The sequence below is a fragment of the Kogia breviceps genome, chromosome 2 (assembly GCF_026419965.1).
Source record: "Kogia breviceps isolate mKogBre1 chromosome 2, mKogBre1 haplotype 1, whole genome shotgun sequence".
NCBI classification, from domain to species: Eukaryota; Metazoa; Chordata; class Mammalia; order Artiodactyla; family Physeteridae; genus Kogia; species Kogia breviceps.
The window spans coordinates 180,886,132-181,030,310 of record NC_081311.1 but is presented as its reverse complement, the minus strand read 5'-3'; the positions used below and the strand labels follow the sequence as shown (position 1 = coordinate 181,030,310).

The 144,179-nt window shown below is 46.5% G+C and overlaps 1 protein-coding gene across 1 annotated transcript; it reads left to right on the top strand.

Annotated features, from left to right (window-relative positions):
• The first annotated feature begins 32,832 nt into the window (after positions 1–32,832).
• On the top strand, positions 32,833–142,003 carry MARCHF4 (membrane associated ring-CH-type finger 4). Its single transcript, XM_059052794.2, has 5 exons — positions 32,833–33,746; positions 34,716–35,425; positions 118,868–119,023; positions 124,409–124,601; positions 141,503–142,003. The coding sequence occupies exons 2-5, from the start codon at positions 34,913–34,915 to the stop codon at positions 141,868–141,870; spliced, it is 1,230 nt and encodes a 409-aa protein (XP_058908777.1). The 5' UTR covers positions 32,833–33,746; positions 34,716–34,912; the 3' UTR covers positions 141,871–142,003.
• The last annotated feature ends 2,176 nt before the right edge of the window (positions 142,004–144,179 follow it).

Genomic DNA, 144,179 nt, shown 5'->3' with positions numbered 1-144,179 from the left:
TAAGATCCTGTTCCTTTTCCTCCAAAAGATTACAGTATTTGGAGGATAGAAGACAAATAGCTAAAACTGTCAGATTTAGCAAATGTCCCAAATAATTGTCCCCAACATTGCATGCACGTACTTATATTTAAAAACTATTACTTATCTGAAATTTAAATTTAACTGAGGGTCCTATATTTTATCTGACAACCATAAAACCAGTCCACTCCTGTTGTATCAGTGGGCAGCGAACAAATATGCATTGATAGATAGATGATTCACAGATATATTGATATGTTGAATTTTAAAGCTAGAATGGACTATGTGGTTTTCTATGTGAGGAAACAGAGGCCAGATCAGCTGCTAGTTCAGACAGCACCTTTGTGTGTTGTAAAACCACACCCAGAGGAATTAGCTGTGCCTGACATCAAGGACCAGGCAGAGGCTGGGCTGGAACGGGGAACATCATTTCTACTGTAGGACTCTTTCTGACACTAATTAAACATACGGATAATTGTTGCATGCTTGCTGTTGCCTGACAGTATGTCTGAGTACCTACTGCAGTCCTCTTCCTGGAGCTTGCATGCTAGTGATGCAGGCCCTGGGCTTCCCTCCGTTTCTGATCCCATAGAGAGGGCTTGACATCCCTTTGGGAAGGGAGTTTTCGACAGGCACCTCTAGGGCATGTCATCACTCAAGTTAATTACACCTAGAGCACTGTGATAAGATTCGGGAGCAGGTGCAAGACTTTGGATGGATAAGGAGGTTGTTCCTTTCCTCGGGTCCTGCCAGTTGGTAAAGACATTTGCATATCCAAAGCCCAGAGGAGCCACGTGAAGGTTTATAAGCCAAGAAATTCACCTTCCTTAGCGGTTGTTCCATTCTGATGGACTTAATTGCTTTGAGTCTGACAGTTCAGTTTTCCTCCCTTCTCTCATCTGAACCCCCATCGCTCCTCCCGCCAAAACCTCTAAATGTATTATAAAGACAGAAACTTAGTATTATTTCTACACCATGCATCCCACAGTTTGGTGTGAGGGTTCTCCAAGCATCTTAATTTCTCAGACTTTCTGGTCTTGGTGGCTGTGATTAATTCACAAGCCTCTCCCTCAAATCTCGCACCTTTTCTGCTGGGATGGCTTTGCCAGAAGCAACCACCCCCCTTGACACCCTGCTCCAGTTTTCTTAAACCTGTGAAGTTTCACTTTTCCTATTTCTCCAAAATCACAAATTCCACTTTATTCACCCATCCATTCATATATTCGTTTAGCAACAATTCAAGGACCTGCTATGGGCCATATACTGTGCAAAGGCCCTGGGGTTGCAACAGTCAATAAAAACCCAAAGATGTCACCCTTTCTTCTTAAAGCTTACAGCCTGGTTGGGGAGACACACACACACACACACACACAAGGAAACAAACTAAATGATAAGTGCTTGAGGGACATAACCAGAGGGCCCAAGGAGAGACTACAGAAGGAACTATTTCATGGTGGTTAGGAGAGGACTCTCTGAGGGAAGGCCTTGAAGCTGAGACCAGAAGGAGGAGGGGAGGCAGCCATGTAAGTGTCATAGGGAAGAGGGTCCTGAGCCAGAGGCACCCAGGCAAGAAAGATCTGGGCAGGTTAGGGGAGCTGAAAGAAGGCAAGTATGGTCACAGGACAGTGAGAGGGAAGGCAAGGGGCGCACGGTGAGGCTGGAGAGGCAAGTAGGACAGATAATGTCAGGGTCCTGCAGGCCCCAGAAAGATGTTTGGATTTTGTTCTGGGAGCGGTGGGGAACCACCGAAAGAATTCACCCTGGAATAGTGTGATATGGTGTGTGTCTTAAGAAGATTGTTCTTGCCGCTGACTGGAGGTTTCCCTGGAGTAAGGCGAGAGTGCCAACAGGAAGGTCTTTTAGGAAGCCAAGCAGGAGTCCAGACGAGGAAGCCCAGTGGCCTGGTGAGATGATCGCTTTAGAAGCTCCTTGGAGGGAGACTCCGGTACCACGTCTCCTTCTCAGGGAGCCTGAATGTCTGAGTGCAGCACACAGCACTCAAAGAGCGCTCCCTTGCTCACCTCCCACTGCGGCGGTGGACGTGAAGTTGCTTAGAAAGCTGGGGTAGTAGATGGAAATTTCTACGGACTGCTGTTTTTTTTCTGTATACTAGGCAGCTTCTTCTTCTTTTTTTTTTTTTTTTTTTTTTTGCGGTACGCGGGCCTCTCACTGTTGTGGCCTCTCCCTTTGCGGAGTGCAGGCTCCGGAAGTGCAGGCTCAGCGGCCATGGCTCACCGGCCCAGCCGCTCCGCGGCACGTGGGATCTTCCCGGACCGGGGCACGAACACGTGTCCCCTGAACCGGCAGGCGGACTCCCAACCACCGCGCCACCAGGGAAGCCCGCAGCTTCTTTACAGAGATATGAATTGGAAAAATTACGTTCTTTCATGATTATTAAAGGAAAATGGAGGCAAAGAGGAGACAAGTAGCTTGTTCAATGATACAGATAACACTGGAACCCAAATTTTCAGATGTCCGACCTCCTACTCTTCATCCAGTACGCGGCTCCCTAGGTGCTAGAACAAGGGAAGAGCCATCAGAATTTGCTTAATATTCTACTCTTGATATAGAATAGGTGATCCATCCCATGGGAAATTGCCCCCTACGCAGCCCTCCATTTGTGCCCACAGATGCGAAAATTTAACAATTAGAAGTTGGGGGCTTGGTGCAATACCCATGAAGGCCACCAGGGGGCGAATAATAGTCCATGATCCTAGCCCGTGTTACTGCTTCCCATCACTCTGTCTGGGCTCCTCTTTACTCCAGTTCTCTATGTTTATGCTTTATCTCTTCTTCTTTCTTTCTTTTTCATCTTATATTACATTTATTACTTTTTTATTCTTCCCTTTCCCCCCTTCTGCTCCTCTAACCCCATAATCAGCCTGCCCACATCATGGAACTAAAACTTACTTTTAGTAGTTTGTTGCATGTGTTGAATTCTCCTGGTTTTCAGTTCTCAAAGACTGTAAGGGTAACACTTTATATTACCCTCCCCTAGACATTCCCCTCTCACATTTGTTTGATTTTGACTTCTGTGGCCATCAATTGCCTTCCCCCTTCAATAGAGAAAGAAAGGGGATCCACTCCTGACTCAAATAAAACATCACACAAACAAAAGGTCATTCAATCGTTAAGGAATTTCAAAAGTAGAGGGAAATTTAAGTGGCCTTGAGGGCTGCATGCTGTCTCCACTGTAACTAAGACAGCATCTAAATAACCATCCAAAGTGTGGGGTTCCTCTGGATCTGAGAAACATATTGCTCCTTCCTTCACTTACTCCAGTATTTCATGTTTCTTAACTGTCAGAAGATTCTCTTTAGTGTCCACTCCAGATTCTCTGCATGTTCAAATTTGTTCTGTCTATGGGAGAGAGCTATTTGGAGGGAGCTGCTATCGATTTTATGTTCCCACTGACCTGGGGGCTTGCGATCAATCCCTTCTGCAGAGCCACGCTGCAAGCTGCAGGTTGAGGCATTAGGGTGGTGAGGACACGGGATGGCCATCTGCTGAGAACAGAGCTACTTCCATCTGCATTAGAAGGAGGCCCGCTCAGACGAAATCACGGAGAAGGAACAGTCCCATTTACCAGGAGGGTAAATTATCCTAATTGAGCGGTTAAAAGAATGAATGCTTTCTAGGTAGTTTACAGTAAAGGACCTCTTTCTCCTGGCTGCAATAATAGAAAACCACGGACCATCAGATCCATTTGGGAAAGAGCATTAGCATACAGTCCATTCACCTCCCTGGTCCTCCAGCCCTTGTTTCCAGGAAGTCAACCTCCCTCTTAGCAATCAGTTCAATATTATTTGAGTTTTTATTTTCCTCTTGTAAGCTTCTGAAAGAGCAGGGACTCTCTCCTTAACCCTACTTGTAAAGCAGGTGATGTGTAGTCTGGTAAGTATTACATACTCAAGCCTTTGAGACTCCCAGCACGAGTCTGTACTTTGAAATGATGGAGTAAATCCCCACCTTCCTCTACCCCTCAGTTTCCAGTAAACAGACAACTTCAGAATTCCTTCTCAGCACCCTCTCTAGCTTGCTACACGCACCTCCTTCTCTGCTTGTAAACAAATGAAAATACTTAGTTACTTGCTTTTCTCACAATTTAAAAGGCCCGTTTCATGCTATCAGTTGAAGAGATAGCATTTAAAAATATTAATTAAAAAACTATATATTTTTTGAATAAGCAATACATTCACATGATTCAAACTCTGTGCACATGTAAAAGCACATACAGTGAAATGTCTTCTTCCAGTTGGAAGCAAGATTTAACATGAAGTTATGTAAGCTTCGACTTCAGGGACCTTCATTTGCAATAGGCCTCTTCTAAGGTCCTGTACCTAATTCAATATTCACTTTGTATTATTTTTTCTTTAAAAGCTGCCCTGTCCTGGGACTTCCCTGGTGGCGCAGTGGTTAAGAATTGCCTGCCAATGCAGGGGACACGGGTTCAATCCCTGGTCCGGGAAGATCCCACATGCCACGGAGCAGCTAAGCCCGTGCGCCACAACTACTGAGCCTGTGTGCTGCAACTACTGAAGCCTGCACACTGCAACCACTGAAGCCGGTAGGATTAGAGCCTGTGCTGCGCAGCAAGAGAAGCCACCGCAATGAGAAGCCCACGCACCACGTTGAAGAGTAGCCCCCACTCGCCGCAACTAGAAAAAGACCGCACGCAGCAACGAAGACCTAACGCAACCAAAAATAAATAAAATTTTTTTTAAAAAGCTGCCCCCTCCCAAATTGTATAAGCTTCAGTGCCTCCAAGACATGCATCTGCATCTGCCTGCATCCCTGTTTTTTAGCCACCCATCCCTTGCCCAACAGGCAATAAATGTCATCATTTTCTTGCATATTTTTCCGGATATATTTTATGTACATGTAAATAAAACCGTATTTATCCCTCATTCCTTTTTCTATACAGGATAACATGCTAATCACATGGTTCTGCACTTTGATCTTTGCATTTGTACTGAAGTAAGTTAATTTCTTCCTATTTTGGCTTCCTCCATTATAAAATGGAAAAATTGGGCTTATCCCAGAGACTTCCTGTTAGGATTAAATGAGATCATGTAAAGCTCTTAGCCCATTGCCTGGAACACAGGAAGTGATCAATATATTAAGCTATTATTCTAGAGTTAACATTTTAAATGTGCTACAAAGCTATGCTAATGAAAACAGTGCTGGGGTTGATAACATAACAGCAGATAGATGAAACAGAGTAAGAAGCCTCTGCAACTCTTCATTATTTGTCTGCAAGATGCCATTGTCCATGATTGGAATACAAACACTAAAAAGAAAACGTTTGCCTCCAGGAGCTTATAGTCTAGGGGAAGAGAGGAGATGTGTGTCAAAAATGTGATATGAAGGACATGCCTGGTGGTCCAGTGGTTAAGAATCCGCCTTTCAATGCAGGGGACACAGGTTCGATCCCTGGTTGGGGAACTAAGATCCCACATGCCGAGGGGCAACTAAGCCCTCACACCACAACTACTGAGCCCGTGGGCCACAAGTACAGAGCCCACAGGCCACAACTAGAGAGAAGCCTGCACACTGCAGCGGAGGATCCCACATGCCACAATGAAGATCCTGTATGCTGCAGCTAAGACCCAACGCAGCCAAAAATTAAACCAAAAAATATATATATATATGTGTATATATATATAAATTATTTTTAAAATGTGATGGTGGGTGCAGAGGGCCCACAGGACAAGGAAGGCAAAGTAGATGGAGTGGTACCTGACCTGACCTTTGAAGGACAAGTAGGAATTTGACATCCAGAAATAACCAGGAAAAGTGGTCGCTCCAAGGACGCTCGGATCTGACAGAATCACAAAGGCTGAGGAAAATTTGGTTAATTAAATGAAATAACTTTTGAGAGAGAGAGTTATAGATTGACAGGATGTTTCCCTGAAGGACACGATCTTTGGAGTCCTTTTGGCAAGTCTGAATGAGTAAGGGAGGGCCAGGAGTCCCACGGTAGGGGGTGTCATGTGAGCTTTGATTGAATTTGGCATCTCAATCTAACTCTCAACGGCAAGTTGAAGTGAGGGGGGCGGGGGGAGTCTCAATGTTCACAAATCCAGTCCCTCATGAACACATTCAAAGTTTAAATCTTTCGCTAACGCTTTGTCAATAACATGTTCTAATTACATTTGAGGCTTTGAAAACATGGCTCTGTGTGATAATTGCTATGAGCAGATTTTAGTCACAGGGACTTATACATTGTACTTGTACAGAAGACGTAGAGAGCTTATGAAATCATGTCATTTGATTGCAACTGCAGATCCTGACAAAGTGTGGAACAACGGGAGCCCCCAACCACACACCCCCCTCCCCTGCCTCACCTCCTCCCCTATGTATCAAGTGTACAAGTAACGTGACATATGCAAAATGGCCCCGTAGGTCATCTAACCATTCCCCAAGGCCAGATGGGGCTTCGGGGAAACTGAGTGCCAAGCCACGCATTAGAGAAAATGAATCTTACATCTTGAGCTCAGAAATTCAAGAGCCCTATGGCTGAGTCAGCTTCCAGATAAACATAGGACCCAGAGAAAAACCAGTTCCCTAAGGCTCTGTCATTGGACTGAACACGTTTCAGACCTAAAGAGAGAGCCCCTGAAACTGTCTCCTCACAGCATGTGTAGGGTGGGCTTCTTCTACCCATCTGGCACCTCTTTTCCCAACTCTTCCTCTCAATCTAGATTTCCCTTGGCCCTCCAGTCCTCACCCAAACAGTGTGTACTGCCTGAGTGATCAGCAAGCCATTCAGAGAAAAGCTTTTTAATTAAGAGGAGAGCAACAAATGATTAAATCAGAGTCATTTATTACCCTGCCATCTGGCCAGGACTCCTCCTGGCCCCCCTTCTCCTCCGAGCCTGCGTAGGCATAGAAAGGGACAAAGGGGATGGAACGTGGGAAGAAGTGTCCAACCCTTCCTGGAAGCAGGGAGGGGGTTTCAGGAGGATTTCTTGGGATCGTTTCCATACTTTAGAAACTGAGCCTCAGTTTCCTTACCTGTAAAGTGGGGGCAATAACATCTACCTCAGTGCTTGTGAGACACCTGGCTCAATGGCTGGCATAGTAGAGGTGCTCAGGAAATGTAAGTTGAATCTGAAGGCTGTAAATTTGGAACTTTGTTTTGAAGGCAGTATCAGCTGTGGCAGGAGTGAGGCTACGAAAAGTCTTCCTCTGGCAAGCAAGCCCCAGCTGGTTCTCTTTCTGCTGTGACACACAAGGGCGTTCCCTGGTCCTCTCCCCCAAAAGTCAGGGAGCTCAGGAAATCCATGCCCACCTCTCACTCCTACCCCCTCCAAACCTGGATGTCAGGAATTATCCTAAGGGAAATGCAAGCAGGAGCCTTCCGTGTCTGGTTTGGGCATGATTAGAAGAGGGGCTGGGAAAGGCTTAGAGTTGAAGGGGCTAGAAATGGAACTTAGAGGTGTATTTCAATAGGTGACAGCTCAGAGAGGACTTTGCTAGATGATGTAGTGAAATAGACGCTAGTCCCTAAAAGTAAAATCACCACAAATGTGACAGCTGCGATTGAAGACTAACACAGGGTTATTGAAGTCTCAATTACCACAAGCAGCATTGCTGTCAGTGATGTGACTTCCAAATTGGTGAACAACTCCTGGTAAAGCACTGAACAAAATATAAAGTATAATCGTTCTGCAGTTTAATAGTAGTTCCATTCTTAGGGTATACTTAGTGTATATTAAAAGCCTTTTAAAAAGTCTTTCTGTTACATATAAAATGAAGTTACATTCTAAAGCTCAGATAATTATAAATGAGTTTCCAGCTCTGTAAATATCTAGTGGGGGGCTTCCGTGGTGGCGCAGTGGTTAAGAATCCGCCTGCCGATGCAGGGGACACGGGTTCGAACCCTGGTCCGGGAGGATCCCACATGCCGCAGAGCACCTAAGCCTGTGCGCCACAACTACCGAGCCTGCGCTCTAGAGCTTACATGCCACAATTACTGAAGCCCGCGCGCCTGGAGCCCGTGCTCTGCAACAAGAGAAGCCACCACAGTGAGAAAGAAGCCTGTGCACCGCAACAAAGAATAGCCCCCGCTCGCCTCAACTGGAAAAGCCCACGCACAGCAACGAGGACCCAAAGCAGCCAAAAATAAAAAATAAAGTAAAATAAAATAAGCTACCAATATAAAAAAAGAATCTAGTGGGACATTTGAAAGTTGTGTGGAGCGTGGCGTGAGGTATGTGTAGAATTGTTGCACAAGTTGCAATAGATGAAGCTGCTGGGTCCCAGGCTCTGCTTGCCAGGAGCGGGACCTCTACCCATCATTGGGGCAAACCAAATCACTCCACACTTTTCCAAAGTACCCCCTAGGGGGGTGATTCTATGCTAGGCTAAAAATTAAAATGTGAATCAAATTAAATTAAATGTAAAAAAATTTAAAAGACAATCAAGAAGTTTTAAATGTAAAAACACACCTTGAGGGACTTTCCCGGTGGTCCAGTGGCTAAGACTCCATACTCCCAATGCAGCGGCCCGGGTTTGGATCCCTGGCCAGGGAACTGGGTCCCACGTGCTGCAACTAACGATCCCGCATGCCTCAACAAAGATCCCACACGCGACAACGAAGATCCTGTGTGCCACAACTAAGACCCCACGCAGCCAAATAAATAAATCTTTTTCTTAAAAAGAGTCACCTGAGGGGCTTCCCTGGTGGCGCAGTGGTTGAGAGTCCACCTGCCGATGCAGGGGACGTGGGTTCGTGCCCCGGTCCGGGAGGATCCCACGTGCCGCGGAGCGGCTGGGCCCGTGAGCCATGGCCTCTGAGCCTGCGCGTCCGGAGCCTGTGCTCTGCAACGGGAGAGGCCACGACAGTGAGAGGCCCGCGTACCGCAAAAAAAAAAAAAAAAAAAAGAGTCACCTGGGACAACTGAGAACTTTTGAGCTGGATATTAAATGAGATGAAAGAATTTTTGTTCATTTTGCTTGGTATGATAAAAAAACAATTTTATGTAAAAAGACAGACAGACGTGCATACAATAACGCAAAAATGGAGATTTCAGAGGTGACCACCTGAGTACAATATGTCTATGAGCTTTATAGAAAGTAGTTCCTGGCGTGGCTGCTCAACTCACAAAACTCACTCTTCTCTGGGAACGTCCTCCATACAGTATTCAAGGAGAGCCCTCGTTTGTATCGTAAACTGCTCCCACGCCCCACGCCCCCATCCAGGTGACTGGTCTAGGTCGGGGTGGGGTACACCTGACCCAATCAGATGCTCCTTCACAGGAACCTGGCACCTTGAACTGGGAGCCTGGGGTGTGACAGTTGTTCACATTCACAGTGCTCCCAGAGAAGACCCATAGACTTCAGGTGCTCAGGTCTCCAGAACCACCTTGTTTCCTGCCCTTCTTTGGGTGTGGCAGTTTGGTTTCTATGGGACACCATGGAATCCTTCCCCCAAATTCCAACTCTTTGTGCTCAAGCCAGCTAAAGTCGATGCCTGCTAGTTACAGCTAAAGAATCTTAGTAAGATTCTTTCATCCTGGAGACAAATAGCATATCAGGAGAGGATTTGCAGATTAAAGATTGACTACCATAGATTAGGTCCCTTGGAAGTCAGAACTGGAGAATTATTTGATTCTTCAATGTGGTTATATTTAGACAAACCCTGCAAAGAAGGATGCAGTTGAAAGTGGCAAATCACTTGCCTTGCGTATATTGAAATTATCATTTAAATAGAATGACCATGGTAGCCAGCTTCCGAAAGGGCCCACAATGATGTCTGCTGCCTGAGGTTCCCATTCTTGTTTAGTACCCTCCCATATTGAATAGGGCTGACTCATGTAACCAATAAAATATTGCAAAATATTGTGTACGGAATATGACTCCTAAGGCCAGGTCATAAAAGACTGAGGTTTTCACCTTGTTCTGTCTTGGGTCGCTCACTGCAAAGTGGGGCTGGTCTCCATGTCATGAGGACACTCATGTGGTGAGCAGCTGAGGCCTCCTGCCACCAGCCAGTCCAATTCCCCAGCCGTGTGAGTTGGCTACCTTGCAAGTGGACACTTCAGCTCCACTCAGGCCCTCAGCCGAATACAGCCCTGGCTGATATCTTGGTTGCAGTCTTCAGCCTGAGCCACTGAAACTGTGAGGTAATAACGTGTGCTGTTCTTTTTTTTTTTTTTTTTTTTTTTTTTTCCTTTTTTTTTTTTTTGGTATGAGGGCCTCTCACTGTCGTGGTCTCTCCCTTTGCGGAGCACAGGGTCCGGACGCGCAGGCTCAGCGGCCATGGCTCACGGGCCCAGCTGCTCTAAGGCATGTGGGATCTTCCCGGACCGGGACACGAACCCGTGTCCCCTGCATCGGCAGGCGGACTCTCAACCACTGCGCCACCAGGGAAGCCCTGTGCTGTTCTTTTAAGCCACTATGTCTTGAGATAATTTGTTACACACCTCGACTGAGAAATAATCCAAAATAATCAAACTCCTCATAATGACTCACAGGACCATAAATGGTCTGCCTGCCTCTCCCCAGTTTCACCTTTGACCTCACCTCCCAGTCTTCTCCCTTTCAATCATTCTGCTTCAGGTACACTGCCACCCTGATTTTCCTGGATTATTCCAGGCACACTCATGCCTCAGTCACTCTGCATCCTTTGGGCTTCTCTGCCTAAGTCCCTCTTCTCCCAGACACTCAAATGACTTGCTCTCTGACCTCCTTCAAGACTTGGTTCAAAAGTTATCTTTTCAGTGACAACTTCCCTGATCACTGTGCTTAAAATTAAGACTCCTCACCTGACCTGACAATTCCATCTCCCTCTTCTGCTTTATTTTCTCCATATCCCTTATCACTCTTTAACATATTGTATATTTTGATTTTGTGTGTGTGTGTGTGTGTGTGTGTGTGTGTGTGTGTGTGTGTGTGTGTGTGTGGTACACGGGCCTCTCACTGTTGCGGCCTCTCCCGTTGCGGAGCACAGGCTCCGGACGCGCAGGCGCAGCGGCCATGTCTCACGGGCCCAGCCGCTCCACGGCACGTGGGATCTTCCCGGACCGGGGCACGAACCCGTGTCCCCTGCATCGGCAGGCGGACTCTCAACCACTGCGCCACCAGGGAAGCCCCATATTGTATATTTTATTTATCCATCTTCTTTATCTTTAGCTCCATGAGGGCAAGGATTTTTGTGGGTTTGTTCATTGAATCCTTAGGGTCTGGAACAGTGCCCAGCACACAGGAAGCTCTCAATAAACTATTTATAAAGTGAACAATAAATGAATTAATCTAGTTAGCTTAAAAAAAAATAGAACACATTAGGTGGGTTCCTTGCATAAAAATTAGAAACTGTGATAAGCTTTAGGCATGAAATTAGAACCATTATCTGGAAATATCCAGTACTGATATTTGCTACATATTCTCACTGCTCTCATCAATGCCCTTGCTGTTGTAAAGGAATGGAAATCCACTCTGGCTGATCCAAACTCAGGAATATTATCAAAGCCTGTGGTGCACTCCAGGGAACCCTGAAGGACACAGAGTGTCTCTGGGCCCCAAGGGAACAACACTCCGACAGACACAGAACCTGCTCTTTCTGGCTCCATGGCGCCTTGGGACCCCTTTCTCATGCATCTCTGCTTTGTCTCTCCACCTGCTCCAATCTTCTCTCTCTGCAGACCGCTCTCCTTGGCTCACTCCTTAGTTCACAGGTGGTCTTCCTGTCTGTCCTGGAGCCTTCATGATTTTTCAGTCTCACTGGCTCAGTCTTTCATTGTCCCGATTCCAAGTTCCAAGAAGGGTCTGACTGTGCCAGCTTAGGCCAGGCAGCCTGATCCGGTAGACAGGGCCACAAACCTGTATGAGTTCGCTAGGGCCATCGTAACAAAACACCGTAAACTGGGTGGCTCAGCAACAGAAATTCATTGTCTCACAGTCCTAGAGGCCAGAAGTCTGAGATCAAGGTGGTAGCAGGATGGACTGCTTCTGAGGGCTGTGTGTCTCCCCGTGTTTCCGGTGATTTGCTGGAATCTTTGGTTTTCTTTGGCTGCTGCTGCACACCACAATCTTTACCTTCATTTTCCCATGGTGTTCGCTCTGGGTGCATGTGTTTATGGACAAATTTCCCCCCCCCCTTTTTTTTATAAGGACAATGTCCTATTGGATGACGGCCCACCTTAATGACCTCATCTTAACTCGATCATCTGCAAAGACCCTATTTCCAAACAACGTCACATTCACAGGTAAGGCGGCTAGGACTTCCACAGCTTTGTGGGGGGAACATAATTCAACCCATGACAGTCACATGGACATAGTAGATTTGCACCTTCAAATTGGTCTGAGTAGTAGAAGCGATGACATTTTTGTGATACCAACACTGTTTTCTGTGTAAATATTTGTGTGTGTGTGCAAAAATGGAATCGTATTGCATGTGTTTCCCTTAACAATACATCGTGAACATTTTCTCATGTGATAGCATGCTTTACCTTGTTTTGAATGGTTACATAGTATTGCACTATGTGAATACACCATAATTTATTTAAGCAATCCTTGGTTGTTAGGCTTCCCGCAATTTTTTGTTATTTTGTACAATACCGCAATGAATATCTTTGTCTCTAAATCTTTGTGCATGCTGATAATTATTTCTTTCCGATAATTCCTGGAAGCTGATTTCCAGGAGGTTTGTTGAGAGTGACTGTCTCCCAATATCTTTGCCAGCATCCAGGAGAGTATTTTTGGTCAGCCAAAGTCAAAGAGAGTACAAAATATCTTATAGTGGTTTTACTTTCTACGTGAGATTGAATTTTTTTTCTGCGTATTTATTAGTCATGTGCATTCCCTGTTGGGAGGAATTGTCTATTCATTTACTTTTCTTAATTTTCTATTGGGCTTTTTTTCTTATTGATTTGTATTAACTTTCTACCTTAGAGATATTAATCTATTACATATTGTAGCTATTTTTTTGTGGCTTCAGTTTATTTTTATTTTGTGTACAATTCTATTTTTTAAAATAAATTTATTTATTTTTATTTATTTATTATTTTTGGCTGTGTTGGGTCTTTGTTGCCGTGCGCGGGCTTTCTCTAGTTGCATCGAGCGGGGGCTACTCTTCGTTGCGGTACGCGGGCTTCTCATTGCGGTTTCTTCTCTTGCTGCGGAGCACGCGTTCTAGAGCGTGCGGGTTTCAGTAGATGCGGCGCGTCGGCTCAGTAGCTGTGGCTCACAGGCTTAGTTACTCCGCGGCATGTGGGATCTTCCCAGACCAGGGCTCAAACCTGTGTCCCCTGCATTGGCAGGGAGATTCTTAACCACTGCACCACCAGGGAAACCCTACAATTCTTTTGAAATACAGAAGTTTGAACTCTAATTCTCCTTTCTGGTTTCTTTCAGTTCTTTTATGCTTAGAGAGTTTCTCCATCCATAGAGGGGATAAACAATCATGTATACTGCTTTTTTTTTCCCCCCAGTGCTTTGTTTTTTTACATAAAAATGTTGATATGTATGCTCTCATTACCTCTGGTAGATTAAATATGATTGCAAACTCGTTGCTGCTCTTACTTTTGAGAGGTGGAGTCTAATTCTCCAAGGTGGCTTTAGTGACTTGATTAACCAATGGAATGTGGTAGAACTAATATCCTGGGAATTCTGAAGCTAGTTGCTTCAGAATTCTAAATTCTGAATTCTAAAGCTAGTTGCTTTACTCTTGTTGCACAGGCTAATGGAGTCTTGAGTCTCCATGTAAAGAAGTCTGATTACCTTAAGCCACCAGGCAGGAGAGATTACATCCGAACACTTGACCGTCCCAGCTGAGCCCAGACTTCCAGCCATTTGCACCAATGCAAAGCAGGTATCTCCAAGTGACCTCTGTCAACACTAAATGGAGCAGAAGAATCATCCAGCCAAGCCCTGCCCAAGTTCTTGACCTAGAAACTCATGATATATGACATATCCAGTTGTCCTTTTAAGGCACTAAATTGTAGGGTAGTTTGTCATGCAACAGTAGATAACTGGAACATTACCTCTTGCCTGGGGTATTATAACAGAAGCTGTGAGGTACAGAAAAAGTCCTGGAGTTGCAGGAAAATGGAAGGGCCAAGAGCTTCAACAAGAGTATTCTCATCAATTGGTAAAGACTAATGATATGAAAAGCAGCAAGGTTTACAGCTGACGTGTATTTTAACAGAAAAGAAAAAGGCAAATCAATCCCAACCCAAGCACATTTTGAGAAAGAAACCTTTTTTTAAATAATTGAAAACCATGGAGCATTTTTAATGTACCATACAGAGCACTAAGCCCTTGACACAGATTTTTCCTCATTTAATCCTCAACAGACTCCCTGTGAGTAGCTGTCATTATTGTCCCCATTTTACACATGAGGATATGGAGGCTTCGAGAGAGTCAATACTATACCCGTGGTTACAGAGCTAGAACTAGGATTTGAATACTTGTGTCTGAGCCTGCACACGTGACCACAGGACTTACCTATTTTTCTCTGCCTTGGAGTGAGGGCAATACTCTGATATCGAAGTGCCCCTTTGCCAAGGGACAGGTCTGGATGCCTTCTCCCCCACCAGATCCTGCCATTTAGATGTCTCTGAGTCTGTAAAATCAGAGGGCCGGGCCAGACACTCTCCAACCTCTCTTCCAGATCTTGTAAGGCTGTGGTTCTTAAAGATGAGCCATGGGCCTGGCAACATGGACAATGCAAAGGTAACCAAGTGGTCTCCCTGAGCCGGGGATTCAGCATGACTTTTCCTACCAGGGCCCTCTGGTTCCAGACACCTGGAGGGATGGAGTAAAGTCAATTAGGCAGCAGGTCCTAAGGGGAGGGATCTTGTCTAATTCGTCCCTGTATCCCTGCAGCCCAACACAATGCCGGGCCCCTTGAGACATGTTTGTGCCTCAAATTACAGTGACCTCAGCTGAGACCCCAGCCCTCTGAGACCCTCAGACCATTTTGGAGTGCTTTCTAGGATGTTGCCTTACCCACATCCAGGAAAAAGACCATGAGGTTATTTTACTCTACCTTATCCCTGAGACACTGCTTCAGCCACTGACCTCCATGATATTCCCACTGGGTGCCACTGCCCTAAAACTACCACAATTCTAGCTCCTTCTATGACCTCAGGAGAGGAGATGATGCCCACTGATCTGCTGCTGGGTCCCAAGCAGGTATCAGCCTCTTCCTTCAGCCACTACAGCATCACTGAGATCAGGCTGTAAACCTTAGGGAGACTTTTCCCTAAGTCTGGGATTAATGGAAGAAATTAGGAAAACTGAGAATTATCAAAATCTCTTGCTCATCCTTCAGATCTATTTCCTTGCTTCGCTCCTGGCTTGGCTCCTCTGACAGAGGGCAGCCCTCTTCCCCCTGCCGTCAAACACACTCACACCAGAAATATTTCGGGGCTGTTCTTGGTCTTGGGGTGCCAGCTGAGGAGATATTCTACTCAGGGGAAAACAGATAGATACTTTTTTTTTCTTTCTAATATAAGTCCCTCCTCCTTATATCCTTAGGGCGAGCATCCAGTTAAATTTGTGCCGGGATGAATGACAATGACAATGAGAGGATCCTTTTGCTTCAAGGACAAGCCCCCCTCTCTTCCCTCACAAGGGTGTGTCTGGCAATCGCAAGAATGGTCTGACATGAGTCCATTCTTTCATTTGGCTTCTCCAGTCTTATCCATGGGCATCTTGTTAATGAATGAACGAACGACCTGACCCAAACCAAGGTACCCACCCTGATTCCAACCAATAAGCCCCGACACCAAGCATCTTTTTAAGTATTCAGGGAGTTTCCCCTTCAAGGCAGAGGCTGTAAATTCTAAGCACAACTCTCAATCCAGTGACTACCAGCCTCCTCTCCTTTGGCTGTTGTCTGTTTCCTAAACCCAAGATCATTAATCACTCTGCTGCCTGCCAGGCCCTTTCTGTCAGCAATTGCCCCCCCCCCCCCCCGACCCTCCCTGTCAATCTCTCTCCCTGGCCCCAGCCCTGACAGAGTTCACACCGGCAGCGTGGGGTGGACAAAATCAATCAGGGGCAAGAATCTCTCCCACTGCCTGGCTTTGTCCCCCCACCATTTCACCCCTCTACTTCTCAAGAGCATGCCAGGATTAAAAACTTGGTTTTTCTTGGGATTGGCCAAGGGAAAGTGGTGGCAAGAGGAAGTAGGAAGGAATTTAGGGGAAAACAACAACAATAATTGGAGAGCCCTAAAGAGCTCTGGAAGCTCCCGAATTCTGGCTGCAGCAAGCACTTGAAAAAGTTCTCCAACTTGGACCCAGATCCCCACGGGGAGACAACCCAAATGTGAGTGCCAAGGAGAGATAGAAAATGATGCTTTGCTTGGAGGCCTCATTGCCTTATTTTCTCTAAAGCCTGATAATTTCCTCTGGGCCCTGGTCAAAGGAGCATAAATGGATTGAGTGACTGCAGTCTCAGTTGGACGAAAACTGATAAGTAGGCCACCTTTGTCTTCTCTGAGCTCCTGGCAGTATTAGCTCTTTGTGCTAAAAGGAGCAGACGCAAGGGGCCCCTTCCACTCCCAGGAAACCTGCTTTAATGGTGACCTGCTGGGAAACGTGCTCCGTTCTTTGTCATCTAAAACCTTCGTGACTCTAATGGTAGGAATTGCAGGCCCGATAAGAAGGGAGGGTGTCCTAGGCTGGTGGGTAAAGGGGATATTTTTAGGCAGCCAGAACCTCGGAGAACCCATCAAATCACAGAGGCCCGCCCACTCCACTTGTGTGTCGGCTTTACATTTGGACTGAATTTTTGGTGGCACAAAAGATTCGGTGCCTCCTGCCATTGGGAGGGCCCATTCTCCCACTCTGCTGTCTCTGGTTATTCCATCTTCCAGCATCCAGCTGGCTCCAACTCTGCCTGAAGAAGAACAGGCAGCCAGACCAGCCTTGCCAGACTGGCCATCTGTCCCAGCTGAGCGTGAGGGTCCCTCCCATCCCAGGGTTTCCCAAGACTGCTGATGCAGCTGCCCTAGAAAGATTTTAAAACCTGTGTTCTTGTGGGTGCCACTAATTAGATATGGATCCTGGTAGAGTAACTTCTCACACCATAGGAAAGCCAGGCCAAGCCCCCAGTCTCTGCATGGACCGTTTCAGAAAACAGAACCCAAGGGCTTCCCTGGTGGCGCAGTGGTTAAGAATCCGCCTGCCAATGCAGGGGACATGGGTTCAAGCCCTGGTCCGGGAAGATCTCACATGCCGCGGAGCAACGAAGCCCGTGCGCCACAACTACTGAGCCTGCGCTCTAGAGCCCGTGCTCCACAACAGGAGAAGCCACCACAATGAGAAGCCCGCACACCGCAACGAAGACTAGACCCCACTCTCTGCAATCAGAGAAAGCCCACACGCAGCAAGACCCAACACAACCAAAAATAAAAAATAAAAAAATTTATATTAAAAAAAAAGAAAACAGAACCCAATATCAGGTTAAGTGAGGTGAGGGAGAAGGAAGAAGAGTGGAATTGTCGAGAGGCGTGGCTTCTAGTCCTGGCTCTGCCACTCAGTAACCATGTGAGTGACCTTGGTAATCATGTCTTCTCTCTGGGCCTCAGTTTCCTCCTCTGAAAAATGAGAAAGTCAGACAGGATGTATCTAAGTTTCCTTTTTATGAATACAGTATCACTCCAGATGATCAAATATCTATACAGATCATCCAGGCAAAATCTACAGTGAGTCAGTGGAATATGAAATTGTGACAAGTGTCCATATTCGAGGCTCATACTTTCCTTAACTTTATTAATGTTTTAGGCAGAGGTATTTTGTTGTATTTGGGAAAGTGGGCTGGGACAGGTTGGGTAGTACCTCATTCTACTTTCTTTGTTGGTGTAGACACAGCTAAAGGGTTTGGATTAATTTGGGGGGACTGGCATCCAAAGTACTTATATTTCTCATCTGCTCTGAGGTGATTTTCTGATGCTGGAGGCTCTATTCTTATTCCATCTTTATCAGTTAGATCAGTTTTTATTGCAAGGGACGGAAAACCCAACTTTTTTGGCCGTGGCACAAGGGATCTTAGTTCCCTGACCAGAGATGGAACCTGAGCCCCCTGCCATGGAAACGCTGAGTCTTAAGCACTGGACCGCCAGGGAAGTCCCCGGAAAACCCAACTCTAATGGACCAAAGCCAAGCAAAGAAAATGTATTTTCTGATATGTCCAAACCATTGTCACTAAATTACATTTCTTTTCTCTCTTCTCAGTCCTGCATTCTCTGTATTTTCTCAAGTCTTAAGTAGGATCTCCCTCTGTGATCACAAGAGAACATCTAGAAGCTCCCAAGGTTGTGTACATCCATTCTGAAGTCCATGTCACTTAAGGTAACTTGAGTTGCAAACAACAGAAAGTCTGACTCAGGTTAGTGTAATCAATAAGAAAAGTTTTCACCTCACACAATAAGAAATCCAAAGATGTAGTGAGATCCAGATTGGTTAACTACTTGCCTCAACAATGTCATCAAGGAGCCAAGTTTTTTCTGCTCTTTAATTTCTAGTATCAATTCTTGTTTTAGAAGAAGAGCCCTCATGGTCACATAATGGCTATTGAAATTTCAAGTGTCGTAATTAGACATTGCAAGGTGCAGGAAAAGAAGGAAAACGACCTCTTCCTACAGCTCTTTCTTCAGAAAGAAGAAATGTCCCCTAGAATCTCCTAGAAGACTTCTTCTCATGTTTTATGGTGCAGAATTGCTTCACTTGCCCATTCCTCAACCAACCACTGACACACTGAATAAAATTACCATGTTAGCTTAGATCAGTGGTTTTCAACCTGGGAAGATGTATCACATTAGCCATTTGACAATATCCAAAGACATTTTTGGTTGTCATAAATAAAGTGAGGGGTGCTGCTGGCATCTAGTGGGTGGAGGACAGGGATGCTGCTAATCATCTTTGATGCACAGTGACAGCTCCCCACAACAAAGAGCTATCTGGTCCAAAATGTCAGTAGTGCTAAGGTTGAGAAACTCTTGCTTAGAAAATCATCTAGGGTGCAATGGCTACTGGAGAGTCAACCATAATATCTTCTACAATGTTCTATCTGGAATTCATCAACAGTCTTAGTTCCAGCATTTCTAACAAAATCTTACTCTATCTTATTGTTCTGACTGCATTACATGTCCATCCCTGAACCAGTTACTGTGTATGGGAAAATTAGATGCAGTGATTGGTTTAAGTCTAAGTCACATGTTCCACCTCTGAGCCAGGAACAAGTCAGCTCTACCTGAAGACGTGAGCTGAGAGTGGGGAAGAAAGGGTAATACCCCAGAGAGAACTGGGAACGGTAATCAAGATGAGATGACTAGAAGCTAGGCAGCAAAAACAAAACAAACACACAAAACCCCAGCTGCCCACTACGCTATTCCTCTCACTGCCAGACTAGAGAGGCAAGAATTGTGTTTGTACTTTGACTCAAAATAGCAGCAGCAGCAGTAAGCTGCTATAATGGGACCGTCTAGGAACACTCCGGGCTGGCTCCTGTGAACTGCTTATTCCGTGCTGTGGTTAGAGCCCCGTGGCTTTAATGACCTCCATCCAAGCAGCACTTTCCACCTAAGGAAATGCTCAGTCAACCTGGCAAAGTGAAAGCAAGAGGAGCAGAGAAGGGGAAGGGAGAGGAGCAGGTTGCAGCCAAGATTGGTGCGGAGAGAGGGAGAGCTGGGGTACAGGTGTGCTGTGTGTCCCCAACCCTGGATGACTTCTCTGCCCTGGAGCTGAGCCCTGTGGACCACATCAGCCAGGCACCCTTGTCCTCTGGCTTCCAACTGGCTTCGGTCAATGACTGGCAACTTCAGGAGATGAAAAGGAGGGAAGAGAGAGAGATTTGGATATTTACTCCTGATTCCTCCTGGTTTGGTCATGGTCCGGGAGTGTCTACCTCTCACTAGTGCTTCTGTTGGGTGGTTCCCCTTCCACGGTGCACATTCATTTAGGCTCCAAGTCACTATCCCCTCCCTGTGTCCTCAGGCCTAAAGGTGACTCAACACTCCCCACCGGTTCCCTTAATCTCACCTACACATCTGTATATAGGATTTTCATTAGAAAGTCTCTGAGTGTGTTGTCCTGACCTCCCAAGGAAGCTGTTATGACAGGCAGGTGGCAGGTGCAAGATCCACTCATGCCAGGTGGCCACACCAGGGTGTGCTGTGCCTGGATCACACCTAATATTCTGTGAGTCTAAAGAATAGCCACTCACACCTGTTCCTTAGGACCTAGCCTTATTGGGAGGCCCAATTGTTAAAATGATGGGTTTAAGTGTTATTCTCCCTCTCTCCTCCCAAGCTCTGCCAACCTCTTTACCCTCTGTCTAAGCAAGTAGAAGGTGTGCTAACCATGCTATATTTGTAACGGTGCCTACCATTTCTTGGACACTTATAATATGCCAGACACTGTGCCAACGACTTTATGCGCTTCATCTCATTTATCTGCACAACAAACTTATGGGTTAGATACTATTTTTCCTGTTTGAAAAAAGAGGGGGCTTCCCTGGTGGCACAGTGGTTGAGAATCCGCCTGCCGATGCAGGGGACACGGGTTCGTGCCCCGGTCCGGGAGGATCCCACGTGCCGCAGAGCGGCTGGGCCCGTGAGCCGTGGCCGCTGAGCCTGCGCGTCCGGAGCCTGTGCTCCGCCACGGGAGAGGCCACAACAGTGAGAGGCCCGCGTACCGCAAAAAAAACAAAAAAATAAATAAATAAAGAGGGAACTGAGGCTCAGACAGTTAAGTAACTTGCCCCAAATCAAACAGATGGTATGTGGCTTTGGTGGCTAATACCAGGGGTCACCAAGATTTCTGCTTCTCTTCCCCTTCCTGGATATATGGAAAACTATAGTTACCATCTCTCGTTGCAATCGGGCAGGGTCTTGTGGATAGTGTTGCCAATGGCCTGTGACTTCAAGTGACAAGGTGCTCCTGCGCTGACACCTTTTAGAGCTGGCATGCGGTGTTCAGGGCCGATTCCTCTGCCACTTCAGTCACAGGAGCACGTGTTGAGATGGGGGTGCCATGAGACGAAAGCAGCCTAGACCGCTGAGCCACTACAGGAAGGCAGCTGCCCTGCAGAGTCACTTAGGACTGGTACTGACTTGGAGAAAAGGTCAAATAAACTTTCAGTGTGTTAAGAAACTGAAAATGCAGTGCTGTTTATTATTGCAGCATAACCTAATCTTTCCAAAACTGGAGACAGAGTCTTGGATTATATAAAGAGCTTGGCCACTAATCAGCTAGATGACTCCAGAGATTGGTTACAATGTGGGCCTCCGTTTCCCAGTCTGTAAAGTGTTTGCTTGGGATCGGAAGAGCAATGTCGTTCATTCCGGTTTACCATTCCATGACATACTCTGTGGTGGCCTGAATTTGAGGCAAGTTTTTAATGTGTGAGTGGAAAATAAGTCTCTGGTTTCCCTCTCACTGCATGCCCTGGTCACTCGATGCGAACTCAGCACTTCCTCCTCCTTTCCAAGGCTCCTGACTGGTGCCTGACCCCCGCCGCGTGGTCTCTCCTCTCTGCCACATCCTCAGTCCAGAGCCATCTGTCGGGGTTTTCAATTTGGGGATGCTCCTGCAGGGGACTGACTAGCCAGCCTGCTCTGTGTCAGCCACAGCCTTGCTGCCCACTGCTGGTACCCATGACTGCACAGACTTCTCTGAGCTCTTTTTCCAAGAAGGCAAATGGTATTATTAAATATTCAAGAAGCCTGCAATGAGGCAGTGAACATGATAGACGGAATCTTCTTCTCAGTTGTCCTGAGAGGGCAGTTGCTGGCTTAGAGTCAGGCTGAGACAAAGGGAGAGGTGGTCTCAGCCGAAGATTCCCCAGGATCCTCTGGATCTGCTTCTGATGTGTCCATCCCACATCTGGCTCCAGAGCATGAGGGCTTTTGTTCTTCATGTGGACAAAGTCCTCCACTGACCAGTCCTCTTTGGTAACATATCATCTCGTTCGAGTGACATGTGATTATGCAGAGAACTATGGGCATCTGAGACGTACAGATACATACACAGTCCTAAGTAGAAAAATAATCTATATTTGTACCACAGACCCTCCCAGTTTATAGTGTACAATGATACCCACACCCGGTAACCTTTAGCCATGTACATACATGTAACCTATTTTAACAGAGAGCCCGCTTGATGCAACGTGGCTTTCAAAAAGCCTGTTTTAAATGGCTACTCAATGTGCACATGTAGATCGATAGCTAAACAGATAGAAATATTGATTTTTAGATACATATGTAGCAATAATAAAACCTTGAATTTATATAGCTTCTTTCTCCTGGGGAATTCACAGGATGTGTCAAGTCTCCCCTACGTGGATAGCACAAAAGTTTATCTGTGCATATCATGTGAAGTGGAATTAATATAAACACATAGAAAGCCCCCCGTAGCGTCCTGGTGTATGTCACCTTGTACGTCATACACCTTGAGCATCTGGATTCACATACCTTCCAAAATAAGGGAGATTTGGGTTCTATAAATCATAACAAGAAGATGTAATGTAAAACCATCCACGTGCATACTACAATATTATGTTCTAAATAATGACATCTGGAGTTTAAAAAAGTGTATCTGCACTTCCTGCAATATTTATCATTGCTGCATTTTCAGATCTGATGTGTTTATTGACATAGAACGTTGTTACATGTGTATCTAATTGTGTCAAACTCGCTTAAGCTATCTGCGATATTGTGATTTATCGGAAAAATATATATTTGGTCATTCAGATGAGATATGAAATATGAGATATTTCTCACAGATATTTGGTCATCATCTACTCTTCCTGGCTCACAGCTCCCCAAACCCTTGGAATTTCCTGAATGACAAGAGCAACGGGATAGTATTTGGTCTCTTGTCCACAGTTCCTGAAAACACTTCAGAAAATGTGACTTTTGGATTCCATCCAAGTGTGGGAGCTGGTTGCCTGGAGAACAAACCAAGTGATTAGAGGGTTGGAACTTTTAGTCCCACCCCCTGATTTCTGGGGAGGGGAGAGGAACTTGAGGTTGAATCCATTGCCATTGGCAAATGATTTAATCAATCATGATTTTGTTATGAAGCCTCCATTAAGACCCCAAAATGACAGGGTTTGGAGAGCTTCCAGGCTGGTGAACAGATGGAGATATTGGGAGGGTGGTGCTATTGAAGAGGCCATGGGAGCCACATGCCCCTTCCCACATACCTCACTGGGTGCATCTTTGCCTGTTGATTCATATCCTTTAATATCCTTTTACAATAAACTGGTAATCTAGTGAGTAAATGGGTTTTCCTGAGCTCTGTGAACAACACCGGAAAATTAATTGAACCTGAGGAGGGGATTGTGGGAACCTCTGATTTATTGCCAGCTGGTCAAAAGTACAGGTAACAACCTGGACTTGTGACTGGCATCTGAAGGCGGTCTTGTGGGACTGAGCCCTTTACCTGTGACATCTGATGCCATCTTTGGGTAGATAATGTTAAAATTGAGTTGTATACTCAGACACCCTATTGGTGCCAGAGAATTGCTTGTTGGTGTGGGGAAACCTAGACACACACACACACACAAACTCACACACACACGTTGGAATTGGGTTCAGGAACCGTATTTACTATCCACTTAAGATTTGTGCACTTGAGTGTGTATAAGTAAAAACCTCAGTATAAAAAAGTAAGAAAACACAAAGTTGCCTCTTGAAATCCAGCATGCATTCTCATAAACTGGGTCCAGAGTGATGGAAGATATGTAGTGCATGGGCGTGTCTAAGAATTCTATTGGTCCAGATAGCAGTGGGACACTGAGTCCTGATTCTGAAAGTCGTGTGATCTTGGCCACTTAACCTCTCTGTGCCTATTTCCTCATCTCAAAACAAAAATAGAACTAACCTTGAGAAGTGGTATAAAGGTTACATGAGAAAATGAAGGTAAAGCACTTCACATGGTGTCTCCACTTAATCAACTCTCAGCAACCGTTGACTATTCCCATTATGATTGCAATGACCCCAGCTCCTTGTGCTGACACAGCCAGAGGCCACTCAGTGCAGAGCATCAACTCTGTCCCTCCCCAAGCATCTGCAACAGTAAAAAGGACTAAATGTAATCGAAGATCGAATTAATGTCCTGGTTGTCCAACCCTCATCCACAACAGCCAGACAAATGAATTTTGGTCTTCCAAATTCCCAGCTACTCGTTGTGTTTTCTAACTTCCTCAGCAAACAATACAACCTCTTCCTAACACCAGCTCCCCTACCTTAACATGTTGTCATACCTCTCCTTTTCTAATCTCAAGACTACCTGCTGGTCCTGGTCCTGTCATCCAGCAATTCCTTTTATATACACCCCTGCAGTTATGTACCCCAGAAAAACTAGCCTAGTCCACATGAGTGGTATGTGTGTGTGGAGAACGAACAAAACGTGGACTTTGTAGAAAGAAAGGCCTGGATATGGATCTTAGGCATGCCCCTCAGTGCAAGTTACCTGACCTCTCTGAGTCTTAGTTTCCTTATCTAGAAAATGGGACTACTGATCCCTACATTAGAAGGTTGTGATAAGAATGCAGTAAGAATGCACATATCAAGTAAGTGCCTAACATTGCTGAAGAGATGAATGGATTAGTGCCAAGTAAGAAGGCGCTTGCTGCAAATTCCTTGCTTAGGGGAATGTTTGCAGTTCTGTTGGGCAAGATAACTCCTTATTAGCTGAAATAAAATTCTGTGCCTCCTTGAGAATTATCTTCTCTGAGCATTTTCATTGAGAGTGAGTCCTAGCTAGGGCTGGCAAGATTTGTGCAATTCACACATATTTGTGAAATTCAGGAACATTATCTCTTACTGACAGACTATAATGGCGGTAATAAACAGGGAAGCCTCTGTTCTAATAAACAAGTGATTATAGTTGACCCAAAATGTGTAAACATGAGGCTAATTAGCAAATCCTCTCATAGCTGTTCCCAGTTTGTAGACATGTTTGGGAATGTGGATAAGACCGGACACTCTGTGTTCTCATCCATAGGTATATAAATATGTGGGCAATAGCTGCCATCTTCTTGGTCAATCCATTTTTCTGGTTTTTTTTTGTGTGTGTGTGGTACGCGGACCTCTCACTGTTGTGGCCTCTCCCGTTGCGGAGCACAGGCTCCGGACGCGCAGGCTCAGCGGCCATCGCTCAGGGGCCCAGCCACTCCGCGGTATGTGGGATCTCCCGGACCGGGGCACGAACCCGTGTCCCCTGCATCGGCAGGCGGACTCTCAACCACTGCGCCACCAGGGAAGCCCCGAGAAAGTATTATATTTTTAAGTCAAGAAAATGGGGTCATTTTAGCATCTTGGTTACCAGTGTAATCCCTTTAAACTCAGGTTTCCTAGTAACCTTGGGAGACTATAATTTATTACACAATTGCCTTTAGATATAGGGACACTGGCCTTATTACCTGGGTTCTTTCCAAACTCAGATACAGAGACTGTCAACCCTTGAGATTTGAGAATGATGGGTGATGGAAGGCTGAAAGGGAAGGTGGTTTAGATTAATAAACAGTCTTAAACTAACAGATGGTCTTTACTGAAGCAAGAAAGAGGCCACACTGGGGTCAGTAACCCAAATGGAGATTCTGTCCTGCTTGCAAGTAGAAGGGCCATAGCTTGGAGCCTTTGTTCCAAAGTAGAGAGCATTTCCATTTATGCTTCCCTAGAGATGGGCTGCAAAATTATTTTCAATGAGCAGTAGCCACAATTAATTCCTTGGTCATGAGCAAAAAACCTGGATACCCTAACTATAAACATTTTTCTAAGAAATTCTCCTTTTTATTTTCTTAATTTTTTAAAATTGACATAGTAAGAAAAGGAAAGACAAGCATGGTTTTCTACTAATCTCTTTCTTCTTTTATTCCTCTAGTAATTGTCCTCATAAGGATTACATTTCTTTCTTAGATCCTCTTTCTCTCATCTTTTCAAGGCCATGACTTTATCTAAGAGGTCTTCATGGATAATGAGGTAGGGAGAAGCAGTATTGCCCAGTAGTTAAGGATACTGATTTGTGGTTCAGAAAGACTTGGTTTTGATCCCCACTTCACTACTGTTTCAGTCAGGAGAATCAGACATCTTGGTGATCACTGGTATTAGCCACATACCAGCTGTTTGATCTTGGGCAAGTTACCTAACTGTCTGAGCCTCAGTTCCCTCTTCTATAAAATAAGAAAAACTGTAGTATCTAACCCATAAGTTTGTTGTGCAGATTAAATAAGGTAAAGTCTATAAAATTTTTGGCACAGTGTCTGGCATATTGTAAGTGTTCAAGAAATGGTAGACCTCCAATCCACTCCCTACTCAGAAACCAGAGTGACCTTTTAAAAAATAGAAATCCATTACTTAATATGCTTCAGTGGTGTCCCAGCTCACTTAGAATTAAATTTCACCATTGTTACAGGACTCTACATGATATGATTCTTGTCCTCTTCTCCGATTTCATTTTCCATCATCCCTCCCCTCATTCGCTAGTCTCCAGTCACACTGGCCTTCTCTCTGTTCCCCTAACATGCTACATCATTTCCACCTGAAGCTCTCTGCTTGCTGACTTCTCTGATTGGAATATTCTACCACAGATCTTTACATCATTAGGTCCTTTTCACCTCTTTGGTCTAAATTCAGGAAGTCTTCCCTGTCCTCACCATCTATTTCCCTCCAGTCAATACACATGCTAGTGCGTCATTCCCTGTCACATTAACCTGTTTAGTTTTGTTATAGCACTTATCACCATATGAAATTACTTGTTTTATTTAGTTGCCTACTTATCTGTTTTCCACACTAGGATGTGGACATTATGAGAGCAAAACCTTCATCTGTCTTACTTCCTACTGAATTCCTGTCACCAGGAATGGTCCAGACACCAGGGGTAAATGCACAAATATCTTCTCAGCACCTTTTCCATATCACTGTGTTGCCTCTTTCTGATATTGATTTGGAACTTGCTCTTTACTCACTCCTGTCTGGAGAAGAATATCAACTCAGAGCAGGGGAACGGCCAGCCCTGCTCATGTGATGGCTGATGGTGGGAGGGTGAGGTCCTGGCTCTGAGCTTTGTCTTCTAAGCCAGTATTCTCCACAGTGGAACTCAAGAGGAACTAGACAAAAAGGCATATCCCAAGTGACATACTAGACATACTAAGTTAGAATCTCTGGAAATGAGAATCAATTAATTAATTGATTAAGTTGAATATTTAATTAATTACCCAGGAAATCTGCACTTTAAACAACCTCCCAAGCTAAACTTTAAAGCACACTAAGGCTTGAGAGGAACTCTCCTAGGTCTTAAGTTCAGCCCACAAATTAAGCACACCAAAGTACTTCTTTTTCCTGGTGATCTCTCACATGTACACTTGCATTGTCCTGTGAATGATCAAACTCTTCATCTGAGGTCACAGTAGAGTGCCTTGGGGCACAGAAACACAGGCACAGTGACCGATGTTCTCAGTGCCCTATGTATGAGTTACCAATTGCTGTGTAACAAATTACTCCAAAACTTAATGTGTTTCTTACATTTGGGGACACTTTTCTGCTCACTAGAAACTCCTTGAGAGGAATAGGGTAAAGTGACATGAGTCAGGAGCAGAAATAGGAGAGGAAATTAAAATCCATTTTGAATCTTTCCTTATTAGTGTCTCAGTGAAAGTTTGGATAAGGAGACTGGGATATTGGTTAAGATGGGGCTGTAATATTGCTCTAGATTCTTACAGTCCACAAATGAAAGAGGTCTATAGCTTGCAGTAACAGTGACTATGCTGATGGTGAGGGTGGTCATAATTCATTTGGCAAATATGTATTGAGCACCTACTACATGCCATCACTGACCTAGGCACATGGGATCAAAATGGACCAAAACCAAAAAACCAAAGCTAAACAAAGCAAAAAACCCCTGCCCCACGGAGCTTAAATTCTAGAAGAGGAAATGGAAGGACATGATGCTAGCATGTCACTCCCTGTTTGAAGCATTTCCTTCTCATGAGTTCTTGGTCATGAGAGATTTAGTCTCCACCAAGTCCCCAGGTTCAATGAGAGATTCCCCAAACTTTATCGTTCCCAAGGCTTGAAGGTGATGATTGACTCAAAATGCTTACATGCAGAGAAATGGACTCTGGTTGAGAGGCAGATGTCTCTTTATATGTGTTGGGAGTGAGGGTCGTGATAACGTACAGAGGGCTTAAAACAACTACATTTATCTCACAGTTCCATAGGTCAGAAATCCAGGCACAGCTTAGCTGGGTCCTCTGGCTCAGGTTCTTTCATGAGACCGCAAACAAGATGTCAGCCAAGCTCAAGGCTCAACTGGGGAAGGATTTGATTCCAAGCCCACTCATGTGATTGTTGGCAATCAGTTCCTTGTGGGCTGTTGGACTAAGGGCCTTGGTTCCTTGCTGGCTGTTGGCTGGAGGCCATCTGTCCTCAGTTCCTTGCCACATGGGCCTCTCCATAGTGCAGCTCACAACACAGCATCTGATTTCCACCAGAGCGAGCAGGTGAGAAGAGCCAGAGAGAGAATGAGAGCAAGATGGAAGTCACAGTCGTTCATAACCTGATCTCTGCAGTGACATCCCATCACTTTGACTGTATTCTATTTATTAGAAACAAGTCACTAAGTCCAGCCCACACTCCAAAGGAGGCATTTACACAAGGGCATGAATACCAGAAGGTGGGGAGCATTAGAACCCCTTTTAGAAGCTGCCTACCACACCTTAGCCTGAGTTTTGAACTATTTTTGACATGGGACACAGTATGACAGACAGATAATAACTGTGTGGGAATTCTGTGTGGCACCTGGGGATTTAATTTAAAAGGCAGAGTTCCAGCATAAGAAGAGCATACACTTTAGGTTGAGAGAGGCCTCTGTTAGAATCTCAGCTTTGGTGTTCACCAACTGTATTTAACTTTAGACTTAATTTCTCCTAGCCTTGCTTTTCTCATCCAAAAAATGTGGAAAATACCTACCACTTAAGGAGTTTTGAGGATCAAAAAAATCACTCGGGCAAGGTGCTTGTTAAAATGCAGATTCTCACGTTGCTCCCTAAGAAATTCATATTCAGTAGACTTGGGGTGGCACATAAGAATTGCTATTTTTAATAAGTACATAGGCAAAAGGTGTATGGCTCAGTGTATGGTAGCTATTAGTAATCTGCTTGACAACAGTAATTCTGCAAGTATTCCTGAGGAACTATTTGCTTAAAGAGAGTGAACTGTGAATTAGTGGAAAGCAAACTGTATTAAGGATTAGAAGATGTATAAGTTCTAGCCCTTGTCTGACAATTACTTTGCTATGGAATCTTAGGCATAGAGTCACCTAATCTTTCTGGACTTCTCTTTTCCCCCCAGCCTCTGTAAAATGCCTTCTACCCTGAGTACTCTCTGTCTAGGAAAAGAAACAATAGCTACTAGATGGGATCCGTTTAGGGCTCCCCTGGTTGGTGAAACAAGTGCAATGGCCTCCATAATAAGTCTTTTTTGAAACTCCGCATCTCCTAATATTTCTTCCTGAAGACTATTCCTTGGAGCCTCTGATTCTTCTACTCTTCTAATTCATATGACCCCAGCATCTTTGTATGTAATGAATTATATCTGAAAACAACCTCATTTAAAAGAATAAATCCATTAAGGAGCTGAGAACTTTCTGGCGTGAAATGAAAAATATTGATTGCTTCTCTCACCTGTTAGCAGTGAAATCCCATCCGGTTAATTAACCTGCTCAGAGATAAAGTTTATTTCTGCCATTCACCTTCAGCTCCAAATCTTTAAAACTATTAAAACAAGTACCTGGTCAATGAATAAATCTTCTCCCAGAGTAGTTCAGCGCCTTCTGTAATCTGGTTTCAGCCTACCTTTCTGACCTTACTTCCAGCTACCTACCTTCAAGCACCTTCCACTCCAGACAAATGGAAGAACTAAAGTATTCAGCATTCCCATTGCCAGAAATATACTTCCCTCCTCTGAATGCTACATATTAATTCAGTTCAAATGTCACTTCTTTTTATTTTATTTTTTGGCTGCGTTGGGTCTTTGCTGCTGCGCGCAGGCTTTCTCTAGTTGCGGTGAGCGGCAACTACTCTTCGTTACGGTGCGCAGGCTTCTCATTGTGGTGGCTTCTCTTGTTGTGGAGCACCGGCTCTAGGCGCGAGGGCTTCAGTAGTTGTGGCGCACAGGCTCAGTAGTTGTGGCTCGTGGGATCTAGAGCGCAGGCTCAGTAGTTGTGGCGGATGGGCTTAGTTGCTCCGCGGCATGTGGAATCTTCCCGGAGCAGGGATCAAACCCGTGTCCCCTGCATTGGCTGGCAGGCAGACTCTTAACCACTGTGCCACCCGGGAAGTCCCAAATGTCACTTCTTAAAAAAGGCTCTCTTGGGGCTCTGGCATCTCCACCTCCTCCCACCTTTCCTAATTGCTGCCAAGGTGTAAGCATTAATTACCTCCTTATTCTAAACACTCCAAAACTTTTACTACCTTTGTAGCATTTATTATTTTATAACTTATATTATGATTGTGTACATATTTATAGTACTAGACCCTACAGGATGCAATTCCAACCAATTCGTTTTTGTGTTCCCCACATCTTCCAATACAACTCCTTGTCTATGATTGGGGTTTAGTAAATATTTTTTGAATGCTTAAATGGAGACCCATTGATCTCTGACTTTTATTCTTGGGGGGCTCCCAACAACTGTTTTATTGTCAAGATAAGAAGAATCCAATTCAGTGAGGCCCTTTTCAAGATTTACATTATATTCAAAAGAAATTTCAAGCTTTCCAGGTTTTTTGAAGACAGTCCTGTTGTTGCTTCCCATCCTTAGCAACTTTCTATTTCTAGAAATCTTTTTGCTCTCAGTGGAAGGGTTGGAAAAAAAATAGTCTTCTTATGGATATCACCCCTTTCAGTGACTCTGAATACAAGCTTCATATGGCTTTTCTATCTCCTGCCCCAATTTACTTGCATGACACACTTGGAACTAGTATTTTATTGGCATAAAAGCCTGAAACTCAATTTTAGGTAAAGCAGATATTCAGTCACGTATGAGAGCATTCACATGTGTGTGTCTAAGATGAAGAGGAGAAATACAGTAGCTTCATTGAAATAAAAAGGCCATTCATTCATTCAGTGTTCATTTTCTTGATCATCCGCCAGACTTTAGGTGCTATATTATGTGCTGATGATTCAAATATAAATACTGATTCTTGCCTTCAAGGAGCTCTGAGTCATGTAAAGGAAGATGAATATATGATGAGATCATTATTCTAGAGTGTAATTCACACAGTGTCCTCAGCAAGCACAGGGTAACGTGGAGCGCAGAGAATTTTCTTTGAGAGCAAATGGACCTTTTTTAAGCAAAGAAAAACATTTTGCAGCACAGTGGTCATAGTCATAACAATAAGATACATATTATTTTGTAGTTATTGACAGTACCACCATCCTTTTCCAACCACTCACCTTGGGCCAGGTGTCAGCATCCATGGTGGGTGCTGAGGCATGATTCAAACAAGCAACCACCCTGGGTTAACCAAGACCCACACTTAAGTCCTTACTCCTTAGATCTTTTAGGAATGAATCATTGAAGGAGATGGCAGCAAAGGGGTAGTGTTCTTATGATTCATAGGGCTGAACTTCATGCCAATGATATTTTGGAGCAGAGATTTTTGCATGCTACTCTGTCTATGGCTCCAACATTTTTAAAGGAGTGTAGATGACTCATTGGGATAGCTTATCCAAGTCTATGACCTTGGAGGTGTGTGTGTGTGGGGGGGTGTTGGGGGAGCAGTTATGAGAAAAGGCAAGAAAGAAATCCTAAGTTTTAAATGACCAAAGTCTACAGCTGCAGGTACTGAGTATTTGTACAGACCACTTTAAATTTTCTTTTTCTTCACATTTAGGGACACTTTTCTTATTCACTAGCAACTCACTGAGAAGGATGGAGTAGGATGACATGAGTCAGAAGTAGAAATAAGAGAGGAAATTAACATCCATTTCAAATTACCTCTTATCAGTGGCTCAGTGAAAGTCTCAAATAGAGGGGAGCTTGGAGATATTGGTTAAGATGAGCCTGTAATATTGCTCTGGATTCTTATGACTACAATTGAAAGAGGTCTATGGCTTGGAGTAATGATGATTTTGGTGATGGTGATCATAGTCGATTCAAAAAATATGTATTAAGTACCTGCCACATGCTATCTCTGACCTAGGCACATAAGATTTAAATAGACCAAAAAAAAAAAAAATTCCCGTCCTTTGGAGTTTAAATTCTAGAAGAATCTGGCAAAAATGTGTTAGCGTTCCTCTCCCTGTTAGAAAGATTTTCTTCTCCTGAGTTCCTAGTCATGAGGGACTTCGTCTTCATCAAGTTCCAGCATCAGTGCAAGAGTCCCAAAAATGTATCTCTTTCAAAGCTCGCAGACTGATATCTGCTGAAAATGTTTATATGAGCAGGGGAACAGACTCTGGTTGAGACGTAGACGTCTCTGTGCATGTGCGTTGAGGGGGGCCGTGAAAGTGTACAGAGGGAAGAAATTCTACAGCGGTACCGTCCACACGGAGCTTCTCCAGCGGGGGGAAATGCACGAGTTAGTACACGAATGCTCCTCTCTACCCCGCTTGCCCTTCTCGCTCTTTCACCACTTTGCTCCCTCCTTCTCCTTCCTTCGCTTTCGCTTGGTCCCTCCCCATCTCCTTGCCTCGAGCAGTCTTTCCCCCCTCCTGTCTCTCCCTCTCCCTCTCGCCTCTTTCCCTCCTCGATCCCTCCCCGGCGTCTGCGTCAGGCCCCCCACTTGCGTGACGCTCAGGGTCTGGGTGGGAGCTGTCCACTCGCCCGGAGTGCTGAATGCACGGCGGCGGCGGCGGAGGTAGCTGAGAGCCTTCTCTGCTCCAGGAACCCTGTTTCCAGACCTCGGACGGTCAGCCCTCCGCCTGCCACCTCCCTTCCAGCACCACCCCTTTGGGAACTGAGCCGGGGGGGGTGGGCAGCAGTCGCGGCGGGCGGGTGCTGAGCAACGGCGGAAGACGAGACAACACCTGGCATCAGCCTGGAATCTGATTTGCTTCCTCTCGCCTTTTATAAGAGATATATTTATATATGGTTTTGGGGGCTCGCGAGCACCAAGCCGGAGCCGAGTGCTGGCTGCCTCCCACCTCGGCCACGCCGCTTCCCCCCTCCCCACCCTCAGCGGGCACCGCAAACAAGCCTCACCTCGCCGCTTCTAGGAAGAGAGGTAGCGACAGCGAGCCCGGCCAGCCAGACGCGGCGGAGAGGAGGGCGGGGCGGGGGGCCGAGAGCCGACCGAGGCCGCCCTCGGGAGCGGCAGCGGAGGCAGAGCTGCCCTGAAGACCCGACAGCCGCCCTCCTCCGCCCCCACCCACCCAGCGGCGCTCTTCTCTGATTATCTGAGAAGCGAATGAGTCTTATTCCACTAGTGTGATTTCGTTTTCTATTTCCCCTACCGCTCCCGCCGGAGCCGCCCCGCCCCTGCGCCTGCCTCGCCTCCGGTTGCATGGCAGCGCTGCCCGGGCGCGGGGGCTTAGGGCCGGCCCCCCGGGAAGGGGGAGGAGGAGGAGGAGGATCATGAGGCCGGCAGCCTTGGCCGCGTCGGACGGCGAGCAGCAGCCAGAGGACGAGCCGGAGCAGCCCCCGCCCCGGAGACACCCGCACGCCGACAAGCGGTCGCCGCCGCAGCAGCATCGGCGGCCTCGGGCGGACCCGGAGTCAGAGGAGGAGGGCGACAGCGGCCCCGAGGAGGCCCCCGAGGAGAAGGCGAGGCCACCCACCCGCCCGGACCTGCCCTTACCCCGGCCCTTGCCCCTCGCCCAAAGGGACATTTGATGGAGCCAAGGGAAGGGGGCCGAGCATTTACAGACTGCCGCAGGGGCGGGCGGGGGGCTGAGACCATGTAATTACCCCCTTCCTCTAGTCCCCTCCCACAAGCCCCTAATCTCTACCCCGCTCTCTGCCTCCCACCCCCAAACACACACCCTTCTTCTAGCCAGGATCTTAAAGCTCAGGAAGAAGGTGGCCCTGCAAGGGTTAAACGGTCTTCTCTGTTTTTCCCTTTCTTCCCCCCGCCCCCCCCCCCCCCCGCAGTCCCTGATTTTCCCACCTCTGTTCTCCTAATTGGCTTTCCCCTCTTCTGTGCAGCCCTTTGGCTGCAAAGGCAAAGCACAAGCCCCTTGCCCAGTTGCACCTGAATCCCTTCCCTACCCCCCACCCCTCTCTTAAAAGTAACTCTGGTGCTTCTGGGGGTTAATTGCCCCTGTTTTCTGCCCAGGAGAATTAAAAGTTCTCCCAACCTCCTCTCTTCCCCACCTTACCTCCCTCACCCCCTCACCACCGACCTCCCGATACCTGAGGAAAACTATCTTTTCTCTCTAGCACATGCAGTCTTCAATTCTTCACGGAGCTAGCTTGCCCTAAGCCCAGCTCAGTCCACTCCAAATTTTATTGATAACCTTCCCCCACCCTTTTATATGAAAGAAAAGATTTCCCACTGCCTAAGCATTTGAGAAAAACCCAATAAGCCTCTCCTGGGGAACTTTCTAACAATTAGACCTTGATCTCAAGGCCCTGACAGCCTGTCCTCAACATTTTTTTGTTTGTTTGTTTCTACCCCCCTGCCCCTACCTGTGCCACCAGGTCACTAGCAAAAAGGAGACACTTTGAGCAAAGCTTAAGGTTGGGCTAGACGTGGAGGGGCAAGAAAATTTTTGCTGTTGTTGGGCTTTCCAGGTAGAGTTCAGAAGCAGTGCCTGACAGTCGACAGTCCTGGGGGCAATTTATTTGCTACTTGGAAGGGAGGTGAGAGGAGCCGGTGAGAACGAAGCCTCCCCCCATCAACACAGATACACTGTGGACCCCCTCAAACGATCCCATCCTCTGCAAAGACTCCGCCTGCCCCTACCGGTCTCTCTGCTTCCACCGGGCACATGCTGATGCCCCAGAGTGGGCTGCCCTGGTGGTGGTGGTGGTACTGCTGTGCCTGGTACCGCTGTGGACTGTGCTCCCCAGCCCCCCAGATGCTGCGCCACCAGGGTCTCCTCAAGTGCCGCTGCCGCATGCTCTTCAATGACCTGAAGGTTCTCCTCCTGCGGCGCCCCCCTCCAGCGCCCCTGCCCATGCACGGCGAGCCCCAGCCCCCCGGCGTGGCAGCCAGCAACACCCTTCCGGCTCTGGGTGCCGGGGGGCGGGCAGGCTGGAGGGGGCCTCGAGAAGGCGTGGGCAGGGAGACCCCTCCCCTGCCACCTCTGCCACCTTTGCCATCTTCAGTGGAAGATGACTGGGGTGGCCCAGCCGCAGAGCCACCTGCCTCGCTGCTCAGCAGTGCCTCTTCTGATGACTTCTGTAAGGGGAAGGCTGAGGATCGCTACTCGCTGGGCAGCAGCCTGGATAGTGGCATGAGAACCCCGCTCTGTCGCATCTGCTTCCAGGGGCCGGAACAGGTGAGACCCTTTTTCCCTTTTCCTGCTTCCTTCTGGCATATCCAGGTCTTGCAGGTTGCTACGCGCCTCCTTGCCCCCGGGGACCACTGTGCTGTTTCTAGTGTGAGGACTGTATGTTTTAAGGGCTCCTCAATGATGTCTCATGGGGCTACGTTTGCCCAAGAGGTGTCTGGGGCCTGGTGGAGCCTGTTTGGTGGCTCGGTTGTACCCCACTTTTGCATTTTCCTTCCAATGCTCAATTGCAATATGTTCAATTCCATCCAAAAATTCCATAAGCATCCTCAGAGTAGAAGGTTCAGAAGCTGGAAGGGGTGAAATGAAGAAACTTGGTGGTACATTCATGCTTGTTGCCGAGATAGCTTTGTATCTGATTTGTTGTTAGTGACATTTGTCCAGCCCATCTTCAGTTCCAGTTTCAGACTTCTTCCCTCTCTGAGAGTGTGTGGAGGTCTTGTCCTCAGCAAGCCTATGCCTGTTTGATACTTCACTTTGATACTAACCCCTCCCATATTATATTGACATCCTCAGCAGTCACCGAGGAGGAAATGGAGAGGGATTGTAAGTTCATGAAGACTATCCAGTTTGCTATGACACTTCTTGGCAGACTCAAATGTTTCTAGGTTGAAAGCAGGTAGGTAAGTAGGGCGAGAGTGAATGTTAGGGATATGGAGAAGGAAGTAGGGAGTCTTGTCACAACTATGTCCCTTCTCAGCCCTGAAGTGCGCAAACTTAGAAAGTCCCTTAAACTCTCCCCAGCCAGGAGAGGAGATGCTGAGCACCTTATGGACCAGAGTCTTTCCAAGGCCAAGGGTTCTCCCTATACCACATTCATTCAGATTTTCACAGACATACTCACCCCCCACCCCCTCTAGCTCCACTTTCATTCTAGTTTCTGCAGTGCTGGATAGTATGTGCACATTCTTCTAGAATCATGAATTGTGGCAACACTTTCCGCAGAATCCCAGATCAGAAAGGTTCACCTGAAGATCTGATCTAGTTAGTGATGCTGGTGAAAGAACATTCAGTTGCCCCCTGGGCGGGGTTACGTGGTCACATCAGCCACTTCTTCACTAGTTTCCCAGAAGTGGGCTAAGACTTCTCGGTGCTCCTTGGACAAGTGATGGTGTAGCAGGATGCCATGCTGGTACTCCTGAGTGGCTCTGGTTCCTGTTGAAGGCTTTCTCTGTGAGAGTCAGGCTTCGCTGACATTTTCATTCATTTTGTCTTTGCCCAGAATGGGCAGGGCACTTCAGGGACAGACGATGACTGGGACCATGACCCGGGCATTATGAGAGGAGGTGATGTTGATCTCAGTGTGAATAAATGTCTCTGAGAGGCTGAGGGCTGGGTTCCTCCTTCTTGTGACTAGGATTGCCTGAAGTCCCAACTGGACTGCGGCCCAGAGCCAAGGACTCTTGTTAGGCAAGGAAGCCAGGGGTGCCTGCACTGTGCCCCTCTTCCAGTGCTGGACCTCCAGCACAGACACAAGGAGGGGTGGCAGGGCTGAGAACAAGAATTGTGCTTCACTTTAGGATGCTTCCGGTCAGCTTCTGCCCCAATCAGAAGCCCCATCTTCTCAAAAAAAAAAAAAAAAAAAAAAAGGACTTACTTAGCTTCCTAACTTCTTAAGCTATTTCTTTCTTCTTCCATGTGCCCTGGTTCAGGATGTCACAGGGGCCACTGGGAGTGTGGCTTCTGGCAAGAACACCCTTGTCTCTAGAATACAGCAGGACTTGGAGCCTGTTCTGGATGATATTTACCTGTTGTGTGAACTTCTTCAGATTTCTTTATACCCTTGAGCCCCTTTTCCAACTTCTGTGATTTAGAGGAACCTTTTTCTATTCCCCTCATTTGCTTATAAATGTGTTGAGAGGATCCGGAAGATAATGAACCTGAAAACGACTTGAAAGTGATTAGTATATAATGGCATGCATTTTGCTCATGGAAAAATCAGTATTTTGCTAAATAAAAGGAAAAAAAGGATTATTAGGAATATTGTGAGATACCCTCACGTGATACGGGGTCTGGTTGGAGGTTAGCAGCTTTCCTCTCTTGTTTGTTATTTTTACAATGTGTCATAAATAAAGCATGGAATAAAAAAAAAGCTAACACCAATAAAGGAATGGGCTCTGTTATTATGTGGGAGGGATAGGGGGTCATGTTGATACCAAGACTGGATCAAATCAAGCGCTCCCTGCATATGATTATTATGCTTTGGGGGTTTGCTTTATTTGCACAGCAGCCAGGAGATTTTAATGGGATTAAGAGTGACATGTGTTAGATGTGAACACATTTTCCCACTTTTTGCTTGTGTTTCTTCACAGGATTTCAATGAGGAAGGGAGACAAAGAGGAAGAGGTGGGGAAAACTCTCTAGAGAAGGAAGAGAGGGAGAGAGACAGTCAGACACAGAAAGTGGAAAGCTGAGATTTCAGTATTTTGTTTTCTGTTCAAGGAGGGAGCTGTCCAGCAATTGTCCACACGTGGCCCTGAATGGAGTGCAGGTAGTCTGCAGTCTCAGTAGCTGAATGTCTTGGTCTTTTCTCTGCCCAGACAAAGGGACTGAACAGCTCCCCGGTCTTTTGCCACTGCTCCAGGGGCTAAAAGGCTGCCAAAACTGAAAATGTGCTCTCTTCCTGCCAGTGGCTTGAAATGTATGTGGTGAGGGGCAGGAAACTGAAAGGCCCAGCTAGTTCCATATTTGCACATATCTATAAAGGACTTACTACTTATTCATTCACACATACATTTATTTAGCAAATGTTTGTTGGGTACCTACAGCGTGCCAGATGTTGTTTCAGACCCTGAGTGTCCAGGAGTGAACAAAACAGATGAGGTCTCTGCTCTCCTGAACCTAAAGTTCTAGTGAAGATGCAGAAATAAGCAAGTAAACTAATAGACAAATAAAGTGATTTCAGATGGTGTTGAGTGCTGTGATAAAGGCAAAACAGGAAAATGAGTTAGACGAGAATGAAAGGGAGGGCTTGGGAGCTACATCACACAGAGTGATCGGGAACAGCCTCCCTAAGAATGTACCATCTGAGCTGACACCTAAGTGATGAGAACGACCCAACGCTGCATACATAGGTCTAGAGGAAGAGTTTTCCAGGTGGAGGAGACCCAAGTGTGAACAAGCTTAGCATGTTTGAGAAATAGAAAAGATAAGAGGAGGGAGAGGGATGGGTGTGAACAAATGCTTTGAGGACCAACTTGGCTCCATGCTGGACAGCCGACTGAGTAGCCACTCTCCTCCCCTCAGCCAGTCATTCAGGTGGGACAGGGGTCAGTCAATCAAGGATCTGCGAGAGGGTGGGACAAGAGCCTGGTTGGCAACTCTTCACTCGCCATTTCTCCTTGAAGCTCCACTAGTTCATGTCAAGGGACCATGTGCCCTGGTGGGTAAGCTGAGGTCTCCGAAGGCAGATGGCTCCAGTTTGAGGGCTGAACAATTTGCACAACTTCTCTGTGCCTCGGATTTCTCATTTGAAAACTGGGATAATAATGATAATCCCCCAATTCATAAGGTTATTCTGAGCATCAGATCAGTCAACACAATTAGAGCCATGCTGTCACAGTGTTTGCAGTTGTTATTTCAGAGGCAAGAGACAGTGCCCCTCCCACGCACCTTGTTTAACAGGAAAAAGTGTGCCCCAGCTCCCAGTCTGGCAGGAGGGCTGCTGTGACGTGGTCTGTCTGTGGTAGTAGATTGCTTCTTGCCCCCTCACAATGCTCTAGACAGAGTGCTGTTCTTCTGTTTCCATCATCAAAAGTCTATATTAAGTGCCTACCTATGTGGGCTGCTCTGCTGAGCAGGGTCTGGAGACACAGGGCAGATGTGGCCCTGCCCCCTCAGGGAGTTTCACAATCTAACCCAGACATCACAGAGGCTTAGAGAGATCAAGGACACACAGACAGTGAGTCGCAGGTGAATTACAGTAATATCGGGGACGAGAAAGAGATGCACGCTTAAAAGCGGCCAGTGTGTGGGGTGCCTATTCAGAGACACAAGTGGATGGATTTGCTACCTTTTCCCCAATTAGTCAGAGAAGGTTTCTCTCCTGCTGCTGCAGACCAAGTGAGAAGAAATAGACTTAGGCTGAGCTTAGACAGCTGGAAGCGGAAGAGATGTGAGACACACGGATACCTAACAAAGAGGTGAAACCACCCCCCAGGCTGGGTCAGCTGTGGAGCCCCTGGAGTGGGTACAAAGATGGAATCTACCATGGCGGTGTAGTGATGGGGCATCTGTTTTGGACCTAATGAAAAGCAGGAAATGAGTCTGGAAGAGATTAACAATCTTGGTCTGCCTCCCTTATTCTTCCTAGGGTTCATTTCCCTGAAGCTCTGAGTTCAGAAGGGGCAAGAGTAGTGTGGAATATTTTAGCCAGTGTTTTGGGATCTCAGAAAATAAGAGAAGGGCTTTGCAGGGCTCAAGGGAACCTGGAGACCCCAAAATGCAAGGAGAACCCTGGGAATGGAGATCAAGCAGAGCATTTTAGGAGAAACTCAAATGGTATATTATTTTTCTTAGAAATATGGTTCAATTTTACATTTCTTTCTGTGATGAATTAACTAATCTCTGTATCCACAAAGAATAGACCCATCCCTAACATTTATGGACCCCAGGTCAAGAGTACGGATGGAGGCTCACATATCATAGACCAAGATATTTAAAAGTAATAAATCCAGCTAACAAACTGTTAAACAAAGTGCATTTTATCCTTCTATCCTGACAAATATACCTTCAAAATAACCTGGAAGACAGAGTTGAATTTAAAACTGTTAGAGTCCTCTGAATTCTGTACTAGCCAAATGGGGATGTCTGGCCCTTGGTCAACAGGCCACTCTGATCTGATTCTCTTTCCACTGCTGGCTCCATCCTGCACCATAATAAGCCTTGGACATACATGTGTGGGCACACTCACTGGCTTGTCCAGGCTCTATCTATACCACCTCCAAAGAGCTTCCCCTTGGCCCTCTCCCTTTGATTCTGAACAAAGAGAACCATGAAGGCTTGGGGAGCAGGCTCAAGGCTGAATAGGCAGGCATTCCAGGGCTCCAGGTAACTGAAGCATGTTCTAGAAGGAGGATGTGGGTCCTTGACCCTGTAGGCGCCTCACCCTATGGGAAGCATGCAGCTGACGAAGGTCCAGAGTGGAGCCTTCTATAGTAAGGGGCCCTCTTGCCTGGGTCTAAGGGAGGTACGGCGAAGGGACTGTAAGACCCCTGGAAGCGATGACTTGGTTGTGTTTGCTCATCAATCCAGTTCCTGGCACTTGTTTCATGCTCTATAATTATTTGTTGAATGAATGAGCCTTTAGAGCTCACCCAGTGGGCAGCCCCACAGGTAGGGGAACTGGGGAGAAGAGACTGCAATGGAGAAGAATATTCACTGGCGTCAAATGCTGACCGTGCGTTGTGCGCAAGAAGGGGCAGACCTGTTCTGTGGAATCACAAAGGGTAGTGCCTTGGCCAGTGATGGAATCTCCGGGGAAGCCAACTTCGGTTTTGATATCAGAAAGAACCTTCTATCAGAGCTGTCCCAAGATAGTATAGGCTGCCTTAGAAAGAGGGCTCAAGTGGGCAACTGGAACTAGTGACCCTCAAGATCCCCTTTGAGCTTGAGACTTGGGGTTCGTTATGAGATTTCTTGGGGTCCAGAGAGATTTTTAATCTAAGCACAGAGAGATGGGTCTGCATCCCTTCCAATTCAAGGGGTCATCTAGTCCCAGAATATTTTTCCCGTGTATATGATACATGGCATGGAAAAATGCATCTTCAGCAAAGATCACAAAGAATATTCTCTGTCCTGTGTTTATAGAAATCCTAAGTTGTTGGCAAGCGCATGATTGCTGCAGTCCTGAATTTACACCATGCCCATACAATAGGAGAGCAAGCATTTCATGAATGGCAGGGAACAGATACCATCATGGACCTAGGATGCAAAACCATCCCAGGAAAGGGGAAGCACACTTGCCACGCCTTCCCCAAAGTCATGAGTGAGCTATTTTCATTTTCCCATCTGAGATTTTTTTTCCCGCTGTAGTTTTTCAGGTGCTACATCTGCTAGTCCTGGTCTTATTTAAACTGGAAAGTCCAAGGACCACTTCCTTAGGGTTCTCACCAGTGCTCTAATACTTTATTGGGAGATGATGTAAGGATGTTCAAACCTCACCATTGGATCCCTGGCTACTTTGCATATTTAGCTATCTATTCTTTACATGCACGCGCATACATGTGAATAAAGTGTTGAGTGAAGCTGTCTGTCATTCACAGACAGAATTAGGGACTGGAGGAGGGGAGACATCTGGTGTCTTGACAGTGGTGGAGTGATTCTCACCTCAACTGTCTGTAGATCCTCTGCACGGTGTTCACTTTGGAGTAATCCTTCTTCACTTACCAGACTGCATCTGTTTGTGGTGGTTGGCTAATTGATTGGGTGTGGCTTCTAGCTGAGGTCCCCATACAGAGAATTACGTAATAAAGCCAGTAGAGCAGGAGTGAAATATGCATTTCAAAAGAGCCTGGAAGAAGAAAGGAGAGATACTGGGAATCAACCTCTCTCTCCTCTCTCTCTCTCTCTCTGCTCTTTTTTCCAGCTGGTACGTTGGAGAAGCCCAGTTGTGGTTTGTGAGTTGGGGGAGGGTGTAGGTTTGACGGGGAGGGGATACTCAAAGGAGTGTGGGAATGAGCTAGCTGCTTCTTGTTTGATGAGAAGGAAGCCAAGTTGGAAGTGAGCCCGGATGTGAAGGAGCTGGCAAGTGAATACTGTGCAGGCTGAACTGTATACCATCCCCCTCTCAAGAAGTATCATATGTAAGATAGAGTCACTTAGACTCGGTGAGTATTACATATAGTACACATTTGATACCTCCCTCTGTGTATGTTAAAAGTCAAAATGGGAGGCACATGGGAATGACCGACACATGACAAAATAGGTGAAATTGAATAAGTTATAATTTGAGTTCTAGGTAGATGCAAACTGTCCGCAAAGAAGGGGATCTGAGAATAGAAGCTCTCTCCAGCTCTGTGATCCAAGGCCACAAAGGGGACACACAAGTCCCAGTCTTGCACCCAGAGCCATTCTCATTGCTCAGATGAGAATATCTCCAGGGCCTGTGCTCAGAGGTGTTGAGGAAAACAGATCAAATTCGTTTCCTTCTTTATTGAAAGGTTACTCTGGATGTGGTTGAAGAGAATCAACAACAATTTCTCCGGAAGAAGCCTCTTGAAACCACCCTGGTGGCTAGCATAGGGCTCTGCATACAGTAGGGATTCAGTATTTGTTGATCCTTTCCCCTCCATCCTGGTACATGTTCATTGCAGACTGATAGAGTTATCTTTGGTTCCTAGTGTACACGTAGCAGAAGGCATATTTGTTTGTGTGTACATGGGCACATATGTGTATGTATGTGTCTATATAAATTAAAATGCCAAGCAAGGGGGATATGGACAATCCCTTGAGATACCTTTCACCCCATCCAACCTCCTTTTCTGATTCTATAATGACAAGTAGCAATGATTCCTGTTCTCGTAATCACAGTGATCATTAATCCTGGCTTGCGACCACTTGACCAGGAGCAGATCTTTTCTCGTACAATTTCAGAAGGATGGGAAGAACATGGGATTTCAAGTCAGAAAGACATGGATTTAAATCACAATTTGGGCCCTTCCCAGCTGGGTGATCTTGTGTGACTTATTTAACCTCCCTGCACCTAGATTTCATTGTTTGTGAAACAGGAATGAAATACTGAACTTGAACGCTTGTCATAAGGAGTGGGCGGGATTAAAGTTCGAGGCACACAGCAGCTGTTCATTAAATGGGAACAATATTTATCCCATTCTGTTCGTGTAGCTCAGAGACCTGGAGTGGGGCCCCCAGATTACACTGCTGCCTTTTCTACCCCACTCTCTCACTACAACCTTAAAAAATCAGTTACTCTCATTAAGGCTGTGCTTTGACCACAGTAAACCCCAGCTGTTTTGTGGCTGACCGTCAGGGATGCACGTTTAGACCCAGTGTCCCTGTTTGGCTGACTTTCTGTCTTTCATTGCTTGGCTCTGCTGAACCTCTGTCCTCTCCTGCCTGGGTCCCTCACTCCTAACATATCTGTCTTTACCATCTCCATCACCACCGTGTCCCTGACACATCTTTGTTAAGCAACACTCTTTGCTTGGCAGGAACTGTGCAGAAAGACACTTTTCTGGACTTTGAGTCCCTAGAGGCCAGGAGCAGGCCATGCACACGGAGGAGCATGTTGAGGAAGTAGCAGCGGAAAAACCTGCTCAACATGTGACAGCGAGGTGTTTGCATTCAGGGTCACGCCTCGACTAGTGTTTCTGAAAGCTGGGATAGGACGGATACCCCAGACAGACACGATGTTAAATAACATAGACCCTCAAGTGAGAATGTAGTTCTCTTCTCATTTTGCTCTCATGCTTTATGATTATGTCCGGGAGAAAATCTCCTTGAAGAGATCATATGTCTTTAACATCCTTCTAACGCTTGTCAATCTCTTCTGCAAACAAAGAGAGAAGGCACCAGGCTCAGAGCCTTTGGACATATAGCAATATCTAGCTAGAATCTGTTAAACTTGTTTTGCTTGCATCTGTTTGTGTCTATTCTTTTTTATTAACAGACTTTATTTTTTAAAGCAATTTCATGTTCATAGAAAAACTGAGTGAGTTCCCATTTACTCACTCTCACCCCTCCTCCCTACTTCACCCGCCATCAACATCCTGCATCAGATTGGTGCTTCTTTTCCAATTGACGAACCAATGCTGACACACTGTTATTACCTAAAGTCCATAATTTACATTGCAGTTTGCTCTTGGTGTTGTACATTCTAAGGGCTTTGACAAAAGCATGATGACATGTATCCACCATCATAGTATCACACAGAGTAGTTTCACTGCCCGAAAAATCCCCTGTGCCCCACCCATTCATCCCTCTTCTCCCACCCCTGAGCTCCTGAAATACAGTCTGGCCTTTTCCAGAATGTCATATCGTTGAAATCATGCAGTATGCAGCCTTTCTAGATTGGCTTCCTTCATTTAGTGGTACGCATTTACCACTTTTCATGGCTTGATAGTACGTTCCTTTTCAGTGCTGAATAATGTTCTATTATATTAGCACAACTTGTCTCTTCTTTTTATGGTTAATGATACCGGTGTTTCACTTACGGTAGTGACAAAAAGTCTCCTTTAGAAATTTACTGAAGTAAAAATATGAGACATTTACAGAAAAATGTTACGTATGAAGAAAACAATAGTATGAATATGTCGAACAGTGTAAGTGACTGAAGTTTGGATAACACTGACCTGGGCTGCACACATTACAATAGTTCTGAGACATCTGTGGGCACCAAGAAGTGCGTCAGGAAGGGGAAAATGCAGAGCCCTGGGCCAGGGTGGTGCCCTGGAATCTGCATTTCTAACCATTAGCTTTGACAATTCCGAAGTAGGTGACTACTTCACAGTAATATTGTTTATTAGGCAGCAGTTTGAGGAGGAAGCCAAATAGGAAGGAGAAGTGCTTCCACCAGACCTGAGGTTCCCAGACATATAAGAAACAGAGGTGTGGGCACTGGTAGAGGGGAAGGCGGTAATTGGGTGGGCACAGGACCATGTGACTAAGAAGGAAGGGCCATGTGTCACTCAGGGCAGAGGCAGGAAGGGATGCCTCTTGCATCCCTCTCCATCCCTGCCTCCGCGATCTGAGAGCTACAGGTTCCACATGGGACAGCCACAAGGTGGAAAAGTCTAACCACCGTGGGACTGTGACATGAGGGAGAAATGCAAACTTTGATTGTGTTAAGACATTGCCCGGCTAATGTCAATTTCCCTGATGAATACCACCATCAATTCCCACTCCTGAATTATGTTCAGAAGGTATTCTTGAGAGAAGTCCAATCAATGGCCTCTCTGGGGAAGCCCCAGGGTCCCAGAGTAAGGCAACAGATGGTGCACAGCTCGCTTCCTCACAGCTCACTGAATACAAACAATGAAGTGCTTCAGCTCTGGAATGGTGCATCACACTTGCCTGCAACTTGGCTGGATCTAGAAACGTGGCTCTGCCTAACGGCAGCAGGGGTGGGAAGTGTCATCCTCCTAGGTACCTGGAAAGAGAGGAAATTCACATGTGGGTGAGCTCTAGAAGTCTCCCCCTCCACTGTATTAGTACCTCCCTCTTAGAGTTGCTGTGGGATTTAAATGAGATAACACATGCCAAACATTTAGAACACTGCTGACCCACAGTAAGCATGCAATAAATAGTAGTAGTTATTGTTATTATATAAGGAAGAGGTTGTACTCAGGAATATCCAAGTCCCTTCTAATTCTGTTGTCCCCTTTTATGCCTTATCAGGTGGAGGAGCAGTACCTGGGGTTTGTATAAATCCAGTTTCTCTTTCCACCAGAAGAAATCTCCCTAGAAGAACGCCCTTAGCACTAGGCCTTAAAGACTGAACCAGGGAAAGAATTTGGAAAACAGGAAATGAAGCCTTTTCCAGACATAGGAACAATGGAAGCAAAAAATCAGAGATGTTTTTGGAGAAAATTAGCATGCATGGTGGATAAGAATATGGGGCTTTCAGAGCCAAGCAGAACCGTGTTCAAATCCCAGTGTTGCTGTGCAGTAGATGTGTGACCTTGGGCAAGTCACTTACAGACTCGAAATCTTAATTTCTTCCACTGTAGAATGGGAACGCTAATAATAGTACTTGTCTTAGAGGTACTATTGTGAGGCTCAAATGATATAATGCATGCAAAACTCTTGGCAAAGAATAGAGTACCAACACACAATAAATTCTCAAAGATGCAGTGAACATTAGCTCTTGATGTTATCTGCTCTACCAACTCTCAGTGGTCTTCTCCAAACTTTCTTTGAGAACCTCTGCCTTGATGTGTGTATGACTGTGGGCTGCTGACCTCAGGAGGAGCTTCCAGAATATCACAGGGGTAGATGAAAGGAAATATATCTAAGCATTGCCAGTATAGTAAATAAAAATTATCTCACAGATATACATACAATTTTTCAAATGTATGTGGAAGGCATCATGATGAGCAAAATCAAAAGCATCCTTCACTTTAATGCAGCTTCTTGTCAATAAATATATTCTCAATGAGCAGATACTCAAAGTACAACTATAGTCATTTGAGAGTTTGTGAAACTCTTTTAGCATTAGAAGGGATTCAAATTAAGGGACGTTCTACAAAACAACCAGCCAAAATGTCAAGGTCATGAAAGATGAAGAATCAAGGGGGAACTGTCCTAGATTGGAGGCGTCCAAAGAGATATGATAACTAAATACAATGCGTGATTTGGATTGGCTTCTGGACCAGAGGAAGGGCATTAGTGAGACAGTTGGTGACATTCAAATAAGGTGCATAGATTACTTAATAGTATTGTATCAATGCTAAGTTCCTTGTTTCGGGCATTGTATTATGGCTCTATAAGATGTTAACCTTTGGAAAAGTAAGGTGAAGCGTTTATGGGAAGCTATGTTTATAAGTTTTTAAATGAATCTTAAATTATTTCAAAATCAAAAGTTAAAAACTAAAAATAATTTAAATGGGGGGTAGTTTCTCATACTTGGAAAAGTTGGGAAAAAAAGAGTACAGAAAAAAGAAAAAAGTATAGCAAAAAGAGCATGGGTTTGGTGGTTAGAAAAATTGGGTTAGAATCCAGGCTCTAGCACTTAGCAGCTACAAGCAACTTTGGGCAAATCAATTCAATCCCCTGAGCTTCTATGTCTTCTTTCTGCAACATGGAGCCAATAAAAGAAATGCATCCTAGAATTATTGTGAGAATCTGAGGAGACAACACCTACCATAGTACGCGAAGGGGACTCCAGATAAACATTCATTCTCTTTCTGGTCTCTCTTTACCCCTCTGTCTGAAGAGGATGATAGATATTCCTCACACATTTCCCCAGCTATAAGTACTGTGTGCTAAGTGCTCTGAGATTGACAGGGTGACACCTGAGCAGTGAAAAGTATTGAGTGGGCAGGAATGTTTTCCCAGCACGGGATCTTAAGCGTATAAACAGAGTTCATAATCATCAGCATAAATAGCATTGGCCATTATGCAGTGTTCCTTAACACTGCTTAACTTGACATCCCAAAAGGAGCATTTTGGCATTCTGAGTGAGCGTGGGCTGTATATTTGATTCATCCTGTGGCGATCCCTCAAGGAGCCACAGACTTCAGGCTCCATGAAGCAGTGTGCTACTTTAGAAAGAAAGCTGAGGTTTTCCAGTGCTGAGGTGCTGAGTTCTCCAATGTGTTGAGAAAGCAACTGCCCAAACCAGACCAGCTGCAGATGAATGAGGGCAGGTGGGAGTGGGAGTGAAGAGATGTCCACTGCTGTTGTGTGTGTGAGTCTGTGGGTGAGAGCGAGCGAGTGGGTACGTGTCTGCACGTGGACTGAAACTATTTAACACAGAAGAAAAAGGTGCTTGAGGGGGTTGGTCCGTTAGGCTGTTCCTGCCTTTCGGTCATCTTTGTTCCAGGGAGCGCACACGGGGTCTGGTCCTTGCAAAGTCAGTACTGACATTCTATACAATAATCGCTTGTTTCTTACTCCTGACATCCATTAAGTGTTTGTGTGCAAAAAAAAAAAAAAATCAGTTTGAGGCTTTTGGAGATGTATGTGATATGATTTCAAAAGTTCTACGCCTCCTCCTTCCCAAAACACATAGAGAGAGGTTCCTCATGATTTAAATAAATTTTCATCATTTCTACGAATGCAATGCAGGTTTAAAAAAAGTGTTTATCTGACATGATGGCTGGAATTTGCTTCACAATAATCCAGTGACTAGAGGTGAAACAAGCTGGTCATGAGTTGATAGATGCTGAAGTTGGGTGATTGGGTACATGCTTTCTTCGACTATTCTCTCTATTTTTATGTCTGTTTGAAATTTTTTGGCATAGAAAGGTATGGCCTATTGTCTGGTTAATTAAATGTTATGAAAAGACAGTTATTGGGCTTCCCTGGTGACACAGTGGTTGAGAGTCCGCCTGCCGATGCAGGGGACGCAGGTTCGTGCCCCGGTCCGGGAGGATCCCACATGCCACGGAGCGGCTGGGCCCGTGAGCCGTGGCCGCTGAGCCTGCGCGTCCGGAGCCTGTGCTCCACAACGGGAGAGGCCACAGCAGTGAGATGCCCGTATACAAAAAAAAAAAACAAAAAAAAAACCAGACAGTTATTAAACAGCTTTTACAAAAGGGGAGGTGGAGCTAGCTGAGGGCGGACAAAATAGCTTGGGGCACAATGTTGCTGAGGACCAGAGCCAAAGACAGGACCAGAGTGCATCCCGGTGGGCACTTCATCAGTCTTGCTCAAAGAGGGGAATGAATTTGATGACCTCTTAAGGGATGTTCCGTCCCCAAAGGTCATGATTTAAAGATGAAATTGTCCTGTTGTCCATTTCTTTTCTGGTTCACCTGGTTTGGTGGCAGCAAAAGGATCAGGGTGACCGTTCACTCAACAGACGTCGAGTGAACACAGCCAGTGCCAGGCCCTGGGAATGTGGAGATAAGATGGGGAGCTCAGAGCCCAGTGCAAGAGCCCAGCATGCTAAGCAGCAACCATAAGGTGACACTATGACGAGTGCCTTGGACCAGGGTTGCATTCGTTGTGCTGAAGGACCTCACAGGAGGGGTGCCTACTAATGTCTGGGAAAGCTAGAGAACGATTGCCAGAGAAGCTAATCCTTGAGGGGCCGTATAGGGGGAGTTTTCCAGGTGGAAGTGCGTGTAAGGTAAGGCCATCCGAGATCTACCCTCACTCTCCTCATCGGGAACATTTTCCACTCAGCCTAATCCTCTCTGCCTTTCACTGCTTTTCTAATCACCCTTCAGCTCTAAGACCCAGAATCGCTCTCCTCAGAGAGCTGGGTGGATTAAAGTGTGGGCTCCGTGCAGACAGGGGAGGGGTGCATTAGCTCCTCTCTAGGAGCTATTCCGCTCAGTGCCAGCCTTTCTGGGTTTGGTCCTACTGGACTTTCTGTAATTGCAGCCTAGTGGTCTGACTGTTCTTGGGGGCCACCTACCTGGTAATAGTAACTCCACAAAAACTCTCTTAGTTGATTGAATTGAGTTTGTCTCCGAAAGCTTCACTTGTGGGTCCAGAAGCTTCCTTACCCTCCAATGCATGCAGAGGTACTCGATCATATTCTTTTGGTAGGGAGGAAAGAGCAAACTTTATTTTCCTAATTTTTAGAGGTAAGAAACCAGGTTCTACAGAACTGGATGGAAGGGAAAATGCTAAGATGGGAAATACCAGGAGGAAGATATTTGCCCCTCACAGGAGGAAGACATTTCCTTCTCCACCCTTTTACCAGCTACAAAAATATTCATTCATTCACTTCCTAACAGATGAACGTATTGTAGTAAAGTGGTAATTTATCAGGATGTTTGGAGAATGAAAGAGATTAGGGAGGGAAAATGGGGAGGAATGGGACACATTTGTGGTTAATTTAATTTTCCAGTGAATTGGGGGATAACCTTATAATTTATATTTCAACTTTTATTTCTGACAATCTTTATAAAACATAAGTCCACTTTGCAGTGTATTTGAACACCACCCCAAATTCCCTTTATATTGAAGTGTTGTTGCTTAAAGTTAGGTTCTGTTACAGAAGGCAAAGGAGGGACTTCCCTGGTGGTCCAGTGATTAAGAATCTGCCTTGCAATGCAGGGAATGCCAGTTTGATCCCTGGTCAGGGAACTAAGATCCCACATGCCGCGGGGCAACTGAGCCCACATGCCACAGCTAGAGAGAAGCCCACGTGCCACAACTAGAGAGAAACCTGCACCCTGCAATGAGGAGCCCGTGCGCTGCCACGAAAGATCCCATGTGCCACAACTTAGCCAAAAAATAAATTTAAAAAAAAAAAAAAGGAGGCAAAGGAATGTCTTTTTAGCTTCACAGACCACAGGATATCTTGTAAAAATCAGTAGGTGGATTTTATTGAAACTGTGATATCAACTTCTATCTTTCTCCCACAAGAGTGGTGTAAAATTTCCCGTTCATTCATTCAGCACATATTTATTGAGCAGCTGCTTTCTGCCAGAACTGTGCTGAGGATAGACCACAGCTCCTGTCTCCTAGGAGCTTTGCTGTCTTGTAACTGCAGATGGGGCCATTATAATGCTGGATGTAAAGGACTAAGAATTGTGCAAATTGTGCTCTGGGTGCACAGACTTGAGGGTCAGGGAGGGCTTCTCACAAGAGCAGATAGCTATGAGGGCCGTGAAGTTGACCCAGATGAGAGAGTGGAAGGACATTCCAGGCAGAAGGAGAAGCTTTTCCAAAAGCCCAGCTTGCTTCAATACACAAGCATTCCCTCATCTTCCTTTCTCTGTACTCTGGTCCCTAGAGTGGTGTCTGCCACCCTAGGGCATCAGCTACAGCAGCTGTGAGCCTCACTGAACTTGCGGCTTCACCTGTGCAGGTCCCGGCCTAACCCAGTCCTGCTTCCGCCAAGAGGCTGCCTTGCTGAGCCCAGTTAAGGAGCGAGGACACAGGGGTCCCTCCGTCGTGGGTGATCACCGTGGTAACAACCACCTCAGGTTGCAGGGGTACAAGAGGTTGACAAAGGAGAGTGCGGAGTCGCAGGCGCTCTAAACCTGGCAGGACCCCTCCAAGGTGCGTGGCAAACAACATCTCATTTAAGATCCAGGCACACTTTCATTTCAGGTCCCTCACCTGGAGGTCACTGTCTGGCCAGAGCTGAAAGAAAATGTTATCAACATGGCACAGCTCCCATAATCTTCCCAGACCTTCAGCTCTCCCAGTTCTCCCAGTTCTCCCAGTTCTCCCAGTCCTCTGTGCTTGCTCATCCCTGTGGAGCTCTGGTAGACACAGCACCAACGTATAATGTTTGCCTTTTGATTCCTTTGGAAACGATCATTCCAAAATTGCCATCAGCATTATTACTACCTACCCTCAGGCTAGAAAATGTTAACAGCATAGAATAGTACACTGAGAAAGGGACCCTCCTTCTTTTACGAGATAAAGAAATGGAAGCCCAAAGAGAGTTAAGTGATGTGTCAGTGTTACTGTCAGAGGCACAGACCCCGGGCAAGGTGCAGGTAACATAGCCATGAACAAAACAGACAAGGCCTCAACTCTCATGGAGCTCACAGTTTAGAGGGGAAGTCTAGCGGAATCCTGGCCCGCAAATCATGATGGTGGTCCTGGTGCCCCTTGGCCACCTGGGCAGCTGTTCTGACTTCTTGGCACAATCCTGTTTGTAGCTCTTGCCTCCCCTCCACTGACAAGCATCCACCCCCTCCTGGATAATGTTAACAATTTCTTGATCAATTTTCTAGTCCCTTCTCCACTGCATTTCTGCTTCATACATGCACAGGACATCCTTTCCCTTGCACTTGGTGATGTCGGGTAGGCAGCGGGACACCCAGCAGCAGCAGCAACATCCTATCTTTCTTTATGTTTTATTTTTTTATTTTTTTTTTGCAGTACGCGGATGTTGTGGCATCCCCCGCCGCGGAGCACAGGCTCCGGACGCGCAGGCTCAGCGGCCATGGCTCACGGGCCCAGCCGCTCCGCAGCATGTGGGATCTTCCCAGACCGGGGCACGAACCCGTGTCCCCTGCATCGGCAGGCGGACTCCCAACCACTGCGCCACCAGGGAAGCCCAACATCCGATCTTTTCATATTGCCCCTCTATGATCTCACCAGACTCTGAACAAGTAGCTATGGGTGAGGTAAACGTGATGGCCAGAAGTACAGCTATCACGCTCCAGGAATATAATAGAGTCTTTCAGGATAAACTTACGAAATAGAAAGTATCATTCCTTACTCCCCTCATGGTTGAGGAGAGAGACTCAGAAAAGTCAGGTACCTTTGTTGGTTTGTAGGGCTGGGTTTGGACTGTGGGCTCCTGACTCCAAGGCCAGGGCTCTTTCTACTCTTTAATGAAACATAATTCAATTCAGCAGCTATTTTTCAAGCACCTATGATGTGCCAAACATGCTGCCAGCCCTACGAATACAGATAAATAAATGTGGTTCCTTCTCTCAGTGGCCTTTCAGTCAAACAGGAGAGAAGTAAGTATGCGAGCAAATTGTTGTAAAAATCACAATGGCGAGATGGTCTAGTTACAACACGTGCAGAAAAGAGAGAAGCGGCAGCTCTGAGGGAGTCAGAGGTGGGCAGCTTCATAGACAAGAACCTCCAGCTGCTGCTAAGAAGATGGGCAGGAGTTCACCAGAGACCTGTGGCAACGGGGCAGCAGGCACTTGCAAAGGTGAGGGGGTGTGGGGTAGTGCGGTAGTCTGACGTGCGAAAGGAGGACTTGTGAGGAGGGGCAGGAGACAGGAGGGTGAGGACCAGAGGCCCCTGAGCGTGTCCAGCTTGCGGCCTCCCTACATCTACTCCTATCAGTAAGGAAACTGGGGAAACATCCAGGCTACCCCCTGACTGTACAAAATAAGGAGTTCTGAGCAGTTCACTCTCCTGCTTATTGTCACGAGAAAAAAAAAAAAAGTTAAATGCCCTCAGTACAGTAACAATCAAGGACTCCTCGGATTTGGACTTGACTCTCCATCCAGCCTCCAGCCTCATGGCCTCTACTTCCCATCAGATGCTCCAGCCAATCCCCACTGCCTGCCATTTCCCAAATACACCCCATGGCTCTCTGACTTTTGATCTCCATTCAAAGGCTTTCTTTCCCCTGGGACATCCTTTCCCTCTTCCTTTATCAGCCCAAACCCTAACCTCCTCCAAGCCCTACCTCCTATGTCACCTCCTCCATCCTATACCTCATCTCTTTCTGGCTGCGCCCCCATACATAGCATTTACTCACCACGGACTGCCTGCCCTCCCCTCCCGCCATTTCCTGCATTTCCTTCTCTCCAGTCAAAGGCAAGCTCAGAGGAGCTTGTCCCACGTGTCCCGTTCACCTTTGTATCACTCACCATGCCTGGCTCAAAAAGGTAATGTAATGAATGCAACCCAGGCCAATTAGGTATTTGAATACTTTCACGGATTCACTCAAGGAAAGAATCTCTTTTTTTCTGACCAACATTTCCCCCTTTCTGCTAAAGTGGGTGATATGCACTGAGTGGTTTTCCCCCAAATTCTTATGTTGAAGCTCTATCCCCCAACATGGTGGTATTTAGGGATGGGGCTTCTGTGAAGTAGTTAGATTTAGCTGAGGTCAAGAGGTGGGGGGGGGGGGGTGGCTCACCGTGGGATTAGTGTCCTTGTAGGAAGAGATATCAGAGAACTTGCTGGCTCTCTCTCTGCCATGTAACAATACAATGAGAAAGTGGTATCTGCAAGCTAGGAAGTGAGCTCTGATCAAAACCTAACCATCCTGATCTTGGACTTCTAGCTCTCAGAACTGTGAGCCGCAGATGTCTGCTGTTTAAGACACCCAGCCTATGATATTTTGTTACAGCAGCCTGAGCAGACTAATACAGTGGTGGAGGGGAGACTTATGAAACTTTTCATTTGTAACCATCTCAGTAGCTGGCATGTCACCCTCCCGGTCACTCCTTCAAAACATCGAGCGCCTACAGTGAGTCCATCCTTTTCCCAGCCCTGGGAGTTTGTCAGTGAGAGTCAGACAATGTCCCTGCCCTCCAGGACTTACCTTCTCGATATCAGAGGCAGAAACCTGTAGATATCGGACAGGCCAGAACTGAGGGGCATCCTGCAAACAATTAGACAACAGTTTTCAGGGGTTCTAAATGTTACTCAATGTTACTTCACGTAGGGTAGGCAATCATTCCAGTTTCCCTGGGGATTGATAAGTTTCCCAAGATGTGGAGCTTACAGTGCTAAAACCTGGACAGTCCCAGACCAACCTGGACAGTCGATCACCCTATAAGAATGTTCCAGCGAACTACACTGTAGACTAATACACCCCAGGACAATAACTCTGGTACTCAGTGCCTACCTGCCGTAAGTTGGGTAGCACTTGTTGATTGATTGGCTGATGGGTGACTGTTTTCACTCTCTAGGAGAAAGCAGCCATTAGCTGTTTGCCAGGCTGCTTAGAGTCAAGGAGGCCTGATCTCTGAGACCCTCCTTTTTGATCTTATACAGGGCAGGAGGGAGGGCTTAAGAAGTTAGATCTCCAGTACAAAGCTTCTCAGATTTTAATGTGCATATGAATCACCTGGAGCCCTTGTTGGACTGCAGCATCTGATTCCATGCATCTGGAGTAGAGCCTGAAGCTCTGCATCCCGACAGGTACCCAGATCAATGCAGATGCTTTTTGCCCACCGACCACAATTTGAGTATCAAGGGGCTTAGTAGTTCTCAGCCTTAGCTGGCATGTTAGAATTATCTGGGGGGGGGGGGCGGGGGGCAGATTCTACAGATGTCCACAAACCCAGACCAATTAAGTCAGTCACTAGGGGCGGGACCAGACATCAGTATTTTTAACTCTCCCCAGGTGATTCCAGTGTGCACACAGGGCTGCAAATCCCAGGGAGGGGAAGGAGAGAAAAGTTCTGCCTGATGATAAGGGCTGATTGATTGGTCCAGATGGGCTGGGCTGTGATGTCAAGAGATTTATTGGAAGTGGAATCAGAAATCTAAAAGAAGGAGCTTATTTTGGAAAGTCTAGAGGCAAAATTGTTTTAAAAACTTGGGGGCATAATCGTTTGTGTTCTTTGGCCTTTTAGCAGGGCATCAACAATGTTTCTCTTGCCCTCAGGGTGAGGGAACCCAGTGTGCAACCTTGGGGAGAAGCAGGAGGCCCCGCTCTGAAAGTATCTGATAGGAGAGAACAGAGGTCACGAAAGCAGCAAATCACAGTTTTCACAGACTGAGTCATCTAAACGGGTCCTCCAACTATTCAGAATTTCTTTCATTTCCTTGCTTGTGGATGCTTTCTAGCATCTCTTTCCAACATTTCTCATTCTCATCAAGCTGCCAACCTCCTTCCAGCAGATGACCTTGCCTCCTACTTTACTGAGAAAATTGGGGTCAGCCACTCACATGCCATCATCTCTCCCCTCCTGCCGGTCATCCTTCCCTCTTCACTTCTGCAAATGTCTGTCTTTACCTGGTCTCTCCCCTTCCCTCCTATCTGCCTCCTTCCCAAAGTGACCACACCGCTGCTCCTTGCCCCAGCATCCTCCATCTCCGCTGGGACTTCACTTCATCCATTGCCACCACCCTCCCCCTGCGCCCACACACACCGCCGCCAGACTCTTTCCATCACGTGCTCTCCGCTGGCTCCCTCTCCTCTGGATACAGGCGTGTTCAGGTCTTTAATGTCCCTTAAAGGGGCAGCACTTCCTCCTTCATCTCCTCACGCCCCCTCCAGTTGTGCATCCTGGTTTCCACCTCCACCACCTACTGAAAATGTTCCTTGGAAGGTCCTTGGTGATCTAATTTGAAAAACATGTGGCCTTTCAGAAAGCTCTCCTCCCTAGATTCCTCTGCACATTACGCGCTCTGGAGGCCCCACTCCTCGCCTATATGTTTCCGCTTTTCGTCTTTGCTAACATCGTGTGCGGTGAAAATGAGGACTTGCCGCTCAGCCCCCATCCCTTTGCTGCCTGTGAAGTCCTGTCCAGATTTCAGGCCGCTCCTCATTTGTGGGTCCTGGAGTCAGTTGCATGATGGAGTTGCAACCAGCATTTCCTTTCTCCACCCACTGTCCTACCGTGAAACAGACGAGAATAGGATAGGAAAACATTTGCATGCATTACATGTGGGAAGGTGGGTATTGTTGAGAAGCTTCTATTCTAGTTTGTCTTTCTGTGCTGCCAAGCTGGGAAGTAAAAACATTTCCCACACCTCTGCAACGTTTCTAAAATCACAGTAAGACTGTCTTCTGAAAACCGAGCCCTTCTCCCAAACTCACTCTTTTGCTGATGGTTTCTCCAGGGTAATATCCCCCCATCCTGGGACTTTTCCCTCTCGTCCCACCCACACCGACGGTCACTAGGTCCTGCTCTGAGGAGCTGAGCATTCATCTTCCCCCCACATCTCTCCTGGCTTCAGCGGCAGTTACAGATATTGCTATTCATACGCCAAATATGACAATAGCCTTCAAACTACTCTCCCAACCTCCAGTCTCACAAAGCCCCCCAGTCCGTTACAATCCTGAACTGTCATTTACAAGCTAAGCTTACCTGCAAAATGGAAATATTTAATACGTTTCTCTTAGGGCTGTTCTTAGGATTAGTTGAAAGATACATAAGGAATATGTATAAACCTGGATAAAGGATATGTCAAGAGGCTGGCACACGTTAGGAACTCAGATATTACTCTCCAGCCTCCTAATTCATCAGACATTCTGCTGCTGAACCTTCTATGGCTCCCTATTGCCTACTGAAAAAAAATATCTCAATATCCTGGTCTTAGTCTCTTAGGGGTCCTTCAGTTTAGCCACAGCCTTCCATCTAAGCCTCCTCTTTCTGCTGGTCCCTATCCTTCTGGACACTGGGACAACTCACCGTTCCTCCCACAGATGTGCACATTCTCGTCTCTGTGCTCTTTTCCTGGTCGGTGCCTTCTGCCTAACTGGTCCTTGCCCTCAGTGCCATGCCACCTCTCTCTGACCTCGTTATCACAGTACAGTCTTGCAGAAGGGGACACAGGAGCCTCTCTCACACACACACCAGCTAGTGGCTCCACTGGAGACCTGTGGAAGCAGACTGCGTTCCAGCCCAGGCACTGCAGGCATCTTCAAAGGCAGGGTGTACTTCTGCACATGGTAACCAGTTCCCTAGGACCCAGTGCAGAGAAGAAGGTGGCATGCAGACCTTTCTGCAGGCTTGTGGCAAATAAAATCTCACCCCTGACTCTCTTTGCAGGGTCCTTGCCTCTCCCACCATGACCCAGATTTGCTCATTCCTCTGGCTGGAATAAAGTCCAGAATCTTTCTAACATACCTGCTCCATTCCCACTTCTACACATAGATTGTACCCACCCACCCCTACGTCCCGACCTCTCCCAGAGCCATCCTGCTGGTCACAGCCTCCCCAGCTCCCCTGCTGGGCCCTCTGCAGGTCTGCACTCAGCACCAGCCCATCTATCAAAAGGACAGGTGCCTACTGGAGCACCAGAACACTTTTGCACCCAAAGGGGTCCTTTCTTCTTCTGGAGACAGGAAACCCTGGATTCAAATAGCCGCCCTCTCTTGTACCAGTGACCTTGTGGACTCCTGCCGCCTCACAGAAAACACCTTCGGTTCTTCTCATCTGTCAACTGGAGGGAACAGTATGAACCTGATAGGTGGTTGTGAGAATTAACTTCAGTTTAACGTGTAAAGTGCAGCACAGTATCCTAAGGCCACGAGGTTCAAAGTGGGTGCTCTTGGGGGTGTGTGGGGGTAAAGATGCATTTTCTTTGATCTGGGCTGGGCACATAGTTATTTTTAATCAAAAGAGTCCACACATATATGTGCTAGCATACGGTATTTGTTTTTCTCTTTCTGACTTACTTCACTCTGTATGACAGACTCTAGGTCCATCCACCTCACTGCAAATACCGTGTGCTGACACATACATATGGAATCTAAAAAAAAAAAAAAAAAAGGTTATGAAGAAACTGCGGCAGGACGGGAATAAAGACGCAGACCTACTAGAGAGTACACGGGAGGGGGAAGGTTAAGCTGGGACAAAGTGAGAGAGTGGCATGGACACATATATTGCTACCAAATGTAAAATAGATAGCTAGTGGGAAGCAGCCGCACAGCACAGGGAGACCAGCTCGGTGCTTTGTGACCACCTAGAGGGGTGGGATAGGGAGGGTGGGAGGGAGATGCAAGAGGGAAGAGATATGGGGATATAGGTATATGTATAGCTGATTCACTTTGTTATAAAGCAGAAACTAACACACCATTGTAAAGCAATTATACTCCAATAAAGATGTTAAAAAAAAGAGTCCACACACACACACACACACACACACACACTCCAGAAATGAGTCTTGAGAAAGTGGAAGATCCAGAATCATTGGGCCCTTTCTTCCCTTGAGACACTGTGGGCTGTTGCTAAGTAGTGGTTGCCCCTAACTGTAGGCTGTTTGCTACAGTCCCTCCTCAACCCCCTGATCTGATGCTCCGTGTACATGACTGCAATTCAATATTGCTGTAATATCCCAAATCTTCCATGCCGGTTGGTGAGAAGCTGCTGTCTGGGGCTCTACCATCCTGGCTATCCCAGCTCCTCCCTTAGGACTCTGCTTCCCTGGTCTCAGCAAGATCCAGCAATTAAAGGGTTAATGCCAAGCACAGCAGGGTGCCTTTGGGACCCTTGCTGCTACCCAGCAGATGAGTGGTTGATGCCTGTGCAGGTCCTGTTGCCAAATATTTTGAACAGCATCACAGCCCAGACATATTGGAGCTTGCCCCACTGTGTTCACCTCAGAGTCCCCAGCCTTGAGAACAGGTCCTGGCACACAGTAGGTGCTGTTTGTTGACTGACTAACTGACTCTGCCTTATACTTTCAAAAATGTTAGCTTCCTCTCCTTTGCCTCATCCTCCCCTTCCTTTGATGCTAACGGGAAGGAAACCAGTCCACCCTGGATCCTGTCTGTTGACCCAGCCCTCCCTCAATCCACACTGGCTGCTGTGAGTGGGGTTGGGTTGGGTCTGGTGGTGACCCCGGTGCAAGACCTGCAGCAGCAAGCAGGCCTTCTCCAGAAGCCAGATGCAGAGGAATACAGATGGTGCCTTCTGCCTTGTGGGCAGCCAAATGTAGTCATGCATGGGAGACTGTGAGTGTACTCAAAACCATTTTATTTCTCAGACAATAGAAACAAACAGAACAGCGATCTCAGGACAGAGAAGGACCAGCAGGGAGCAGGCAGATTGGAGGAGCTGCAAAATAGTATAAATTAATGAAAATGATTCTGCTGGCACTTCTCACTGCTTGCCTGCCTCCTTGGAACGGTTCTAGCAACTGCTGCCCTGGGCGCCTGGCACTTGGGGGTTCTGGCACTCGGGGAGGGCAAAAACTTGGGAATTTGAAAGCAGAAGGGAGTGTCACTAGTTCTGCAAGAAGCTGAATGACTCAGAGGAGAATGAGGGGGAGGGAGTTGATGGGCAACTGTGTAGCTGTCCACAGCCTGGACAGGAACGCGTGGACATCCGATTTGAGAAGCCAGGAAGCTTCAATGGGAGTCCTGCGCTGCTCCTGGCTGGGTAACCTCGGGCAAGCTGCCTCACCTCTCTGGGCCCCAGTGCTCACATCACTGAGTAGACTGGGCTAGTGGAGTTTCCAAGACCCTATCAGCCCTGATATTCATTTTTTTTTTTTTTACTATTTTATTTTATTTTTGGCTGCATTGGGTTGCTGTGCATGGGCTTTCTCTAGTTGTGGCGAGCGGGGGCTACTCCTCGTTGCAGTGCTTAGGCTTCTCATTGCAGTGGCCTCTCCCGTTGCCGAGCACAGGCTCTAGGTGCACGGTCTTCAGTAGTTGCGGCACGTGGGCTCAGTAGTTGTGGCCCGCGGGCTCCAGAGCGCAGGCCCAGCAGTTGTGGCGCATGAGCCCAGTTGCTCCGCAGCATGTGGGATCCCCCCGGACCAGGGATCGAACCCGTGTCCCTTGCATTGGCAGGCAGATTCTCAACCACTATGCCACCAGGGAAGTCCCAGCCCTGATATTCAAATACTCTTCATGAATGCCCCCAATTCCATTTCCTCTGTTGAAATTATTTGGCTTGAATCTCTCTCTCTCTTTCAGCCTGAAGCTCCTCCTCAAGACCAGGAATTATTTCCTTTCTTTTTTTGGTCATGAGGTCCTAGGAGCCTGGGAGGTTCTGTGTCTGTGCCGGAATGACAGAATGATGGCCAAGCCCACTGCAGGCAGCAGCCAGGCGGGCTACTTACAGTGCAAGATGTGGAGGAGGATTAGTTCAAATCACTGGCTTTGACCGGATTCGGGTGGGGTTCATTAGTTCACACTGAGACTCGGGCCTGGAAGCCCCCCCTTTCCCCTCTACCTCCCCCTCCCCCAAGGATACTGGCAGGTGGAAGGCTGTGGAGGACAATGTGTGTCAGTTCCTGGCTTGAAACTGACGGCCAGTCCAGCAAAATCATGTGGGGTTTATATTCATGTGTCACCCTAGATTTAAAAAAACAGCAACAGCGCAGATGGGAAAGTTTCCCCCCAGCTCACCCAGAGGTCCCTCATTTTGGCCATTAACACTAAGCATGGCTCCCAGAGCCCAGGCTGCAACGCCAAGCAGGCGGCAGGCTTTGCAGAGATGCTCCAGGGAGCGGTGATAGGTCTGAAGAGCCGGGCCCACCCCCTCGACTTCCTGTTTCCTTTGTCTGGGGCGAGGGCTGCTGGCGAGGTGTGGGAAGGAGGAAGGCAGCTCTGGCTGGAAATTGGCTTCCGCGTCCAGGCGGGCTCCGAGGGAAAGGGGGCCGGGCTGGGGGCGGAGCCCAGCGGGCAGAGAGCCGGCGGCTGCTTGATGTAAGGAGTTGGTTTGGAATTACACCAGCAGGAGGCCTAGAGAGATGGTGGAAATTAAGTGCACGACTCCCCCGAGGCTCCCTGGTCCCCTATCACCCGGGCAGAGTCTCAGGTGATAATGGGGTTCTCCTGGAGGGTCTCCGTGGGATCCCTCATGATGCCTGCTTTATATTCGAGGGACCCCAGTAAAACTCAGAGCCCCAAGTCGGTGCCTGCCCCACGGTGGGCAAATGAATGAACGAATGAGCAGATGATGAATGACCAGGAGGGCAGGGGAGGGTTTGCAAAGGACTGTACAATAACGCCACTTTCGCTCACTTCTCAGTTGACCAGCCAAGAGAGAAAAGTGTGTGTCAAGGAAGGAGGGGGGGGGGTGAAGGAATGAATGGATTTTGTGTTTTGACATATTTACTAAGAAACGTGGGAACTGCTTAGCACCTGCTAATTTGAGTCAGAGCAATCTGAATTCCCTGCATGTGCAAATGCCAAGGGAGCCTGAGCTGGAAGGAGGGGTGGATTTTCCAAAGGGAATCATGGCCTTTTATCAGTTGAGGATGGAGGAACGGAGGGAGGTGCTGAGGAAGGTAGGGTCATTAACACCGCGCCTAGGATTTTTTGGCATCTTCTGTCAGAGGCCAAGCACTTTCTTCTCTCATGATATGGCTGCTGCGGGGGGTGGATCTGGGGATGGGATCTTGGTGACCAACATCTATCCTCTCAAACTATAGCTCAGGACTTACAATACTGAAGGTCAAAGACTGGTCCAAGGTCACCCTTGTGTTCTTTCTCCGTGCTTCAGTGTCCCCTCTCTGGGGACTCTTTCCTAACTCCCACTCCCTCGTGTCCAATGTGGGGACTGCAGAGTGCTGGGGACATAGGCCCTGGACTCGAAGTGCCTTAGTCCAGCTCTTCCTTCATGCACTTGCTCGCTGTGTGTTTGGGAAAGCTGCTTTACTTTCTGGGCCTCAGCTTCTTCTCCTGTAAATTGGAGATAATAATAGCACCCACTTCAGAGGGTTGTCGTGAGGATTAAAGGTCTTGCCATGTAGTAGGCACTCAGTGGATGTGGATGATCATTTTAAGACGTTAGAGTCTCGGATGCATGAGTGTCCTGGCTCAGCCAGTGAGTAGCCGTGAGACGATATGGATCAGGGTCTGTTCTGGAAAGCAGAACCCCCGCTAGGTACTTCAAGGAGGGAACTAATTACGGAGGTGTTGGTGGAGCTGTAAGTCCAGGTAGATGTTGAGGCAAGTCGGAGAAGCCATGGAGTAAGGTGGTGCCATCCCTAAGGTGGAGGGACAGAGTGGGGAGCCTGGGAGGTTACTGGAGCCTGGAATCCAGGCTTCCTGGTGGGATCTGGGAACACTGAGGAAGGGTTATTGGGGAAGGGGTGGGGGTTAGAACTGAGGAGGCTACATAGCTACTGCTGAAGGTGTTACCCGAAGCTGGGAGGAAATGAGCTTCTCCCCAACTCCCACCTTGCAACCTCCCACTTGGCTGGACCAGTTGGCAAGGAAGCCTAGGAAGTGTAGTCTCCAGGGGGTCTATGCCCTCCAACATAGAGCAGGACAGGGCAAGGCAAGGAGGGGCCTGCATAGGGACCTGGGGCACACTACTTACCCTCTGAAGCTTTAATGTTCTAAACTGCTCAAGAGAAAGTGGGGAAAGGGAGAGAACGATGACTGACCTGGTGTGGCTGTTGTGAGGCTTACACGAGATAAGATGAACAAAGCCCACAGCACGGTGCCTGGTTGTGGTAAGTATTCAATAACTGTGGTTCCTGCCGGTCCTCCTTTCAGGGTCCAGTTCATATGTCACCTCTTCTGGAAGTCACTGCTGACCTCTGTGATCTGACACCACCTTGCTCATATTTTCAGTAGAGTGTTGATCACAGTGCAGTGCTGTCTGGGATCAAACGTCTGTCTCTTCCACTGGAGGATGAGCTCCTGGGGGTGGCTTCCTCCTTTGGCATTCCTTGCTCTCGGAGCGCCTGTCACTCAATGGTTATTGGACGAAAGCCCAGTAGGCCAACATACAACATGTGACTCTTCAAAACCATCTCCAGAGTTCATGGGCTGCGGAGTCCTAGAAGTTTAGCGAAGGGAAAGGACAAACAAGGCGAGAAACGTAAAGTTCAAGGAAGATGAGAAGTATGAAGTTATGGAGACAGATGTAGGGGCTTGTTCACAGTCACACGTAGTGAAGATTGTCAGATCTCCTGGCTTCTAAGCTAGTGGGTGATTAGATTTTTTTTTTTCTCTTTGTGAAAAAAACAGATATTCATTGGGCTTGACATATATACACTGATATGTATAAAATAGATAACTAATGAAAACCTGCTGTATAGCATAGGGAACTATACTTCGCTGTACAGTAGGAACTAACACAACATTGTAAAACAACTATAGGCCCCCCCCCAAAAAAAACGCATATTCAGTGTGGAAAATTTAGAAAATGCATGTAAACAAAAGAAGAAAATAAAAATTATCCATAATGCCAATTCCCCAAAATAACCACAGTAAATATTTTGGAGTTTATCCACTTAGTCATACACATATGGCATTTTTTTCCTTGCTAGAATAGTTTCAGTCTGTTCTGCAACCTATTTTTTTTAAACTTAACAATAATGTTTGAGCAACTTTCCAAGACATTAAATACTCTTTCACAGCACAAATTACAAAGTTTTACACCAGTTCACTGTACACATTCACTTGTTTTATTTAACCAACCCCCCCTTACTGCAATTTTTAGCTTGTCTGTAATATTTTACTGTACTAGAAAATTCTATAATGAAATCTGTGTAGCCTAATCTTTTTGCACATTGTCATTATTTCCTTAGGATAATTTCCTAGAAGTAGAATTACTGATCAAAGAACATGCACATTTTTACAGCTTTTAACAAGGACTGCCAAATTGCTTTCAAGAGAGTTTTTTAAAAAAATTATTTGCATTCCCCATTTGCTATAGAGGAAATGGTTCTGGGTAAACTTACCAACACTGAATTGATCTAATGCTGTTTTGCCAAAAATCAATTCATCAAATGATCAATTTGCAAAATGGCCAGTTGGGAAAGAAGGTGATAGATAGATGATAGATAGATAGATAGAGCAAGGCTAAGCCAATTCATTAAATAACCAAGTAACAGAATAAATAATTTAACACATGTACTGATTAACAGTGTTGTAAAGCAATTTCTATGGCATGGGAAAATTTTCGTGTGGCTTTGGAGATCACCATTTAGAGTGAGTGGACTAGATTTCATTTTGTCTGTATAGTAGCAGTTTAAGGATTGCTCCCTTTGTTGAAACTATGGGGTTTTGTGTGTGAGAGTATCTTTAATAATCAAAAAATTATATTTCCTCATTAGAAACCAGAATATTGGCATTTTAAATGGGAATCTTTCCATTTTTACTGATTTCTCTTGAATTCTTTTTTTTTTTTTTTTTTTTTGGTGAGGGTGCTGCATTGGGTATTCGTTGCTGTGCGCGGGCTTTCTCTAGTTGCGGCGAGCGGGGGCTACTCTTGGTTGTGGTGCGTGGGCTTCTCATTGCACTGGCTTCTCTTGTTGCGGAGCACCGGCTCTAGGCGCGACGGGCTTCAGTAGTTGCGGCACGTGGGCTCTAGAGCGCAGGCTCTGCAGTTGTGGTGCACGGGCTTAGTTGCTCCGCCACATGTGGGATCTTCCCGGACTAGAGATCGAACCCATGTGCCCTGCATTGGCAGGCGGATTTTTAACCACTCCGCCACCAGGGAAGTACCTGAATTCTTTTTAACATCATTTTCTGTCGCCACACTTTTAACATTTTTATGAGACTTCCACTAATTCCTCAATAGTCCCTTGATTTATTTCTAGCAATTAGTAAATAAAATATGATATGTGATATGCATACTACTGTTACTTCTTAGTTCCCCTCTTAGCTGAAAATTCTCTAGCATTTTTAGGATTAGTAAACAGTTTGCTTTTTATCCTTCCGCAATGATTTAATATTGATGGTTAGTGTCTGTCATATTTGAGACACTCATCATACTGTTCACTATAGTAATCTCTTCTGGATTCTTGTGCTCTTTTTTCTGCTGCTTATTACTCTTTCATGTCAAGTCTTCTGCAAACTTCTGACAAGTCATCATATCCCAATTACTCCTTGTTAGAAACCAAAATGCCAAGATTTCATATCCGATGGAACTGTTTGCTCTGATTTCTTTAGTGTGCTAGTGAATTTCTTTAATTTTTTTCAATTATATGTATTTTTAGCATTCATTTGCCAATTCCCCAAATTGCATATCATGTACTTCTAGCAGTTAAATTTTTAAATTTCAGCATTTCTTCTGTGTGATAGGATTTTTGGGGGCATTTTTGTATGTCATTTTCTGTTTATCCAAACTTTAGTCATTGGGAGCATTCTTTTCTCAGTTCCTCAAATGGCATATGAGCTTTAATTTAGAATTTCTGGAATTAATTGATGTGATAGTTTCTGCCTTTTTCTTGCTTAGCTCATCTTTTGGTGTTTATAAGATTAGGGGCCAATTAACGTTTGGCTCCTTTGTCGGTTTGTGTTTGTGGCGAATGTATAACAAATTTTGTGATTCGGTTCTGCATTGATATCTTCACTTTGACCAGTTTTGTCCTGAATTGAAACTATATAGTTTCTACAGATTCCTACCAAATTGATCTCCCTGTTTATTTTTTTCTGACACACAAATCGTACATCATCACTAGCCATTTGAACAGTGGGAATAGTTCTGAAAGTTCCATCCCGATACCAATCCACAGTACTCCAGACTCCATGGATTATTTTCAGGGTGAATTTGGTCAATTTGCCCACTTATTGGACTAACTGGCTATTTGGGAAAAATCCATGTTTTATCAAATTCTTTTGTGATAAGACAGTCTGCTTTCTTGTGGAAGTGCTATCTCCTTGCATCCTTGCCACTATATTAGTTTTTTATTGTTGCTGGAATTGCTACAGTCTTAGTAGCTATAAGTAGCACAGATTAATTTTCTTACAGTTCTGTAGGTGCGAAGTCCAGTATGGGTCTCACTGGGCTAAAGTCAAGATGTTGGCACACCATGCTCCTTTCTGGAGGCCTTAAGGGAGATCTCGTTTAATCTCATTCAGACTGTTCACAGTAGGCAATTCCTTGTGCTGATAGGACCGATGTCCCTGTTTTGTTGCTGGTTGTAAACTGAGGGCCTTCTCAGCTTCCAGAGGCTCATGGGCCCCTTTTGCCATCTTCAAAGCCAGCAACAGCTGCCAGTCCTTTTGCAATTGACAGAGCACCATTTATGAGAAGTCTAGCCTTTCCCCCACTGCCCTGTGATTTCACATTTGTCATAAATCAAGTAACCATGGATATATATATATATATGGGCCTGTTTCCGGATATTCTGCTCTGTTCCACTAGTATTTTAAATTAGTTCAATACCACACTGAACTAATTTCTGTGGTTCAATTATTAGTCGTGCTATCTGGTAGTGCAAACAGCTTTGTTCTTTTTTTTTTTTTTTTTTTTTTTTCTGTGGTACGCGGGCCTCTCACTGTTGTGGCCTCTCCCGTTGCGGAGCACAGGCTCCGGACGCGCAGGCTCAGCGGCCATGGCTCACGGGCCCAGCCGCTCCGCGGCATGTGGGATCTTCCCGGACCGGGGCACGAACCCGTGTCCCCTGCATCGACAGGTGAACTCTCAACCACTGCGCCACCAGGGAAGCCCCAGCTTTGTTCTTCTTCAAGATTGTGTTGGTTCTTCTTGGCCCTTGGCAATTCCACATAAATTTTAGAATTAATGTATCAATTTCCATAGAAAGATGGGATTTTGATTGGTATTGTATTGAATACAACCAATCAATACCAATAAGGGAGAGGAGCACCCTTATTTATTAAATAAATTTAATAAATCTACTTAATAATATTTGTTAAAGAAATTTGTTAAATTTCTCTCAGCAAAGTTTTGTCGTTTTTGATATTAAGTTCTTGCACATCCTTCATAAGATTTATTTTTCAGTATTTGAAATTCTTGGTGCTATTGTAAATGATATTAAAATTTTTTTAACTTTCTGTTTGCCACTAATATATATATATGGATTTTTTATAAGCCCTAAAATCAAGAAATTTTGCTGAACTTATTTTAATTATAATAATTTGTAGATTAATTTTTCCAAGATACCTAATAATATTGACTGCAAATAATGTAGTTTTATTTCTAATAAAGAGCTGTATTTTTTTCTTTTTCTTTTTTTTTTTTTTTGCGGTATGCGGGCCTCTCACTGTTGTGGCCCCTCTCGTTTCGGAGCATAGGCTCCGGACGCGCAGACCCAGCGGCCATGGCTCACCGGCCCAGCCGCTCCGCGGCATGTGGGATCCTCCCGGACCGGGGCACGAACCCGTGTCCCCTGCATTGGCAGGCGGGCTCTCAACCACTGCGCCACCGGGGAAGCCCTGTATTTTTTTCTTGGTAGCTGAAGAGGCTAAGACTTCCAGGATAGTTTGAATACAAATGGTGATAGTGAGTTTCTTTGTTTCATTTTTTATTTCAGGGGGAAATCTTTCAATATTTCTCCATTAAGTATTATTTTTGCTTTAGAAGTTTTATAGGTGTTTTATAAAAGATTTAGAAATTCTCCTCGAGTCCTAGTTCACTAAGAACTTTCATCATGAATGGGTGTTAAATTTTAGTAAATCTTTTTTTCTTCATCTATGGATATGGTCAGATGATTTCTCTCCCTTATAAATAAATAAATAAACATATTTATTATGTTTCTAAGGTGAACTACATTGATTGGTTTTCATTTGTTAAACAATCCTTGCATTTCTGTGTAAACCCACTGGATCCTGGTGTGCTTTTTGTGCCTCACTGGATTCAAGTTGCTGATATGTTGTTTAGGATTTTTGTGTCATGTTCATGGAAGAGATTGGCCAGTAATTTTCTTTCTTTTAATGACAGATTTTAGCATCAAAGTTATACTGGCTTCATAGAATGTATTTGGAATAATTCATCAGTGAAGCCATTTGGGCCTAGAGCATTCTTTGTGTGAAGATTTTTAGTTACGAATTTAATTTATTTAGGAGATATAGTGTTGTTAGATTTTCTATTTCTTTTATGTTGGTTCATGTGTTGTACTTTTCTAGAAAGTGTCCATTTCACCTACATTTTCCAAAACTTTTGGCACAGGGAGTTATAATATTCTATTATTAGCTTTTTAATGTCTGAAAGGTCTGTGATGAACCTAATTCCTGATATAGGTGATTTGTGCTTTTCCTCTTTCTGTCTTATGAGTCCTGTTAGAGATCTATCCATTTTATTTTTCCTTTTCAAAGACTCAGTTTTTGGCTTTGTTGGGTTTCTCTATTGTGAATTGTTTTCTACTTCATTAATTTCTGATCTTTTTTTTTTTTTGCGGTACGCGGGCCTCTCACTGCTGTGGCCTCCCCTGCTGCGGAGCACAAGCTCCGGACGCGCAGGCTCAGCGGCCATGGCTCACGGGCCCAGCCGCTCCGCGTCACATGGGATCTTCCTGGACCGGGTCACGAACCTGTGTCCCCTGCATCGGCAGGAGGACTCTCAACCACTGCGCCACCAGGGAAGCCCTGATCTTATTTTTATGATTCCCTTCCTTCTACTTACTTTGGCTTTAATTTGCTGTTCTGTTTCTAAATTATTCAGATGAATGCCTAAATTACTGATTTTTTAGCCTTTCTCTTTTCTAATACAAATGTATAAGGCTCTCAGTAAATCTTTAGTTGCATCACCCATTTTGATATATCATATTTTTATTTCTAAGAATGGAAATTTCCATTGTGATCTCTTCTTTGACCCGTGGATTATTTAGAAGCTTATTACTTAACCTCCAAACGTTTGGTGATATTCTAGTCATTTTTTCTTATTGATTCCTAGTTTAATTTGACACACTCAGAGAATATTCTGAGTGATTTCATTTCTTGAATTTTCTTAGAATTTGCATAATATATATTTAAATTTGGGAAATGTTTCATGTGCACTTAGAAAGAATGTACATTTTGTCATCAGTATTAGCAGTGTTTTTTGTCTATATCTGTAGGTCAACTCGGTCATTCAATTTTGTTTTTCAGACCTTCCGTATCCTTACTTTTTTTTTTTTCTTGTCTGCTGATTCTATCAGTTATTAAGGGAGATGTGTTAAGTTTTCCTCTGTGATTTCAGCTTTGTTTGCTTCTCCTTTTAGTCCCGTCCATTTTTGCTCTCTCTATTTTGATTTTTATGTAAGTTATACATAAATTAAGAATTGTTATAAATTCCTGATAGATCGACCGTATTATCATGCCTTCCTGCATTTTCCATAAACAGCTGACAAACTGTGGGAGACGGCCTCATCCACTGAGATGCTGACAACAGCTCTAACAGCCCCTGGAGGGCAAAGCTGAGATTTAACAGGAGACACAGTGAAGCAGAACCATAAGTCCTGGGATCTGCCAGCTGGGAAGCTTGAACAACTCATTTAATACTTGCGAGCCTCAGTTTCTTCACCTCCAAAAAACTGGGTTGTATACCTGCTTGCCTTACCTGTTGTACAGGTATATTCAAGGTTAAATGAGATGTAAGTGTGAAAACACTGCATAAATTCTAAAGCAGGGATTGTGAACTAATACATGGGCTGCACTCAGGCAGCAGACTTTTTTTTTTTTTTAACCAAGACAACATTAAAAAGTCATATTTCACATAAAGATACAGATTTCTGCCTTTCCCTCTGGGAAGAAAAATCTGGCAGCTGTAGGCCTGGCATCAGACACATGGCCAATGGGCTGCGGCTGAGCAAGCGCACTCTCAGCTCACTCTCACAACACAATCTCAGTTGTGTCACACCCTCCCCTGCTTAACACATGCACACATGCACTTACACCGTCAGGCTTACACATCTCTACCCGCCTCTTCTTGATCTGTGGCTCTTGCTAAAGCATTATGTCATTATTAATTGTTATTACTCATTTAGAAGTCAGACACACACAGGGACAGAGATTTTTAGTGTTAAGTGTTGCTAAGTGCTGAAACAGGTAGCTGAGGGAGGTTGTAGAAACACTTTCCCTGGAGACCTAAAAATAAAACTGATGCACAGCCTCTCCTGGATGCAGGGGAAAAGCAAAATGACTGTACCAAGTTCCTCCTAGGTTTTAAATTGGGCTGGGGGTGGGCAGGAGCTAGTTCAGACTCTGTATGTTGGAGGAGGTGAAGGTAGAGATTTTTCATAGATAAATTATATATTGTAGTATAACTCGACATTTGGGAAACCAAAAGTTTTTACAATATAGACGACAGAAAGAGCATGAGGCTTTTGTTTATCAAAAAGATTCATGGATTTTTCAAAACTTATTGAACTGAGCACTTAAAACCTGTGAATTTCACTGTATGTAAATCATATCTCAATTTTTAAAAGCACAAAGTGAAAACAAATATTTTCGTTTGGGAGGCATGGGGTAAATTATCATTCTAACCTGTATCAGGCACTTACACTATATTAAGTACCTTACATGGATTAATTTAATTATTTTATTCTCACAATACCTTCTAAGGTGGGTACAATTATTATCCCCATTTTGCCAGATGTTGAAACTGAAGTTCAGGGGGATGAAATAACCTACCGATTTCTCCAGATGTTAGGTGGAAAAGCCAAGTCTTAAACTCCAGACTGGAGAGCTCCAGTGCCCAGATTCACATCCATTCTATTCCATGTTCTAATAATCATTTGAATGATTGCAAAGAAGAAGAAAATGAATGATGATAATCTGGAGGAGGCAGAAATTATATGGCTGTAACTTGCTGGAGTACCAACTTAAACACCTAATGATAAACACACTTTGCTTATTCAGTTTTTGGTACACTGATTCAGAAAACCCAAGCCTCCCAAAGAGGTATCATTGGGTTCCTATGGGCAGTGTTGTCCAATTCCATACAAGAAGGCAAGGATACTTGGAAGCATTGGTAGCTCCTTCTCAAGGAAAATTATGGCCTCTTTGGCCTTAATAGTAAATGGCTTTGTTTTCTTCAGGACATCTCATGACAAGATGTTTCTGTTTTTACAGAATACACACGGACCCAGGCAGAGAGGTCGTCTGAATAACCTGAAACCAGTGGTTCTTAATTTGAGCATTTGATGCTCAAATCTAAATGCTAAGGACCCTGCCCACAAAAATAGTGTTCATGGTTCAGAGATCCCCTGAAGCTCATTCGTGGACCCCAAGTTAAACACCTTTGCTCCAAACCAGGATAGGGCCAGGTTCCAGGGACCTCAGCCTTCAACTTCTCTGATTATTCCAGGCATCTCATCACCAGTTGCCAATGATGTGGTTTTAGTTTTCTTCTCTCCTAGTGGCTTGGTGTCCATCTCTTGCTTTCTCTTTGTCTCCTGGAAAGTTGGTCTGGTAACACGTTCCAGGAGAAGCCGGCTTTGCTGATTCTCGTTCCTGTTACTCCTCTTGACCATCTCTAGTCATCTTCGGTAACTTACATTTATTCACCAGTACACACACGCCCCTAATTATGCATCCTTGTGCACAACAGTTTTGATCAGTCTAGTCCTTGTTTCACAGCTATCTCAGTTACAGAGACTTGTATAACAGGGGTTTGTCCACAGGTCCACCATGTATGGATGTGATGATTTTTCACTGGACAGAGTGCCGGTTTGGGTTGGAGGGGGGTGCTGGTCAGTAGGGGTAGAAATCTAGCCCATTCTTTACTCTTCAAGCCAGGTGCCCTGGCCCAAGGTTGGGTTTTTCTAGAGGAACAGGCATCTGTTCGTAGATCAAACAAATGCAGTGTATGGGACAGTTGCAGTCCTGTCTCTGATTAGCAGTGTCACCAGGGAGTCCAGAAGACTGATATATCAGAGGATAAAATAGCAATGTCTCTATTCTGGTTTTGTATCACCAGTTACCTTGTCTCTTCTTTCTCCTCAGTGAATACAACGTTCAGTGTTCCCAGGGCTACATTTGCTTGGAGGAAAGAGACCTGAAGGATCCATTTCCTGTACTGCCCCATCTCCATTTCACAGGATTCAGGTTTCTGCTATGGCAAGATGAGAGGGAAAGAGGGCAGGAATGGCTGGATAATTTTATTAGCATTTTCCCTCCTCTCTCTGCCTACTTAATTTCTAGCCATCATTCATATCTTGGCTCAAGCGTCGCTTCTTCAAGGACAGACCAATCCCCTTATACATGTCTCTTATAGCAGCACACAGCTCTCTTGCCTTGGACTTACCAGCATTGCAAGTTAATATTTATTTTGGATAATGCTATAGATATGAAAATAGATAGACAGATAGGTTTCAAGTACAAATACAAATGGGGAACACTGTATTTATCATTTTATCCCGGTTGCCTGGCACATGGAAGGTATTGCTTGAACGAATGAGTGAATGAATGAATGGATGAGTGGGAAGTAGTAAGTACAGATTGTGGGAAGCCTCAGAGTTTTGACTGAGGAGGTAAGACCCTCCTACAAAAGGTAGGAAGCCTATTTCCTAGGCTAAATGAACCCTCTTGTCTCACCTCTACCTTCTATTTTTGAACTGTGTATTACAGCTCTGGCTTTCCAATGTAGCCATTCCTCTCTACTCTTACCTAACTTCAGAGAAATTTTTCAAAATCTTACTTAAGGGAAAAGAGGCTACACTATACATCCTTATCTGTGGTGATAAAAATCATGGGCTTTGGACTTAGGTAGACCTAGATTTTAAACCTGGGTTGCGCACTTGCTGGCTGTGTGGTTCTGAGCAAATGGTTTAATGTTTCCTTGCCTCAGTTACTTCAATCTGTAAAATGGGTGTGATAATATCTTCCTCATAGGATTAAATGAGTTAGGCTGTGTGAAATGTTAATCAGAGAACCTGACCCATAGTAGGTGCTCAATCAGTAGATGTTTTTATTATTAACTAAACTGAATGCTCATAAGAGAGGTGGACAATTAAGAACCCATAAGAGTTGGGCCAAAAAGAGCTACGGTGTGACATCTGCCTTTCTTATTTATTTCCCAGAAAATATGGAAAGAGGAAAACCTTAACAGCTAGTATAATTTACAGATTTGTTTACGTTCAGTTCTTGTGTTCCCTGAATCTACCTTTGTGTCATATAATGGTCCTAAATTCTAAGCAGATTTTTCAACATTACACTGACACCACCCAGCACACTGGAGAGATGAAGAAGAAATCAACCAAGGCATTGATTGGTGATACAGCTTATACACTCATCTGAGATTCCAGATTGGATGAGCATGTCAGGGGGCAGCCATGCAGCAAGCTTGTTGTGTTTCCCAAAAGGCCAGTAGAAGGTCTGTAATCTCTTTGCTCAAAATTATTGTACTTCTCTAGACATTAAACTCCCCACAGGCATGGCTGATTTGAAAACAGCAAAACTCTGGATGAAGTGCAGAAGCCAGGATTACACTGACCTGATTCAGGTAGGGCCTGGAGAGTTTCTTATTCTCCTGCTGCAAACAGAATGTGTAACTCATCTCCAGAGGTTCGGTTCATTGAGTCCACGAGCATTTATGAGTGTCTGACATGCATTGGGTGCAACTCCCAGGACTGGGGATACAGAAGCACCACTTGCCCTTGAGGTAGTAGATTTGTTTCTAGGAAAACATATTTTATATTCTGGAAGCATTGCAGCAATCACGAATTTTTTTTTTTTGGAAAAAAAAAGAAGGAAAAGAAATTCCATAATCCCATCTCCCTAACACGATTACTTTTATTTTTGCGTGTTCTTTTGTTATGTCTTTGTTTTGAACACTCTCTAAAGAAGTAGTTTTGATGATTCTTCTTAGTCACATCATTAAAGTTTGGGGAGGAAATTGCTTAAGTTGTAAGTGCTTCCCATTAACTAATTCAAAATCCGGTCCTGAGTAATGGAGTCCCTGGCTGCCTCTCTGATTTCATTTCCTGCCATTCTCCTCATTCATGGCAGCTTCCATGTAGTTCTTTGCTCCACCATTCTGCTTCTACCTCAGGGTCTGTGAATTTGCACTCTTCTGTCTGGAACAGTTCTCCTGGTCGTCACCCAGCTCATTCCCTCACTTCATTCCTGTCACTGGAGAGGCCTCCCTGGACCCTCCTCTAGTAGATTCTATCACTCTGTATCCCCTTATCCAGATTTAACCATCTTCACGGCACCTATGACCCCCTGACATATGTATTTTTTTTTAACATCTTTATTGGAGTATATGACCCAGCAATCCCACTACTGGGCGTATACCCTGAGAAAACCATAATTCAAAAAGAGTCATGGGGCTTCCCTGGTGGCGCAGTGGTTGAGAGTCCGCCTGCCGATGCAGGGGACGCGGGTTCGTGCCCCGGTCCGGGAAGATCCCACATGCCGCGGAGCGGCTGGGCCCGTGAGCCATGGCCGCTGAGCCTGCGCGTCCGGAGCCTGTGCTCCGCAGCGGGAGAGGCCCGCGTACCGCAAAAAAAAAAAAAAAAAAAAAAGAGTCATATACCAAGATGTTCATGCCATATGTATTTTAAATTACTTGGGTGTGGTCTATCTCCTCCCACTGGACGGAATCACCTGACAGCAAGGGTACTATATGCTTTTTTCACTGCTGTATCCCCATCGCCTGGAGCAGTGGCTGGCCTGAGAGAGACACACATCTGACCCTTGAAAGATGCTTCTGCTTTGGCTCCCTTGCCCTTACATTTTGCTCAGTGGAGGTCGTGAGGAACTGCCCGCCTTCCTGAATAATATTCCATTTTATGTATATACCACATCTTCTTTATCCATTTATCCATCATTGGACATTCAGGGTGCTTCCATATCTTGGCTATTGTGAATAATGCTGCAATGAATATGTGAGTGCAGATATCACTTTAAGATCCAGCTTTCAATTCCTTTGGGTATATATCAGAAGTGGGATTCCTGGATCATATGGTAGTTCTACTTTTAATTTCTTGAGGAACTTCCATACTGTTTTCTATAGGGGTTGCACCATTTTACATTCCCACCAACAGTGCAAAAAGATTCCAAATTTTCCACATCCTCGATAACACTAGTTATCTTTTGTTTTTATAATAGCCACCCTAACAGGTGTAGGTGATATCTCATTGTGGTTTTTATTTGCATTTTCCTGATGATTAATGATAATGAGCATCTTTTTATATACCTGTCAGCCATTTCTGTGTCCTCTTTGGAAAAATGTCTATCCAAGTCCTTTGCCCATTTTTAAAATCAAGGTTTTTTTTTTTTGCTACTGAGTTGTAGGAGTTCTTTTTATATTTTGGATATTAACCTCTTCTCCAGCACTTTGGTTTGCAAATATTTTTTCCTATTTCGTAGGTTGCATTTTCACGCTGTTGATTATTTCCTTTGCTGTGCAGAAGCTTTTTAGTTTGATGGAGTCCCATTTGCCTAATTTGGCTTTTGTTGACTGTGCTTTTGGTTTCATATCCAAGAAATCATTGCCATGCCCAATGGCATAAAGCTTTTCCCTTATGTTTTCTTCTAGAAGTTTTATAGTTTCAAGCCTGATGTTAAAATCTTTAATCCATTTTGAGTTGATTTTTGTGTATAATGTCCATTTTGAGTTGATTTTTGTGTATAAGATGAGTCCAATTTCAATTTTTTTTTTCTTTTTTGCATGTAGATATCCAGTTTTTACAGCACTCTTTGTTGTAGAGGCTATCCTTTCCCCATGTATATTCTTGGCACCCTTGTCAACCATCAGTTGGCCATATATGAATGAGTTTATTTCTGGGCTCTCTGATTAGTTCCGTCAGTCTACATATCTGTTTTTATGCCAGTACCACACTGTTTAACGTTAGCTCTTCAATATACTTTGAAATCGTGATATGATGCCTCTAGCTTTGTTCTTCTTTCTCAAGATTGGTTTAAATATTTAGGGTCTTTTGTGGTTCCATATGAATTGTAAGATCATCTCTCCTATTCCTGCAAAAAAAAAAAAATGCCATTGGGGTTTTGATAGATTGCATCGAACCTGTAGATTTCTTTGGATAGTATGGACATTTTAACAATATTAATCATTCCAATCTTTGAACATAGAATGTCTTTTCATTTATTTGTGCCTTCTTTAATTTCTCTCATCAATGACTTACAGTTTTATTTCTGGTAATTTTAACTTGTGCTTTCTTTACCTACTCAGTGTCAGACAGCTGGAGCAATGGTTGATATTGTTCCCTTGTCTTCCAGCACCACAAACTACCGTGGTGGTTTCATATCCTTCACACCATCCCCCCATGACTTGGTCATATTCTTTCTCTCCTTACCTGCCCATGGAGAAGTGTAAAAAGAGTTTGCTTTAAAAGAAACAGGAAGCTGATGTACATCAGAACCCCAACAGTTCCTCATGGGAGGAGAAGGGATTTACTGAACACAGGAATTGGATTTAATGCTTTAGAGCCCAACCTCCCTGCTGCACTTCCTTGACAAGACCTGATGAAAGCTAAATGCGCACATAATATTCCCATTACCTTAGAAACGCCTACAAAGATGAGAAAATAACGCTGCCAACCAAGGGGGCAAAAATAGAGATACTAAAACCCACAGACAATCCCTAAAACCTCATTTTAGCTGGTGGTGTCACATTTTCCACTTGCCCAAACCCCCATATATTTCACAAAAGCCGCGGACAAGGTGCAGCGTGGTCCCCTCTGCCCTGCCCACACCCTGGCAGCAATTAAGGAAAATCATCCTCCATAAATCAAGGCATCATATTAACATGGATAATTTAGATCTAATCAAGCAGAAAGAAAAATGTTGTCTACTCCCTAAAATAACAATTTAATATTGATGTTACTTCTCCCCCACAGATATAAGGTAGTGGCTCTCGGCTTAAATGTAAGAACCACATGGGGAACCTGTTGCAGATTCCTGATTCAGGAGGTTTGCAGTGGGGCCCAGGAATCTGCGTGTTTCACAAGCACAGCCAGTGATTTTCATAGAAGTGGTTTTCTTTTCCTTTTTTCTTCTTTTTTTTTTTTTTTTTTGTACTGTAAAAATCTTCCAAAGGCTACAAAGAAACTGGAAAAATACAGAATGTATTTCTTTTTTGTTTTTCGTGGTACGCGGGCCTCTCACTGCTGTGGCCTCTCCCGTTGCGGAGCACAGGCTCCGGACGCGCAGGCTCAGCGGCCATGGCTCACGGGCCCAGCTGCTCCGCGGCATGTGGGATCCTCCCGGACCGGGGCACAAACCCGTGTCCCCTGCATCGGTAGGCGGATTCTCAACCACTGCGCCACCAGGGAAGCCCCAGAATGTCTTTCTTTCTTTTTCTTTTTTAAAATTAAGATTTGTGTATTGTGTAGTTTTAAAAAATTTATTTATTTACTTATTTTTATTTTTGGGTGCATTGTGTCTTCGCTGTGCGTGGGCTGTCTCTAGTTGCGGTGCATGGGCTTCTTGTGGTGGCTTCTCTTGTTGCAGAGCACAGGCTCTAGGTGCGGGCTTCAGTAGTTATGTCTCGCAGGCTCTAGAGTGCAGACTCAGTAGTTGTGGTGCACGGGCTTAGCTGCTCCGCGGCATGTGGAATCTTCCCAGAGCAGGGCTCGTACCCACGTCCCCTGCTCTAGCAGGAGGATTCTAACCACTGCGCCACCAAGGAAGTCCCTGGAAGTGGTTTTCCACATCCACATTTTGCCAAAGACTGAACTAAATGCTCTCAAACATATTTTTTAGTTCAGACCTCATCCCAAGACTCTCTAAGAATAATTAGATGGTATTCACAAGAGCTAAGACTGCATTTTTTAAAAGACCCTCAGGTGACCCAAGAACCTTTGCTTTAACCCTCCAGGTGTCAGCTGGGGACTGGAGGCAGGTGGTGTGCACTGTTACTCAGACATTAATGTGCAAATGAATCGCCTGAAGATCCTGTTAAAATGCAGATTCTGACTCAGGCAGGTCTGAGATGGAGCTTGATACCCAACTCTCAGTATTAAAGCTAATCCTCAGTTTTCCCTTTAAAATGTGTGTTATATCTGTCTCACCTCACAGACGTTATGAGGATCAAGTGTTATAATGTATGGGAAAGAACTTTGTAAACTTTAAAATGCTATTTACAACATTATTATAATAATTATAATTATTATTCTCAACTGTAAAATATAGTTGAAGCCATATTTAAGCCCATGGGTCTGAGTCTATGTCTGAACATCCCGAGTTTCCATATTTATCTGTCTAATTAGCAATTACTGAAGAAGGGGCAAAGTACCTGGCTGCCCCCTCCAGACCCCGGCCTGGCTCCCCAACCCTCCTTGGATGCCCTGAGTAGTGGATGTCAGCCTTGGTGGGAAGCTTTAAACATCCAGATGCCTCACACCAATTCCATCCTAATCTCTGGAGGTGGGGCTTGGACATAGCTGTTTCCCAAAACTCTTCAGGTGATTGCACTGGGCAGCCCGGATTGCGAACCATTGCCTTGGAGGGACTTGCTACCCAGGGTGGACCAGAAGTGACCTGGTAGCTTACTTGAAATCAGAGTCTCAGGCCCCACCCCAGAACTACAGAATCATAATCTGCATTTGAACAGGATCCTCCAGCAATTAGTATGCACATTTAAGCTCTGCTCTAGGGCAATTCTCCAGCCAATGTTTCACTGGCATGCAAGTCCTCTATAAAGACACCAACTAGAGATTATAGCTTTGGGGGGTACTCACATCAGTCACGTACCTGATGGGGTCAGAAGCCACTTCTGGCCAAGCTCGGGCTCAAGAAACCAGAGGGTTATATAACGACATCCCTTTCCTTTCCTTACAGACAATTCTTCCTCTCTCCACCCCATCATATCCTTCCCTTTCTACCCCTTGGATTCCTCTGATGTGTCCCGCTACTAGTCCCTCAAACGTGTTCACCCTTATCCTTTAGACAGGGATTATCAAAGCAGGGGACACAGACAGCCTGCTCCGAATGCCCTGGGTGCTTTTATAACGCAGATTCCTGGGCAGCACCCCTGACTGGTAGAATCAGCATTTCTGGGGTTGGGGCCAGGAGCACAGAGCTATTTGAGAGCTTCTGCCTCAGTCTTCAGAGTTTGTAGCGTCGTGCGCTGCTTTAGTCCTACTAATATGACTTTGGTGGGTGTTCTTCTCTCCTCTGTTCCTCTGACCCTTCTCCTCCCTAGCTTCCACACACTCCCCAAGGCTGCATATTTCTTTTCTCCAAAAATTCAGTTTCCTTCTTCTGCCATGCGACCCTTTTCCTAGAAATTCCCTTTTCTCTCTTTTCTTGAATCGGAGAGCTGCTCTGTTTTTGTAAGGTTTTGCCATTGTTAGACCTGAACGGTCTCTGAGGGGTCCCAGCTCGCCCAAGAACCGCCAAGAGTCGAGAGTCGCTGCAACACGCAAGAGGTTTATTAGGAGCCGGTGCACCGGGGTTCCTTGGTCCTCACGCAGGAGGCCGAAGAGGAACCCCCCCAAGCGGAATTACATACATTTTATAGTTTTCATTATGCAAAGTGTGGATATATCAAGGGTTTTTTCCTCATTGGTTTGTTTGTTCCTGGACCGGAGTGGGGACTTGGCTCTAGTTCCTTGATTGGTTAGCTGTTGGATGCCTGCTTTACATTTACCGGAGTGGGGGTCTTGGCTCTAGTTCCTTGATTGGTTAGCTGTTGGATGCCTACTTTACATTTACCGGAGTGGGGGTTGAGTCACATGAGTTATGGTTGGCTAGGGCGACCTTTAAACTCTGGCTTAATCATTCTTATCACCCGCCATACTGGTTTGCTGAGGTTTCATCCCCCGCCATACTTGTTTGCTCGGAGCGGTTTCTGCCCAGGGCGGGGACATTCCATTATCTTATTGCCAGCGAAAAAGCTTAAAGCTCAAAAGTATCGATAGGGAAGTAGGGGTGTAAGTATAGTTGAGGCCCTACATTCCCCCCTTTTCTTTTTGCAACTAATTTCAATCATGAAATTTCAGTCTCTCTCTGCAAGCTTTGATATTGTTGTCTTAGCATTAACACTTGTACTGCACTGACACGTTGTCTGATAAAGGCTATCAAGCGATTTAAAATGCATGGTCCAAAAGTTAAGAGCAGCAACAAAATAATGAGGGGTCCTAACAAGGTGGAAATTAAAGTAGTAAGCCAGGGTGATTTGTCAAACCATGATTGGAACCATCCTTTTTGATTTTCCCTTTCTTGTTGCCTTTTGTCCAGGCGCTCCCTAAGCCTGTCCATAGTTTCGGTGATAGCCCCAGAATGATCAATATAAAAACAACATTCCTCTTTTAATGCGGCACAGAGTCCTCCTTCTTTAAGAAATAGTAGATCTAATCCCCTCCGGTTTTGCATCATTACCTCAGAGAGTGAAGTAAGTGACTCCTTTAACTGAGTTATAGAGCTTTCTAATGCCCGGAGTTCAACATCCACAGCCTGTCTCAGGCTATCATAATAGTGAGGTTGCTGGATAAGGGCTGTTGCACCTGTCCCTATTCCAGCCGCCATTCCCAACCCTAAAAGCACAGCCAGGGTAAGAGTCACAGGTTCCGGCCCAAATTTGAGGAAAATTTTATCCGAGTTATCATGTGGGGTGTTAGCTAGGTCATAATGATCAGACATGCCCCATGCTGACATCCCAATTGCCAACTTACATACATCAGGAAACAGATCAGGCCACCAAGTCCAAGGGGGTGCGGTGTGACTAACCGACCAGATCACATCTCCAGTCTGGGAGATGACTTGCCAGGTCAGCCGCTGGGGCATGTGAGGGCTAAAGTCACTCACGATTAGCTGAGGCAGCAGAGTCAGGATTATGAGCCGGATGATCGCAGGAGCTTGAGCTTGAGCGGGTTGCTGGTTTTCTGGACTTTCCATTCTGGTGTTGCTGAAGTTGGGAATGGGGTCAAGCCTCCGGTGGATGTTGGGGCCGCCTTAACGTGCGAGGCGTGGATCCAGGCAGCTATGCCACCTTGACTGCAGTTGGAGTGGTGAGCAGTACGATGTAGGGGCCCTTCCAGCGGGGTTCCAGCGTCTGGGTCCGATGCCGGCGGACGTACACAGAGTCTCCGACTTGGAAGGGATGGGCTTCTGCAGGGGTCCCCGGCCGGTATGCCTCTGCCAACTGAGACCACACTTCCTTCTGAACCAGCTGGAGCCCCAACAGCCTGGCATACAGATCAGTGTTATTTTGACAGTCGGGGCTGATACCTTCCCCCAGTGTGAGCAGAGGGGGAGGTGCCCCGTACAGAATTTCGAAAGGAGTGAGGTGATAGCGAGAAGGAGTGTTTCTGGCCCGAAACAGGGCCAGGGGAAGGAGCATCGTCCAATCAGTACCGCCAGTCTCTATGGACAATTTAGTCAAGGTCTCTTTTAGAGTCCTATTCATCCTTTCTACCTGTCCTGAACTTTGGGGTCTATAGGCACAATGTAATTTCCAATCAGTCCCCAGGTATTTGGCCACACCCTGACTTACCTGGGCGACGAAGGCGGGTCCATTATCAGATCCTATTACCTTAGGAGCTCCAAACCTGGGGAAAATTTCTTCTAATATCTTCTTGGCTACCACATTCGCTGTCTCCTTTTTGGTGGGGAAGGCTTCTATCCATCCTGAGAAAGTATCTATAAAGACTAAGAGATATCTGTTACCGTATCTTCCTGGACGGATTTCAGTGAAGTCGACTTCCTAGTAAGCTCCAGGTCGGTCTCCTCGGAGCCTCTTACCGCTGGCCATATTTCCTTTGTTTGTGTTCACCTGCTGGCATGGAATACATTCCCGAGCAATGTGCTCGGCTAATTTAGTTAGTCCCGGGACATCATATCCTGTTTTCTGCATCAGAGATACCATTTTCTTAGTTCCCAAATGAGTCCATCTATGAATTTGCTGTAGCATAGATTTGGCTTGCTGGGGGGACAAAGTTTCTTTAGTTATGGCTGGGGGTGTTACCTCTTTACCCTTTGGTGTTTCTGAGCCTGTTAATTCTAGGATGATTTCCCCCAGAGCTACTTCTCGTGCCACTCGATCAGCCATATTATTGCCAGTTATTATTGGTGAATTCCCTCTTTGGTGTCCGGGACAATGGATGATGCTAACTTTTGTAGGGAGCATCAGGGCTGCCAGCAGGGCTACAATTTCTTCCTTATTTTTGATTTCTTTTCCTGCCGAGGTCAATAAGCCCCTCTGCTGGTAAATGGCACCGTGGACATGTGCAGTGGCAAAAGCATACCTGCTGTCCGTATAAATGTTAACCTTTTTATTCTCTGCTAACTCTAAGGCCTTTGTTATGGCTATCAGTTCAGCCCGTTGAGCGGATGTTCCTTGTGGCAATGCAGCCGCCCATATGACTTCTTTTCCGTCTACCACCGCAGCTCCCGCCCGCCGCTTACCTTCATCCAGAAAACTGCTTCCATCCGTGAACCAAGTGAAGGCGGCGTCAGAGAGGGGCTGGTCCATCAGGTCGGGCCTTGTTCCATGGGCTGCCGCTAGTACCTCCTGACAATCATGGATAATTGTGGTGCCTTCTAGGTCAGGGTCAGGCAGCAAAGTAGCTGGGTTCAGCCCCGTGGCTGAAGTAAATTTAATGCGGTCCGAATTCAGGAGCAGAGTCTGATAATGTGTCATTCTGGCGTTGGTGAGCCATCTATCAGGTGGTTGGCGAATTACACTTTCTAGTGCATGAGGTGCAGTTATTGTCAGATTTTGTCCCAAAGTCAGTTTATCTGCATCTTTTACCAGTGTGGCCACGGCAGCAATTATTTTCAGACAGGCAGGCCAGCCAGCTGCCACAGGGTCTAATTTCTTTGATAGGTATGCAACAGGGCGATTCCAAGGGCCCAGCTTTTGAGTCAGTACTCCCTTTGCAATACCTTTGTTTTCTGCCACATATAGATGGAAAGGTTTAGTTACATCGGGTAGCCCTAGGGCCGGGGCTGATAGCAAGGCTCTCTTAATTTGGTCAAAAGCCCGTTGTTCCTTGTCACCCCATGTGAATGGGGTGCCGCTCTTGGTTAGGGGGTACAGAGGGGCTGCCAGTTCAGCAAACCCCGGAATCCATAGCCTGCAGAATCCAGCCGTCCCCAAGAATTCTCTGACCTGTTTGGGACTCTTAGGGGCAGGTATTCGGGCCACAGTGTCTTTTCTGCTTTCTGAGAGCCATCTCTGTCCTTCTTTTAGTAAATACCCCAGGTAACTGACCTGTCGCTGACAGATTTGGGCTTTCTTCGCTGATGCCCGGTATCCCAATGTTTCAAGTTCCGTCAGCAGTCTTTCAGTCCCCTTGATGCAGTCCTCTCGGGTTTCCGCAGCTAAAAGAATATCATCAACATATTGAAGCAGAGTTACCTGGGGGTTAGATTCTCTGTACGATGCCAGGTCCTGATGCAGCGCTTCATCGAAGATGGTAGGAGAATTTTTAAATCCTTGAGGCAGGCGTGTCCAAGTCAGCTGGCCTGCCATTCCTGAGGCAGGGTCCTTCCACTCGAAAGCAAAGTAGGGCTGGCTGAGGGAGGAAAGTCTCAAACAAAAGAAAGCATCCTTAAGATCCAAGACAGTGTACCAAGTATGTTGAGGTGGGAGAGTACTCAAGAGGTTATAAGGATTTGGCACAGTGGGGTGCAAGTCTGTTACCTGCTTGTTTACCTCTCGTAGATCCTGTACTGGCCTGTAGTCATTAGTCCCTGGCTTCTTAACAGGCAGGAGAGGCGTGTTCCATGCTGATTGGCATCTCACCAGGATTCCTAATTCCAGCAGTCTCTGTATATGCGGACGGATGCCGTCCCGAGCCTCTTTGCTCATAGGGTATTGGCGGATTGTTACTGGTGTGGCGGTAGCCTTAAGTTCCACTACCACCGGGGGGCGGTATTTTGCCATCCCCATCCCAGCAGTCTCAGCCCAGGCCTGAGGGAACCTAGTCATCCAGTCCTGCATATCAGTTTGTGGAGGTGAGGGTTTCTCATAGATCCTGTGTTCATCTTCTAATTTCATAGTTAAAATCTGGAGGAGCCTTCCCTGGCTATCCGTTATGGTGGGTCCCTCGGGCTGGAAGTGAATCTGTGCCCCGACTTTGGAGAGTAGGTCTCTCCCCAACAGCGGATAGGGGCATTCTGGAATGACCAGAAATGAGTGGGTCACTTGCCCCATTCCAAGATCTACAGTCCGGCGGGTGGTCCAAGAATATTGTTTATTTCCTGTAGCCCCTTGGACCCATGACCGCTTGTCTGAGAGAGGCCCTCTTGGTTGCAGGAGGACTGAGTGCTGAGCTCCAGTATCCACCAAAAACTGAACTGGTTCCCCCTCAACTTTCAGGGTTACCCTGGGCTCGGGGAGAGGGTCCGAGCCCTGACTTCCCTAATCTTCCTCTTCCAGGGGTAAAATTTTGTCTCTGGTTGGTTTTCCCCCATTCTTCTTTTTAGGGCATTCTCTTACCCAGTGACCTTTTTCTTTACAGTAAGCACATTGATCCTTGTCTAATGGTCGCCTTCCTGTCCGCCCTTCCTGTCTATTCCTGTCTCTAATATTTCCTCCTCTGACTACAGTGGCCAGTATCTTACTCAAATTCCTCTCTTGCCGCTTGTCCCGCCTTAATTCACGGGCCTCTTGCTCCCTCTGCTTCCTTTCTTCCCTTTCCTCTTCTGTTTCCCTCTCATTACATACTTTATCTGCCTCTTTTACTAAGTCCTGAATTGAGAAACCTTGTAGGCCATCCAGCCTTTGTAACTTCTTTCTAATGTCAGGGGCCGCCTGGTCAATAAAGGCCATTGCTATGGTGGCCTTATGTTCCTCAGAAGTTGGATCATAAGGAGTGAACCGTCTAAAAGCCTCCATTAAGCGTTCTAGGAACACGGTTGGTGACTCCTGGGGCCCCTGAGTTACCTCTCTTACCTTGGCCAAATTCGTGGGGCGCCTGGCCGCTCCATGGAGACCCGCCACCAGAGCCTGGCGATACATCTTCAGGTGCTCCTTACCTTCTGGGGTATTGAAGTCCCAAATCGGCCTGACGAGTGGAAAACCGGCATCAATCTCGTTAGGCAACTGGGTAGGTTGCCCATTGGCGCCTAACACATTCTTTCTAGCCTCCAAGAGAACCCGTTGCCTTTCCTCAGTTGTGAGGAGAGTCTGGAGGAGCTGTTGACAATCGTCCCAGGTGGGTTGGTGGGAGAAGACAAGAGACTCTATTAAAGCAGTGAGAGCCTGTGGATTTTCAGAGAAAGTAGGGTTATGCATCTCCCAGTTACAAAGATCTGCAGAGGAAAAGGGCCAGTATTGGAGGGGCCTCGATCAGAAGGACTTGGGCCCCCCACGAGCGGCGCCGGGGAGTGGGTCTTCCGTACGCCACATTTCCCGCGCCCCACCGCGGGGCGGGGATTCGGCGCTGGGCTCTAGACTTAACTTCGGTCCAGTGACTTAGAGTGAGAGAAAGAGACGTCGTCATAGTTTGTCCCATTATCGTCCGTCAGGAGAAAGATAGAGCACAGGAGAACAATAAAATTTCAGAAGACACACATTAATATTGCCGCCGCGAGCTCGTTTTAAAACTGCAACTAACTCAGATTCAGATGGCAGTTTGTATATCCTGCCAGGACCGATGAAGGGGAGACAAAATTTGTCTCTCCTTCCAGATGGACCACCAGGGCGTCCCCCAGGGTCCGTGGACACCAGCTATTGGCACGTCTGCCTAGCCAGGAGTCCAATACAGATTTCACAGAGAGCCGGTTCGCACGGCTTCTTTCTGATGGCGGCTTACAGAGGACAGAAGACGAACAGACAGACAATTAGGCCTACCTGATACCTCCAACTCCCGAGGTTCCGGCGACCCGGGGCGAGTGGGGATCCCGGACGAGCCCCCAATCTGTTAGACCTGAACGGTCTCTGAGGGGTCCCAGCTCGCCCAAGAACCGCCAAGAGTCGAGAGTCGCTGCAACACGCAAGAGGTTTATTAGGAGCCGGTGCACCGGGGTTCCTTGGTCCTCACGCAGGAGGCCGAAGAGGAACCCCCCCAAGCGGAATTACATACATTTTATAGTTTTCATTATGCAAAGTGTGGATATATCAAGGGTTTTTTCCTCATTGGTTTGTTTGTTCCTGGACCGGAGTGGGGACTTGGCTCTAGTTCCTTGATTGGTTAGCTGTTGGATGCCTGCTTTACATTTACCGGAGTGGGGGTCTTGGCTCTAGTTCCTTGATTGGTTAGCTGTTGGATGCCTACTTTACATTTACCGGAGTGGGGGTTGAGTCACATGAGTTATGGTTGGCTAGGGCGACCTTTAAACTCTGGCTTAATCATTCTTATCACCCGCCATACTGGTTTGCTGAGGTTTCATCCCCCGCCATACTTGTTTGCTCGGAGCGGTTTCTGCCCAGGGCGGGGACATTCCATTATCTTATTGCCAGCGAAAAAGCTTAAAGCTCAAAAGTATCGATAGGGAAGTAGGGGTGTAAGTATAGTTGAGGCCCTACACCATCACTGGCATTTTTTTTTTTCACGTTCGAGGACCGGGAGGAGGCTAGGGTCTTCTTTACTGTAAGGGAGGGAGTGAGTGAGCAGGCAGGGACCCACAACAGGAAGCACAATTAAGAACGTTCCCAGCAGGAAGGCTGCTCTCCGGGAAGCACAGAGAGCTGTCAGGGCAAGTGACCTTTCTAATCACGCCTGACAATTCACAGCGGAAGGGCTGCCCTTATCCTGGAGGTGTTGTGTTGTGCTGCGTCACCCCAGACACCTGGGTCTGAGGCTCTGGTGACTTGTCCTCCAACTGGAGGATGAATCAAAGCACGCGAAGGGCTTTGTTTCCCAGGAAAAGAGACACCGTTGAGCAGGGGGCTTATGTGGATGCGGTGACTGTGTCTAAACCAAGGATAGACAGAGATTGGAGGTGGATATTGCCTCCCCAGGGATTAGCCCTGTTCCTGAGGGCTCCGGTGATGCTGATGAAACAGGGCTGCTTGAGGAAGCAAAACAGACAGGATCATCTTCCAGTCCCTTCTGGCCCAGGGGAACCATAATGACTCACTTTTTACCCACTCCAATAGGAAAACAGCTTTATTTTTTCTTATTAAAAAGTAATGCATGTTCATTCTAAAAAGGTCATACACTATATAAAGGTATAAAGAAGAAAGTAAAACTTACATGTCCCATCATTCAGAGATAACCATGATTAACATTTTAAGGACATTTCTATGCATAGATATGATATTTTAGAACAAAATGCAATCCTATCATAGGTACTGTTTTTAATCTGCATTTTTCACTTAACATCTTGAACATATTTCCATGTCAATAAATATACATTTAGGGCTTCCCTGGTGGCGCAGTGGTTGAGAGTCCGCCTGCCGAGGCAGGGGACACGGGTTCGTGCCCCGGTCCGGGAAGATCCCACATGCCGCGGAGCGGCTGGGCCTGTGAGCCATGGCTGCTTAGCCTGCGCGTTCGGAGCCTGTGCCCCGCAATGGGGGAGGCCACAGCAGTGAGAGGCCCGCATACCGCAAAAAATAAATAAATAAATAAATAAATATACATTTAATAGATCATTCTTAATGACTTCACTGTATTCCATTGTATGAATGACCCTCTTGAGGTTGCCTCTGATTTTTAATCATGATAAAATATATTATAATGAACAGTCTCATAGTTTAAACTTTCTGCAGAACTGAGTGTTTCCTAATGATAAATTCCTAGAAGTGGAATTGCTAAGTGTGGAGAGTAGGCATTTATTTTTAACATCTTTATTGGAGTATAATTGCCTTACAATGTTGTGTTAGTTTCTGCTTTATAACAAAGTGAATCAGCTATACGTATACTATCCCCATATCCCCTCCCTCTTGCATCTCCCTCCCACCCCTCTAGGTGGTCACAAAGCACCGAGCTGATCTCCCTGTGCAATGCGGCTGCTTCCCACTAGCTATCGATTTTACGTTTGGTAGTGTATATATGTCAATGCTACTCTCTCATTTCGTCCCAGGTTACCCTTCCCCCTCGCCGTGTCCTCAAGTCCATTCTCTACTACGTCTGCATCTTTATTCCTGTCCTGCCCCTAGGTTTGCCAGAACCTTTTTTTTTTTTTTTAAGATTCCATATATATGTGTTAGCATGGCATATTTTTAAGACTTGTTCTCTGTCCTCTAGGAAAGTTATACCAATGTACATTCCCACCAGCAGTAAATAGAGTACCTGTTTCTCTTTACCATCCTCAGTTCTGGGGATTAAAATCTTTTCAATCTTTGCCAATTTCATGAGTGAAAAATGGTACCTTACAATCATTTTTATGTGCATTTCTCTATTTACTAGGAGTTTAACATTTCTTCCTATGTTTACTTACCAACTGTGTTTCTTGTTTTGTGAATTTCCTTGACCTTCTCCCCCCTCCTTTGGGGGGGTTAACCTTTCTTATATTTGTTTTAAGTACTTTCTATACAGTAAAGATAATAACTTATTGTCGTACAAGTTATAACTATTTTGCTTTGTTTACCACGTGCCTTTAACTTTATGTGGTTTCTGCCACGAAGTGGTTAAAAATTTTAATGTTATCTAACTTCTGTGGCCCCAGCTTTTTTGGAACCACATTTAGAAAGGCCTTCTCCATCCCATGGTTATGAAAGTATGGATTTTTATTTTCTTCTTGTGTATTCTAGCTCCCATGGTCTTTTTTTTTTTTGTGTGTGTGTGGTACGCGGGCCTCTCACTGTTGTGGCCTCTCCCGTTGCGGAGCACAGGCTCCGGACGTGCAGGCTCAGCGCGTGGGCCCAGCCGCTCCGCGGCATGTGGGATCTTCCCGGACCGGGGCACGAACCCGTGTCCCCTGCATCGGCAGGCGGATTCTCAACCGCTGCACCACCAGGGAAGCCCTCCCATGGTCTTTTGACTGCTGTCCCCTCATCCTGGAAGGAATGATCTTTCTCTGCACTGCAGCTGGGTGGTGTCTTCTCACTCCTCAAGTCTCAGATTAAATATTATCTCAGGGAGCCTCTCCTGGTTATGTAACCCAAAGAAGGTTCTGCCGACCTCGGTTCTTCTTTCTCTTAGCACCCTGTGGTTTTCCTTCATAAGTCTCATCCAGAATTGCAGTTACGTATTTTGTCTACTTATGCAATATTTGCAACTAGACCGTAAACTCCATGAAGGACAGAACTCATGGATCTGTTCTGTATTCCCAGCACCTCCCCTAGGGTCTGGCACATAGTGGATATACAAAAGATATTTGTGAAAACTCATTAAATGTTAAATTCATCTAGAATTTATTTTGGTCTAAGGTGTGAACTAGAGATCTAATTTAAGTGTTTCCAAATAGTATCTTGTGATTACAACACACAACTATAATACAGACTAGTTCTCGTTTTTACATTTATTTTTTATTGAAGTAAAGTTGAATTACAATGTTGTGTTAATTACTGCTGTACAGCAAAGTGACTCAGTTTTATATATATATATATACATTATATATATACATATAATGTATATATATATATACACATTCTTTTTCATATTCTTTTCCATTATGGTTTATCACAGGATCTTGAATATAGCTCCCTATGCAGACTAGTTCTCTTTTAATCCCTGTTTCACTTGCAACTGATAAATGAAGCCTGGGATATGGGAGGGGGTAGAATCAGTGACTCTCCTAATTGTGGTTTTCCAGCAACACTGTTTCCTCTCTCTATGATAACTTCTCTTTCTCCATTATTGCCTTAGCCTTAAGTGCTTACCATAATGCTTATTTCAAGGCTCAGCCTAGAGAGGATCCTTAATTAATGGTATTTACTGGCTGATTCAAATCATTTAAATGGCAGGGGAATCAGATATCTTTGATGTGTTTCATACAATATTCACATCAGCCTTCGGAAGCCCTGAAAAATCTATGCTCCCTCCATGGCTCTGAAAAACTGTATTTCTCTACATCCTTTCCATATCTAGGGATCATGTACAACAGTTGTGAACGGAGATGAGAGAAATGGAGAGTTAGAGACAGTCAGAAAGAGGAAAATGGCAACACTCACTTATATGTGCTCTTAAAGTCTTCAAGTGCCACCTCATGTCACCTGCCATTGCTCCTTCACAACTACCTGTGGAGTAGCTACGGCAGCTTAAAATCAGGCCTGCAGAGGCTGTAACTTTTAGTCTTTAAATTGGATATCAGTAAATTTTTTTCCAATTTATAAAAGTAATACCCTAGGAGCAAAATAATGGAGGAAGTCACAAAGGAATTGATTTTACTCCATTTAAAAACCATTTTAATGCATCTAAAAATGTTCAACTTTACTAATAATCAAGGGAATGCAACTTTAAAAAGCAATTAGATACCATTTACCTCTAAAAACAATGGAAAAGCCACAGAAGAGGAACCAATTTTACTCCATTTAAAAATTATTTTATTAAACCTCAAAAAGTCAACTATATGAATAATCAAAGGGTGCAACTTAAAACCACAGTTAGATACTATTTACTCCTAATAAATTCATTGCAATGTAAGAAATTATAATAAGTAATGTTGAGCAGAATGTGGTAAGGCAAGTGCTTTGTACACTATGGATGGAAAAATAAATGGAGAGGATATATCTGGAATGGAATTTCCCAGGAAGAAGCAAGAATCTTACAAATGTCCGTACTCTACTGTCCCCTAATCTTACTTCTAGGAAACTCTACTAAAAACGCTCATCATGGGCTGCCTTAGTGACCCAGTGGTCACTAGGTGCCTACCTATGTGTAGGCACATGGGTGCCTACCAATGCAGGGGACATGTGTTAGAGCCCTGGTCGGGGAAGATCTCACATGCTGCAGAGCAACTAAGCCTGTGAACCACAACTACTGAGCGCACGTGCCACAACTACTGAAGCCCGCGAGGCTAGGGCCCGTGCTCTGCAACAAGAGAAGCCACCATCATGAGAAGCACGCTCACTGCAACGAAGAGCAGCCCCCACTCGCCGCAACTAGAGAAAGCCCGTGTGCAGCAACAAAGATGCAACGCGACCAAGTATAAATAAATAAATTTATTTTAAAATTAATTAATTAATTAAAATGTTCATCATGTAGTTGTTTATTAAAATAAAAATGTGAGAAAAATCATGTTTGACAATAAGGACATGAAAAAATTGGAAGCTCAGTCACAGCATGGATGATTATGAAATCATTACCAATAATATTACTGTGGATAAATTAATGACATGGGATATATTCCTGAATCTAATAAGTATCCAGAGTTTGATTTCAAATTTTATTTTTAAAGGATATTTATATTTGAATAGGAAAAGGATTAGAAGAGAGATAATAAAGTGTTAGCAGTGTTTATCTCCAGGTGATAGGGGTAAAGGAAATATTCTGTTTCCTTCTTAATATTTTCCAAATTCCTCGTAATCGACTATATTATTTTTTTATTTTTAAAAAGCCTTCCCCACGCTTCTCCCTTCCTATTCCTTGGTGATGCTAACTTGGTCTTGGGCTACATTCACTGAAGTGTGAAATCCAGAAAGGGGAAGTAAGAGCCCTCCTATATACCTCTCTTGTCAGCTTAATACCAGTTAGGTGCAAGATGAAGCTTTCAAGAACATATACTTCCAGAAGGGGGTTAATAAAAAGGTGACATGAAGAAGCCACTTAAAATTATGGGACATGAAAAATGTCTAGGATACATAGGCAGAGTTAGGAAGCTAGATTGCCTGCCCATAAGTACCTGAAAGTTATCATGAAGCAAAGGGAGAAAATTACTCTGTGTCACCCCAGAAAGCAATACCAATGGCTGGAAATGACAGACAAATAGATTTGGGTTCACCATAAGGGAGAACTGTCTCATGATTGGAACTGCCCCAAAGTGAAAAGGGCAGTCTCAGCGAGGAGGGATATTCACTGCTGGGGTCATGGCTAAGTGACCACCTGGTGGCAAAGTTGAGAGGGGTTTGGCATTACTTGAGTGATCGTGCTGGTTAAATGCTTTCTATGGTCTCATCTAGGCCAATGATGCTATGCTTTTCCCATCATAAAATGGGAAGGAGAGTCCTGGAGATATCACTTAGTAGTTCTCCCCTCTCTCTGCTATTTCCTCCATTCCAAGCAGAAAGTCACCAGAGCCTTTTGAGACAAGTGGTTTGTGTCTGTGGATGGGATGGAATGGGATGGGGCTTGGAAATGAGGGAAATGGAGCTATATAGCACTCTTGGCTATAAGTGACAACAAGCCAACTAAAACTGTATCAAGCAAAATAAAAGGTATATTAGCCCCCAAAACAGGGAAACCAAAGTGAATGGAACTGTGTGCAGTGTGGCTGGAACCAAGGATACTTAACTATAGCAATTTCAATTTCAATTAATCTTTAAAATTAAATACCAGTAAAAATTTTCCAATTTCCATGGTATTCATGGGCTGATTGAAATCATTTAAATGGCAGGTATAATCCAATTTCAAATTCCATCCTTGATCCATGTAGCAGAGTCTGGCGATATCATAACAAAGGCCTCTTCATGTGGAAGCAAGATGGTGTCCAACAGCTTTGGGTTTATGTTGTACTTACAGTTCATGAATTCAGACTGAGACCGTGTCTTCCTCCAAAACTTAAGTAAAATCCTTAAGAAGCCCATCTTAGATGATCTGGCTCGTGTGACCTATTCTTAAACCAATCACTGTGTCCAAAGTAGTCCACTGATTCGTGAGGCTGGGTTACATGTACACACCTGAATTTAGGTGTGGTGGAGGCAAGTAAGCCTTACATGGACCTTCTAGGTTGAGTAGGATATGTAGTGTCCTATGTCCAGTATAAGGAGCTCTCTCCTATTTAAAAAATATTTTGGAAAAAGAGATGTATCAGCTGCCATAGAAATCTATTTTATGTCCATACCATCTGGTAATTCTACCTCTCTTCTAGCATGAATTCCTTCCGCTATAATTTCCACCCTTCTTGTTCTGTGCCATCTTCAGGGTAGATTTAGATCAAAACCTCTTCTTTCACAGACACGCTGTGAGGATTAATTAGGTTTTCCAGAAACCATCTGTAAAGTGCCATGGGATCTTCAAAACCAGATGCTTTGTAAAGATATGTTGCCATTAGAATCAACCCTTCTTTTTTTTTTAATGTTTTATTTATTTTATTTTATTTTATTTATTTTTGGCCGCGTTGGGTCTTTGTTGCTGCGTGCGCTTTCTTCTAGCTGTGGCGAGTGGGGGCTGCTCTTCGTTGCGGTGCACGGGCTCTCATTGTGGTGGCTTCTCTTGTTGCGGAGCATGGGCTCTAGGCGCGTGGGCTTCAGTAGTTGTGGCACGCGGGCTCAGTAGTTGTGGCTCGTGGCTCTAGAGCACAGGCTCAGTAGTTGTGGCACACCGGCTTAGTTGCTCCATGGCATGAGGGATCTTCCAAGACCAGGGCTCAAACCCGTGTCCCCTGCATTAGCAGGCGGAGTCTTAACCACTGCGCCACCAGGGAAGCCCCACCTTTCATTTTTTATGCTTCCGGAGATGGGAGGAGGATGGATCAAAAGACAGGAAATGGAAGTCTGCAAATAGTCTTGAGACTTTTATTTTGATCATGATTATTATTCTCTTCCCTGTCCAAATACTTTTGCCTCTGCCATTCACAAGGAACAAGCACAAAGGACAACCATGATAGGTTTGCATGTCCACACCCTTCTCTGAGAAGGGAGTAGAAGTTGGGAACAGGAGACCGGGAGTGGCAAAGCAGGCTGCAAAACCTGAACCAAATCAGAACCAGTGCCCTGAGGATTAGCGACTGACTATGCTGAGTGCTTTCTTTTTTTAGCTCGGGTTAATGAACTATGAATCATGTATAACTGTCTGGGCAGTATGCAAACGTCATAGTCAGGGCTTCTCTGTCAACCTGCAAGACCCCTTTCTGGGGACTGTCAGGGACAAACGCTGAGAAGCACAGTGCTTAGTGGGAAGGTGGAATGCAGGTTCAGCATAGGTCTGGCTCATAAGCTGCCCCTTAGGCAGGACCGGGTACACTGGAGAGTCCCCCTGTCTAGTCAGCTTACCTAGCTGACTACCATCATCAGCCTTCAGGAAACCAGTTTCCATGGCTGTTCTAGGGAGCAAGACCTAGAGTCCAGGACAGGAGCTCCACGGGCCTGACGGTTTTCCTTTAAATTTTTTTCCCCAACTTTATGTTTAAAAACATTCAAACATATACACAAGTTGAAAGAACAGTACAATGAACACCCGTATACTCTTCACCCAGATTCACCATTTTGTCATGTTGTGTATTCTCTCTCTCTTTAGATAGATTAGATAGATAGATAGGTAGATAGATAGACAGACAGATGGATGAATAGATAGATGTAGATATGGCAGATAGGTAGACAGACACACACCTATATATACACACGATATATCTATCTAGATATATCTACCTCTGCATCTATCTACCTAGCTAGCTAGCTATTGCCAGCAAGCTAGCTATCAAAAAATTTTCTCTAAACCATTTGAGAGTGGGACTTCCCTGGTGGTCCAGTGGGTAAGAGTCTGTGCTCCCAATGCAGGGGTCCCGGGTTCGATCCTTGGTCGGGGAACTAGATCCTGCATTCGTGCCACAACTAAGAGTTTGCACACCACAACTAAGAAGTCCGCATGCCGGAACTAAAGATCCCTCATGCCGCAACTAAGACCCAGCTCAGCCAAAATAAAGGAATAAATAATAAATATTTTAAAAAGCAAAACAAACAAAAAGTAAACCATTTGAGAGTAAGTTGCAGACTTCATGATACTTTATCCCTAAATATTTCTTTATGAACCTCCTAAGTACAAGCATATTCTCCTATGTAAGCACAACACAATTATCACACCCAAGAAATTGGAATTGATAACAGCGCTAAAAGCTAATACCTCAATTGTCCCCATAATGTTCTTTAAGCTGATTTTTTTTCTATCCAGCTCCCCAACCTTTTTCTATCATTCAGGATATTGACATTTTTGAAGAGTGAAGAGTCCAGGCCAGTTGTTTGCTTGTAGACTATCCCTTAATTTGGATAGGTTTAATCACTTCCTCGTGATCAGATTCAAGTTCAATGCATAAACTCATAGCAGCATCACCTTTAGCAAGTTACTCGGTGACGCAGAACCTTAACTTACTGATAATATTACATGCCTCGTATGGTCATTGTGAGAACCAAGAGAGAGAATATCTAAAGTTCTTAGCACAGGAACTGACAAAAGTCAGCACCTAAAAATTGCTGGCTCTCTGATTAGCGCCATCACTGACATCACCAGCCTGAGTCTGATAGACCCTGTTCCCAAACAGGTTTTCATTTCCCCGAGAAAATTCCAGAGCCCCTAACTCCAGCCTCTTCACCTGCAAATGAGAAATAAGTCTTTCTCTGAATAGCTTACTGATCTATTGTGAGAATCAAATAAGAAACATGATCAATGGCACAGAGCAAACTGGTACGTGGTATGAAAATACAAGGAAGCATCATTACTGTTTTTTGTGTTTGCGTACTTTTAAATTACTCTCTTATGTAATAGAAAAACCCAAAGTGGGAGATAAAATGAAATCAACATCTAACAAAAACCTAATTCCTGTATTTAACTTTTTATTTTTTATCAGCAGAACTTAAATTTTCAAATGAAATTTGTGGAACCTAATATATAAAGCAGATTAAAGTAGAGCTACTCTGCATGAAGTTTGGTTGGAGATGGAATACCCAGGGGCCTTGGTTCACACCTGCAGAGACCCCAGGCTCTGAGTAGCCAGGCTGGAACACTGTAGATAGACCCCAGATGCTGTGATGGTTCTAGACTTCTCAGGGTTGCCTCAATTTCCCCAGTGGTATCTGCTCACAGAGATATGCCATCATTCATCTTCTCCTTCTTGTTCCTGACCCATTTCCACTGAAGAGTTGTAGTATCTACAGACCCCAATGATGGTTTACTCAGTTCATTATTAATCGTTACTAATTGCCTACAAACATCCTTCCCTGGAAAGAGCGCTAAATGCCTTGCACTCAGAGACAGACACTGAGAGATCACATAATGAGGCACCCGTGATGTCTCTGACAGATCAGCTACTGCCAGGAGCCTCGCAGCCTAAGTGTCACCTGCACCTGAGTGCTTCACACCCTGGGCTGGAGGCTAAGTATTCCTGTAGCCCCGCCTTGTCTGCAAACCAACAAACTCATGCTAAAGAACACTGACCGTGGGCTCAGGCATTGCTTACACCAGAGCAGGGCCACGTGGTAGGACAGAAAACTGACACGAGCCCGGTTCCTACTTTGTGCCAGCCAGGTCACCTACTCCTCTTTTAATCTTCACCTTTAATCCTACTAGGCAGACGACAAAACCCTCACTGAGGTAACTTGTTCAAGGTCACCCCGCCATGGAAGAGTGGGATTCAAATCAAGACCCTTTAGACTTCAAAGACTATGCACTCCTATCCTAAGTGTTATAGACCAACCTATTTTCTTAGGGCTTCTAGAAACACTGTGTTAGTATCTATGGCTCACTGCCACCATCATCTCCTTTCATCCTTCCAACATCGTGTGAACAAAAGTATTAATAATATTAGCTAATGCTTATTTGTGACCTGCTATGTGCCAAGTGCTGTTCCAAGTGCTTTCTGCATATTAACTCATGGAATACTCACCATGACCCAATGAGGCAGGTACTATTCACTACGCAGCTACAAACACCGAGGAACTGAAAGGCTCAGTCGCTGGTACAAAATAATCTCATTACAGGTAGTGCTGTAGTCTGCATGCTTGTGTTCCCCCAAAGTTCATGTTGAAATCCTAACCCCAATGAGATGGTAATAGGAGGTGGGGCCATTGGGAAGTGATTAGGTCGTTAGGATGGAGGCTTCATGAATGGGATTAGTGCCCTTATAAAAGAGACCCCAGAGAGCTCCTTTGTCCTTTCTACCATGTGAGGACACAGGGAGAAGATGGCCATCTATGAACCAGGGAGCGGGCTCTCATCAGATACCTAATCTGCCAGTACCTCAGTCTTGGTCTTTTCAGCTTCCTATAACTGTGAGAAATAACTGTTGTTTATAAGCCACCCAGTCTATGATATTCTGTTATAGCAGCGCAAACATTTTAAGACAGCTAGTAATTGCAGAGCTCAGATTTGAACCCAGGGAGTCTAGCTCTAGAAGCTCGGCTCTCAACAACTGCTAAAATTGGACCGGGGGATTACTAGCTCCAATTTACAGACAAGGAAACTGAGAGGTTCAGAGGGCTTGGGTGACCTGCCCAAGATCACATGGCATTCATTATAGGACAGTATGCTGGGGTTTCAGGATAGTGTAGACAAGAGGCCAGAACTTGGTCTGTGAAATAAAAGTGTAATTCTCTTCCACTGGTCAGGTTCAGGGCTAGACTAGCACAACAGGAGCTGCCAAAATAGAGCAGGTATGCCCAAGGCTTAAAGTCAGAAGAAGTCAAGACTAGGAATAGTTGACAAGAAGACAAAGCATGGTAACCAGGGCCAGACATATTGATCCCAGGAAAATTCCTGGGGTGGGGAGAGGGTCAAATCCTAGCGAGGTCTCCTTCGAGGGCCTGTGCTCCCATCTTTTGGTCAGTCTAAACTCAAGACTTGCAAGGTCCGGAACTGCAGTTAACCATTAAGTGTTGGAGCCATATTTGGAAAGCCATCTTCTGACTCTGATCAAGCCTGAAGCTACGTGGGAAGGACGACATGTAGGACACCGGACGGACTTCTGGAGAAGGAAGTTCAGATGGGCTGAGAGGATGGCTGCTGGGGGTCTGGAACTTCCATCAGGCCAGTGGGGAGACCCTGTGGCCTTTGACCCCTCTTCCTCAAGAGGCCATCCTTCTTATGGAGACGTGTATGCGAATGTTCATAGTAACCCCAAACTAGAAACAATCCAAATCTTCAGCAGCAGTAGAGTGGAGAATACATTATGACATATTCATACAGTGTAGCATTCTACAGCGATGAAAATGTTCAGATCCGTATGTAACAGTCCGAAACCACCAGTAACTGTGCTCTGCCACGTCTCCATCAAGGGGACTTGCCATGAGCTCTCCTGCCACAGGACCCAGATATGCTGTCCCCTCTCCATCTAGTTAGCGCCTGTCTTTCAGCCCTCATCTCTTCAAAGCAGCAGTTTTACATTTGTTTGTGTGATGATTTCATAAATGTCTCCCCTGCTAGACCAGAAACAGGAACCAGTGTCTGTTTTATTTGCCACGATGTCTCCTAGCATCTTGTATAGCAATTGACACGTAATATGCATCAATAAGTATCTGAGTGAATGAATGAATGAACACGTGGAAATGTGGTCTTCTTCCTACACGCCGCTCGACAAATGGCTGAAACCTGTTTTCAATAGCGCTATCACAGGGGTCGCTGTGTACTCTGGGGCTCTGGAAACTCCCACTCTCATGTCAATGAACACAGCTCCCCGGTTATTTGTTTCAAATATTGGCATTCCTCACAGGATACCTTTGAAGAAAAGTTTCCAGGTACTTCTAAAAAAAAAGTATATTTAAAAACCACTCTTCTAGACCTTGCCCTGCCTGTCAGCTATCCCCTGCTCCCTCCCATCTTCTTTTCCCTTCTTCCTTCCTCACAGAAACTTCCACAGAACTAATGCCTGGCAAAGGTTTAAAAATAGAAGCCCCTCTCCCTCCTCCTCTTCTTCCATTTCCTTTCCTTCCCATCCCCCCATAATTTGTTGTAAAAAAGGAAACCGTCTGCACGTGCCCCACTGAAAAGACACGCTCTTCCTGACTAAATGAAACAACACGCTGATGTATCCCTCCAGCCTGGTGGTCAAGCCCCCACTGAGCCACTGTCACTGTGTGCAGCAGCCTGCTCCTCTGCCCTGGGGGGCACGCACCCCCCCCCCCCACGTGGCCACCTCATTCAGGTTTCCAGGTGGAACTCGCGGGCACACATTGAAGTGAACCTCTGAGGATACTTTAAGGTGCTTATCAATAGGAGCTCCTCCCAAGGGGTCCCCTGGGATGGCCATGGGGCTCACCTACTCAAGAGAGGGGAGAAAGAGAGTCACGCTGCCTGGGAGGGGGCGTGAGGCCTGAAGTCAGCTGGCAGTCTGATGTGCTTTGTTAGCAGGGTGGGTGTATGAGAGAGAGACAGAGACAGAGACAGAGAGAGAAATAAGCAAGAGCCCAGAAGGTGTCATGGGGTATGTGTGCAGCCAGTGGACACCGTGCAATTATGAATGAAGAGTGAGACACCGTGGCACAGAAGAAAAAAAATAAATAAAAGCTTTTAACATTCAAAAGCTTAGTGTTCAATTCTCAGGTACCTCACATAGCCTCTGCATGACATTGGACAAATGACCTCATTACTCCTAGCCCCTGTTCACTCATCTGGAAAGGGGATAATAACACTCACCTCTCAGCACTGTTGTAGGCTTAAAGGAGATCGTGTTTATTTGATGCCCACGTGCACTAGGCAGTTAATCAAGTACTTTTGCTCTTATGTGGCAGGACATCTTCACTCTGATGATATTTAGAAACAGTCAATATAAGAAAAATGAGAGTGGCTAAAAAAACTGCCTTCAGTAAAATTTATAATTTATTAAAACCTGGCAGAACACTCACAGCTTCTTAACAAAATTCAGATCTGCAAACTTTGATCCAGAAAAAAAATAAATTTAGAAGGATTATAAAGGCCACAGGATAAAAATTTTCAACAACAGAAGCTATAATTAGCTAATTTTAATATGGACCCAAACCAGATCAACTAATCAATGAATTAACACATATTTTACTTATAAAATGATTTATCCCCATGAAAAGTTTCAATAACATTAAATGAGAAATAGAAAAAAGTGGAAACAGTTTAACTGCTCTATATTAAAAAAGATTGACCAAAATTAAATTGGCTTAATGGAGTTCTCTTTGGAAAATACATTTTCAAAGGGTTTATCAGTGCATACGTATCTCCCATTAAAATTTTGCATTTATAAGTACAGAATCAGAATGTCCTTGGGGTACAAATGGTGAAATAAAAACCATCTTTACCATGGTCGTAATGATGATGATGATTATGACTATAAAGAAAAATATTTAGGTGAAAGAAGAGTGGGGTTCGGTTGGGTAGATGTGTTGGGATGTCCTGATAAGAAAGGAGTGCTTAGATACAGGGGACACCAGCATAAGATGTATGTATGACCCCAAATAATCTGGGTCTAGCAATAGAAATTCATCCCTTTTGTCAGATGAGGCCCCTCTGCCTCTTTATTCCTTAGGGTTTAGACTGTGTCATTCCTCTGAGGGACTTAGACAAAAGGAAAAGGGATAAGCATAGGGAGATGGTTGGCGATGGCAAGCTCTTGATTCCTTCCACGTGACTGGACCACCTATGACAGCCCCCAGCACAAGTTGCTCGATTTCCATATGGGTCTCGGATAACTCTGGGTTGAGAGGTAATAGGCCAAAGATTCATGGAATGTAGCTCTTTCCCGCAGAGTTTGAGTCTGTATGTGGATATTTGCCGTCTTGGCTGGGGCCAAAACGAGCCTGCCCAACCATTCCTTAGTGAGCCTTTTTTTTTTTTTTAAATTTATTTATTTTTGGCTGCGTTGGGTGTTCGTTGCTGCGTGCAGGTTTTCTTTAGTTGCGGCCAGCAGGGGCTACTCTTCGTTGCGGTGCACGGGCTTCTCATTGCGGTGGCTTCTCTTGTTGTGGAGCACGGGCTCTAAGCACGTGGGCTTCAGTAGTTGTGACACGCAGGCTCAGTAGTTGTGGCTGACGGGCTATAGAGCACAGCCTCAGTAGTTGTGGCGCACAGGCTTCATGCTCCGCAGCATGTGGTATCTTCCAGGACCAGGGGTGGAACCCGTGTCCCCTGCATTGGCAGGTGGATTCTTAACCACTGTGCCACCAGGGAAGTCCCCCTTGGTGAGCCTTTTAGCAGCTTCTAAGCTCCCCAGTTTGGTTATTTCAATCTATTTCCCCCTCTTTTTCTCTGCCTCTCCTCCATTTTTCTTGCCTCTGGCATTTTTTTTTTCTGAGAGTTAGAGTAAGGGCAAGAAAGGTGATGCTCACGGTGAATAGGGAGAGGGTTTTACTTCAGAAGAGGGAAGTGAGACAGGTAATGGGGGAAATTGTTGCAGAGGTGATGGAAAAGGCACCTTGACCACATGAACATTCAAATCCATAGTGTACAACCTTGAACTTACATCTGCCTATCCCCTTTCCTGGCTCCACACACATACCGCTCTTACCAGTACAGATGTACATTGCCATACATCCTGATCATCCTCCAATCTTCTGTAATGCCTCTTCATCATGGCTTGCACACATCCCTGCCCTCCTGCAGCTTGCAACTTAATATTTATCATTCCTCCCACAAGCATTCACTGATTGGAGCTATTAAAAATGCAATGGGTAGACATCATGGATGTGATAGTAAGCTCCTTGTCCCCGAGAGGCTGGTGAATGATTAGAAGTGGCACATATAGCATTCTTACTTGCTGAGTTGAATGGTTTCCATGGAGTCTGTGAATGTTCTCCACACTATCCTCCAGTCTAAGACAGACTTGGCTGATGAGGATTTCAAAAGCAAAGATTAAAAACAACAGAATAAAAACAAAAATAAATGATATTTACCTTACATAATATACACATCAGGAGTACTTCATCCCTTTTGTCAGATGAGGGTTCAGGAAGAAAGAGGAAGGAAAAGGCAACCAACCATAAGAATAATTCTGCTCTCCCCGCTCCCCTCCTGCAAGGTTGGGCTGAGGGAAGTCTTGAACCTTGATTTAATGACCTTTTGCTCTGGGTGATGATGTTCTGAAAAGACATAATTCAGGCCAAGAAAGCTTGTAAAAAACCAAGCTAGAGATCAGAAAGTTGATTTATATTTACAGTGTAAGACACTCCTTTTCAATACCTAGAGTGCTTATGTCCCCACGTCAAGGGGAGCTTGTTGGAGGATCTTACGTAGCTGAGAAGCTACACAAAAGATAAGAAGCTTGCTTAGTGACATAGGGGCATGAAGAAGTGAATCAGATACTCTTTAAAAATAATTTGGGTCAAGCAATAGAGATCTACCCTTCTCCACTCGGAGGAGCAAATCTTTTCAGTGCCCTGAGGATTCCCACGGCTACATGTCTCTCCGTCTGCTGCGTTACAGATGCACAACCACAAATGGCTGTCTCTGGCTCCTCTGCTTCAGAGCTCTGAGATGGGCATGGAGTTTCCAGAGATTATTTTGCCATTTCCAGTAGCTCTCTTCATCTGTCCATGGAGTGTGCTCACTTCAGTTACAAAGAGCTCCTGTCCCTATGCCTTTGGCCTAGTTCACTTTCAAGCAATTCCTAGACTCGCGTTGAGTTGTTTTGCATGTACAGAGCCTTTATAGAATCTTAAAAAGTCACACACTGTCAGAGACTGGTAGAGATTATTTAATCCTATGTCCTCCATTTAAACAATGAGAAAACAGAGACTCAGAAAGAGAAAGAGACTTGCCCAGTGGCAAAGGGAGGGGCCAGGACTCAAAGCCAGGCTTTCATCCAAGTGCTTCTTATTCCTCTCTTACACCATTAGGGAGGCACCCACTTTGGCCACTGGCATTCTCTGGGGCACTAACGTTGCCTGCCATCTGTAAACTTACCCCCAGCCAAGTGGCCCCGCCATGCTTTACAGTACCTTGGACAGTGGAGAAAAAAACAGGCTCTCTCTACAGGGACCCTGCCCATCAATTGCAGACTCAAGAAAAGTGAGAAAACTCATCCCTTGAAGGGGTGAGCTCATTTGTGCAACCAATTACTTCTTTAAATGGCTGTCCTGCTAATTTCCCAAAAATAAATGGTCCAAGTTGGGAGAGATTAGGCACAGGAGCCTGGACACCCAGTTGTGATCTGGGGACCAGGTTTGGTGGCGGAAAGGGCTGTTTCCAATAGCCTGTCCTGTCTTCTAAAATCATGCAAAAATTTCATCTTCTTCTGGCTCTTTTTCCCAAAGGTCAAGGATTTTCATCTGCTTTTTAGGGAGATGAAGTTCTCACCATTTCAGAGAGGATGCTGTGTATTAGTCACTTCCTTTATTCCATTTTCATTCCTACGTCCTCAGATTAAACCAGAAAGATGTTTTATTTCCCAATGAAGAGATAGGAGGTATGAATAGGGGGAGAGGGCAGTGAGGGTAAAAACTGAGGGGTATGTATGTGTGTGTGTGTGTGTGTGTGTGTGTGTGTGTGTGTGTGTGTTGGTTAAAAATTAGAAGCTTGTCCTCATATTTTATAAATTATAAAATTCCAGGGCTTCCCTGGTGGCGCAGTGGTTGAGAATCCACCTGCCAATGCAGGGGATGCGGGTTCGTGCCCCGGTCTGGGAAGATCCCACATGCCGCGGAGCGCCTGGGCCTGTGAGCCACGGCTGCTAAGCTTGCGCGTCCGGTGTCTGTGCTCCACAACAGGAGAGACCACACAGTGAGAGGCCCACGTACCAGCAAAAAAAAAAAAAAAAAAAAAAAAATTATAAAATTCCATTTTCAACAGTCTCCTTCAATGCATCTCTCTTCCCGTAACTGAAATTGAGGTAAACTTTCAATAAAAATTTGATACTAGAAACCAAATATACAATAAAACTTTTTAGTAGCTATAAATGATTTTTTTATTGCTTTACATTTTAAAGTATTAATGTAGCACAGTTTCCTTGAAAATTCTGAATATCTAACAAGCTTTTATCTCACAAAATAGTTTTCTGAAAGCATTGATTTTGCTTGTGTATTTTTTGTTTGTCTGCTTTGCTTTTCACCAACAAGTTCATTGTACCACTAGGTCGACAGAGCACACACTGGTGGGTCAATGACCAGCTCCACTCCCCCTTCACGAAAAGTAATCATGAAAACACACTTACTGAGTCTCTGCATCATTCTAAGCTTTTAAATCTGATTATTCTTTCCAACAGTCCTAGTAGGTAAGTACTACTATTGCCCTCATTTTAGTGATGAAGAAAGTAAGGTACAGAGAGGTTAAATAACTTCCCTAAAACTACACCATGCATCTTTGTGTATTTATACTAACAAACTCACACTGTTTTGTTTCTTATAGTCACGTCCACTGACCTACACACGTCACCCCATATGTGTGTTCTAGGAATTGCCATGGCAGAAAGAGCACACGCATTGCCACCAGAACCTGTCTTCCCCAACATTATAGCATTAATTTCTTTAAGTAAAAAAAGATCAACATTGCTCTGAAACTACAGTACAGGAATGCTGTGCCATTGCTTCAGACCACACGAATGGACAAATGGACACACGCATACACTCATACTGGGGGGATAAGCTTATATATGGAGGGCTCTCTGAGGCGGGTGATACTGGTTTTCTCGGTTATACGAGTAACAGTAACTATGTAGTGCTTCTCTCATGAAAGTCAGGGGAAGCACAGAGATGAGGTTTGTAGGTTTGGTGCTCGTGTGCTGACCACCCCAAGTGCACTGTGTGAGAGAGTCCTTGACCCTGGCTGGAGTCCAGCCCTGGAACTGGAACAGTGGTGTTGCAGCCAGGATGACCCCTGAATGTGGTGGGTCTTTGCTGCCATGTACCTCCTCGGGGCCTTTCCCTTGAAGCTTCTCTCACTTGTTTTGGGGGAGAGGACCAACTCTTTTGTGCACCTCCTGCCATGCTGCTTTCACAGCCAATTGAAATTCTATTCCATTCCCAGCAAGGGAGCTGGCAGCTTTGGGTCTCCCCAGCAGGACGGACTGGCTGCAATTAATGTCTCTTCTGGAGCCTGATTAGCTAAGGGGAGGCCAGGATACTTATCCTACCCCCAAGGCCACCTTTAAATTAGGAAATGGAGATTTCCCATCTTGTTGCCTCTACTCAGCGTCATCAGTTAATGCAAACGTGTTAACCCTTTCCATTTCACTCTTGGGAGTGGAGTCGGATCAGAGAGCCAGAGATCATCTCTCAACTGCACAGTCCCAGGAATAAAGGGAAGGGGAGACTCCCTGATTCCTTTATACAAATTTCAAATCATTGGAATGAATTGAAAGCCTACTCTCTTAGGCACAGGCTAGGAGTTGGGGATTGAACAGAAGCCACAGGTATAACGTTTAGTGTTTCTGTGTTGAAGCTTTGAATGTGGAAGGTAATGCCTTTAAGAAAAAAGAGAAAGTCGAAATGGTGGAAAAGGAGAAGGAAATTAATACATATGGGAAGTTTGCTATGTGCCAGATATTTTACATTTATTACAGCATGGAACTTACAAAAACTGCATTTTTACAGATGATGGAACTAAGGCTCAGAGAGGTTAAGAAAATGATCCAAGGTCACGGAGCTAACGTGATACATTGATTGTACAAATAGCCCTAGATCTTTACGTTTCCCTGTAGACACTTCCTTTTGTAATGGCTACTCACCCTGACTCTGAAATAGTCAGATGACTTGCTTTGGCCAGTGGAACATTAGTAAATGTGATGTAAGCAGAGGCTTTAAAAGTTCTTGTGCATCAGGGCTTGCCCTCTCTTGCTGGTGGGAACTCTTCCCCCATCATGTGAACAAGCCTGAGCAATCCTACCGGATGCTAAGAAACATATGAGCAGAGGTGGACCACCCCTCCTAGATCAGCCAGACTCTAGCCAACTCCAAGATGCATGGGCGAGCCCAGCCAAGACTAGCCAAACCAGATCAGCAGAACCCCTCAGCCAACTTATAGCCTTGTGAGAAATAATAAATGGTTATATTTTAAGCCATTAATTTTGGGGTACATATGCAAGAGCAGCTTGAACTAACTGATGCAGCTAATAAATGGCAGAGTCAGAAGTTGTTTGATCTCAAAGCGCGTGCATCATCCGCTTGTCATGAAAAAATAGGAAAACGCTGAAATTGTAGCAGGGAAAAGACAGGTTCGATTATGATACTTTTTTTTTTTTTTTTTTTTTTTTTTTTGCGGTACGCGGGCCTCTCACTGCTGTGGCCTCTTCCGTTGCGGAGCACAGGCTCCGGACGCACAGGCTCAGCAGCCATGGCTCACGGGCCCAGCCGCTCCGCGGCATGTGGGATCTTCCTGGACTGGGGCATGAACCCGCGTCCCCTGCATCGGCAGGCAGACTCTCAACCACTGCGCCACCAGGGAAGCCCTATGATACGTTTTTAACAACAAAGTTGCCCAGTCATACAAGGGTGTGGCATTCTCCTATGTAGGAATCTCAAAGAGAAGTGGTGGGCAATTATCCAGGTGCAGGGTCTTAAGAGTGGGGCCCTTCAGACCCAAGTGCCTTAGCCTCGTAGCTTGCCATCTCAGAGACTGGGCCATGCTGAGACTCTTGACAAGAATATACTCTGAGTCATCTCTATCATCTGCCAGTTCCCTGGAGAAGGAATACCCCACAGCACCCAGGCTAAGATTCTGCAGCCTCCAGCTGGCTAGGTGCCCCCTGGTTCTCTTTCATGGCTGAGACTCTCCCCCAAGATTGCCTCGGTTGCAATGCTGCAAATTTCTGACTCAGCCCCAGTCCTGAAGCCACCTCCTGTGCTTTCCCTACAGTGGAAAGAAAGGTAGAGAGGAAGAGACTGCCTGCATTTCTGTGCCTTCCTTCTCAGGGTCATAGTCATGGCATTACTGACAGTTGTTCATGAGAATGTGGAAAAAGGACAAGACCTTAAATATGGGCCAATAGCAACAGGTACAGACACATTGTAAGAATATGGATGGAAACAGGCTTGTCTTTCTGAAGACCAGTTTGGCCTTCAGAATGTATTAAGAGCCTTAACAATGTCCATGCCCTTTGAATTAGTAATTCCATTCATTCCTGTCTTCTAAGGAAATAATCATGGATATGATGCACAAAATCACAGATCACCATGAGAAATTTTTCATGACATGGTGTGAAAGAAAAAGTACAAGTTAGGGATTTCCCTAGTGGTCCAGTGGTTAAGACTCGGCGCTCTCAATGCAGGGGGCCCGGGTTCGATCACTGGTCAGGGAACTAGATCCCGCATGCCGCAACTAAAGACCCCCCATGCTGCAACTAAAGATCCCACATGCTGCGGCGAGGATCCTGCACGTGGTGACAAGGATCCTGCGTGCCGAAGCTAAGACCCGGTGCAGCCAAATAAATGCACGAATAAATATATATTTTTAAAGTATAAGAAAAAATACAAGTTAAATACTGGCTGTAAATTATGATCCGGATTTGGGGGAAATTATGTGTGCATGGGGGGGGGCTATAGTTATGAGGAAAATTTTGATGTATTATAAATCTCTCTATATTTTTAAGATATAGTCTTTTCTCTCTCAGCCTCCAGACATGTGGATCCTTGGCTGCCTTGGACGTAGCAGGGAAACTTACCTTAAAAACCTTCGAGACTGGTGAAGGTCTAGAAAAAAAGTGGCTGAAATGATGTATGACATGAGAATAGGATTTAAAAATAGAATTTTTCAGTGGAAGGGACCGCTGCTGAGGGGAAGATGAATAAAGTTTTAAACAATCATGAAGTATAAGGAGAGAGAGGACATGGCCTGGGTTGCCAAATCCCAGAAAAAAAATTGTTTTGAAACAAGTCTTGATTTCTTGCTTAACCACCTTGTCACCTGAAAGAGGTTAAAGGCAAGTAAAAGGAAGTCATGTTTTACATACCACCACTGATTAAATGAAATCAGGCCTAAACACCACGGTGAAGGCCGAGAATCTGGGTAGGTTTGAGGAAGCATTTGCTAGCGTGTCTGTCTCCTGGGTAGGTGCCAGAGAGCCGGAGCTCGACCAAGGACGCTGAACACCTCCTAAAAGGAGACGGTGGGCTCCAGTCAGCATCTTTTGGAGGGAAGCACTGCTGGTCCACAAATATCCCCCCAATCTTTAAGTGTAGAGGCTTAGGCTGTTCTGTAAGCTTTGGCCTTGTCCTGCATTGTGTTTTCATAATATGGATCTGAAAGGGAAGACTGGAGGTACTGGTAAGCACTGGAGCCTCTGGGGTCCTCCTCCCCAGGGTTATCTCAAACAGGAGCAGCCCATCTGTCAAGGATGGTATTTGACAGGCAGTCTGACCAGAGGCTGGAGGCTGGAGAGAAAGGTCTTTGAAGACCACGCCCCTTCCCAGCTCCAGAAGTAAGAGATACAGAATTCTTTCAAAGAAGAAGTAAAATTGCCAAGATGACAGAAGCTACAGCCACTTGGAGCAGCTTAGCAGAAGCTTGGAGTCAACAGACTGGCATCTATTCACACGCCGTAGTAATTCCAATTCTCCTTAGCAGGCTTATTCCTGACGGGGAACTGGAGCCAAGACTTCAGGAATAGTACACTTCCTTGAGAGGTGTGAAAAGAACCGGGCTGAACTTTCAGCAGACTCTGGAATGGGTATCGCCTGGTAAGAGGCATCAATATCGAGGGATGTGGGACCGACTCTTTGAAGCTCTGAACCCAGAGAGGGAGATGTCGGTCATTTTTTCCTATTCCAGTGTTGCCCCACTGCACCACCCTAGAAAAGGCCACTGCCCTCTCTGGGCTTCAGGGTGTTCAGTCTAAATGGAATATACTCTGAACAAAGTTCGTCATGAAGTAGAAATACAAGTCTTATACAGAGAAAGAATTGAAAAGCATTTCAACGTTTACTGCAGCCTCTCTAAAAAGCAGGCAGAGGAAATTATAGGGCAAAAATCTCCTTTTCCCCCCTCATACTTTCCTTTCCTTGCTAAGCTGTCTATTACACAGATCATATCAACCCCTCTGCCCTCCTTCCCTGCACTACCAAGAGCGTGGCAAAGCTCTCAGCTGGGCTATGAACATGCACATTTACAGCCTTACCTGAAAGAGGAGTGGTAGCTGTAAACGCTCATAGCTTAAGACCTTGCCTTTACCCCACATCAGGGGGTAGAAACACATGCACGTGAGGGAAGAAGATTTGGGGAGGGAGGGGTCTTATGAAACCCTGAGACATCTGGGTGGATGGAGAGCTGGGGTATCTGTTTTATCCTTCCCTCTCCCTGTAATAAGAAGGCAGTTAGCAGGAGGTGATTGAGTAATTGCCCTCACCTTGCCATTGACTTGTGCCCTTGGCTTGGCCTGACTTGTGCGAAAGAAAGAGAACACGGTGACCTGGAATCTCTGAAATTTCAGCCTGGTGGCCTGGAACCTTGGAAACAGGCCCAGCCCACTGCTGTATACAAATAGCCCAATTCTGGCCAGCAAGGTTTATCAAAGTTATGTTTTTCTATTAAGTCAGGCAAAGGACTGAGGGCAAATCAGCCTTTAATTTTAGCTCTTTGGTAACAATGGCGACGGTAATGGTAAGTTGTACAGAAAGATACATGGACAGGATAAGGCACATTTAGGTCATTAGGAATACGGATATGATTATGAATATCCACATAAAATATGACCTTCTTTCTTTCTGCCAGCCCTTGTGGCACTTAGTTTATTATGCTGATCATGTTTGACTTTACGGAATTGGATGTTATTTAAATTCAAGTATTGTAAGGTTAAGTTCTTCTTTTTAGTACCAGTTGAGTAAATTTAGAAGCAGTTAGAGGGAATAGGTATTTGTCTTATACCAGACATAAGGGAGAAAAGCACTGCAGGAATAAAACAATTATCATGAAATAGAAAAACATGGTTTGGAGGGTTTGGTTTGGGTTTGTGTGTTTGTTTTCCATGTCTCTTTTTGTATCCCTTTTTATGAAATGATGAACAGGAAAGCTGGAAAATTTTCTATGAAGAGGGAGGCAGATTGTGTGTGTGTGTGTGTGTGTGTGTGTGTGTGTGTGTGGTGTTTGTGAAAGTAAGCTGCTGGTATGAGAGAACTAGAAATAATTATGTGGTTAATTGAATTCAGTGTAGATAACTAGAGCTCATTAAGGTCTTAAATCTTTTTTTTTTTTTTTCTACTTAGTAATAGAGCCTTTCTTTTTTAAATCGAATTGCAACAATTCTCTATTTACTCTCCCAGTATTGACACACTGTGGGTCTCCGAAAGCCAGGGTTTGGCCTTGGTGCCATTGAGAGGGGAAGTGAGAAGCTTGGGCCTGGCCTGGCTCGAAACGGAGCATGTAAAGTGCTGTGGATGAGTGGCCAGAAATGGCTCCATCCAGAAAACAAATTGCTGCCTGTACACGGCCTGACACAACATGCAGAGAATTCAGAATGGCTTGTCTGTATATAATAATGGATTCTAGGGCCATGGGGATCTTTGAAGGTCATCATGTCAATCAGCCTGCCTCCCAGAGATAAGGGGGAAACACGCTTTGTCACCCTCCTGGACAGCAGGAGCCACACCCCCTCCTGTTTATCTACCAGCAACTTTGCTGGTAAGAAGGTCCTCATGATAGGTCATCTTTCTTGATCCCAGTTCCAGGGTACATTGACCTCTCTCCCGTCTGTGGAATCAAGAGATCACTGCCTGGTGTCCTGCAGGAAGAAGACCCTGAAAGCTTCTGATCACCGGCCCCATCTGTGTTCCCTGTTTGTCTCCTCCCTCCCACCTTTGTTCCCCCAACCCAGATCACAGCTACACAAATAGTTGGTCGATATCATGGACCAGTTTGGTGGTGCCCATAAAGTTGGGAGGATGTGTTATTGATAAGCCTTCCTGTTAGCTGGTCCCCCGGGATATGTGGAGTCCGGGGAGTGGTACCAAACAGTTCTCTGCTTTCCCTGTCAACTATCCTTCCTCACAGACACTACCTAGGATGGGCATTGAGGAGTCTCGACTCTCCTTGGCATTCCTCCTAATGCTCCTCCACAATCTCAATGAACTTTCCTGTTCCTGTGCCCATTCCTTCCACTCCAATACACACAGGTTCCACTCCACACAAGAGGGGAAATTCTGATTTTAAGGTGTTAGGTCCTCTGAGTCTTCCCAGTGGAACATCTACAAGGCAAATGAAACTTTCCTTATTAATACAGACCACATCTCAGAGAAAACTTTAATGCATTCCTATGCTTATGAAAATCTCTGTCTCTTGGGGCTTCCCTGGTGGCGCAGTGGTTGAGAGTCCGCCTGCCGATGCAGGGGACGCGGGTTCGTGCCCTGGTCCGGGAAGATCCCACATGCTGCAGAGCAGCTGGGCCCGTGAGCCATGGCTGCTGAGCCTGCGCGTCCGGAGCCTGTGCTCCTCAATGGGAGAGGCCACAGCAGTGAGAGGCCTGCGTACCGCAAAAAAAAAAAAATCTCTGTCTCTCTCTTTTTTTTTTTTTTTTAAATTTGGCTACACCATGCTGCTGGCGGGATCTTAGTTCCCTAACCAGGGATTGAACCTGAGCCCTTGGCAGTGAAAGCACCGAGTCCTAACCACTGGACCACCAGGGAACTCCCCCAAATCACTGACTCTTAATGTTGACTTAACAAGTGTCTCCCCCCGCCCAAGGGTGGGAGTGAGAGGGGGAGTTAGAACCACTCTGTCCCCACTCACCACCACATCAGTTAATACCCGGTGAACACTTCCTGGACTTGGGTTCGGAGGAGAGGGGCAAAGGGGAAAAGCGTTTCTGCCATTGCGTTTATACATTAACAGGGATTCAGCAAGGCCATCTCTCTTTGTCAGGGCTGGAAAGGTAAGGATCTGATGAACAAGGCTGCTGGGGTAGGAGAAGGGATATGGGAGGCAGGGCTCACGGGAGTGGGCAGAGATGCTGTGGGTGTGGGCAGCCCCGTGGACAGAGCTGGTTTCAGAGCCTTACCCTGCCTTTCTCTGGAGCAAGTAACAACCTCTCTGAGTGGGTACCCTCATAGAGTAAAGCAGAAATAATGATTAGCCTCCTTCAGTTATTGAGGTAGTAGATGATATAATGTCTATAGAAGCACTTTGTTTAGAACTGTGAGATGTTTATAACATTAGGGTTATTAATAAGAAGGGAATCTTACTCCAAGGAGGGAGAAAGGAAGGAAAGAAATTGATCAGTGTTTGAAGTAGGTGCGAAGGTGGCCTTAGAGACAAGGAGATCAGCCATAACCTCTATTATAACCCTTTCCACATTCGCCTAGCATTTACTGAGACCTTATTGTGTGCGAGGCAGGGTGCTAAATATATTCTCTTACTACCCTCCTCCCCCAGTTTCACAGATGAGCCATTTTATTTTAATAGAAAGGACCCTCAGTGCTGCCAGCAATTCTACTTATTTCTCTAGTCTAGTCACTCTTAAAACTCTCCCAGATGACGATTTTATGCCAGTTCTCAGGCCTCCAACACCTCCTCCACCACCTTCACTCTCAGTCCATGGCTCTGCTTATTCTAGAAAATGGAAGAAATAGAAAGAAAACTTGCCACATCCATGGTTAATTCTCAGTTCTTATCCAACTGGACCCAACAGCAGCTTTTGACAGGGCTCCCTGTTTCCTGAAAGACTTTGTCTTCTTCTTCGGCTTTTGGGACATCACATTCTCTTCTCAGCCCACTGACCTTCCCTCTCAGGCTCTTCTGGTTCTTTCCCCTCTCCTAAGCTCCGACATCTTGGCATTCTCCAGGAAGCAGCCCTCGTATCCCTCCCTTTTCCCACATGCACTCACTCCTGGGCTCGTGGCTTTAAACACCATTTGTATGCCAGTGACTCTCAAATATATATCTTGAGCCTGGACCCCTTCCCTAAAGTCCAGACAAATATATATTGCCATCCCAATTTCATGTCTCCACTTAGATATTTAACAGGCATCTCGAAATGGACACATCTCCGAATGAGCTCCCAATATACCCTCCAAAACCTGCCCCGTCCCTCAGTCTTTCCCATCTCACCTGAAGGCAACACTCCAGCCTTCTCACTGCTCAGAACTTCATCACCCTTGACTTTTCTCCTCTCATCCACCACACCCAATCCTTCAGCAAATCTTAATATCTGTATCTTCAAAAATATACCCAGAAACTTCCTCAGAACCTTCATTAGTATCTTCAAAAATATATCCAGAAGTTTCTCAGAACTTCCATTGCTACCCTACTGGTCCAAAACACCACCACTGCTCGCCTGGATTACAGCCTCCTGGCTCCCTACTTGGCCTGTACTTCCTCCTGGTCTATTTTCAATACAGCAGCCAGAAGCATCCAGTCACACGTGGTCCGATCATGTCACTCTCCTCTGCTCGAAACAAGCTCATGATTTCCCATTTCCTTCACAAAAAATGCCAAGTCCTTAAAATGGCCCACAGGCCTTGTCTGACTTGTCCCCCATTCTTGAGCCCCATTATATTTCTGACCTCATGTCCTAATCGCTGTCCTTCCATTCACTCTAGCCCAGACACACCAGCCTCTTTGGTGTCCCTAGAACATGCTAGGTATGCTTCTGCCTCAGGGCCTTTGCACTTGATGTTCTCTCTGCCCAGCCCCATATACCTGCATGGCTTGCTCCCTCATCATTCTCAGGTCTTCACTCAAATGTCCCCATTTTTAGAATTTCAACTTGTCCCCTCCCTGGTATTCCATTTTCCTTTTCCCTGCTTATTTTTCTCCATAGCACATAACAACATCTCAGGTACTTATAGTTTACTTGTTTATCGTCTTAAAACGTCCGTCCCTCTTGACTCGAGAATTTTTATTAGTAGCATTCACTGCTGTATCCCTGTCACCTAGAAAAGAACTTGGAACATACTAGATGTATATTTGATGAGTAAACGAATGATTGAATGAGGCCCAGAGAGGTTAAGCAACTTGCCCAGGGTCACACAGATTATAAGAGCTTGGATATACCCGAATCTGTCTGGGATTAGGGTCCAAGCTCTTAACCACCATGTTAGTCTCAATAAAGGGAAATGTCCCTAAACTGCACCCCAAGGCTATTGTTTCCTTTGTTCTGATCTCCCAGAGCTGCAAACTACAGCAGGACTGGGGCTGTCTCTGCTTCACTAGACTATTTTTTTCTTTCTGCTCAGCGGCAAGGATGCCTGGTGCCCATGTGGGTGGAAGGGGAAGTCTTTGGCTTACCTGCCACTGCCATGGCAACTAGGTAACCTAAGGACTCCAGAAGCAAGTCCTTTCAGATTGAGAGGGGAGAAAAATTGAAGCAAGGCAGAAATAAACAGAAAGAAATCTGTGAATGGAGACATGACTGGAGTCTCGCGCCTGCAGCTTGCTGTGTTATTTGGCAGCAAGGAAAATCCATCCTGTTCTCTTCCCCACACAGCAGCTCAGCCACAGCCAAGGGCTACGATAACTTTGTCCTGCCTCTAGCATGACCCCACTTAACCCATCCAAGCGGCCTCCTGTTCAGCCTCCCCAGAGAAAGAGGGCCCCCAAACACTCTCAGTGATCCCTGGTAACACGGAGGACAGTCCTGGACCAGAAGGGAGACCTGTGTTCTGACCCCTTACCCAACTCACCAGGGTGGACTCTCTTAGGCGTTTCTTTTATGTCAACCTCCCTCCAGGCTGAGATGACCCTTTACTTAAGGCATGGTTCCCGTCTTACCTATTTGATCGTCGGAGCATAGATTAGAGTTGTAGTAGAAAAAACTATGAAACTAAAGTCCTTATGGAAAGGCGAGTTAGAATTGGAATATTTTCACAAGAGGACTTACTTGGGCCAGGCTCTGTGTCAGCACTTTGCATGCATGATCTCACTCCATTCTTACAGCCAGGCTTTGAGGAGGTAAGAGTTGCCTGCAATGGAAAGATGAAGAAACAGAGCCTCACAGAGGTTAAGAGACTTGCCCAAGTTTGCACAGCCAGTAAGAGCTGAAGAGGCGTTTCAACCTAAGGACTTGGTCTCCCCAAACCACGCTCTTCACCCGTCCCTTACACTGTGTCCCATGGGGGCCCGGGGATTAGAGAAGATTCCATTTTTCTTGCCTTAGTCATTTCCAGGGTGGTCTCTGGGCCCCAAAGCTCCAAGCTGTTCATTGAGGAGGTGTCTGGTGCCCTTTGCATTTAATGAGCTGTTCTGCACTGTGGAGTCTGCAGTTGAACACTGCAGACAAGTCTGTAATAATCCTCCAGCCCAAAGGCTGGACCCTCAGGAGCTGGGCCAGAGGGGCCTGTCCTCTAGCTTACCCTGGTGCCTGTCCAGCCAGTAAATGCACCTTTATTGTGCAACTATGACGTGCCCCGTCCTGTGGGTTATGCAGGAGCACGCCAAATCCCAGAGGAAACAACTGAAGACTGATTAAGGGCCAAACTGGGGGTGATGACGCAGGGAGAGAAGATGGGTCTGTAGCTGGTAGTCGTGGGAGACTTGGCGGAAGGGCTGGAGCTGGACCACAGAAGAGACCCATGGGCACAGGGGCGGGAGGGACAGGAGGAACCCACGTGCAGGGGGGGCGTGAGCAGAGTGTGGTGAGAAGTTCAGAGTGTGATGTCAGAGAGACCCGGCTTTACCTTCTGGCCATGCCACTGGTTGGCTGAGTGACCACTCTTTAAAAAAAAAATAAATTTATTTATTTTATTGACTTATTTTTGGCAGTGTTGGCTCTTTTCTGCCGTGCTCAGGCTTTCTCTAGTTGCAGTAGGTGGGGGCTACTCTTCGTTGCGGTGCGCGGGCTTCTCATTGTGGTGGCTTCTTTTGTTGCGGAGCACGGGCTCTAGGCGCGCGGGCTTCAGTAGTTGTGGCGCACGGGTTTAGTTGCTCGCGACATGTGGGATCTTCCCAGACCAGGGATCTAACCCGTGTCCCCTGCATCGGCAGGTGGATTCTTAACCACTGCGCCACCAGGGAAGTCCCTGGCTGAGTAGCCTTGAGTTGGTCATTTAACCTTTCTCTTCAATAGGGCTCTCTGCTATATTGAGAGATGTTTATCACCTCAATTTCCACGTTCCACCATTTTAACTTTTAATAGAGTTTACTGCAAAGAACACCTTCCTTCAGTCTAACCTGAACCTGTCTGGCTGTTGGCTCATTTCCATTTTTCCTTTCTTGAAGAAGCACAGGTTGACCAGTCAAAGAGGGTACAGTGTCCAGGTTCAGGCCTCTTAGAAGCCCTAAACACAAAAAAGATTATGGCCCTCCTCCCCGATGTACATAAAAATATGCTAAATCATAAAATAAAAAACTTACGTGAATGCCAAGGTTAAAATAGCTTCTTTGCAGGTTCTTCTCTCTAAAATCCTGGATTGCTTCCTTCATGGAAGTTAAACTTTTCTAACAGCTTTGGTGTCCTTGCTTTCTAATATTCGTGGCACTGAAAGCAAGCCCCTATCCTGCCCCTTGGGTTGACTGGTGCCAAGGGAAAGCGTGGGGGACAGGGAGCTCCAGGGGAAACTGCATACCTTTGGCCCCTCGGCCTGTGGCCAGGCACTGGGTCCAGGCCAGGTCATCCTCCCTCCTTCTCGAGATAACTCGGGGGGTCCAGTGATGGTCCCACATCCAGAGCCACGGTGGAGAGCCCAGGTCTTGTTATCAGTTATGCCTGGCCAGCGGCTCTTCCTCCCTTGTCTCATGGCTGCCTTTTGGAAAGGAAGGAGAACAGCCTTTGCTGTTGCTTGGCACCGTTGCCAGGGACCGGAAGTCATGTCTCTTACTTGATTGGCAATTTGACATGGCTGCTTAACAACCCGATTAATCAAACCCAGCTCATCCTTTAGAATTAACGAGCCTAAGAAATACTGCCATGAATAATGAGGGCTTTTGCCTCTCCCTCAGCACCTCTCCCCAACCTCCCCCTCCTATTTTTTTCTCAGAACCACACAGCAGCTTCTCAATATCAAGGGCCTCAATTGCTGCGGTGACTGCCCGGCAATGTGGGCATCTCCTGTCTGTTCTACTTCTCTCCCTGGAGCCACCGCTGCCCAGTTGGAGCCAGAGGCTGGCCATGTCCTAGAAGAGCAAAACCTCTTATTCATCAAATAGCTGTGTGTGCACTGCACTGTCAAAGTTGGGTGGAATGTGGGATTTCCCTGGCGGTCCAGTGGTTTAGACTCTGTGCTTCCACTGCAGGGGGCGCAGGTTCGATCTTTGGTCGGGGAACTCAGACCCCACATGCCGCAGGGCACGGCCACACACACACAAAAATAGTGGGATGGATTGTCTAATTGTTTCAGGCACTGTACTAGGTGCTAAGGGTGCAAAGATGGATATAAGATACATATTGCTTCTGTGAGGGGTCACAGTGTAGTGACCCAGAGACACATGCAGAAGTGCTCTCACAGCGGGTATAGGAAGGCTCCAGGCGTTCAGCCACAGTGAGGGGCCCTGTCAACACTGGAGGGTCAGAGTGGGGAACCAGGGAGGACTTTATGGGGATGAGGCACCCTGAGCACTTCTGCCACCATGTTCCTTTTTTGTACACATATACGGGGAGCGCTGGGCACTGAGCGAGGTGCTGGGGTCCCAAGGTCAGCAAGGTGGACATGGTTCCCGTTCTTATGGAGTGGGCAGTCTCATCTCCGTTCCTCAGGGCCAGGCAGGAAACCTGAGCAGACTCCTGACTTATGTTTTCACTCACTCAAACACAAATGTTCTTGAGGACCTGCTGAGAGTAGGCTAGGCGCTGAGGGAATGAGGTGCAAAGATGAATGACGGCCCCCCCCCATACCTGCCTTCCAGGGCTCCTCTGGGAGGTAGACAGGCATATGCGGAAAGCCTCATAAGGTTGTGCTGATAAGGCCCTCAGTGATCAAGGCATTGCACTCAACCTAGAGAAATCAGGGATGACTCCCTGTAGGAGGTGGCTTTGGAACCATCACGAAGACAGAGAAGCAGTTTGACAGGTATACCAGGTGCCAAAGGACACTCTAGTAGAACACATCCAGGCCAAGGGGCAGTCTTTGAATGATAGAAGTTGAAGTGAAAGGGAAAGATGATTCCAAGCATCTTGGGAGGAAATGGCTGGTTCTACAGTCTACAGCCAAGAGCATGATTAAATATACAAATGAAGCTCTGTAACTTACAGGTCAGGAGCTCCTGTGCCTGCTTATTCAAAGTTGGGCACAAGATGTGGTTTCCTGAATAGTGAAATCCCCAAACTAACAGAGACATGGCTTAAGTGGCCATATCTCAAATACATCAGCGTGGGGAGTACGGAATGGGGCTGTGCATGGCCGCTCCTGGGTCCTTTGATAGGAGTGAGGCAGAAGACATTTTCCCAAAATAGATGAGTTGGGGGAGGGAGGGCACAGGAAGTGAGGAAGGGGGAGGCCATGGGATAGGTCAGAAGGGAGCACAGGTTGGGGAGTTGGGTGGGCCCCACTGCTAAAGTGGCTGAGAAGGTATATGAAGGTGCTGGGTGGACAGGAGTCAGCAAGAAGAAACGATAGACCCTGAGTGAGGAGGGAGAAAAAGAACACACAGTGGGAGAGAGGGGAAAGGGAGGGGAGAGGAGAGAAGAGGAGTCAGGGTGGGAGGCTCAAGGAGGCACTCTGGAGCCGCAGCATCAGGCCCAGCAGGAAGCAGACGCAGGCTTCAGTCGTGGTCATGTGACGTATGGTCGCAGGGTGCTCTGGAGGCTGAGCCCCGCTCCGTGGTCCACTCACAAGGGCCTTCAGATCCAGCCACCGTCTTTGCCTCCCTGCTTCGAGGCCTGCCCCAGGCTGGGCTTCCCAGTCACTCCCAACCAGGCCCGAGGGATGTGCCCAGAGGGCCCCAGGCCTTCAGAGAGGGCACATGCCCAGCCTCCTAGGTCCCCAGGATTCAGGCCTGCCTGCTATGTTTTTGTCACTCTGGGACCAGGGGCAAGAGGCTTCACGGAGGGGACCTGGGTCTCTATGGGCTGTCCTTCAGAAGAGTGCAAAAGCTCAGGACCAGAGCTCCGGACTCGGGCAAAATGGTCCTCACAATATACTGTATTCAAAACTCGGATTCGCTGTTGACATTTGACTATGGGTAGATTCTACATCAAAAAGTGCCACCTAGACTCCCACATGCACAGCTGATAATGGCTGGCCCTTTACCTGGGGTCTGGGCTCTCCAGTCCATCCTAATCCCCACCAGCTGGCTTCTGTCACTTGTGTTCCCTGTCTGGCCCTGAGAGCATTTGAGCATTTGAGTTTGAGACCCCTGGCTGAGCCTTTAAAGACATCCCCTTTGGACGGCAGAAGGCTTCCACAGAAACCCCCCGACTCATTTCCACAGCAACCCTAGGACTTGGGCAGGACCGAGTAGGAGCCGGGGTCTCAGAATTGTTAGTTGACCTCACCGAAGCTGGGGATCTGGAGCCCAGCCCCCCCCCCCCAGTGTCTGGGGCCTCCCAACTAAGCCTGGGGTCTGGCCTGCCCCGAGACGGGGACGGCCGGGGGGGGCAAACCAGCACTCAGGCGGCCAGACCCCCAACGCCACCCCCAGACGGCGGGGCTCGGGCCTCACCACCCTCCGCCTCTCTCCCTGCAGGGGGAGCTGCTGAGCCCGTGCCGCTGCGACGGCTCGGTCAAGTGCACGCACCAGCCTTGCCTCATCAAGTGGATCAGCGAGCGGGGCTGCTGGAGCTGCGAGCTGTGCTACTACAAGTACCACGTCATCGCCATCAGCACAAAGAACCCTCTGCAGGTACAACCGGGGGCTGCCCGCTGGGACGCTGGGGCTCCGGCCCGGGGTTTCCCACACCTCCTTGCTTTTCGGCGGGAGGACGACTTCATCTTAGAGTGTGGGCGGTTTGGAGAAAGAGAACGAGATGGGCCAGGTGGGCGAGACCGCGGCTGGCAACCGGGCAGGAGGGGGTGAAAGAATTTTTGTGTTTTCTCTTAAGCCTCGGCCAGAAGAGGAGAAAGGGATTGGGGCCAAGAGAGAGAAATAGATATAGAAGTAAAGAAGTGTGGAGAATCAGGTGGAAGAGAGAGAATAAGGGAGCTAGTGGATGACTGAATGAATGGATGAAATCAGAAAGATAAGGAAAAGGAACAGGAAGAAAAGAGGGGAGGGAGGGAAGGAGGGAGGAAAAAACAAGAAAGGAAGACCAGAGGACAGACGAGTGCAGGAGGGGAAAACGATAGGGTGGGAGGGTGAGGAGAAAGACAGTGATAAAGCTAAGGGCGGAAAAGAAGAAACAGAGAGAGAGGAGACTCAGTGGTACTTCCGAAACCTGAATGTGTCATTCACCTGGAATCTTGTCAAAACACAGACTGTGATTCAGGCGTGTGGGGTGGGGCCTGAGATCCTGTGTTTCTAACAAGCTATGGAATAAAGCTGACGTTGCCGGTCCACAGACCATCCTTCCTGGGACAAGGGACTAGAGAAACACGGAGACGAGACAGGAGAGGGAAGCGGAGGCAAAGAGAAGAGGGGGCAAGAAGGAAGAAAGCAATGGGAGAGACTTTGAAGAGCTGTCTGTGAACGGCAAGGGCAGGAGAGCCAGGGCTCCGGTGGGCTCTGCAAAACAGGTTCACACAGGGCTGGACCTGTCAGAACCAAGGGCTCCCCCACCGTCCTCCCCGACCCCTCCCGCCCTGCCCGGATACATCCATCACCCCCAAGGAGCTGGCAGGCCCTGCACCACATCGTAAATCCTCCAAATCACACAGCTCCCCCTGCAAGGCACACGCAGAGAGAGAGCGCTTTGCTTCTGAAAATACTTCCACAAACGCATGGTCAGCCAGTTAAGCTGCGCGCTAGTGAGGGTGGGAACTCAGCAGCTTGGCACCGTTGTCTCTCTCCTCCTCTCCGAGGCGGTGGGAGAGAGTCAATCCTGCAACCCCAGGAGGGCGAGTGCTCTGGGGGTGATGGTGGCATGGGATCTTTGCATGAAGCGCAGCTGGAAACACCTGGAGTTGCAGTGTCCACAAGTGCGGGCCAGCGGGGAGGCTTATTTCCGGAAGGAGGCATTAGAGCCCCCAGGCACCTCGGCCATCCTGAGAGTGTACCAAGGGGTCAGAATAAGAAGTGCTTCTCCCTGCGCAGGTTCCATCTTTAGCCATTCATTCCCAAATCTTGAAGTGTCTTAAAATAGCAGTGCCCTGAGGCAGCTGACTCCACGCCCTGGCGTGTGCGTTAACTCTTCCCTTCCTTCTCAGCTGATTCAAACCTTGGAAAAGGGTCAGAGTCCAAACCCACAAGCCCACCCCCCAGTGCCCCCTTGGCTCCTCCCTTGGCTCATAAACAGGAATCAGCCCTTGACACAAAAAATGAAAAACCATTTAGGGGTAACTTGTTCCTGGGGGTAAAGAAAAGAAAAGGTCATTCTAATCTCATAAGTGCGGTAAGCAGATGGCAGTATCGACAAATTTGATCTATGGCTTTATTCTTAAGTTACGACCTACCGTGAGTTTTTAGTCCCTGGAGACTCTCTGATTCTGGTCCTTCTGGATTGCGAGTGGACCATTGCATTCAATGGTGTGTGCTCAGTAAATGCCATTTCACTTTTCCAGATAGAACCAGAAGAAGGATGTAGTCTGGACTAGCCGCAGTGTTGTGTGACTGTGGCCCAGATTGTCCCAATTGCATGTCCTGGGCTCGGGCTCAGCCAAGTGTGAGACGGCTGCTTGCTCAGCCACGGTGGGGCAACTTCTGCTCTCCCAGGCCAGCCCGACCATCTGTGGTACAGGATGGAGCAGGCAGGCCCTACCACGAGCAAGCAGAGCCATGGAGGGGGTGCCGGAGCTACCTCTGCCATCAGAGTAGGAAAGTTTCTTCCAGCTCTCAGTTCTCTCACCTCTTGCTTCACACCCCATACAATGCTGTGAGAAACAGCGGACAAGAGAGCACGTTATTTCAGTGACCCTCTCTCTGCAAGCTCTGTTTCTAGAAAGAGCCTCCTGAGAAAGGAGACATTTCAGGGTAGCCTTATGTTTGTTCTCAAGGTTCCGTGGCTGCTTCGCATCCTCTTTGCTACACCTGAACTGCATTCATATTAATGAACATTTCGTTAGTGCCAACTGGGGACCAGTCACTGTCCTAGGTATTCCCATATATTATCACATTTAATACTGAAAACAACCCAATGTACTATTATGATTCCCAGTTTACAGATGAGACAGTAGAGGCACAGAGGGGTCAGCAGTTTGTCCAAGGTCACCCTGGTGGATCAGGATTACATCCAAGGGGTCTGACTTCTGAGTCGGGCCCTTAACCTCTACCCTGCAGTGCCCAGCACGGAGTTTGCTGAGTACAGTTATAAGTAGGCCCACCTTGACATGCATAGCTGTACTTTTGCTGAAACATAATGAAGAACAGAAATGATGGCAGCGTGTGCCCTTCAGAGCACTGATTAATTTCACTTAACCATCACAATACTCTAGGAAGCAGGAGCAGCCAACTATCTCCACTTTTTGGAAGTCTTGATGATTTTCTTTTTAAATAATTTTTTGGGGTAAATTTATTTATTTATTTACTTCGGGCTGCATTGGGTCTTTGTTGCTGCGCGGGCTTTCTCTAGTCGTGCCGAGCCGGGGCCCCTCCTCACTGTGGTGCGTGAGCTTCTCATTGCAGTGGCTTCTCTTGTTGCGGAGCACAGGCCCTAGGTGCACGGGCTTCAGCCGTTGCAGCACACGGGCTCAGCAGTTGTGGCTTGCGGGCTCCAGAGCACAGGCTCAGTAGCTGTGGCGCATGGGTTTTGTTGCTCCGCAGCATGTAGGATCTTCCGGGCCCAGGGCTCGAACCCGTGTCCCCTGCATTAGTAGGCAGATTGCCAACCACTGCACCACCAGGGAAGTCCCTTGATGATTTATTGACTTCTCCTAGGTCACAGTCCACAAGTTGGAGAAGAGCTGGGCTAGGATTGGGTCGCCTGGCCTTTGCTCACTTCCCCTTCCTGTTATAAGGAAGGAATCATCCCGTCTTCATGCGCTTTCCTCTCTGTCTCTCTATTTGCTGCACAGCAGGGCACGGAGAAGTCTCAGGACACTGTGATCAGGATCTCGCTGGGGACGAAACTCTGGGGGTCTGGTAGTGGCAGAGCCTGGTGCCTCTGGAGCCCCCTTCTCCCCTTCCCAGCCTCCTTGGGAGACTGCAGAGCTCTCCTGTCCTCTGCTTTCTCCTTGCAGCTCTGTGGAGCCTCCCGTCGGACAGACAGGAGGAGAGCCTTGTGCATATCACCCTGTCCTGTTCTTTCTTCTTCCCGCTTCAAATTGTAGTTGGGAGCGCTGTTTAGTTTCCTCAGGTGGCTTAGGGGCTGGTAGGAAGGGGCTTTAGAGATTAAGGGGAGTTTCCTGTGCCTCTCCATTTGGGGTTTGTGAAATCTGGAGCAGAAAGGGAGGGTATTGATGCCACAGTGGTGGAAACAAAAAGCTAAGTCAGGAGGCAGGCTCTGGAAGAAGCGTTTGTCGTCCAAGAGAGGAGCCTGTGGGATCAGGCCATCTTCTGGAAAATGCCTCTGTTATGTGTAACCCTAGGCTGGAGAGTGGAAAATGTAAAGGCCCAATTACCTGTGATGGGATGCGATCTGTATAATTAAGTGCAAAGGCTAATGCCCTACATCTAGACTAGCAAGCAAAATGTTTCCCAGTAGTTACAGTTCCTTAGGGGCCTCTGGTCAGTCCTGGCTGGAGCCAGAATCAGTGCTTCCATCCAGGCCATTTAATGTGCAAGGAGGGCTCACTGGTGGCAGAAGGAAGGTTGTCCGCCTTTCCTTGAGAGTTCCCCTAAAATGCCTCCTGAAATGTCTCCTGAAATGCCTTCTGGGGGTGCTCTCTGCAGGGCATTATGCAAACTGCTACAATCAGGAGATAGTCCTTCCCTCCACCTTCCCAAACCAGATCCTGTCACTTCCCTTCTTAAAACTGTTCAAGAGCATCATGTTTACTCTTATGATAAAGTCCAAAATCTGTGCATGTTCTTCAAGCTCCCACGTGGTCTTCACTTCTTACTTCCCCAGTCATCTCACCCCATAGTCCCTGCTCTCTGCTTCACCCTCTCTGGTCTTCTTCCAGGTTTTCATGTTCACCGTGCTTTCTTCTGCCACAGGGCCTTTGCACATGCTCTTCCCTCTGCTGGAGCATGCTTCCCTCCTCTCTTTGCCCAGTAAATTCCCAGTCAACTCATTGCTTCCTCTGGGAAGTGAAATCCCCTATCATAGGCTCTCACATGCCATGTACCTCCCTTTCTTACGCCAGATGGATTGCTGTGGTAAATAATTCTTTGGTTGTCTGTGTTCCCTAGATGAAAAGTCCTGTGAAGGCAGAAGTCTTGTATGTTTTGGCTTACTGCTTTGTCTTCAGTACCTAGTAGGATGCCTGGCACACAGAGAATACCCAGTCCATATTTGCTGAGCAAGAGCATGAATAAATTCCCACCTAAAACCCAACTCATGGCTCATCTAGGCCTATGCTACCTGGACCAGCCACAGACTCATAGAATTTTGGAGTGGACACCCACCCACAGCCTAGCCTTCAACCCATCCATCAATACTGCTATTAGCATAGTGCTTTTTTCTGTTAAAAAGCCCCCTGAAATCTCAGTGTTAATATACGTTCAGTAAATTATACTGTCTTTCTTACCTCTCCCCCACATCCTGTGTCCTCTCTTTGTCTGTTGAATTGGTAACCTCTAGCATGTATATTAAATGACATGCCAAGTGTTGTTGTAGAAAACAAGTGAAAAAAAAAAAAAAAAAGGCCTGTGCCCTCTCAGCACCTGTTAGTGAGAAAATAATGTGTTGCTCAGGGAAGAATATTCTGGAGACCCGGAGCACCACCTACACTCTGTATTTCCACTTTTTCTTCCCATTTTTCTGTCTGTATCCTCATCCACCACAAAGGCCTTCCTTCCCAGCCATGCCTGCCCAGAACCCCCTCCTTGTAATGACTTCGGATCATTTAGTGTGATACAGGTTTCCTCCACATCAAAAGCACAGTGTCAGCCTCAGAAACATTGCATTACAAGCTGGAAAGCCCGGGTTTAAATCCAGAGGCGAGAGGTTGGGGCAGCAGAAGGGGGAGGGGTAGGAATGGGGTGGACATGGGCATCCAAGCAACCGCTAACCCGCCATTCTCTTCTCTGCAGTGGCAGGCCATCTCTCTGACAGTCATTGAGAAGGTTCAGATTGCAGCTGCCATCCTGGGTTCCCTCTTCCTCATCGCCAGTATCTCTTGGCTCATCTGGTCGACCTTCAGCCCCTCAGCAAAATGGCAGCGCCAAGACCTCCTCTTCCAGATCTGCTACGGGATGTATGGATTCATGGATGTGGTGTGCATAGGTGGGTCTGGGGCTGGTCTCTACCGGAAGTGGGGGGCTGCATACTGAAGAATTAGACATATCCCTCAGGGTCCCTCCCTCGTGAAGGTCAAAGCAGAGATGGCACCAGGCTTGAGACCTGTGAGCTCAAGAGGGGCCAGTGACTTAGATTTGAGGGGTGAGTAGGGAGGAGGAGGAGGCAGAGCAAAGGAGGAAGATCTAAGTCTTTCCCAAGTGAATCTGCCCTTCCCAGTTGAAGATAAGAATAAGGAGCCTTGTCCTAAAAATATCTGAGAAAGGTAGGCTGGTCAGTCTGCCTGCCTCAAGCAACTTGTGGAAGACCTCTTATCTGTTGTGTGCACCACCGTTGTCAAGTCATGACAAGGGATGCCTATACATTTAATTCCCTTCTCTTCACAGCAAAATGCCCAGATACAGCCAAGATGATAACTGCTTCCTTTTTTCCCAGCTTTCTTTCTTTCTTTTTTTTTTTTTCATTGAGGTACGCGGCCCTCTCACTCTTGTGGCCTCTCCCGTTGCGGAGCACAGGCTCCGGACGCGCAGGCTCAACGGCCATGGCTCACGGGCCCAGCCGCTCCGCGGCACGTGGGATCCTCCCGGACCAGGGCACGAACCCGCATCCCCTGCATCGGCAGGCGGACTCTCAACCACTGCGCCACCAGGGAAGCCCTCCCAGCCTTCTTTAAGCCTATTAAGGCCCAAGCTTTCTCTAGCCTAGTGGTTTGAAAAGTGTATAGAGTTCTGGGGTTCCACACACAACTTCAGGAGCCACTTTTAGGAGCGGAGAATGAAATGCTATACAGACAGTCTCTGAAACGTCACCGCTGCTTCACCCTGAGCTTCTGCACTTTCATCTGTTTATATATGTGTCTGTTCCAGGTAAGGTTTTGTTTTAAAACCTTCAGTGTTTTAGCAAAAGGTTGGAAACCCACCACTGCCGTTCTTGCTTGTTCCTTTACACCATTCCCAAATGTACGTTCCCTCCTCTTCCATTATGTTAGGTTGCTTGGTGGAGGGCTCTCTGTTTTTCCCAACAGATGGCTGTGGCTGTCACCTCTGAAGTCTTCATCCAAGTGCCTGAGGAGGTGGGGAATGACCCCGGTTTTCTCTGAGTGAATGAAGCATGCTTAAGCCCTGGTCATACACCCCAACCTGGACCTCTCAGCTTACCCCCTAGGCTGCAGCACTGAGAGTGCCAGAGTTCCACAGCTGTCCTCGCCGCACATCAGTTTGTGTATTATGTCAAATGTGCTACATTACTCTGGCAAGAAACCATCTCTTAGCTAGAACGGGGCTGAGAGGGTGTTCATTTCCTTTGGGGTCCTTTAATACTGGGAATCAGAGAGGCCTGGAGAATTGCATACCGATTACAGCAGCCAGAGACCAGTGATGCTGGAACTTGTAAACTTGTCTAAGCGTCTTGCTGCCTCTCCCTGCTGGCTAAACCGGTGCCTCCGCCCTAAGTTCAAGAGCCCCCGTAGGCAGTGAAAGAAACAGACCGCCCAGGCTTGGAGGCCTGTGGAAGAGAGAGGACTGTGGATGGGGAAGAATTTGACTTTGAGGCATTTTAATTTAGTTCCCTCTCCTACCAGACACCTTTCCTACTCCTGCTGAGGCAGAGGCAGTTGATGCCAAAAACCAGGTGTGTCTCCATATGGAGGTGTGTGGCTCTGGCATGAAGGGGGAGCAGTGGAAGCCTTCCTCTGGGGCCCTTCCAGTTGCCTTTCATTCTCCTTCAGGCAGGCTTTTGATCAGTCCCTGGTGTGCGTATCTGGGAGACGTGCTTTCCCGTCACGTGGTGTACGGATCAGCTGTGGCTGCAGTAACAAACAACTCCCAAATCGCACTGCCTCACAACAAGCATTTATGTCCCATTCATGGCTCTGCAAGATGGTTTGGTTCTGCTGGGCTTGGCTGGACTTAGCTTCTGACTGTGGATGGGGTTCAGGCCTTCTCCTCGTGCTGGGGCCCAGGCTAAAGGAGCAGGGACTACTGGGGTGTATTCTTCTAGCCAAGCGCAGGAGCACAGGCTATGGGTGGAAACTTGCAGCGCTTCTCAAAGCTTCTGCCCACGGCCCATGGGTCAGTGAAGTCGCCAATAAGCTCCTCCCCTGGAGGGGCCGTGGGTGAGAGATCTCCCAGCCAGGGAGAGAACGGGACATAGAAGAGAATTGGTCATGTGATCGACCAGGGCAACTCCCTTGTTTTGCAGTTGAGAGAACAGGGGCCCAGGGAAGAGAAGTACTCTCCTCTAGATTGCACAGCTGGGGTTACAAGCAAGGTCTCCCAGCTGGCTCTTTCCATTATCCTCGCATCAGATACCAGGAATCCTGCAGAGTCCCTTATGGAGTACCTACAGATGCCATCTATGACTCTGGAGGCACCTGGGCCCACTTACAGGAGGGGCCTTCACCGCAGGCCTGCTCCCTGAGGCTCTGAGCCACCCAGCACCCCTACTCGGGCCTGGCTAGAGCTCATGGTGTCTCCCCTGAGGAGGGGTCCTCAGCTCCATCTCCTCTGTCTCCTCCTGGCCCCTCTATCTACCTGCCTCCCCCCCGGCCCACTTTTCTCTCTCTCCTTGCGTACACGTGGCACTCAGTCACTCCATTTACGGCCGAAGCGGAGAGAGCCATATGCTGAGAGTCCTCACATGGTCGTCCTTCCTTCCAAGCTTTCAGGAAAACATCATCTCCCAGGTGTACAGCCACACCATGAACTAACCATTCTGCTCTGGCAGCCAGTGACTGCCTGGTGACAGCCATCGGATGGAAGGGGAATGCGTAGGGACCCTAATCGCTTTCGGTGCCGTCCAAAAGTGGTCAGACAGATTTATATTTAGACTATCTCACCTTTACAAAGTTCAGTCTGCTCTATTATTTTATTGATTCTAACTGGAGCTAACTCTGTTTCAGAAGCGTGGCCCCAGGGGCAATGATTATCCCTCCCATTTTTCAGATGGTGAAACTGAGACTGAAGAATTTGTCTTAGGCTAATTCAGGCAGCATGGTAGGGCTCTCAGTTCAGGGTTTTGTTTGTTTGTTTGTTTTAGGAGATGCTGTCCATAGGAGAAAATGCTGGGAGACAAAGTTAAAAAGGGAGCAATATGTGATCTGGTTAAGAGAGTGGGAGGTGACGGGCAGGAGCTGGAACGCACACATTCTTGTGGTGGTTGCGATGATGATGATTTTGATGACGATGATCAAGAGTAATGATGGTGGTTGTAAGGGTGAAGTTCAAGTACGAGACACTTCTTCTCCTCCGCCATGTTCTGGTCAGTTGCAGTGGGGCGGGGTGGGGGGAACACACAGCACTGCAAAAGTGGGTGTAAAAATATCAGCTTTTAAGGGCTCTCTGGAAGGGAAAATCAGGTGGAGCCTCTTTATTCTTAGGCTTAACTAGACATTCAGACTCACGGAACTACAAGAGAGCATGTACGGCACCAGATTCACTTAGAGGAACGCAGGACAGGACCCACAGCCTCCATAAGGCAGGTCCAGCTTACCTGTGCAGGTGAGTCCTCTCGCCACACTCCCTATCCTAGTCTAGGGCTAGTCTCGCAGCCCCCAGATGATAGTTCAGAGACAAGCAGATGAGATCCACAACAGTGGGTCCATCTTGGCCTAGTTTCCAGGGTCCCCGCAAAAGTCACACTTACTCAGCAGAGTCACTGGACTCAGAAAGCCCAATGCTACAGCCTCCCGGCTGTATTCACGGTAAAGCACCCGCCCGTCAGGGGTCACCTCCAACTTAGGCAATGTTAGAACCCAGCTGACGCTCCACCTTCATCAGATTTTCAGGGGAAACAAACCAGAATGCCAACCCAGGGTCCAGTGTGTTCCTCTAGAAGGAGAGTGTGCCATCATTTCTCTCCTACACCTCCTGCCTCCGTTCATGAATCTGGACTTCTGGCCTGATTCGCTGAACCAATGGGAGGCAGAGAAGCTAGAAGAGGGACAGAGACCAGGCTGGGCCAGCCAGGAGGAGGCACGATGTGGTCCTCTTACTGCACAAAGATGGAAACCACGGAGAGCCACAGGGGGGCACCTACAGACTTTTGAGGCAGTCACCAGTTTTAAAACTCAATCATTTAGCTCACTTCCATTGGAAAAGAAGAAACTTTCCTTCCAGAAGTCCTGGGAGAGAGGAAGAAGATGATATGAAAAGGTGGGAAGAGGAAGAGCAGGATCCTCACCAGAGAGTGGGTGGAAGTGGAAATGAGGGAGGTGGGTGTTTTCAAGAGATGTTGGGTAGATAAAAATGTTGACTGAAAGAATCCATATCCATAGACCCAAGCTGCTTGGATCGATGGAGCAATTTAGTACCTGCATTGAAATTTTATCCTCGGGAGAAAGGAAAATGAGTCTAGCCCCGTGTTAACTCAAGAGGTGGAGTAAGAAAGGAATAAGACCGTTTGTTAAGATAATTCTTTGAACTTTCTCTACTCTTCAGACACCTCGGTCTATCCCCTAGACTGTTCGATGGCCTCAGATAGTATAAATCTGAGTAAACATAATACAGAGGTTTAATTAATCCTTAAAAATGTATTTAGCTTTTCTATCAGCATGGTGTGCTAAGGGAAAGTTGGTGAGAGTGGGCGAGGCACATGAGGAGAAACTCCACTGAGTGCCAACACCAGCTCCGCAGATATTCTCTGCCATGAAGCTAAGAGGACGCAGAGTCTGGGACATGGTCAGCTTGCTGCTTGTGAAGCTACATCAGCCCCATCCATGGCTGTGTCCACCTGGTTGGCCTCCAGGTCGATCAGTGAAAGCAATGACTTTCAGACAATGGCCTTTGGTTCTTACCAAATGATTTTGCCTGCAATGGTTGCCAGGAAGGTCTGGATTCTCTGTTTGATGCAGCATGGGTCCAGGGTTGTGGACAATGTCTCTGGACTTGATCATATCAGAGGGTTGTATAGTCTGAGTTATGGGCTGCCTCTACAGATGAAGCATCTCTTGGCTTCAGTCCTAACTCCCTAGACCAATCTATGCCACTGTGAAAGCCAGATGTAAGTTGCTGTAGACAGAACAAACCACCAAACCCCTGCAACAGAGAGGAACTGAGAAAGGGGCCAACAACCCTAAAAGATAAGCAGAGTAAGTATTATCCATATTTAACAGGTGAGAATAGGTTTAAAGCAGTTGGGTTCCAGGTCACATAACTAAGCAGATGGCAGAGCCGAGGACTGGACCACGAACTTCTGGCTCCAATTCCTGGGCACTTTTTACTGCCTATTTCATCTCTGATTGTGCTGTGAAATTGCAGATGCAGGCCTTGGATGAGGAGGCAGGTTGAGGGGAAATTGGTCCAGTAATACCTTGAACCATAGAGTAATGGCTGGTAACAATAAGAAATGCAGTGAGCCCCAGCTGCTCCTGTCCCGTACTCAGGGTTTTGGAGGTTAGCCGTTGTCGTACCTCCCTTTGAATCAGTGCTGTTCTGACACCAACTGAGAGGGAGGCTTGAGAAGTTGAGACGAAATTTGGGTGGTTTGTCTCCCTGTAACATTCTGGTGAAAGGTACTTGGGATGTGCGTAGCTAAATGTACTGGTTAGCATGAAATTAGGGAATCCATTCCTTCACTCAGAAATATTTATTGAAAGGGCACCTGCTCTCAAGGATCTTACACTTCACTGGGGAGGCAGACAAGGTAATTACTGATGGCAATAATAAGAGCTGGGACACAGAGATGAGTGAGCACAGGCAACGACTGAATCAGAGTGGGCTTGGGAGGGTCAGATCCATTCATTCAGTAGCATTTGTTGGATGTCTTGTTTTGTTCCTGAAACTAGGGAATATTAACACAGAGATGAATGAGACACAGTCCCTGCCCTCAGGGAGCTCACAGTCTACAAATAAATCACAACATCGCAGGAGTTTTACAAGATATAGAGGAAGGCAGAACAGAGCAGAGAGCAATTAACTCTCTCTTGGAGGTGTCCAAGAAGGGTTTCTAAAGGAAGGAACCCTCTCCTCGAGCTAGTTTTAAAAGATATGTCAAAATTTATCCAGAAGAGTGGAGAAGAACTTTCCAGGCAGAACATGTGTAGAGACACAGAGACATGCGACAACAAGGTGTGCTTAGGAAACTTTGGACAGATTTACATGGCTCGGTGCAAAGAGCCAGGGTGGAGAGGTGGGTCGTGGGGGTGGGGAGGTTGGCAAGAACCAGATCTCACGGGTCACGAATCATGTGCTAAGCAGCTCAGACTACCCTGCTGGTGATGGGGAGGCATTGATAAGATTTTATACAGAGAAGAATTATGATCAGATGCGTGTTTTAAAGAGACAGCTCTGGTAGCTGTGGGGAGGATGGATCAGAGCTGGACAGACTAGACATTGGGAGAAGCCAGCTGGAAACATGCTTGTAATAGTCTGAGCAAGAAGGAAATAGAGGCAAAACAGTGGCAATGGGGAAGAAGTGTATGGGGTGACCTTGAGAAGCACATAGGATGTGGACTTGATAGGACTGTCTGAACTCCTTCAGGCAAGTGGGAGCCCCGGGGCTCTGGCTTGAGTGGGGACCAGGCGCCATTGCTGAGTGTGAGATGGGGTGGTCAATGGATGAAACAAATGGGAACCAAAGTATATGTCTTCAGCAAAGGCAGCAGAAAAAAAAAAAGGATCATCCGAAACCTAAAATCCAGGCAGAGAGGCAAGAGGCAGTTGCTAAGTCAAGAGTCTGCAGTAGAAGAGATGCAAGACACATGGAGGACATGATCTGCAAAGAGGAGAATGCAAGGCCAGGAAGGTGTCTCTTTGCTGGGATAGAAAGAGGGAAAGGCTTTCTTTTAGTGCACAGGTGGTCCCCTCCTGTGACATAGAGGAAGATGTAGAGGGCATTGAACCATTTCTGACTAGGGCTGGTAACTGATGTGAAGGGGGACAGGTAAGGAAAGTAGGCAGTTGAAGACAGATTTGGAAGGCAACAATTAGAGGTGTTTGAAGCTGTGGATTTTGAATAGATAACTTAGGAGGAATGTTCAGAGAGTAGATGACTAAGGACAGAGACCTGGGCAACATTAAACACTTAAGGGATGGAAGGAGACAGAAGATGAGAAAACAGCAGGAGGGACCGAGCCACAAAACCCAGAGAGCTGGGTCTCCGAAGTGGCAGGAGCGGTGCTACATAATGGCCTGGGACTGCATATCGCTCAGTTTCTTACTAACCTTTTGACCTTAAGTGATTTGCATAACCTCTCTCTGCCTTTGTTTTCCCATCTGTGAAATGGGCTAATAATACTGTCTTCAGAGGTTTGTTGAGAGGATTGAATAAGATGGCACATGTAAAGGAGCAGGCACTTATACGTATCAGTGACCAGGGTAGGAGGTACTTGGTCAGGGTAGATTTCCCTCGAGGTAGACACTCAATAAAGGTATGCCAAGAAAACAGTTAAAACCTGAATCCAGCCACAGCCTGGAGAGCCTGACCCGGAGTCCTCCCATAATTGAGAATCTGCTGTTATTCGGAGCAGTGCCTCTTCTGGAAGGTTTTGGCTCCCTCACCCGCATCCCCTCAATGAGAAGATCTGATTACATCGAACGTCCTCTTTCCACCTGCCTACTCTTCCTTCCGTCATCTCTAATGACGCTGTCTTCCCCGGCAGAGAAGTTGACAGAGCCACCCAGGAAACAAATGGGACATTCTCTGCTCCAGTGGGTCAAGTTATTAGGATTTAACAAGAGCAAATTAATTAAGGTCTCTGGCACCAAAAACATTTTTTTTCACTCCACAGACCCAAGAGATTGGCCACCAAGAAGTCAACTCTGCAAAAATGAGGACCTCCTCCTCATCATGTTTGTTTTCCACTTGTGAGTGAAATGGGGTCAGGGTAAGGAAAGTGAGCAAGATTCTGAAACTGCTCCAAATCTTTAAAACAGTGGCTAGGGTAATTGATGAAATTATAAAAAAGTTTTTAGTAAAACGTCCTCTGTGTGCAGTATACTGAGTGACTTTCCTATGATTTAGAGGGACCTGGTACCTGCCCTCTGAGAGAAAGGCATTCAAATCCCAGTTTACAGCAAGTGGCCAGGGGGTGGGGGCAGCAGGGCTGTGAAAACGTTGTTTTTCAAACTTCATTTTAATTCACATTAACAAAAAACACATAAATGCCGCAAGGATTCCTTCCCTGCCTCCCTCCCTCTGGGGAGAAATGACCTCACCTGTCAAACCTCTTAATTCCCTGATTAGGAAACTGAAAATATGGAGGAGGCAGCCTGGTGCAGCAGAAGAGACAAGGAAGCAGAAGACCTAGATCTGATGAGCAGATAAGCTACCAGCTTCCTCTGTGACCTGGGGCAAGTTACTGCCTCTCTCTACAAATCAGCTGACTTACCTATAAACTGAGAGGGTTGAACCTGATAACATACAAGGTCCTTTCAGGTCTGACATGCCAGGATTTTTGAATTACTTCCATTGTGAGAGGTCATGCCTGTCGGAGGTCGGCAGTTGTGACTGCGGGGGGTGGGGTGGGTGGGTGGGGCGTTGCCAATAATCCTGGGCCAGGCCGAACAACCCATAAGCATCAGCCACAAAAATGGGCCAGACGATGCTCAGTCCATGTTCCGTCACCTGCATGTGGCTTATCCAACTTTCTGGATTAACTGTTAACTCATATCCCCCCACCCCCTTCCTTAAGCACCTCCCCTCCATCCCCCTACCCCCGCTTCCTGCGCATGGTCACCTTCTCTACACCTGAGCTGCTGGATGCTCGGAGGATGAAGATGACCGATTTAGAAGTAGACACGCCAAGCACTCACTGTCTCCCTCCAAGGGGACCCCTTGGGAGGCAGTTCAGTTATTCCGGTTATGCTGACAAGGCTCAAATATTTTAGGAACAGCTCTTAGGAACTGCCTTCAGCGCCTGCAGCGCATTTTGGGGCAGATTCAGAAGTGGCAAGTCTGTCCATTGATGGTGGGTTTGTGGCTAGAAATAGCCGCAATCTGGTAAATAAAGTGGATGCTCAAGCCAGCTAATATATTTCGGGGACCACGTGAAATGTGCCACTGAGCCACAACTGCTTTTTTTAAAAATTATTAAACAATTCATAGAACTCTTACATTTTTTTTTTTGAAGATGTTGGGGGTAGGAGTTAATTAATTAATTTATTTATTTTTGCTGTGTTGGGTCTTCGTTTCTGTGCGAGGGCTTTCTCTAGTTGTGGCAAGGGGGGGGCCACTCTTCATCGCGGCGCGGGGGCCTCTCACTATCGCGGCCTCTCTTGTTGCGGAGCACAGGCTCCGGACGCGCAGGCTCAGTAGTTGTGGCTCATGGGCCTAGCTGCTCCGCGGCATGTAGGATCCTCCCAGACCAGGGCTTGAACCCGTGTCCCCTGCATTAGCAGGCAGATTCCCAACCACCGCACCACCAGGGAAGCCCCACAACTGCTTTTCTCTGTGGACCCTCATCTAGCACTGAAGGTATTTTAGTTAGAGTAACTCCAGTAGATAGGAAAAAAGTAAGCCCCCAAATTCAGTGTTTTAACCCAACAGAAGTGCCTGTCAATGGGAGGTTCTCCTCCACACAGTGATTCAGGGACCAAAGACCCTTGCATCCTGTGGCTCCACAGTTCCTTAGGCTTTTGAATCTTATATCTCCATCTAATAGAAAATACAAGAGAGCATGGGTAAGGTGCGCGCGCGCACACGAGCACACACCACACACACGCACACATAGATGTTTCCCCTCAGGCCCCATTTCTTAAATCTTGGCTTGACTCATGTTCACATTCAGTGCCAGTCACCTAGCTCCACCTGAGTGCAGAGAGAGGGCTCTCTGAGCTCAGTTTCCTGTTCTGTAAGGTGGAGATAATATCACCTCCTTTATTGGGTTTGTGAGATAAGTTGACCATATTTGCAAAGCCCTTTTAGTGATAGGACATAGTAAGCATTCAGTAAATATAGACTCTCATCACCAACACCATCATCACCATCACCATGATCTTCACCATCACCACCCAGCGTGGCTGAGAAACGCAGTTCTGTTAGTATCTGTCCAGATAGTCAGAACGCTAAGCCTCATAAAAAACCCACAGGAAAAAAAAAATCTACAATATCTTAGGGCAGAGCTTCAGAAACACACTTCCAGGAACGGACCTCTCAATTACACCAATGCAAGGATATTGGGACATGTGTAGAATCAGCTGGTTTCCAGAGCTCCTTTCAGGTCTAGCATGTTATTCATCTATAAACAATGACTGAGGATTGGGAAGGACACTTAGGAGACAGAAGAACAGGTGTGTGTCGCTGGGAACGGGGTTGGCAATGAAAGAGGAGGAGGAGGAGATATGAGTGGGCTTTTTCTGTCCTGTAATTTCCCCCAAACAATCAATATCATGTGGCATTGAGTGTAAATGTGTGCCCAGCACAGTGCAAGCATCAACATGCAGGATTCATTACCTCATTTAATCTCATAACTACCCTATAAGCAAGGGGATAGCAGCCCCCACTTTCTGATGAGGAAACTGAGGCTCGGAAAGAGGAATTAACTTACCTCAAGCCACAAGGCTAGTGGTAGGTACTCGGAATGTTCAATACATGTTCATCAGTGAGTTGACCCGAAATTGTGGGACCCAAAAGTCTTTGGGTCTAGGAGAGGAAGTATCCATTTCTTCAGCTGCCTGAGCTTTTCATGTCTGTCACATCTGGAAATAGAGTATTTTTTTAAATTACCTATAGCTCTTTGATCAAAATTCGGAGCCTTCCGTGAGGCAGTAGGTCCGGATAAGGACCATATTGTAAGCAGTGCTGCTCAAGTGTGGTCCCTACGTCAGCACCACCTGAGGGCTTCTTAGAAATGCAAATTCTTAGTCCTCATCCCAGACCCACTGAATCAGATTGTCTGGGGGTGGTGCCCAGGAATCTGTGTTTTCATATACTCCCCGGTTTGAGAAACACTGTTGTAGAGTTAGTTGTCTGCAACTTTATGCCACTTAAACTATATACTAGTAGGAGAAGAGGTGAGGGTGAGAAGCAGGGTTTGGTGTCCCTGAGGGGACCAGAGCTCTTCTCTGCATACTTCTCAGTATGTTCTTGCTATGGACACAGCAAGAACCAAAGGCCAAAATTCAGCAGTGGAGGATTGGTATGCCACGCCAGGGAGAACTCCCTGACAGCACTGTGGTGAGTTAGGGTCAGGGGGGCTGTGCAGGCAGGACAGCCTACTCACAATGGCCACCTTCCCTCCCACCCTCATGGGCCGAGCAAAGGGCCATTTCAGCTGGAGGCTCGGGGAGAGATACGATGACAAATGAAGGGTTCCGACATCCTATGGAGCCTACGGGAAGAGGGCCCCTGAAAGATGGAGAGACGTGAGAAAGAGGAAGGCAGCAGTTCTTCTAGAACTGTATCAGTGAATACAGCTCAGGGTTGGGCACCTTGTTAGGTGGGTACTAGATAAATTAAATAGAAAACCCCAGAAAGGGACTCAATCAAAATGTGTTGAATTTCTGATATTGCCATGCATTCTAATTTTCTATTTTGTTTTTCTACTACTTCTCCGCCTCCATTCACCAATAGCCTTCTTTCCTCCTATTCTAACTTTAGTCTCTCTTTCTCTCTATCCATTTTCCCATTCATCTTCTTTCTCTCCCATCTCTTCAACTTTGCCCACTTGACCTGTCCCTATCAAATGAGTCCCACCCATCTTCCCTCATTAAAAAAAGATCCTGCTGCTCAAGGAATCTATAAGTAATCTGTAGAGCAGGAAGCAGAGAGAGGGCTAGGGAGTAGATGCAAATGAGGTAGTTTGTGCTTTTCCAACTTTTGCCAAACATGCATTATCTATAAAAAACAGGTGCACCTTCCTTCCCTTCAGCCATCTATCCATTAAAATGGTTTAATTATTTCCTGAACACTAGACGGATAATTAGGAGGTAGCATTCAAACCAAACATTTAAGCCACCCTCTTCAATCAGGGTAAAATTGTCTGATTAAGAAGCTAATTAAGAATCAAGTGTAGTGACTCTTATTGGAAAGAGTGAGCTTGGGGCTTCGAAAAGTCCTGATCCCCGCCCCCCGCCGCCCCCGCAAAGGCCCCTATGTCCTCCATCATCACCAAGGCTTCTTTAAGCTCCCAACACCGTATTAGCTGCCCAAGCCTCAACCATATCTGATCCCTGTCCTCGAGGGGCTTACAATCTAGGGGAAGGAGCATAACAGTGTTCAAACAAGGCTTGTGAGATAAATGAACAAGTGAGCACTGCAGTGCCGAGGGTGCGTAGGCATGTATTCAAAAGGTGGAAGGAAGCGATGAGAGTTGGCACCTTGGGAGAGGGTGAGAAAGTGGGCAGAGACGAAGTCTCCTTGTCCAGAACCAGGCAGGAGATCAAGGGGTCCACAGGTGGTCCGAAGGAGATTTATGAACCCGCTAACATCATAAGGACAGTTCATGTGTCTGGGTTTTTTTTCCAGGAATATGGTCCTTAGCTTTCATCAGATCCTCAAAGGGGCACATGATCCAAAGGGCTAGGAACAACTGGGCTCCAGGGAGACTGTCTCTCCTTCAGTGAACCCTCGAAGACCTGTTGTACAAAGTACAATTTTAGGAGCTGTTGGAGTCCTGGAGGAAAGAGTAGCAGTGCAGGCTATCTCGTCTCCTAGAATCACAGCGTGTTGGAGGTTGAAAAGGCTTTGAGATGTTCCCATCCAGTCTCTCTGCTTGACGTGGAGTTGGCTGCAGTGACTCATTGCTGTTTGCTCCTATGAATCAGCTCTTCCTCGCAGGGGACAGACCAGCCGCCCCTAGATTTACAGCACTGCAAGAGAATCCCACAGTACCTCATCCCCAGTCATCTCCCTCCCCGTCAGTCCAGCCTCCCAAACCATCTTCTCCATAGGGACAACCATCCCTTTCCTATTTTTCTCATCCTTTTACTGGCCCTTTCTTCCCAGCCCTTCCACATGCCCTCTGGACCTCATGGTCCACCGTTGGCAACCTCTCCTCCGAGTGTTCCTTTCCTCATCCTTTAATTGAACTAAAGCTGTCTCCTGAGGACATTGTTTCTTGCATGGCTGTCTTAAGTGGTGGCTGCTTTGTCTCCAGTACACTGTATCCTGGGGGCCTGGAGGTGGGGGGAGTCCTCCTTGCTCCCCATTATCATCTCCAAACTGCCTCTCTTCCTTTATCTTTCAGAAGCCCCAGCTCCGTTGAAGTGAATGTCATCGTACATCACCAGCCCTTTTCCCTTCTTGATGCTGCTGGCTGCTGACTGCCTATTCACTCCTCACATCCACTGTGCACCTGGCTCACACACTCCTTCCCACCATACCTGTCTCAGCATCTCTGTAGATCAGTGGTCCTTGGAAGCGGTGTTACCATCCCCTAGGGGGCATTTTGCAAATGTATGAGGTTTTTGGTTTGTTTTCTAAAGTGGTTGTGCCCCAGCATGTATATTGAAATTTATATTATCGTGTTATAAAATGACTTCCCCTTTGTTTTTCTTTACATAATCTGTTAGGGCATTATATTAATTAAAAAAAGAAACCATAGTAGCTTGGATTATTTTGTACGTTTCATTTCAGAACAGAAAAGGGGATATTAAAATATATTTGTTATAATTTGTTATCAAAAGGGGGCATCTGGCCTGCTAGAACTGAGGATGGCTGATGCAGATAATCTATCCAACTCCCTGCCTTCCTCCTTATTCCAAAGAACTTTCCCTCCAGCCCACCTCAGCCCCATTCAAGTGGTCACTCCCTGGTGCTCATCATTACTCTGAACCACATCCCTTCAAAATCTAGATTTAAACACCCCACTCTCTGATCATCACCCCCTATCCTTGTAGTTCACTGACTCTAGCAATTCTCCAAATTCATAGAAACCTCTTGGCATTGACCCTATCACTTTCCACTTTTCCATTTTCACTATTCCTTATCCCTTTGTGTTCTTACTTCCCTCCTTCCCGGTCTAGACTCCATGGGCCAACGTGATATCCACTCCCTTTGCAAACATCCATAATTCTCATGTCCCACTCTCTCTCCTGCCATACTTACCTGGAAAGACAGTCTATGCTAATTAAAACCACCCAACCACTGACTAGACCCACTTTAAATTGTGGCCACACATCTCAAATAGGTGCTCAACACTGTCAGATAATTCTACCACCTCTCCCTTGTAAATTCATTCTCTCACTCTGCAAGATAATTATTTTCCACCTTCTCTTCTCCCCACAAATCTTCAACACTTCCTCCCTTATCCCTTCCCACCTTAGCTGATGACTTCATGGAAGAAAAAGAGGCACTTGGATGAGAGCTACCTGATTTTCCCACTACTGCATCTTTCCTCCTACCTCCTCTGTGCCCACCAAGCTAATTTCATCCTCATCCTCATTTCACTTGAGCTGACCTCTCAACAGCATCTCAAGGAGTTATCACACTCTCTTTCATGAAACATGTCCTTCTCTAGACTTCTGGGTCTCCACACTTGCTAGTCTGGCTTCTACACCATTTATTGCTCCTTCAGAAACTCCTTTCCCGGCTCTGCCTCCACCAAACCTCCATATTACCAGAAGCTTCAGGGCTCTGTCATGGGCCCTCTTCTTTTGTCTGTCTACCTCTTCTCCCAGGAGATCTGGGCCATTCCAAAGGCTTCAGATTCCACCTCTACACTGATGACCTCCACCACCAGGCAAGACCTCTCCCTAAGCTTCAGACTCATACGTCCAACTGCCTACTTAGCCCTTCTATTGAGATTCCTATCAGGTGTCTTAAATTTATCATAACCAAAATATAACTATTAATGAATGTAGTAGACTGAATAATGGTCCCCCAAGACACCCAGGTCCTAATCCTTGTTCATGTTACCTTATACGGCAGAGGGGACTTTGCAGATGTGACTAATCTAAGAATCTTGTAACAGGTAGAGTTTCGTGGATTATTCAGGTGGACCCAATGTAATCAAAGTGTTCTCATAAGAGAAAGACAGAGGCAGATTCAGTGACAGGAGAAGAGGAGGAGATGTGACATCAGAAGAAAAGGGCAGAATGATACAAGGAAGTGGCAAGGAACACAGGCAACCCCTAAAAGCTGAAAAAAGGCAAGGAAATAGATCCTCCTCTCAAAGCCACCAGAAAGAAAACCAGCCCTGCTGACACTTTCACTTTAGCCCAGTGACACTGATTTTTAGACTTCTGGTCTTCAGAACGGCAGGAGAATACATCTGCGTGGTTTCAAGCCACCGAATGTGTGGTGATCTGTTACAGCAACAATCAGAAACTAATACAGTGGCTGCCACCACCACACAGATCCACACCCCTGACCCTCATGCCTACCACACCTCAGTCAATGACACCAATACTCATCTAACTGCTGAGGCCAGAAGCTTCAGAGTTCTTCAGAGTTTTCTCTTGACTCATCTCACCTGCTAGCTAGTCTGTCAGCTCTGCCCCCAGCATACATCCTGACTCCAGTGGCCTCTCACTTCCTCCACTGCTACACCTTAGTCTAAGCGGCCATCATTGCCGAGTTGCATCCCTACATCACTTCCTCGGTCTTGGGCATCTACTCTTGTCCCTCTTCAGTCTATTGTTTCACAGGAGCCAGGATGGCCTTTCTGAAGGGTATATCAGACCACATCATCCTCCTATTACAGCCCTTCAATGGCTTCCCCTTATACTCAAGATAGAATATAAATCCTGTGCCATGGCCTATAAGGCCTTACCATAGACTGGCCTCTGACCCCCATCTCCCTGCACTGTCCACTCATTCACTCATTACCCGCGCCCTGGCCACACTGACCTCCTTTCTGAGCCGGGTGCCTTCCATTCCCACTTCCTGGCCTCTGTGCCTACGGTTCTTACCACTAACGTGCTCTCTCTCCAGACTTTGCATGGATCCCTCCTTCTCATCATTTAAGTCTCAACTCAAGGGAATTCCCTGGTGGTCCAGTGGTTAGGACTCGGCGCTTTCATGGCTGTGGCCCAGGTTCAATCCCTGGACGGGGGACTAAGATCCCACAAGCTGTGTGGCCCGGCCAGAGAAAAAAAGAAAAAGAAAGAAAACGAAAAAAAAAAAAAAAGAAATTAAGTCTCAACTCAGATATCACCTCCCTCACAAGCCCTTACTACCATCTTCATCAAACAGGACTCTCAGTGTCTGCAGGCAGTGGCTATTTCCCTCGGTTTTATCTTCCTCATAGCATATGTCCGTTCCTGAAATAGTCTTATTGGTTTGCTTCCGTGTCTGTCGTGTGTCTCTCCACTAGAATGCCAGGTCTCTGAGGGCAGGGCTCTGCCTGTCCTGCTCACTGCGCTATCCCTAGTGCTTAGCACATAGTAGGCACACAATTAATATTTAGTTTCCTGGTTGTCTGACATAGCTCGTTTCTGACTCTACACTGCCCCTGGCCAATAGAACCATGCCAAAGTTCTCTCTGCCAGAAATGTGTGTATATTAGTAGCACTGGGCTTTTGGTTAAATAGCCAAGAGGTAATCGGTGGAATTTTGGACATTCATCAGGTAAGGAATGACCATAAGATTTCTTTTATGGTACCTTTGAGGGCACAGGATTCAGTCAACATCTGCTAAGTGCCAGGTGCCACAGATACATAAAGATACATGTATTACGCCTTAATGGACCATGAACTTGGATTTTGTCAGGCCAAGGAGTAAGAGGGGTAGAGCACAGGCAGGCCAAAGCACTGCATGCAGGTGCCCGACTATTTCATGCCCTCGGTGTGGTGGCTTCCACATACTTCCAAAGACTCGTTGAGCCTAGAAATGTAAGGATGGCTGCCATGTGGCCCAGAGCTGAAAGGTTTGAAAAGAACAAATCAAAGCCATATAAATCCGGCTTACCCAATGCCTATACTCACTTATAAACAGAGGGAGACTGGTTTCTCCCAGCAGTGAGCTGCTATCTCTTACTCGCCTTTTGTTTTTCTCTTCTCCCTGCTGCCCAGGCCTCATCATCCATGAGGGACCCTCCGTGTACCGCATCTTTAAACGGTGGCAGGCTGTCAACCAGCAGTGGAAAGTGCTGAACTATGACAAGACGAAAGACCTGGAGGATCAAAAGGCAGGAGGCAGGACCAACGCCCGGACGTCCTCGTCCACCCAGGCCAACGCGCCCCCCTCCAGAGAGGAGGCTGCGGGCACCCCTGCCCCCGAGGAAGGCCCTGCCCGGGGGGCCGGCCACCCCGCAGGCCCCCTGTCCGATCACCACTGTGCTTACACCATCCTGCACATCTTGAGTCACTTGAGACCTCATGAACAGCGGACGCCCCCAGGGGGCAGCCGAGAGCTGGTCATGAGGGTCACGACGGTGTGAGAGGAGAGACCTGGGAGGGGGCTGTGACCACACACGCACGCACAAGAGCGAGGAGAGGAGGGGCCGGGGAGGGCGCCCCGGACGCCATCTGGGGAGCAGGTGTGGGGAGGCATGGAGGCACCCCAGGGGCCAGAGGGCAGAAGGGTGGGTGGGTGGGGGCTTGAGGGGCCCGGGGGCAGGACTGGAGCTGGAGGGAGGCTGGTGCTGTGAGCGGTTTCGTGATTTCCAGCCGGTCAATGCCATTCTCCAACAAGCACGAGGAAAACCAATACAAACTCAGCAACGAAGTGCAATACATACTGAGCCTAACAAAACACAACAGCAGAGGCACCCAGATGTGCCCCCCTGTGCAAAACACCTGGGAGAAGTGGCGGCTGGGGAGGGCGAAGCTGCGTGTCTGGTGGCGGTGGTGCCCCCATGTGCACGTGTGCAAAGGAAAAGCACTTGTAGCCGGCCTTGTTTTACCCTTGAGTTTGCTTTGGTTTCTCCCTGGGCTGTGTTCCAGGGGCAGTTGGGGGGAGGGAGAGGGATGGGTGGGAGCTGGCAGGGATGAGATTCCTAGCGTTTGCGGCCCCTGGGCTCAGCTGGGTGGGCAGGATTCCTGATGCAGGCCTCAGGGGCAGTGGTGCAGGGAGGGAGACGCTGACCTGAGCAGCCAGACGGAGGGGGGTTTCTTCCCCTTCCAAACCTTCCAAACTGGGAACTCCCAATTTCAGATGGGCTCACAGAGGGTGTAGGTTTGGAGTAGGGTGTCTTTCTGTGCCCTTGTTACTTTATTTTATGGTGATTTGGCTCAGAGATGTTTACAGGAAACACACACACACACACACACACACACACACACACACACACACACAACAATAGTACAGATTTCCCATGGCGATCTCGAGCACAGTCCTGCTGCCGTGGCTTCAGCCTTCAAAGCTGTCAATCCAGGAGTGATTTTCCCAACCACCCAATACCACCCATGGCCAGGACACGCTCAGTGCCACGGCCCCTCCTGGTTTGGCACCTGCTGAGACCCAGGGCCCCTCATGGCAGGGCACCTCCTGCCCAGGGTCTCCCAGGAGAGCTGCTGCAGCGAATGGGAGGAAGTTGGCCGGATGTGCCCCAAGGAGTGGAGTGGAGGCCAATCTAAGTATTCCTTGCTGCTCGGGACCCTCCCCCAAGGGTAGTTTGGCTAATCCCTCAGTGCTACCTGCTCCCTGGTCCCTCCCATGCAGCAACGCGGGCCCGGGGACCCTGGCAGGGAGCACTGTCCCTCGAGCACGCCTGCTGGTTCCGGGACCCTGCCAGGGCAGGACACGGGGTGGTCACCTGCAGAATTTCTTGTTGTCATTGCTCAATGGCTACATCATCCGTGGGTATGAAAGGGACACTGTCAAGTACTTTTTTAAACTAGTTTTTAGGGTTTTTTAAAACTCTCTGTTGTTTGTATTATTCTCTTAAAAGCTTGAAAATAAAATTTCTTTCCCTACCACTGGTGTCCTTTCCCATATGTGAGTTTTTCCTTTCTCTGGCCTGTTTTCCCTCTATGGTATAATTTGCTTTCCCTCTCTCCTGTGTCTGCTCCACCCCTCGAGTCTTCTCCCTCCCAAGAAATGGTTTCCCCTTTGAGGGTACAGATGGGGCAGGGCCTGTGTGTGTGTGTGTGTGTGTGTGTGTGTGTGTGTGTGTGTGTGAACCTACAGTGAAGCCCTGGGACTCCTGGCCTCTTCTTGTCTTCCTAGCAGGTGAATTCCTTCAAGTCGAAAAGAGGACCAGCTCCCCAACTTTTCCCAGGTTTCGGCCCAGGACTCCTGCAAGCAGGACCACTAGTGCTGGGAGTAAATGTGGAGACTTTTCTCCCCATCTGGTCATTTCAGAGAAGTTGAGAAGCACGGGTGAGGGGCATGTTAGGACCTCATTCCTCTGACAGTTTTCCTTTGAACATCAGAAAACGGCCCCCAGAGCAGGGCCCCGAGAGGGTCCTCGGACATATCACTAGGCAGCTGGCAGGGCTTTCCCTCCCTCCAACCTGACCTGGCCCTCCTTCCTGGGGCCGGCAGTTGGTCAGGCAACGTCCTCAGTGGGATATGCACAGGCTCAGGAAGGTGCCTCCCCTGCTGAAGCTCACAGTCCAGAGGGTCAGAAAAGACATAAGATTTTTAAAAAATAAATTTATGTATTTTATTTGTTTATTTTTGGCTGCATTGAGTCTTTGATGCTGCGCACGTGCTTTTCTCTAGTTGTGGCGAGCGGGGGCTACTCTTTGTTGCGGTGCACGGGCTTCTCATTGCGGTGGCTTCTCTTGTTGCAGAGCATGGGCC

Bases quoted from the DNA above. Each gene is read 5' to 3' on its own strand.
- MARCHF4 (XM_059052794.2), top strand. From the start codon at position 34,913: ATGCTGATGCCCCAGAGTGGGCTGCCCTGGTGGTGGTGGTGGTACTGC. The intron at 35,426-118,867 runs GTGAGACCCTTT...CTCTCCCTGCAG, and splicing joins GCTTCCAGGGGCCGGAACAG to GGGGAGCTGCTGAGCCCGTG. The intron at 119,024-124,408 runs GTACAACCGGGG...TCTTCTCTGCAG, and splicing joins GCACAAAGAACCCTCTGCAG to TGGCAGGCCATCTCTCTGAC.